General features: G+C 39.0%; 1 protein-coding gene and 1 pseudogene across 2 annotated transcripts; both read left to right on the top strand.

Annotated features, from left to right (window-relative positions):
• The first annotated feature begins 57,523 nt into the window (after window positions 1–57,523).
• On the top strand, window positions 57,524–58,503 carry LOC116418778 (annotated as a pseudogene).
• Window positions 58,504–66,510: 8,007 nt separating this feature from the next.
• Window positions 66,511–142,102, top strand: SNCAIP (synuclein alpha interacting protein). 2 transcript variants are annotated; one of them, XM_031935497.1, is made up of 13 exons: window positions 66,511–67,807; window positions 69,024–69,126; window positions 78,801–78,941; window positions 81,610–81,682; window positions 101,968–102,839; window positions 104,407–104,586; window positions 109,603–109,716; window positions 118,540–118,665; window positions 122,491–122,660; window positions 127,359–127,451; window positions 128,090–129,161; window positions 130,488–130,558; window positions 141,360–142,102. In XM_031935497.1, exons 2-13 carry the CDS (start codon window positions 69,070–69,072, stop codon window positions 141,442–141,444), a joined length of 3,054 nt encoding a protein of 1,017 aa, XP_031791357.1. In that variant the 5' UTR covers window positions 66,511–67,807; window positions 69,024–69,069; the 3' UTR covers window positions 141,445–142,102. The 2 variants fall into 2 exon arrangements, with proteins under 2 accessions (XP_031791357.1, XP_023053008.1); XM_023197240.1 differs by lacking the exons at window positions 66,511–67,807; window positions 78,801–78,941; window positions 101,968–102,839; window positions 130,488–130,558.
• The last annotated feature ends 2,077 nt before the right edge of the window (window positions 142,103–144,179 follow it).

The following is a 144,179-nucleotide window of genomic DNA, read 5'->3' as shown; positions in this document are numbered from 1 at the left end:
CAAATGCTCACCCCAGATGAACACTTGAAGATTCATTTCGGCCTAGCCATGGGGAAGCAAGAGGTAACAAGGCAGGAGGTGACAACTTAGGCATATTTCCATAGGGTATAGGTGCGTGAATAACAGTTGAACCCATGCTCGTGGTGGAGTTTTCTTGTGGAAAGTAAAGAAAAGAGGGTCTGGCACAATGCCTCATCCAGACTCCTTCATAAACGTTAATGGATGTTTTATTAGAAGGGAGAAGAATTCTAAACATGTTCTGTTCTGTCTTTCACCTAAAAGCTCATGCAAGGTGCTGTTTCGTCAGCCTCATTTTATGGCCAGACTGAAATTCAGGTGGTGCCCTTACCACCAAGTGCAGCTGTTAGGCCAGACAGAAACACCTGGCCTCTCCAACTTCACACAATTAGTCTGAACAGCATACACAGCTGCTCTTTATGGAATGATCTTGGATGGACCAGCTCAAACCAAAGAATCCGTTTTTATCATTTTTATTGCACAAGTCTAAAACCCCTGAAGATACTCAATAAATGTTAATTGAATGAGTGGATGTGCCATTATCTGGTGCAGTAATGTTTTTTAAAACAGTCTGGTCTGACTTTTCATTATTAAGTGTAGAGTTTGCTATAAAGTCCCAAAGTGCCTTTTGTAGACTTAAATGTTTTAAGGTACTCTTGTCACAGTAATGTAGGTTTTTAAAATCCACCACTCATAAAAATAAACTATTTTTTTCTTTATTGAAACACGGTTGTCTTTAATCCTTGTGTTTGTCAGGACACTTGGTTGCAAATCACAGAAACCCAGTTTATACTTACTTACTCAAGTAGGAAAGGGCATATACTGGCTATTATAAAGGAAAAGTTCAGAAAGGATCCAATTCTGATTTCCTCTTTTCTTCATGGTGGCAAAATTTTCATCTCTAGCTTTAGTCTTACTCCCTGAGAAAAAGAGAATTCAGGACTAACTTTAATTAGACCACTTTGATCACATGCATATGCTTGAACCAGACCCTATGGCTGGAGATTTGGACTATGCCACTTGACTTGGCTTTGATTATGAGACCAGTCCTGGGGGCTTTTGAAAAGGGAGAGTGGTATGTGTTAGGGCAGGTGGGAAGGAGTGTATGGGAGTGAAGGAGGTATATGGGAGACTAGTCAGCAGAACTCTTCTAAAGCATATAACCTGAGAGCAGGGAAGGGGTAGTTTTTAAAAGAAAATATTGAAAAGAAGAGACAGGAGATGATGTGCATGCAGAAACAGCACATATCTATTAAATACAATTACACTTGTTTTCCATGACAGGCATATCATCCTCTCACTACACCCCCAAGCCAGAGACCTGGGAATGATCTCGATCTGACCTTCTCCCTTTCTTCCTCCACCTAATCAGTCACCAAGACCTCCAGCTCCACTTGCTTTCATGTTTCACTCTTCCCAAGTCACCTCTACAGATGCTGCCTTCAGTCTCTCAGCTTTCAATCCATCCTCACCGCTGCCTGCTTGCTCTTTCTAAAGAATAGATAAAATTGAATTATATAACTCCCTGCTAAGAACCATTCCAAACCTTGTCACAGTCCTGGAGAAAAGTCCAAGCTCTTACCATGAATTCCAAAATTCTCTGCGAGGTGAGTCCTGCCTCCTACTGTGAGTGCAGGGGATGGGTAGGTGCTGGTTTGTTCAGCAATGCCTCCTTCTAGCTGCCCATATTATCCCCATGCTGGGCTGACATGTATAACTTCAAAGTCTTTACATGCTTCATTGCGTGTGCTTTTACATGTTGTCTCTGTGGAATATTGTGTCTTCTTTCTCAAACTATGAACTATTAAACATTTACTTATCCTTCCAAACTCATCTCAACTGTTGCTTTTTCAAGGAATCTCAGCTGAACATCCCCTCCCAGCCTCTCCCCACATCACACTTTATCCTGTGGTATGTATGACCTTGGATATACATGTCTGTCTCCGCCTGTAGATGAAATGTCTCAAGAGCTGGACTGACTTCCTTATCTTTGTGCATCCTGTGCTTGGTACAGTGCCTTGCCCACCATGTATCTCAATAATTTGTAAATAAATGAAAGAAAAATGTGCATTGAATCATTCATCTTTCATTTGTTCAGGTGATTTTCTTTAGGTATATTCTATTTGCTTTAACTTGATTTTCACATTTGCCTTTAGGATACTGGGACATGAAGACAGGTTTTCTTTGAAACTGCTGCTCAGACACTTTTTCAACAGCTTTCCCATTGGTTTATATACTTATTTATTACTTGGTCACTAATAACAACCTTGAGGAGGCTGGAAAATATCAGTGGCCCAGAGTAAATCTCTAGGCTAAAATCTACGGGTCAGAGACCAGATGAGGAATCATTTTCCCACTATCATCAGAGAGGATATTTAATAGTTAATATTTATGAGGCACTCTGTTTTGAGTACTTACGAGATGCCTTGCAATTACTTTCTTATTTAGTTCTCACAGCCATAGGAAGGAGATGTTACTGTTATCATCCTTTCTTTCTTTCTGTCTTTTTTTTTTTTTACAGATGAGGAAACAAAGATTTAGAAATTTGAAGCAGCTTGTCTGCCACTAAGCTCCTTCTTCCTGGTGACTGTCAAGCTGCCAGACCTCACCTGAGTTGTTGGGGAGTAGAATAAAGCTTTGGTTGGGCTCTTCCCATTCATTTGTTACGATTTTTGTTGTTGTTCTTCTAAGATGAAGTAACCATCATCTTGAGAATAAAACACAGCTGCCTTCTTTGGTCATCAATCATATATATATATATATATATATAACTATGGAAAAAGATGTGTTTAAAGAGATAAGGGCTCCAGTACTATTGTTGAAATTAAGATCAATTTCTGACTTACAAATTCCAATCATCTTCCGGTGATACTGCTGCTGCCAGAAAATAAAAGCATCTTATGGAAGTTATACTGATGCATATAAAATGCAGGCCTCTTGAGGAGGCACAGAAAAGCTTGGTTTTGAGAGTCATCCACAGAGCTATTCCATAGGTAAATAAAAGGAGCTAAACACTTTGGAAGCCACAGAAGCTCAATACTTCCTAAACTGTTTTCAGTCTGAGAGCCTTAAGAGCATCATATGAAAGCTATGGATTCTTTCCTTGGAGAGAAAGGATATGCATGCATACCTCACTTTGTATTTAATTTTAGGGATTTCAAGGATCTATTGAATCTCATCTGTGGATTTCCCGGCACTCCATGGACTCCAGGTGAAAGATTTAAGTTTTAAGATTTTTAAGATTTTTCCTTCTGCTAATGCAGAAGGAAGATATTAGTCATTGTTGAGTGTTTACTGTGTTTGACATGTAACCATTTATTCAGTGCTTACCAGATGCCAGCCCTTTTTGAAAGGTACATTATAGCTAAACCATGCATTATGAGTCCAGTTTTAAGCTATGGAGGAGAACGAGGTTCAGAGAGGGAACTTAGAGTCTCCCACCAGGCAAGTACTGAGAATAGAATTAAACAAAGAACCCAGGTTTGTATCACCACCACTTCCTGCTGCTTCCACACTCATTCATGCAACCGAGTGAAGCATAAGACCTGTGCCGATGAAATTTGGATCCTCTGTGGGTCCTGACTTCCCTCAGCCTTCAGCTTCTCTTGTTGAAAGTAAGTGAAGTGGCTGCTTCTGCCACAAGAGTTTCCTGGAATGTGTGCGGTGCAAAAGCAGTCGAGGGCTGGGAAGATCTCAGCTAACTCTCCTCCTTCACCTGTGACAACATTTCTACAGTAGGACAGATAACATCATTAGAGTGACAGCACTACTGGTTTGATCATCTTTAGGTAAGTTTCTACCTCTTACTCATTTCTGAGTACAGTTTGCACACTTGGAAACTTTAACTTAACAGATGCTCAACAGCAAAAATGACTGCAAATTCTCCATGTGACCCCCCTTCCACAGATATGTATTGAGGCCTGTATTCTGGGCTCTGTCCTCCAAGTTGTGGTCACAGTAGTAAGCAGACAGATGTGGATCCTGAGCTCATGGTATTTATAGCTAACTTATATCTAGCTAGGAAGGGGGCTAATAAATAATTTAAATAAAGTGTGGTAAGTTTTATGAAAAAGGAAGTATCAAGAATTTATTCTATTCAAGTTTCTTCATTCTTTTCAGCTTAAAAATTCTGGTCACAAAACATTGTATACTTCTCTAGCCCTTTCTTCCCCCAGGATGTTTAGAGCGCTTCAGGTTTCCAAAAACTTAGTTGACAGAGTCCGGGGGATACGCAGGCCAAGCAGTTAATCTCAGTCCCCCCTTTGCAGATGAGAAGGCAACAGTGACCAAATGACTTAACCACAGATGGGGTGAAGACAGGGGTAACTGGTTGGTCTGGTCCTCAGTAGAGCATTGCTCACTATAAACCACAAGCTGCTTCTAATTTATTTGAGATGTTATTATCATGGCCTTTATGTTCTGGTCTCTCTTACTGCAAATGAGTCCGGCAGGCAAGCACAACTCAGAAAGCAAATGTACCCTCTTTGTAGCCCCTAATGGGTCCTCCTGTTGTCTCTTTCTCATTCCGTGGGCACTTCCCCCTCTCACCCACTTGCCCTGAGGCCGCCTCCCCAGGTTTTCTCCCGAAGCATTTTATTGTGACTGCACCAACCTGCACTGGCAGATAGAAATGTAATAGGATTCATGAATGGGAGCCATGTAGGCAATTTCACATTTTCTAGCAAGCACGCTTAAAAAAGTAAAAGGGAACAGGTGACATCAATTTTAATAATATATCTTACCCAATATAGTCACAACGGTAGCATTTCCACATGTAATCCATATAAAAAAACATTAACCAAGAACCTTGCATTCTTTTTTTTCCCCATATTACATCTTTGAAATTTGCTATATGTTTTTTTACTTACCTCAATTCAGAGTAGCCACATTCCAATGTGGCCACAGGTGACTGGTGACCCCTGCAGTGGACTACAGGCTTGGACTTTGAGGAGACCCTGGGATGCCTAAGACAGACCTAGCAACCACCTCCTCAGCCTCCCTCAGCACTTAGCTTAGATATTTATTGCTGCTCCAATAGAAGGTTCACAAGCTTGTTTTCTCAAACCTGAGCTCTTGAGGGAAGGCAATTTGTCTTTGTCATCTTTCTATCGCTGGTGTAGAGTGCAGTGTTTAGAAGGCCCACCGTTGGCAGTGGGTACATAGTGAATCATTAATGAACAAAGGAGGGATAACTAACCCCAGGAGTTGAAGGGCTTGGTATATGGAGGCTCACCTGTCCAACCCCTGCTCCCTGGCTCTATTCCCTCATTGCAGGGGTTCCTGTTTCAGTCTCCCAGCTTTGTCCAGTGCTGCAGAACCACATTGGAGTCACATTGAATGGACAGGAGGCATCTCTAGTCACACATCTAGGCTTCTAACCTAGAATTGTATTGAGGCTGTATACACCTTGTTGAGTTTTTGTTTCACCTCTTTTAATATCAAATACTAGAAGAACTTATAAGCAGTCTAGTATGTGAAATCATAAGTCTTATTTAACAGCATGAAAAAAGAAAAAAAAAAACAGAACAGACCAAACACAAAAACAAAAACTTGTCCAGTGAACAAGCCTCCTATTGAGACTGCAAACAAGGCCAACTGACATATAGAACATTAAATATACAAGAGAAGAGTAGCCTGCATCAGGGAGCTGTTAGAGTCATCACGATGAACTTTCTGTTTCCAGTGGTTTTAGAGTCATCACTACTCCCTCTGAGAGAACTGGAGATTTATATCCTGAGTCAATTTGCCTTTGCACATACAGTATTTAAATTTTGCAAGTGCTTCTAACCAACTAATGTGCACGTTAGCTTATCTACTTTACCCCCAAAGATAAGTGTCACTTAGAATAATTCATATAACCCAATCTAAAAGATTGGTACTTCCATAAACCATATTAACCACATATTCAAATAGATTCAAAGTTCGAAAATGGAGGAAAATATGTTTGATCTGTTAAGTCATATAAACATTTTTAAAAGGGATTTTTATCTCAGAAAACAGCACGGTTACCTCAGGCCCACTTAAAGAGTACATTGGAATGGAAAGTTGAATAAGGTCTAACCTCAGTTTGACCATTGATTACCAGTTTCAACCTGGAGAGCTCATTGACCTGCTTTGAGTTTTTGTTTCTGAGTGTGTACAGGAAAAATAAATCCTGCTGTCACACACTATGTTTTAGGAGGATGAATGAAGTCTAGAGAATGTTTTAAACAATTCCTCAAAAAAGATATTTGGAACAGTTTGAGGGTGAGGTAGCTTGCCAATATTTCTGCAAAGTAAAATCTTAAAAATAATAGCATACATCCTATAGCAGATAACTAAACATTAGCCATGTTTAAGTAATTTGATGATCTTGTCTTTAGTAAGACAAGGACAGTTCAAGATAGAGTTTTGCATCTGTTGGCTACAGTTTGGGGAATGCTGCTTTCATTTGGGATTCTTAAAAAAGAATTCGTGCCTCTTCGCAACTAAAATATATTTCTTCAAAGATGATGGCTCTGGTGTTCTGTGTTGGTGTAATTGAAAACCTATAAAAAGGCTGAGAGCTACTTTTGAATTGGCTCAGTGAACTTGGACTGGATTTGTCGAAGTGGTGAAAGGTTTAAAAGAATTTTCATAAATGAGGTCTCCAAGCTGTGTTTTAACCATAGAATTCCAATGAACTCCAAGGCCTGTGAACTCGGGCAACAGCGCCTCAGAGAAGAGCAGTCATATCAAGATGAAAATAAGTGATTCATTTTCATTCCCCACGTTCTGCAGACGTAAGCACACTTAGCCACTGATAATCATAATTTAGCAGTACTGTTGTGCACTAAAAATACAATTTAAAAGTCTAATCTTTAATTAAGTTGAGTACTCACAGATTAACGTGGTTACAAATCTTGGGCACTGGATGTAGTACAGTGTTTACTCCTGTTGCTAGGAAATACAGCAGAGCTATTTGAAAGTTACAGATTGATTTGGTGAGAAGGATGTGAGCCTCTCCCAGTAACAGACTTGCTCATTGCTTCTCTCTTATGTAATGTATGTAAATGCATTTCATGCAGCGGAAGTCCTGTGCTTTCAAAGCTTTTGTTGGCAATGGAAGCACAGGTGTGTGCACCTAAGTCAACATTCAGAGGATATTTGAAAAAGTGATCTTACCTAGAACTCCTGGATAAAATAAGCATCACGAAGTGTGAGGATTTGAGTTTTACTAAAATGAAGTTTTCTATTTGTTAGAGTTACCAAGAAAATAGAGTGTTCTTTAAAATCTGATTGTCACGAGGCTAATTGATGGCTTTGCATTCCTGCCATTAGTGGGAAGCTGTCAAATTAGTATGGAAATTCGATCCAGGTTGATGGTTTTCCAAAATTATTAAAATGTGCATGTAGGAAACTAACTCTGCTTTACTTTTCTTTCTCCTCCCCCACCAACCCCCTCCCTGCTTTGTTTGGCAAACCTTGTTATGTGACACATCATACAATAGTTATTAAAAATGCAAAGATGATTCTTACACAGCATGAATACACAGCATGAAAGGGAGTAGCTACAAGCCAGTTCACTTGCCTTGTCCCTGAAAAAGATGAAAGATTGCTATGTGCTATTTCAGTCAGGACCAGGCGTGAAAGAGTGGCCTCCCCAAGCCCAAAAACAGGACTAAGAAAAAACCCACAGGGAAAAATTTCTATTTAATCTATTTGAGGCAGACCCTTGCACAAAGGGACTGGTATTTCAAAGCAGGGTCCTTCCTAAGAGATGGAAAAATAGCAGAATACATAATTGTCTCAAGGAACAAAATCAGGAGTAGGATGACATGTGCTTATTGTGAAATTATATCCTACATCCAAGCTTAGAACAACCTGGATAGAATTAGGGCAGGGTCCTGCTGGGGACTAGATTCACAACTCTACTCCAGCATGTATGCTCATGACCTCTCAGTAATTAACACACTTTTACTCGCCCTGTGGATGATTATCGACTCATTCCTGTAGAAAGCCAGTTGTTGATTTTGGTATGAATTATTTTCTCAATGTATATGAGTATTATCACAGTGTCTGGTATATACTGTATGATCAATATATGTCTGTGAAACAAATGAATCCTTCAACATGTCTAACAAGTAAATGTGTTCCTAATATAAGCTTTAAGGCTTATTCCATTGCAGCTAATAGAGGTTAGGGGCTTGTTTCACAGAAGATATCATGTTACCTGTTATTTACACTCAGAACATCCATCTGAGGCACAGTGCTGTCAAACAAGTAGGCAAAATGCCATGTGATGGAAGGTTTCACTGCTCAGCCACTAGTAGTAATAGCTGATGGAATTGTAAGATGTTTAAGACCTGCCTTTATAGAACATTTGATTCTAGAAGAGAATTTGGAGCTTTGACAATAATGAGATGGAAAAGTAAGATAAAACTGGCACATGGATTACAAGTTTCTTAAGGGTATTAATTCTAGTCATTCCCCCATCTCCCAAAACACCTGACACCATACAAATGACATGGGATCAAGGTGGTGGAAAGGAGGCAGAATAACATAATAACTGATAATGAGCATGGGCTTGAACCGCAGAGCAAGGCCTGGCTCAGCGGCTATGTGTGATTTGAAATAGCTTATAGAACCCCTCAGTATTTTGATATGATTTCTTCCTTTTTTTTATCAACAAATATCTATTGATTTTCTCATTTATTCAAGGCACGTTTGGGACACTTGGGATAAAATAAGAATAGTGGATATCAGATCCATTCTCCCTGTCTCCACCTGCTCTGTGTAATAAGATGGCTGGCCAGCCTTATGAAATCCAATCAGCAGGCTAACTTGTTCTCTGGCTTCCAGTTGGGTTTGGCCAATGGGATGGATCAGCAAACGATTAACAAACAGGTAGGGAGGGAGAGATTTGGGTATTTTATTCCCTGGGCTCCCACTTACCAGATCACCTCTCCCTACTATAAAGCACATGTGCTTGCAGGCAGCTGTCTTCCTACGGCTGTTCTCTGGGTCCTGGTAACTGTGCCCTCCCCAAGCAACTTCAAGCTGATAACTGCTCCCTTTTAGTCTTACTAGCTCAGGGTACTACGTCATTGCTTGTGGTTTCTCTAAACCTTGGCCACAGCTTTGCAAATGCCCTTTTTACTAAACAACTCTCAAATTGCATTTGAGTATGCCATCTATTTTCTTTGGGGAAGCTGACTGAAACAGGGATTACCAGTCTCAGAGGACACTGTAAGAATGCCATGATTTATCAGGAATTTAGTATAACTATTAGCTCTTATTATGCATTCAACAAAGGATTATTGTCATCATTAGCTTTTTTTTCACAAAGTATTGTTTGCAATATTTTTGCATTCTTTAATATTTTTAAGTGAGAAGGAATCTATTACCTTACAGATGTTAAATATGGGGGAAAATAAAACAGAGAGCAAGGGCTAAGGTCACACAGTGCTTCAGTGGCAGAACTAAAAAGTGAAGTGAGGGTTTCCTACCTTGTTTCTTTGCACAGCATACACAGTTACAACATGTCTGGAAGAGAAAGTTGCAACTTCAAAGTTAAGTAAATTAAAACATAACCTAATGGGGATAATTGGGTATGCTTAAACTAATAAACTCTATTTGTGACCACTAAATAATAATTGGGGTGAAATATTGATGACTCAGTGTCTTCAACTTAATTACTATAAGGGCTGGGGCTAAGCATTTTCACATTTACATCCTTCTGGTAGTTTTAAGACAGATGATCCTTAGGAATGAATTTCTTGTAGGCTCTTAAGAGTAGAACTGTTTATAAGCAACACTGAATAGGAGACCAGCATTCTAATGCTTGTGTAGTAGGTTTTTCTACTCATATACATTTGCCTGACTTCTGTCTTAGAGCTCTCATTCATAAGCCACATAAAGTAGGTCACTCTGTAATACTTAGAGTCATCTTATCTATAACTTATAGTATACTCATTAACCTGTTTTTCAAGAATGAAAACTAACAAATTCCCTAAAGAAGTAGTAGTCGTCTTGAAAAATAAAACATACTACTACAACTTCTTTCCATTTGATAATAAATTTGTCATAGTTATTGAAATTTCAAACCTCATGAGTGTATCTTTTACGGCCTTGGAAAAATTGTCCAAGTATTCTATTACGGAATAGAAAGAAAGGGAACTTCAGAAATGTCTCCTTATGTCTCTCTTTTTTTTTTTTTTTTTTTTAACAATTAAGTAGAGTCAAGGGAGGAATAGCAATTTGCAAGGTCTTTTGATGTCAGCCCAAATAAGGATTTATAGATTGTCCCTTCTGTGTAAGGAGCTGAGTAGACAAAAACAAATATCTTGTTGCCAGAAGAGCTCATGCTTCTAGAAGGAATTATTTTCATTTAAACATTTGGGTCTCTCAATTTTATAAACATCTTATTTAAGGCCAACTCCAGGTGGAAGTCCTGCCTTCTGTCTTTATAAAGAAAATGCTTTCATAGACTGGACACTTAACACATATAAATGTTCTCAACTATGTATATATGTATGTATGTATATATGTATGTATTGTCTTTGAATTATCCTTTCTGGAGGAGATACTACATCAAAGTACCATAATGACCTCCCAGTTGATCCAAGGGAAACCTCCTTTTGTTCATTCCAGACCTCTACTTCTGTTTAGATTTCATTTCTTTTTATTTTTTGCCTCAAGTGAAATAAAGTCCAATTTTTATTGAGAGGAACTAGTGTATTCATAGTCATTGCTATTCTAAATGATTTCACTGTTTTCACCACCATCAGTTGTGTTGACATGAGTACCAGTAATGTGGTAATAAAGTTCCTAATGGATCATACTGGAAATATCACATTATACCCAAGAACCTTCCTTGGCTGCTTGCCAAATAGAAGTAGGCATGAATTCTTTAGAGTAATTGATGATGTTTGCAGATGGAGGACACATTATTTCAGGCGGTCATTCTATAAATATGCTCTTGTACTGGTATGGTTTGGCTCTGTGTCTCCACCCATATCTCATCTTGAATTGTAATCCCTACATGTCAAGGGAGGGACCTGGTAGGAGGTGATTGGATCATAGGGGCAATATCCCCCATGTTCTCATAATAGTGAGGGAGTCCACACGAGATCTGGTGGTTTAAAAGTGGCAGTTGCCCCTGAGCTCTTTCTCTCTCCTGCCACCTTGTGAAGAAGGTACTTCTTCCCCTTTGCCTTCCACCGTGATTGTAAGTTTCCTGAGGCCTTCCCAGTCATGTGGAACTGTGAGTAAATTAAACCTCTTTCCTTTATAAAGTACCCAGTCTCAGGTAGTTCTTATAGCAGTGTGGAAATGGACTTATATAGGTACATTTCTTTGTGTGTATGCAGTCTTTTTCTTCTAGGAAATTTCTATCTGGTGGAGAAGAAACATTTGTATTCCATAGTAGAGGCATGTGCCAAGGGCTATTGTCAGAAGGAGAGCGGGAACTATGATCTCTATGTGGAACGGGGAGAAGATGGTTAGATTATCAAAGGCATCACAGGAAAACTGCCATTTGATTTAGAGTTAAAGGCCCAGTGGGTATTCACTAGGCAGAAAATTTAGGGGACAGTGTTGGGATTAGACAGAACTTGGGAAGCTAAATATAAGTATTTTGATGTGACTTCACAGTAAGATGTATGGTACAGAGTATCAGAAGATAATGTTAAAAGCATAGTTCGAGCCAAGTCTTAATCTGTTTCCCACTGCAGTAAGAGAAAGCTTATATATCTTTTTCAGTGAATGTGATTAATAGATAATCCTACATAGATTATGTCACCCATTCTCAAGGTTTATACTATCACCTGTGTTGGTGACTTCCAAATTTGTATTTCTAGTCCTGGGCTAGAGATCCTCTTTGTCTTCTGGCCATCAGCATTTGGATGTCTATCAGCTCTTGCAAAGTGTGCACCCCCAAAATAAATTCATTACCTTTCCTTCAAAATCTGTCCAAATTTCCTAGTTTGGTGAATGGCCCCAGCTTTCAAGAAATTATCCATAAATACTCCCTTCTTCTGAGCCCTCTCAATATTTTCCAGTATCTAAACACTCAACAATTCTTGGCTTACTTATTTGTTACCTTGTTCTAAATATTATTGTCTCCTTTCCATCCCCATCTCTAGTAGTATCTTTTTTTTGGATTGTCATTATTTTCTCTTTTAATTATTGCAGCAACCTCTTAACTGAATTCTACACCTTTCTGATCAGTTCTTGCACCATTAACACATTGATCTTTCTCAAATTGATCACATCAGTGATTTTGCTAGTAAATCCTCACTTGCTTTAGTATAAAATCCCAAAACACTTAGCATGACATTTAAGCCCTTGTGATTGAGCCTTGCCCATTTGTCCAGCTTCATGGGACCCATGGCCAGTCCTTTACCCTTTTTTAACCTTATTGAATAACTTGAAGATTCCTAAAATTTCCAAAGTTTGTTAGTCTTCTGGGTATTTTCCTGTTTCTGTTCCTGTTGCCATGCTTCTTACCCTGTCAATTCATTTCTCTTAACCTCTGCCGCTACTCAAGTTGGGGTAAAGTGTTTCTACAATTGTATGGTGATAAATTATTTACTCTTCTCTGTCTCGACTAGACTGCAGGCTCCTCAATGCCAGGCACCATGTTCCATTCATGTCTGCCACATTTTCTATGCTTAGCTTCATGTCTGGCACAGAACTATAGCAAAAATAATAGTGTTTACTAAGCACTTATTATACACCAGACAAGGTGCTAATTTATTTACAAGCATTATTTCCTTTAAAGGAGAAGAAATCAATATATGCTTTAGAAAGGTAATGTGGCAAAATTAAAAAAAAAAAGATTGGGTACAAGATTTATTACAGGGAGTTCAATCAGGATGATTTCAGGAAAACAAATGAGAATTTAAAAGAGGTTAATTATTCATAATACTCCCTTTCTTGAACCTCCCAGTATCTCCCAATATCAAAACACTCAACAAGTCCTGCCTTATTTAGTTGTTAAATTGTTCTCAACTTTATTGTCTCCTTTCTATCCCCATTTCCAGTAGGGTAGGGGAAATAGAAATCAAGAAAAGAAAATTTACTATAGTAATTTGTAAATGTGTTGAATGGATAGATAGATAAATGAAAAGACAGCCCAGCATATGTTTGTTAGAACTCACTGAGGCACTTACTTTAACTTACCAATCTGAATAACTTTTGTGCAAAAAGCTTATTAAGATTAGAGGAGCAGAAACAGCTTATGTGTCCAAAAGCAGATATAATGAGAGAGTAAAATAACATGACTTTTAAAAATAGATATTTAAAATTATAAAGGTACATACAAGTTATCAAGTTAGGTTCAAAAGCAGTTTTCAAGTAAATATGGAAATATGTATTTTAGAATTACTGTCATCAAAATGGAACTTCAGGTGGAGTCATCATAAGCTTAGGAGTTGTCAGTGGAGACTAATGGTTAAAAGTGTGGACCCTGGGATTAGAGCAGCTGATTTGAATTCTAGCTCTGTCATTTGCTAGCTGTAAGATGGGGGCAATTTGCTTAACCCCCAAAATGGAGGTGTGTTCTTTGTTTTAAGGATTAAATAAAAAAAAGAAAAGTGTGTGCCACTATAACAGTGTGGGATACAGCAAGCACTCGATGATGTATGGGCTTTCCTCCATGTGCAACTTCATTTCTTAGCAATAGTGAGAAAGTGAGCAATTATGGCATTTGTACCTCAACTTATATTTTCACCTGGCTTTCATGTCTTGTGCGTGTGTTATAACAGAAAATTTGCCTAGTTTTATATGAAAAACACAGTTTTGCATACTAAAATTTACTTAAAGGACCTTTGTGTTGTTAGGGTACAGTCTAAGTGCCTTTTGTTTTCCCATACAATTCATGAAAAAATTTACTGAGATGAACAAGTGTTAGTAGTAAGCCATCATTTAATTCAGCAGTCCCTAACCTTTTTGGCATGAGGGACTGGTCTCATGGAAGACAATTTTTCCATAGCTGGGGGAGGGGATAGTTTCAGGATGATTCAAGTGCGTTACATTTATTGTACACTTTATTTCTATTATTATTGCATTGTAATATATAATGAAATAATTGTACAACTCATCATAATGTGGAGTCAGTGGAAGCCCTGAGCTTGTTTTCTTGCAACTAAATGGTCTCATCAGTGGCGGTTGTAGGGGCATTGATGAGAGACAGTGACAGATCATCAGGCATTAGATTCTCGTATGGAACGCACAACCTAGATCCCTTGCGTGTGCAGTTCACAAAAGGGTTCACCCTCTTATGAGAATCTAATGCCACTGCTGATCTGATGGGAGGTGGTACTTGGGCAGTAATGCCAGCAGTAGGGAACAGGTGTAAACACAGAGGAAGCCTTGCTTGCTCACTGCTGCTCACCTTCTGCTGTGTGGTCTGGTTCCTAACAGAACTCAGACCAGTATCAGTCCATGGCACAGAGATTGGGGACCCCTGATTTAATGCACACAATTTATTAAAAATATGGTCCCTAGTTAATTCTTGTGTGATGTGAAATCTCAAGTTCATTGGTTTTTAAATGTTCCTTAAGCAATCCCTTTTACTATTCATTATTTTATTTAGTCAAACATCTTAACAGAAAGACTCCTTAAAAATACACTGTTTCCCAGAAGTTCAGAAGATATAGTCTCTACATATTTTCAAGGTACAAATATTGTGTCCTTATGGAGAATAACTTACAGATAAAAAATATATGTTCACTGATTTAATGACCATCCTAGTTTTTTCAGGCCACTATAACAAAATGTCATAATCTGGGTAGCTTATAAATAACAAAAAATTATTTCTCACAGTTGTTAGAGGCTGGGAAGTCCAAGATCAAGGCACCAGCAGATCTCATGTCAGGTGAGGGCCCACTTTCTGGTTCATAGCTGCTGCCTTCTTCTGTGTCCTCACATGGTAGAAGAGGCAAGTCAGACTCAACACATTTAATGTCGCCACTTAATCCAATATCATTCTCTGTAACTTCACTTTGCATTATTTTTTCATGATAGCACTTACCCTAATTTAACGTGTCATATTTATTTGTTTGCCTATTGTCTATCTCCCCCGCCAGAATATTAGACCATACATGCAAGACTTTCTTTTTGCTTAGTGATATATTCATCAAACCTAGCACAGTGCCTGGCCCATAGCAGAAATTCAGTAAGTATTTGTTGAATGAGTGAGTGTACAGATACAAGCCTGCACTTAGTAGACAATCCTAAATAGGGAGTGCTGCCACATGAGTGTGTTTTTGTAAACAGTGTTGGCTGATTAGAATGTGATACTTGTTGACTGAAAACACATAAAAAACTTGTAAGATGCAAAGATGCATCAAAAGAAAAATGCTAAATCATTCTCCAACTGTGGACAATGATTTAATATTTTGGTGTGTTTTCTTTCTTTATGTATTTGATATCATAATGATGTGTCATCCTGGATATATTATTTTGTATCTTACATTTTCCCACTTAACAGTCAACCATCAGTATCTTTTTATATTTTACAAAAATTTTTATAAAGACTTCTATTTACACATGGTGGAGTAAAGGTACATTTCTCCTCACCTCACTAAATAGAAATGAGGGGGAAAGAGAAGAAAATCCATCTGTAATGAAACAAGTCACTGGCAACAGCCCCAGAGCATATACTTTGAAGCATGCCTGCCAAATCTGTAATGTTTGGATACAGGTGAAGGAGGGCATAAGATTATACTTATTTTCGTGGACCTAGAGCAAAACATAATTTCCCTTGAATTAAGAGTACTGCCATAAAAGACATCTCCAGTGTTCCCTGAATTATATGACAAGATCTAGAGCTGTAGCTAAGCTGTGGGAGAAGTTGAGAGTGACTCTGCAAACATTCAAATATCACCACTGAAAGGCAGACAGTGGCACTGGAAGGAAAACCATTCTGATGCCATTTTAATTTCCCTTTCCCTAGCCTGCTGGCTGAGGGAGCTTGGTAAAAGTGAAGTGGGGAAAGGAAGGAGAGCAGGCAGTAATTGTGCTTAAGGGCTTTGCTGTGAGGCACATTAGAGCAAGAAATGGGAGAAGCAGGGGGCAGAAAAGAAAGGCTTTCTGAAAGAGCTGGCCAGGCTTTTAGGAAAATGATTACTTATTTCAGACTCTGAGAACACACTAAGACGCTAAATAGTATTTGGTGAACTGAAAGGGTAAATACTTTCTTCCAAAGCTATTTGGTTGAGAGACATGGCCACTATGGAGAAAATAACCCTTTAAAATTAAAAATAAGAATGAAATAGCTGAGCTTGTACAAACTGTGTGTAGTTTACAGAAAGAGGTTAGCACAAAGATAGAAGCCATAAATAAAAAATTAAGCAACATGGCACAAAAGAGCATGTGTTTCTGTAATTGTAAAATGAGCTTCCCAGCAAAAGGTGAAGCTGAGCTTTTCAAATTGCTGGAATGTCGCTCCTTATTTATGAGCAAAGATAAAACTCACTTTTAGATAAATGACTAAATTGAAATACTATAATGCATACCATTCAAGTGCTGTTATGGTTAAAAAATGTGACTATAAAAATGTCACATTATTACAGAACCTATTTGTTGGTTAGGTATTTTCCAAGTCCTATCTCCTCAGTTTATTGACTCCCGCTAGGTTTTACTACTGCCTGCCTTGCATAGCCAATGCACAGTAGCTATTGCAAAAGCAAGATCTAGTCCTTTGTACCTCACACAGCTCTGAAGAATCTCAGGGACTCTTTAAACCAGAGATGATATTGTTGCTAATGCCATTCGATGAAATAAGAATGAAGGCACTTTGTTGGCGGATACCGTATCTCCTTTACAGAAAAGCAGTGGTCTCTTTCAAAATCAAGTTCGCATCTAATTTGAAACTACATCTTATATTCTGATTGTTCTACTCCCTTGAGCACTTAAGCAATCATGGTATCTCTCTGCCAAATTAAGTCAAGACAGAGCTTATTATATGACCTATTAAAGAACCAGCACCAGGCTGCGTAACAGCAGTGGTCCTGAGCTGGGGATGGTTGTGTGCCTTAAAGATTACTAATTGCAATAGACTTCCCATGCTGGTAGATTACCTTTTACGTGTTAACATGGTAAGGCCACAGTGGGCTTAATTGTTTGCAAGTAGACGACAATAAAAAGCCAGAAACTGGGAAACGGAATGTATACTGTGGGAAAGATGGGGGAGATGGAGGCTACAAGAAAGAAGAGATCAGCATGGAAGACTGAGTTTTGTGAAGAAGAGAGAAGTGAATCAAAAGGATGAGTCAAACAACAACATGAGAGGATGATATGGCAGACTTCAGTTCTCCAAAGAGGTTATAAGAAGAGGAACTCAAAGAAATGAAAATGGAATGGCAAACTAATAAAAACTAGCACTTACAAAGCATATACCAGGTGCGGGCACTGTTCTAAATGCTTTATTTATGTTAATTAATGTAAACAATAACCCTGTGAGGTCAGAATGATTTCACAGAGTTTAACTTTTCATTATATGAAAAAATGAGCTGACAGTCCAGCTGACCTATGTTTAAGGTCAACTATTGACTAATTCATACTCAAGAGAGTTACAGCAGAGAGGTGATATGCCGTGCAGCTAGCACAGGTTCTTGTCAGTGGACGTCAGGTGGTAACATTGAGGGAGGGAAAACAGGGTGGATTAGAGAAAGCATTTTAACAGCAAAGCCTAGGCTGGGAACTGTGGATTTATATTAGGAGAAATTTTTTCTTTTTTTAAGACCATTCTGCAATTGAAAAATATCTTATTAGAAAATGTGCTAATTTTTTGCAATTTTGTGGTAGACCTAAATAGAATGTAAATATTTCATTGTCACCGTTATACATATAAATAAACCACTGACTTTGGATAAGTGTCCAGTAATTTGTGTATTATTCCTTCAATCTAGGCCTCTTGGGCAAAAGTTATATTGACCCTATAGGTGTGGATTTGATGACTACAGTCTTCAGGAGATGTTATTGCATTGCCAGAGATATTACTAAATCTGTAGATTTGGCTGGGAGATATTCTAAAATGCAGGTGACAAATCACCTTGACTTTCAATAACCAACACAGTTGAAAGGGTGGGAGGAAGGCTTACAGGCAACTTAAATACACATTTTTGAGGATTTTTTCCCTCTTTCCTTTTTCTTGATGACTAAAATATCATATAATCTTATTTTAAAGAAAAATAAAATCTAACATTTTGGCATTTATCTTTGGTAGAAATTGTTGCTAGGAGGAAAAACTGTTTTATAGAGAAGTTTGAGATGAACAATTGCCAAGGGCTCAAAAGACAGGCTTTTTACGTGTGTGATGTATCTAAGGGTTTGTCTTGACAGAGTCAAAGGAACAGTTCAATTCTGTAAACCACTTGATTCACAAATAAGTCAAAATAATCATTAGGCTAAATTAAACTGCTTTTGTTTTTTTTCTCAACTTTCTTCATCAAGAGTATATATTTGTAGTTGTAGAGCAAGCAGATATACCAGCTCTTATGAAAAGTAAAAGGTGTTCCAGTTGTGACGGGTAAAGGGAGTCTGACTGCCATAACTTTTAAAGCACACAAAGTTTGGCAGAGTGTTTCTCTGCACTTTAAATGTTGTACATCAGGTTCTCTAGGAAACAGAATCTGTGCAGGAAGTTTATTAGGGACAGCTGTTGGATTCAACATCTGTGGAAGGAACGGAAGGAGTCAGAGAGGGCAGAAGGAGAAGTTGGGCTCTGACACAGTCTCACTTAAAGCCCCAGCCAACCCATGGAAAGCTCTGAGGCGAGGAGGGCTCTTCGGCATTGTACTGAGTTGGAGCAAGGGCACCTGGCCTGCATAACTCCATGCCATCCAGTTGTTGAATGAATACAGGCTGCCCCAGGAAGGTGGTTTTTTCTAGCCCAGGGGAGCTATAGAAAGCTGAAAGCTGAGGGCTATCAGGCAACATCTTTCCCAGGACCTGGGCGAATATGTCCTTAAGTCCTGAAAAAGAATCTGGCAATTCATGACAATGCCCTTTCTAGTAGCTGACTGAAATATTTTGAAATTTTAAGACAGAAAAGGAAATAATCAAGAATAATATCTGCATTTTATTATTAAGACTTATATAGTGTTATCACAGAGGGAGGCCTTCTTCTACAGACAAAATAAGACCAAAATAAATTATTTAAATAAGCCTATTTTGCATAGAAGTAATATATTTAGCCAATACTGGTTATAGAGAGAGAGAGAGAGAGAGAGACAGTGTGTGTGTGTGTAATAGATACACAGAATGAGCCACTTTTATTTTTATGTACTGCATTAGTACCGTAAAATATTGCTGTCATTTAATGTTTGCAACTCTCTTGCATGGAAGGTACTATTGTCCAATTCTGCTGATAAATAGAATCAGAAGGGCTAGGGGACATGTCCAAGATCATACAGATAGTTACTGGTATAGTCATGACTCTAACCTACATCTGCCCGTATTAAAGTTCTTCTTGATCCTGTCCTTCACTGTTCTAGTCCTTGGACCATAGAGGTTTTCTATTTCAGTAGATAACTTTTTGTCCTCCCAGACCTCAGAAATTTTTCCTTTAAGCTAAGTGTTTATCTCCTTTGGCCCTTGTCACAGCCTTGGCTGGTAAAAAGGCAAAGTGTTTTCCTTTCATTGTTGTTGTTGCTGTTGTTTCTGAGACAGGGTCTTGCTCTGTCACCCAGACTGGAGTGCCATGGTGCAGTTATGGCTCTCTACAGCCTCAAACTTCTAGGCTCCAGTGATCCTTCCACCTCAGACTCCCAAGCAACTGGGACCCCAGGTGCATGCCACAACACCCAGCTGATTTTTTTGTATTTTTTGTAGAGACTGGGTTTCACCATGTTGCCCAGGCTGGTCTCGAACTCCTGGGCTCAAGCAGTCTGCCCATCTTAGCCTCCCAAAGTGCTGGGATTACAGGTGTGAGCCACTGCATTGGCCGAGGCAAGTATTTTTATCTGCACTTTAGCAGGAATGTAGTGCTGATGACAGTGGCCTAGCATCTTATGAAAACAGGACCATTCCAGGAAGGCTTCTGCCCTGTACTTCTGCCCCCATTTAGTAGATGAATTAACAGGTAAAAGAAATGATGCAAAACGTGGCAGGAGTCAGAGGTGAACTTGGGTCTACTGATTCCAAATCCCATGCTTAATTCCCCCTCCAATGGGATTAACACAGGAAAAGGGAAAATATGGATAATTGTAGGTATACTGCACATATATTGTGGGTGCAGAACAATATCAACCTTTCAATGATCCTACATAATAATCGTTTTATTTATGGTAAGGAGATTGTGGAACCAGTAGAAAGAAGTTATTTGAGTGGCCATTAGGAAAAATGTAAGCATATACACTTGTAAGAATGTGGCTTAAACAAATTTGAAATGATTTTAAACTTCCTTTAAATTAGAATAACTTCCTAAGGGCTTCTTGTTTAGAATGCCTGAATGATGTGTCTCTTTTACTGACAGAAATAGTTGCCTGATTCCCCACAGTTGAATCACATGACAAATGATGCAGCTCCGTTGCTCTGAGACAATGTCTTTCCTCTGTTTTTTTGAGTTTTGTTTGTTTGTTTGCTTTTGGGGTGGAGTCTCACCCTGTCGCCCAGGCTGGAGTGTGATGGCGGGATCTTGGCTCACTGCAACCTCTACCTCCTGGGTTCAAGTGATTTTCCTGCCTCAGCCTCCCAAGTAGCTGGGACTGCAGGCATGTGCCACCATGCCCTGCTAATTTTTGCATTTTCAGTAGAGATGGGGTTTCGCCATGTTGGCCAGGCTGGTCTCAAACTCCTCACCTCAGGTGATCCACCCGCCTCCACCTTCCAAAATGCTAAGATTACTACCGTGAGTCCCCACGCCCAGCCTCCTCTGGTTTATTTTAGACAGCACAACTGAAGTAGAAAAGGTTCTCTTGTTGCCTGGTTTATTATAATAGGGTACTGCTTGTGTCAGAAAATTCGAGAGGACTTTGAGATATTTGTCAGATATTTATATAATATTTCATCTTCCATAATATAAAAAGGAATAAGGAGAGTCATTGTAATATTTTGAGTCACCTACATTTTTTGATACATTGAAGTAAATGACAATCCCAATCTGAAGTATTTTAAGTCTTTTCTCAAGCAACTATTACTTTATTCATGTCTTTGGTTTCAGCTCAAATCTTAATTTAATGGAAGATTTCACCAACAGTTAAATAGAATGGATACCTCTGCATGATTAATGCAATGTCGCCTATATATTGTATGACTCTGAATTATAAATTATTTAGCATTTTAGTACTAGAAACAGATGATATGTTTGCCTTTTGAAATGCAGATAGAAGGATGTAGATATATGTAGATAAAGGATTTTTTTTTTTTTGAGACAGAGTGTGGCTCTGTCACCCAGGCTGGAGTGCAGTAGCGCACTCTCGGCTCACTGCAAGCTCCGCCTCCCGAGTTCATGTCATTCTCCTGCCTCAGCCTCCTGAGTAGCTGGGACTACAGGCACCCACCACCATGCCCAGCTAATTTTTTTGTATTATTATTATTATTATTATTTTAGTAGAGATGGGGTTTCACTATGTTAGCTAGGATGGTCTCGATCTCCTGACCTTGTGATCCGCCCACCTTGGCCTCCCAAAGTGCTGGGATTACAGGCGTGAGCCACCGTGCCCGGCCTGATACAGGATTTTAATACATCATGAACACTTACACATGCATGTGTGTTCATTAACAACCACAAGTCAGTCAGCTTAAAAATTCATGCTCACGACTTGTCGGTATTAATCTAAAGGTCCACAAATTGGATTATCACTGCTAGTGCTACAGTAAAAACCAACTAATAATTTATTACTTTTTTTTCCCTGGGTATTAAAATGGTCACAGAACTACAATTATATTTCGTATGCACACATATATAAAGTTATGCTGATATTGACAATTTATAAAGGTTGTGAATGAGATCCGAATTAAGGATGCCTTGAAGTTCTCTTTTATTGACTATATGAAATCAAAAATTAAATGTGATTACAGTATCTAGAGAATTCATATACAATATACAGTGATTATTAAACTTTCAAGTTTCAGTGTTTTGGGAGAAGTTTTGTGTCAGTCATGTCTGTTTGCCCAAATCTTTAAAAGAATGCTCGTTTCCTAAAATTCTTTGTTGTCTAAACATGAGAGTTCATAGCAAGAACTCTCATGTGCACCCCTGCTTCTATGCCAGGGATTCCAAAGTTATGTGTACGGGGGCAGGAAAGTCCTTGCATACCAGGAGGGGCACTTGAGTATTATACAGTGGGGAGTAGTGGGTATTGACAACTTGAATGGTGTAGGCCTGGAGAAAGTTGAGTTTGTGATCATTTGGGAATGTAATGCCAGTTTCTCCACAGCTTCTGACTTTCAAGATAAGATAAAAATATGGATGTTTTGGTGAAATTTTCTGATTTTTAGGACACTCACTGGACCAGATCAATCCCTTATGTGGGGTGCATGTAGCCTGTAGACCTCCAGTGTTCACATTCCCATCTAAGGCAAAGAGAGACCGAAGTCTTGGGTTGTCTTCCATTTTATACACATGGAATGCCAATCAATTTTGAGTAGGCAACTAATTATCTTAACAGAATCTTCAGAACAGAATCAAAACCAACTTTGGATACATTTCGGAATTCTCCTACAAGTGTCAAAAACTACAGTAACCCTCCAGTTTTTTAGTTTAAGCCATGTGTGTGTACCTTTTAGCCAAAGGGGCAGAGGCAGTTGGAATTCTATTTCATTTGGCATATTGTCTTTTATTATTGATTGGTCCAACATCGGACGCTACCTTTCCTCATTCCCATTTACCTATCTCAGTATGAGATTTCCTGTCTTGATTCAAACCTTTGTGGTCAGTTTTTATCTGATCATTTGTCTATCTGATATCCTTGATATGCTTTTATAACATTTTTAACAGAAAATGTAAGTGCTATTTATGGAATGCAAGCTGGTCAGCTATGAAGGGTCTCTTGTGATTTCTCAAGTTGTTTTGATGTTTGACTAATACTGGCTCCTAGAACAGAAGTCTGGGAAGTAACATGGAATGTTAAATGACTGAATACAAGTTTCCTTCCCTTCCAAGTCTGTCTTCAGGGGCATAGAGAAAAGATGAATGAGAATGGAAAATAGAGGAGTGTAACTGAGCAGGGGGTTAATTATATTAATTTCAGACTCAACTCATCTTGAAGACATTATAATCTATAAAAAATGGAATTTCAGCAAGAAGCCAAACTCCTATTACCTTTTCCTTTTTAAGAGCACAATATGTTATAGTAATCAGGCACTCATAAATTACCGTTACAAGCTGTTTAGAATAAGACACTATACAAAACGTACTTAGAATTGGAAACTGTAGGGAGATTTTTTTTTCCCCTGTTGCACCTGAGGTAGTTTTTCCATGTGTTGAGTTTCCTTTTCGTTGTTCATTGGAGAACATGGGAATTCTGCTGTGCTTCTTGTACATGTGATGGATGAGGAGGGTCAAGATGCAATTGAATTATTTTAAATACTGAGGAGCCAAATAAATGTAAATAGTACTGTGCAGTACTGTCCCCTCATTGTATGTGCAAACGCAGAGAGCCATCATGTTTTCTCCTTCATTTATGCTAAGTTGCCTGGTAAGAATTATTAAGTGGTAGATGGGAATGCGAATAAGTAGAAGAGAGTGAAAAAATAGTCCAATTTCTTCCAATGCAAACTTCTCTGTTCCTTCACCAGGAAAACTTCAGTTCCTGTTTCATCAACAATAGTAGGAATCTCTAAGTAAAAGACCATTGAGAAGTGTCAATACCTTGAAGCAAACGAATATTCTTCAAAATATTTACAGTAGCCCTGAAAATGACTTAGAGCATCGAAGTGGAGTAATCAACATTGACAATTGTGTGTACTATCCTATTTCTCATTGCTTTGTCCTATGTGCGTAAGTAATCATTTCAATGACTCCTTTTGTTAAAATATGTGAACATTTATATTCAATTATTCAAAAGCACATGATCCTATGTCAGTTCCTTGGAAATTTTAGAGTAAATTTTACTACTTCATCACCTGTATCTAGACAAATTTATTAGGCACTTGCTGATGGTGAGTAATACCTGTTTATTAAGCTGATTTTCCGGCTGCTTTCATGAGAGCTTTCATAAATTAGCGTTAGTACCTTAACATTTAAGCTTAAACAGGGGTTAGGCATTCATAAATTGAATCAAGTGATCATGGACTAAGAGGGAAGAAAAATGTTTTTTAATGCATTTCTGGCCCACCACCCCTCCCCTTCTTTTCAACCCCAAGAGCCTACTTTGCCGTAAGGAAGGACATATTTAAAGTTAGAATCTCTAGTGCCAGAAATTTCTACTTTATGTCTTGGCTAACCAGCGAGGATAATCAGCACCTTGTCTTTCTTAAAATTGACAGGACACATTTTTAAAGTGTTGAAAGAGAAGTATACAGAGCTTACAGGTTGAACAGTCTCAGTTCCCTGACTTCAGCAAAGATTTTGAAACTTAAGTTGTTTTCAGATGTCAGGGTAAAGCCCTGTGGTCAGTTAAATGAATCAGCTATTTTAGTCATCGGTATTTTCTAACAAATACATAAAAATCGGAAGTGCACCCTCTGAAATATAAAAATCAACATTATTCATGTCAGTATTCATTTTTTATAGTTTTGTGTTACATTCACCAAAGGGAGCAATATATTTCCCAGTTTGGTAAGCCTTTCATCTGTTTTAGCGTATTAAAAAGGCAAACCCACTTAAAGATTCAGGTTTAATCCTTTGAAAATTAACCCAATCCCAGGCGTTAGATGAACTTTGCCTAAATTCAGACAAGTGCAGAGAACCTCCAGTTTATTTTGCCCTTTTATTTGGAAAACAATATAATTTTCCATGCTGCCTTTCACTGGCCCCTTCAGTGCCTCCTCAAAAGAGCAGTAGAGCCTTCATCTCTTAGGGATCTGTAGGAAACGCCGTTGTTTTGGGCAGGCTCCAACCATGTAAAATCCATCCCCAGTACCTTGGAAATGTTAGATAGGAGGAGATTCTTGGGGTGTGGCGGGAGCAGCTAGTACTTAAAAAACGATACTCCATCCCGAATTTAGATGCTTCCAAAATCCTTTGTCTTACACAAATCCACTTCCTGATTATGTCATGGAATCTGAATAAAGTTAAAGGAATATAAAATAAAGGCAGTTTCTGCAACAAATTTATATAAAATATGCTTGCTTCCTTCAAGCCACATCCCTCTCTAAGAGGGTGGAACTAACACTTCTGTGAATGACGATGCATAAGAATGTTTTTGATTTTAGGCCCTCTCTAGGAGAGTGGAACTAACACTTCTGTGAATGATGACACACGAGAATGTTTTCGATTTTAGCTGTTTGCCCATCAGCTGCCCGTTCTCCCACTGATCAGACTATTGGTTGCTAGGCATCCACATTGTTACACCCAAAATTGCAATTTTGTGGTTTCTCCCTTCTTCCTCCTCTACTCTTCTCCTCGATGGCCTATCCACTGTTGTCACCCAACTACTTAGGTCAAAGCATAGAAACTGGAGGACTGAGCTGAGCAATTTGGGGAATGGAAGCGTGGAAGCAGAACTATGCTTATCCCATGGAGTCACTGCTCCCAGGGCACAGATTCTCAGGGAATGTCTACAGGAATTACCATTGCAGGCTTCCTGGGGCCTCCTGCAAGCAGAGATCTGGCATCTCTTCACCATGATTCAGATCACTGGATGTGGATTTGTAAACTAAAGAAAACACAGACCATTTCCATCCACATGCCACTTAATAGCTGTCAGCCATGGTTGAGTCCTATGATGAAGTGAGGGTGCCTTCAGACCTTGTCTCATTTAGCCCTCAAGGAAATTCTAGGGAACTTTTAATGACCATTATCCCCAATTTACAGATGAAGAAATAGGCTTATAGGGAGGGCAAGGAACTTGCCTGTAGTTATTCTTCAGGTAACTGCTGGAGAAAGGCCTGAGTCTGGCTCCAAAGCTCATGTCCTAAACACAGCGCTGTGTCTCCCCACCAGCTCTCTGCCTCACTCAGCAGTATGTATGATGCATTCCATAACCTTAACCTTAGCTTCCCTTTTTGTCACTCATTTTCAGGGTGACTGTGTGATAAGAAGGCATTGCTCTTTTTCCAGTGGCAGAATGTTTAGCATATGTTATTTTTATCTTATACATGGTTTGTAAAAGATGTCTGCCATTGATACATGAAATGCTATCTTCATATTTGCCTTACATAAGAAACAAAATAGAATGTCTTTTTCTTCCTTTCCTCTTAAATGTGTGATTACACTTGTTTTGGAAGAAGTGCCAGGGTAGATGGCACCTTAAAATAGTTTTGGCAAATATGTTCATGAGTTAAAATCATAGAAGTCCTCATACCAACCAGATTTTCCAATGGCACAGTACAAACTGAACATCTGAATGCTGAAACCTACTTTGGAATTTAGTTCTCAAACTAAATCAGCTACCTCTTTTCTGCTTACTTCTTAGTTATGGATAGCTAAATATTTGCTTGTGGAGCTGAACTGTTGCCCATTAAGTCGTTTTTCTCATGTTTCCCCCTCACTTCCCATCTTTCCTAATAGTCGTTACTGCCTGAAATCTTTTATTCAAATAGCAGCACATCATTTGGGTTGGATCTCATTTTGAAAAATTTAATAATTTTAACTGGAGATTGTTCAGTTATTTGAAACAACATCAGTATGCCTTTTACATGTAAGCAGTTTTTCTTAAAACTGAAATAATTAAATGTAATAATTATATCTTGCTTTCATGGATCACCAAGAATGTTTTGTAAATATATCATCAGTGCTATGCATAGATGCTCAAAGGATGATACTCTGTCATATATGTTTTCTCTGAGGGTTTTAGAAAAGCCGGTTATAAACCTCAATTGCTGTGGCAAGGTTTCTCAACCTCGGTCCTACTGACATTTTGGATCGGGTCATTTGTTGATCTCTGTGCACTGTAGAATACTTTTCAGTGTCTCTGGCTTCTACGCATTAGATGTGAGTAGCGACTTCTTACTCAGTTGTCATCGTCAAAAATGTCTCAGACAATGCCCAGTGTCTCTTACCGGCACAGTCACCTCTGGCTGAGAACCAGTTCTTGTCTTAACAAGATGAGAAACCAGTTAGACATCAAAACATTAGCTCTGTTGATGGTCAAGTTGAAGTGGAGAATGTGGCTGAGGTCTAAGGCCAAGTTGAATTTATTTTTTCTTTTTCTTTTTTTCAGATACTTCTGCCCAAGGGTACGATGCCTTCCATGTTTACTATATTCAAAAATATTACAACCCCGTGACTGTCTCCCTCACCCACTTTACTCAATTTGTCCTCCTATCCCCTATCTCTACCTGAAATTCATATTTAATTGTTTATTGTTCTCCTCCTCCACTAAAATGTAAGCTTCATGAGAGTAGGACATTTTTTTCTTTAGTGCTGTTACCCCAGAGCACAGATCAATGCCTGCCACATAATTTGAATCCATGAGTAATTGTTGACTAAAGGAGTCAATTATTTAGAGACACTTGCTGTAAAAAGATAGATTGAGGATATTAAAGATCACAAACATAGCTGAAAATAAATAGTTGAGATAATTTTTATTGAAGAAGGATGGCTTAAAGTATGATCATTCTACTTAATGGTTTTATAATTAATTAATCCATAATTGAGATTTAGGTTTTTCCCTCATTTTATATAATTAGTTTTGCTGGTCTATTTTTCATGTCAAGCAAACAATGCTTTCAGAGAGAGGGCTTTGAGCTACAAGGAAATGAGGAGAGAAAGCTCAGATGATGCGTGAAGTGGGAAAACAGTAAGAAATACTAACATTTCTTATACAGTCAGTCACTCAAAATACAGCAATAAGCAAGAGTCTGTTGTTCAGTAAGTTTCACTGGAAGGTACAGAGGGACAAGCACAATATTCCTTTGAATGCTGTTTTGCGTTTCAGAGCTAACAATGGAGAGTTTTGAATTTCAAGTAAGTAACAATTTATCCATTCAGGGTTTAAAATTTGTATTATATATTTTCAAATCTTTCTTGATTTATACTTATTTTTTTCAGCTCTCCAAATTTAACCAGTTACACATATTTAAGTACCATTATCCTCAATAATTTGAACTGAAGTAGTTGCCTTTAATAGGAGATATGCATTTCATCCTGAAAATAGAACACAAAATTCTTAGCTTAGCTGTAAGGTCCAGAAATATTTGGGCTAAAATGCTGTAAGCTGAGCGAATAGTAAAAGATACACATTCTACCAAATGTGTTCTGGTCTTGAAAAATTAAGGACATGTGTCCCAGCAAAGTAGAGAATGCAGCCTCTTCTGGATGTGTACTGCCCACCACTGAAATTTTGTATGACAAGAATCACATCCTGGCTATGGGCAGATGCCAGGATTCGCTAGTATTGTCAACAAAAGAGCTATGACGACTTATCTTTTAAAAAATGTTGTATCAAATTTTTTTTATTGGTTTATTGGAATGCCCTCATGTTTCTTAATTATAATGCCTACTTAGCTCTTTCAAAGAACCTATTTCTTAATTTTAAACATGGAGTCAAAATAGTAAGAATAATAGATTTGATTTTGTTTTTCCATTCCCCATACCTATTTCCTGGGGTATATGAAAAGTCGTAAAGAGCCTAGAGCAATCCTAGGGCTATGGATTGGGCACCTGTTTATTACAGATTAATTAAAGAAATGGAAGAACTAAAGTGAATATTCTATCCCAGTTCTTTGTTGGCTGTGGTTTGGAGAGGAGTTGCCTCCCCCAGTTTCACAGTGCATCAGTGATAGATCCCCTGGCTGAAACCCCAACTCCCATGATCTCTGTACAGCATTATTCCCATCCTCCATTTATGGTATAATATGGCCATATTTTATCCCTCCTGGACTCTAACATTGCTCAACACCTGGAGTCAGGGGATTTGTTGCTGTTGTTATTTTAGAGACAACACAGTCATGGTTCACTGCAACCTTTAACTCATAGGCTCAAGTGATCCTTCCCCCTTAGCCTCCCGAGTGCCTAGGACTACAGATGTGTGCCACCATGCCTGGCTTTTTTTTGTTTAAGAGATAGGGTCTCACTTTGTTGCGCAGGCTGGTCTTGAACACCTGGCTTCAAGCAACCCTCCTAACTTAAACTCCTAAAGTGTTGTGATTACAGTTGTGAGCCACCATGCCCAGCCGTCAGGGTTTTTTGGTATCGTTTTATAATGATGATGGGATGAGTGAAGGTGACAGGGAACAAAGAAAGAGGGAAAAGAGGAGAGGGCTGCCACTTATGGAAATTCTATCTGGTAGGAGAACATTTTGTTCAATTAATAGACATATTAACTTTCTAGTAAGTACAAAACATATAATAGGTGATATGGAGGAATACAAAGATAAATATGACCTGGCCCTGCATTCCAGGAAAGCATGCCCTCTAATGATTTTCTTACTTGAAAAGGTCCAGTGCAGCCAGGCCATAGCCACAGATCTTCCTGGAAGTGTTAGCAATTCAAATAAATTATGCTCAAGGAGACCCAAAAGATGGCTTACCCTACGTGGTTCAGCTAATAGCATTTTTATTATTCCTTAGAATTCCTTCTCTCAGGGACTTTTTTTGAAAAACTCAAAAATGTATTTCCTTTATCCTGTGATTTGCTCTATGTGGCTCTATATTTTCTAAGTACATTGACATCACTAAATGAGGTTAAAAGTAGGATTCCAATGTTAGCAGTCAGGGAGTAGAGCTTGTCTCAAATAGCTGATGCTTTTTGCAAAGTCCAAATAAAACTTCCTCTTTTCTCTTTATTTGAATAGAAGACAGTTTTACCAATAAATCCAGTTAGATCCTGTCTATTGCAAAGAATAGATTTGTAGACTAATAGAGTTTTAGAGCTGTAAAATTAGGGATAAGCTAGACAGCTAAATCAGTAGACACTTAGTATATATCTTCTTTCTAATCATTGAATAATAGGACTCTTGAATTCATTTCTAATGATTTATTGAAATTTGGGTAAATGAAAGTAGGGTTGAAATGATCTAGTTGCAAGTCTTTTGCCATTTCCAGTCCATAGTAGTATTAAGCCAAAAAGTCTGTTTTCAAACCCTTTGGTAGCCACATAAAAGTAATGATTTTGACTCTGAAGATATTTGAACTGTGAGGTTCTAAGAGAGACTAATTACATGGATACAATTATAGATATAATGAAAGCAATTGTCAATGGACTGTGTAGGGATTTTTCCAATCACATTAATTATATTACCAAATAATTAAAACATAGTTGAGGCAAGCTATCTAGGAGTGATTTCCAGATGTGAGTGAGCTAATTTTTATCATTAAAGATAACTCAATGTTTTAATGTAACTGGAACAAAAAACATATGCTTCAGTAGAACCTTCAAGAATCCAGTGTTATTTGCCTGACTTTATTTTACCCATAAATTGTTTGAAAGGATAGACTATGAATTCTTTATCATCTATAATATATTACAGCTTTCTGGAAGGTCTATGTGAGAAACACTTTTTAAAGCTTGCTAGGATAAAGTGACGGTCATAACATCTTTACCACAAGGAACATCTGTTTACCAGCTCTGCTTTTTTTGACCAGCTGTAGGAGTGCTTTAGGGAGTGATTTTTTTTTTTTTTTTTTTTTTTTTTTTTTTTTTTCCTTCTCTTGACAGGCTTCTGTGCTTGAGGCCAGAGTGCAAAGATAACAATAGTGTATGAGTGTTTATGTATGTGTGTTCATGTGGGCACATGTGTACAGCATGCTAAACTCATAAGTATAGTCATGTAACAATGGTTCTGTTTCTCTAGATGATTTGAAAGTCATTGGTACTTCCACCTGTGAGTAGATACCCTCAATTTGAAGAAAAAAAAATTTTTTTTGATCTTACTTTGTCTCCCTTCTAATTAAGTTTTCAATTTCTAGAAATTCTTTACATTTTTAACTAAAATAATGCATGTGGCATGACACCTTGGTATAATGGACACCTTATTCAGACAGTTCTGTTTGTATCTTATTTTTAGAAATTATAAAAAGAAGTATATTGTTTTTTCACCTAACATAGAACTGTGAAGTTCTGCAAAAGAAGGCAAAGTTGAATTTGGGAAACATTCATTCTGATTTTTCCTCTGATAACAATTTTCTTTTAAAAAAAATAAGCTAAAAGTGTTTCCCTTTTTATTTATCATTTTTTTCTTGGCCTTTGAATATCCAACATTACCAAACATGTTATGAGCAAGACAAGGTATAGTTTGTTGTTACTTCTTAAGTCAGTAATGGTTTTTCTTAAAAATGATATAAATAGGCCGGCGCGGTGGCTCAAGCCTGTAATCCCAGCACTTTGGGAGGCCAAGACGGGTGGATCACAAGGTCAGGAGATCGAGACCATCCTGGCTAACACGGTGAAACCCCGTCTCAACTAAAAAATACAAAAAATTAGCCAGGTGAGGTGGCGGGCACCTGTAGTCCCAGCTACTCAGGAGGCTGAGGCAGGAGAATGCGTAAACCTGGGAGGTGGAGCTTGCAGTGAGCTGAGATCGTACCACTGCACCCCAGCCTGGGCCACAGAGCAAGACTCCATCTCAAAAAATAAAAAATAAATAAAAAAAAGATATAAATATTGATAAATACTGAATATATTTCAGTTTTCCTCAAATTATTGGGATTCCCCCATCCATTATTACAGATTTCAAAGGACATATGCCTTTCATTCCAATTTTCGTAACAATTGGGATACAACTTGAAAATGTTCAATTCCCAAGTATTTTTTATATATTAGTTAAAGGAATGGGAAACCTAAAAATAAAGTTTATTGTTTCTTATTTATTAAGATATTTTAACTCATTAAATGAAAAAGACATATAAAATAGTTTTCCCTGTGTGGAATTATGGTGTAGGGAGTGATTTTTTGTTTTTATGGTGTAGGGAGTGAATTATGGTGTAGGGAGTGAATTTCTGTTGCTTATTACCTTCATGTTCTTGAATAGTGGGGTGGTAGCAGCTCCCTGCCCTCATCGTCTGAGTCCCCACAGATCAGTTACAATGGAGTTGTCAGAAGAGGAACATATTCACTGATGAAATGACTAGTTATAAAAGTAGTCTTCGAAAACCCTATCAAGTTAATGTTTCTGTTCATCAATTTGGGGCTGATTATAAGACGCTTATAACAATTTAATGCAACAGAAATGCTATGCTGAAAATATAGTGTACATGCCACCCATATAACAAAGGAAATTTATTATAAGAATTATTTAATACAAAGAAATTGATGTTGAAAAATTGCCTGATTCACATATAAACCCATTGACAAATGAGGAGCCAGCAGAGTTGGATCAATGAGCAATTGAAAATTAGAGAACAACAATGAATGAGGACATAAGATGTTTCACATAAGAACTATATCAGAATCAAAAGATGAGAAAATATCTGGAAAATTGATGACATTTTTTAGTATTTCTGCAATAACAGGTCTAGTTTAAGCTGCACTGTAGTATAGTTTTGTACAAAAAAAAACTTCCTGAAAAATCAACCCTTGATTTGGTCTTTATTCCAGTTCATAGCTTAAATTATAGTTTAAACTTTGTTCCTTGTGATATAATTTTTAATGAAAGTCATTTAAGATAATATTCCAATGGATCTTTGTCACTATTTCTATGAAAAAGTGGATTGACCCTTTTCTGTTACCAGTTATTCTCTGATAATGAAAGCCTCTGGAATAAAGCCACCACTCTGAATTTTCTATCACAATTAATTATGAATAGAATATGCCTCAGTTCATTCCTTTGTTTAAACCACAAATTATTTATTTGCCTCTTTTCAGAATATTTTTTGAGCACAATGATCCTCAACTCTGGTTACACATTAAAATTACCTGAGGAGTGTTTTTAAATACAGATGCCTAGTTCCCACCCCAGAAAAATTAAATCAAAATCCCAGGGCTGCAGAGAGGTGGGAGGTAGAACTTGATATGAACTATTGTTTAAAGCTTCCCAGGAGATTCTAACGACTACCACTGATAATGCCTCTAAAGGATATTAAAACTTCCAGCAAGCTTTCCAGCTAAAGAAATGAGTATAGATATGGTTTGCTTCCTACCCACACTGTTTTAATACACGGAAACTTTCAAAGATTTCCTTTATATAAATCAACTTTAAAAATGACAGAAAATTAGATCTTCATTAAGAAGAAAGAGAAAATTCTTAAGATAACTAATTTCTATACTCCACACTAGGTATTTCTTCCATTTGCTTTTTCTGCTATTTCCTGTCTTTGGAGTAATCATCATAGTGTTTGTGTTTGTGAGAGGTTGAGGGTCTGGCAGACAGAACCTCAGCACAGTCAAAACACCTCATGCTTTCTGATCCCTCTGCTGTTTCATTCCATTGTGCATCCTACTCTAGCCACACAAATATAGTCTTTATTTCCTATGCTGTGGTGCTTCATTGGGCCCTGATGGTTTTGATGGGGGTCTTCTCTGCTCGTGGCTGCCCTGCTCATCTCTATCACAGTCTCTCCTGGCAAGTCTGAAGACAACCTCTGGACTTCCACAGCCCTTTGCTCCCCCATCAGCTGAATGTCCTTTGTAAAGAGCAGATGTGTTATATTCTTCCCTATTATGATTTGTTCATGTTAGATAGACACTCAGCAAGTTCTTATGAAGTTAAGGAATAATAGAAAAGGACATAATGGTGGGAAGAATCTCACAGTTTCATTTAACTGTAATAAAAGTTTATGTAAATTTATTTCAAGGATTGCATTTTCTTGATCTTGTCCCATTTCTACGTTTGGAATATGTTAAGCATGATAATTGCTGAATTCAGGGGTCCGTCCCAGCTGAAAAGATTTGTAAGTACATAAATAAGTTGCTGATCTTTATGTTCAGAGGAAAGAAACATCAGAGGTGATTAAGTATTATCCAAATATAAGAAGATAATTTGTTCTTTCTTAATTCAGTTTCCCAGAATTTGATTCCAGTAATGGACTATTTTAGTATTAAGATGACATAATTTTTTAGTATTATTATTATTTTATTTCAGTATATAATAGTATATTTCAGTATATACTAAAAAGATATTGTGGTTCAGATTTGTGCATTCTTTTTGTACACAAAACCCTTACAAAGTGTTTACAAGAAGTAAGGTTTTTTTTTTTTTTTTTTTTTAAATCAATGTTGATTCCTGGGAAAGTCTTATAAATTGCTTTCCTGTTTTTTAGCTCAGACTCTGACTCACAACTCATTACTGACCAACCTTTCTTCCAAGTGTTTTGGTGCAACAATCATCTTACTTTTCTTTCTGGTGCTTATATGGTCACAACGCCTGGAGGTCACAGAACGTGTGTGGTAGGATCATGAGACAGGTCTTAAAACTGCCTGCAGGCTGCTTTGCAGCGAGCCTGACCAGAAACTGGGCTTCAGATGGGAAGATGGAATGAAAGAAAGGTACAGAGAGATCAGAGTGTTCATGATGAAGTGAGAATAGACAGGAGTGATACTACAAGATTTCTTTAGAAGGAGGCTTAGTGGAAGCCAGAACACCAAAGACCATATAAGAGCTAAGACATTCAGTGCATTCTTTCTGATAGTGTTGAGTGCTCTTGATTTTCCTTAATCCTAAAGATCATTGTTAGAAATATTAAATATGTATCTAGCACATCAATTGCTATTATCCAGATCTTATGTTACTCTGCTATGCCTCCAACATTTTTCTATTGATTCAGCATATTTAGTTTATGTTCTCTCAAATATAAAAGTGTTACCCCTTTTCATGCTTTATCTACCTTGTCTAAATTCTGCTTTGTGATATCTTCTCTTTTTATTTTACATCTTCTTTCCCTCATTAATAGATGTGCTTATTTGATTGCAGAAGAATATTTAAAATGTGAATTGGCCAGGTGCAGTTGCTCACATCTGTAATTCTAGCACTTTCAGATGCCAAGGCAGGCGGATCACTTGCGGTCAGGAGTTTGAGACCAGCCTGCCCAACATGGCGAAACACAATCTCTACTAAAAATACAAAAATTAGCCAGGCGTAGTGCCATGCGCCTGTAATCCCAGCTACTTGGGAGGCTGAGGCAATGGCATTGCTTGAACCCAGGAGGCAGAGGTTGCAGAGAGCCGAGATCACTATCATGCCATTGCACTCCAGTCTGGGCAACAGAGTAACAGAGTGAGACTCTGTATTTAAAAAAAAAAAAAAAAAAGGACTAATTAAAGACATGTTATTCTTTCTGTAGTGGTTGTGTACATAGCATAGTCCCTGAGCAGCTTTTTTGGCTTTGCATTTAATGTCATTAGGACCCAGACAAGCCTGAACAAAGGACAGTGGTCAGCAGCGTGCAATATCTTCTGTCTGTGTTTGGACCCAGCTGTAACTTGGATGTTTGTGCTGACCTCATCGGGGAAGACTGGCTGCTTAGCAAATTTGGCCAACTCTAACCCAAACCAAATGAGTTTGTATACAGTATTTCAGCTGTATGTCAGGAGACCAGATGATGACTTTGCTCAGAAGGAGGGGTTTGTCAGTGATAATGACCTCTTGTCTTCCAAAAAAGCAGGATGCTCTGATCTCACCCACTGATATCCTCTAGGAGGCGGGCCACATCTGGTTCCTCTAATTACTCGTTTAAAGCAACAAGGCTTATGAACGATCAGCAAAGAGCAATTTTCAAAATCTTGGATACACAGTGTTTGTTAATTATGTTATCACAAATGTATTAAATTGGTAAATCAAGTATTTTTAGTGAAAGTTACTTATCTTTTTGTTTCTGCTACCCTTATCAGATTTCACCCAAACTCTCACCGAAAAATGAGTTCTTGTGTTTTCAGTTCTACATTGTCATCAAAAAAGATGACACCACTGCTTGCATAAAAGTCTCAAAGGTCATTTGTTACAAAGTTTCCAGTGATTTTTAAAAGAATATATTTTTTATTAAGCCTTCTTTTCAGAAATGTCCATAGGTTTAACAGCTTCTTTTATACTATTGGAGTTTCTATTGGGCTCTCATTAATAGGGTTAAAATTCACTCCTTTGGCTAAGTTATCTTATCTGATTTACTGAGTTTTCTACTTCTTTTACTTAAGGACACATTGCAAATATGGGATTCCAGTAATGTTGATTTGCATTGTTCTGTTGTATCATAAATCTTTACTAGAAATCTTTTTTTTATGCTTTTATATAGAGATGGGAAAATAGTTCCCTACTACAAAAAGAGTTCTTGGAAGATTTTTGGTTGGTTATTTTGAAACTCTTTAAAATTTTAGATTTATCTTGCTTAGTATGAACCTTTTGAAAATAATCAGCCTTCTTAATCCTCTGTTACAAGCCAAGAAAAAGTCTCATCAGTTGCAGGCAAATGATACAATATCAGAAGACAACTTTGTGTTCCTTGTATTAGTCCTTTCATTCAACAAATACCTATTTTTTTTGTTATCTCCATGCAAATGAGTTACGGGCTACTTGAAATCATCTTGTTTTACAGGTAAATTTTTGGTTGTCCATAGTCAATATAACATTGCTCTAACAAAACAATTCATTTAAACCATGGATGGCCAGGTGGGATGGGTCACACCTGTGATCTCCGCAATTTGGGAAGCTGAGGCAGGAGGATTTGATGAGGACAGGAATTCCAGACCAGCCTAGGCAGCACAGTGAGACCTTCATCTCTACAAAAAACTTGAATAAAAAAGGGAGGAAGTGTGGACTCTTGTGAACTTTACCTAGAACAGTTCTGGAATCATCACCAGCTTTCAGTTATTCATTGCCAGTGGATACAGAATCCATCTACACATATATACAAAGATGACATTGCCTAGGCTCTACCTGCTTGTGGTTCTGTCTAGTACTTGACCAATTACATTGCCTTGGGTACTTTCAAAAGTACTTTTTCTTATTGGTTGAGTTAGTGCTTGGCATCAGCAGAATTTTAGAGCCAGAAGGAATTAACAATTACAACAGTGTGGATGAGTCTTCCAAATACTATGTTGAGCAAAAAAAGGAGGTGGGCAGCACAAGTGTACATACCATGTGATTCCATTTCTATAAAACTCACAAGGCAAACCAATCTATTGTGTTGGGTTGTAGCATAGTGATTACCTACGTTAGGTAGGAGGACAGTGACTGAAATGGGGTGGAAGGGAGATGGCTTTAAATTGTGAAAAATCCATTAAGTTATACAATTATGATTTATATATTTTTCAGAAAAGGCTTCATAATAAAGGTTATGACATAATTAGGCAAAAAAAAAAAAAAAAAAAAAAGGCAACTGCTGTAGTTAAAGCAGGTGATACGATTTGGCTGTGTCCCCACCCAAATCTCATCTTGAATTGGAGCTCCCACAGTTCTCATGTGTCATGGGGGGTACCCAGTGGGATGTAATTGAATCATGGGGGCAGGACTTTCTTGTGCTATTCTTATGATAGTGAATAAGTCTCACAAGATCTGATGGTTTTAAAAAGAGGACTTCCCCTGCACAAGCTCTCTCTCTGTGCTTCCCACCATCCATGTAAGACGTGACTTGCTCCTCCTTGCCTTCTGCCATGGTTGTGAGGCCTCCCTAGCCACGTGGAACTGTAAGTCCGTTAAACCTCTTTTTCTTCACAGTCTCAGGTATGTCTTTATTGGCAGCGTGAAAACGGACTGATACGGCAGGGATTGCAGAAAGGGCACAAGATGAGAATGGAGTAGGGGTGAGCCAGTATGAAAACCACAGGTTTAACCAAATCACCACGTTAGAGCTGAAGAAAGGAGAGCTCCTCCAGAGACTGTGAATTGCCCCAAATTATACAGCTACTTGTTGATAACATTTATTAACTTACTTAATACATATATACTGAGCATGTGCCATGTCTCAGACATGGATCAGATGCCAGAATATAGTTGGAAACCAGACTGACCCAGCCAGACTCTAACCTCACAGTTTAGAATTCAAGTCTTCCAGCTGACACATTTATGTGACCTGTCTGGACTCAGTAGACATTTGAGTTTACACTTCTTTGATTCACATTAATCTTCCTAGTTCAGAATACCAGATACTTCGTTTTGTTAAGGCACAGACTGGACTTGCCTTCCTACTTCCACTTGTTGCATGTTTCATTGTATTCAAGGAAAAATGTTTTGAGAATTGAGTGTAGGCTAATATTCTTTATGAGAGACTGGTTTTCCAGAGAGGCTGTGATGACAGCAGAGAGATTTCTTGTGAGTGCTCCTCTGGGCTTGCAGGCTAGAGTGCCCATCATTTCTGTGCCAGTAGACTCATTCACATCACTGGGCTCCCAGGCTTGTCATTTGATCAGGCTCTCATCTGCATGTCAATGAGGCTTAGAGCCCATGGAAAGAATTAACTGGCCTGGGATGTTTATGCAACTTTTCAGCAAAAGCAATTTAAAGGAAAGTTGCCCTGACTGAAATGATTGTCTTGGAGCAGATATATAGTGAAGTAATCATGTTAATATTATGTGACTCGGGTTACATGATATTTTCAGTGATCGGCCTAGTAGGAGTTTAAACATGAGAAAAAACACAAACTAATCAAAAGCAGTAAATGAAACATCCCTTTTAAAGCAGATCGACTAGACTTTTATTCATTTTTATACTTTTTATTCGGATTAAAGCATGGTACAAATTCAGATTTCCTTCAGAGTATATGAAATATATTTTGTATTGCATTTTAAAACCAACAATATTAATTTCCAGTTGTATTTCTTTTCCTTTAGGACTAATTAAAGAAAATATGTTTGTTTTTCTAGGCATCACTCCCAAATCTGCAAGTGCCAGGATATAAAGTCTGGTTTTATGTTCCAAAAGAATGTTTAGGTTTTGAGATCATATCATCTTTAGTAGAAAAAACTGTGTGTGAGAGGGTGCATATGTTCTTTGTTCAAGAGTTTAGCCTCATACTGTAAACATTTCTAGAGAGGTAAGCAAATTTCATGCAAAGACTTTCCTATTGCATGTCCACAGGTCATATAAACAAACACATAACAAATTCAACTTAAATATAAAACAATGTTTCAGAGGATATAAATTTAATAGTTAGGATCCCTTGAAATTTGCATATTCTCTTTTGTTTGTTTTAATATCCTTCATATAAGGATGACTTCCCCAAAATATCTAATGAGAGAGTGTTGTTTTCAAGTTCTTTCAAACTAAAATATAGTAATATATGATCATGATTTCCCTTCTCAGTTAAGTTGAAGCAACCGTATGCCAATAATGGTACATAGTGAACCCCCATCTTAGCAATTAGGTTATAAACTCGGGATATGAAGCAAAAATTGTGTCTAGTCAAAAGGACCTTAAAAACGTATAAAATTGCCCATAAAATCCACCTCCCCATAAACTCAACACTGCCAGTGTTTCTTCTCGTTGTCTTTGAACATCAGATGAGGTAAGGCCATATTGTAGGAAAAAGTATGTTTCTTTAAGACCAGAAAAGTACCTCACATGGTAAGATCCTGATACCCCGGAATCTCCCCTCGCATGTTCTTTGTCAGGCCTTAGACTCACAAAGGGGAATGGAGTAGAATTTCCCACACTATGCCAGTTGATTTCCTTTTTTCCCCCTTATCTCATTATAGTTGAATTTAAATTAAATGCATACATGCAGTGACAACACTGTGTCTGTGAAGCCCTGTTGGGCTTTTCTGCACGTAACACACCAACAGACATGTCAAGAAATATGTGGTCAACTCTGAGGTTAAACACTTCAAATCAACACTTACAATGAGGGAATTAGGTGGTCTATACCCCAGCTCTCCTATTAGATACCATTTGATTATGGTTCAGAATAACTTTTTCTGAAGGTATCATTTATGCATGTTTAAATATATGTAGATTATATTTAATAACTAACTGAGGTGAGGTTGACAATAATATAATATTGCAAGAGTTAGCCTTTTTTTTTTTTTTTTTTTTTTTTTTTTTTCTGTGTCTCACTCTCGCTAGAGTACAGTGGCATGAATGATCACAGCTCATTGCAGCCTCAACTTCCTGGGCTCAAGCAGTCCTCCCACCTCAGCCTCCCAAGTAGCTGGGACCACAGGTGCATGCCACCATACCTGGATAATTTTTGTAGCAACAAAGCCTCCCTACATTGCTCAGGTTGCTCTTGAACTCCCAGGCTCAAGCAGTCCTTCTGTCCTGGCCTACCAAAGTATTGGGATGTAGGCATGAGCCACCACACCTGGCCATTTAGCGTCCTTTTTAAAGGATCATTACTCAGTTTATATAAAGCTAATTTTTTTTTTATGAGACTGAACTAATTGGTCATATTTTACTTAAAATTTTATTTATATGCATTCACACATGTACACACATGTACCTCCATGCTTCCTAACATATTTATAAGAGCTTTCCTGGTTTGACTGCCTCTGGGAATTTGAGCACCTTCTTTCTCTTGGTTCCAGAGTCAGTCCCTCTCCAGTGTCTGCTGGCATTGTTGTTGTAATAAGCTCTACAACTAACCTTGGGCTTGTCCTCATTGCCTCCCTTTCCTTCCTCACATACACATATATGCTTACTACATGTCATCTGTCACCAAAGCCTATTGGCTACCCTCATCCTGAGTCTGCCCACTGATACTACTCTAAACAAGGCACTGAAGTACCAGGCCTGGACCGATGCACCACCCTCCTAACTGGCTGCTGTTTCCACTCTTCCAGTTTGATCTCCACCTAACTCCTGTCTGAACTTATTAAATTGAAGTTAGCTCAATACTCTTGTACTTGAAAACATCCACTGGCTTCTCTGTGCATCACAGTAAATTCCAAACTCCTTTCCATGGGCCATAAAGCCCTGCATATTTGTATCTCTGCCTGCCTCTCTGACTGCCTCCTGATACTCTCGTGGTCTCCTGTCTGCTGGCCTTCCTGCCATGTTTCTCTGCTAAGCTCACTCCTACCTTAATGCTTTTGCCTTTGCAGTGTCCTCTACCTGTCATCTTCTTCCCCCACATTTTTGCGTGACTTGATTTCTTTTGTCAATTGCACGTCTGCCCTAATGTTACCTCTTTATTTTTATTTGTTTATTTATTTTGAGATGGAGTCTTGCTCTGTTGCCCAGACTGGAGTGCAGTAGCACAATCTTGGCTTACTGCAACCTCCGCCTCCTGGGTTCAAGCGATTCTCCTGCCTCAGCCTCCCTAGTAGCTGGGACTACAGGTACACACCACCATGCCCAGCTAATTTTTGTATTTTTAGTAGAGACAGGGTTTCACCATGTTGGCCAGGATGGTCTTGATCTCTTGACTTTGTGATCCACCTGCCTCAGTCTCCCAAAGTGCTGGGATCACAGGCATGAATCACCACGCCTGGCCAATGTTACCTTTTTAAAAAGGCCTTTCCTGACCCACCGTATTTAGAAGGACCCAACCTTTTCCCATTCCTCCTGACAAGCCTTTTTTTTTTTTTTTCTTTGTTGTACCTATCTCGGCCTGAAAGGATTTTTTGTACTTACTTACTTGTTTATGGTCTGATTAATCCATTGGAACTGTGCTGTTCAGTAGGAAAGCCACTAGCCACATGTGACTAATTAAATTAAAATGATGAAATAAAGACTAAAATTCAGTTCCTTGATTGTACTAGTCAAATTTCAAATGCTCAATAGCCACACGTAGCTAGTTGCTACTACATTGGACAGCACAGATACAGAACATTTCCATAAGTCAGAAAGTTCTGCTGGACAATGCTGTATTAAAATATGAGTTCCCTGAGGGCAGACAGCCTGTTTGGCTCATTCACTGCTGAATGTCCAGAAGCTATGCCTGATCTGTGGTGCTCAGTAAATAAGAGTGGAATGAATGAATGAATGAATGAATGAATGAACAAGAGCCTTATATTTTTCAGGAAGAATTGCCCTCACCACTTTAATATTCATCTTTAAACCTTCCATACCCCTGAACAGACTTAATTTTCAGGATCAAAGAAATAGAAATTTGTTTCTTAATATGTAAGGGGAGACTTGGAATATTTAATCATTGTAATGGGATGCCTTCTAATGCCCTTGAATTTGCCATTGTTCAACTTGTGTCCTTAGAGCCTCAGTCTGGGGACTCCATCCTTCAAATAAAATTCTTATCTGACTTCCGGGAGAAAGGCACATTTTTCCCGGTCTCTTTTTAGCATGATAAGCCCTTTTCCTCCCTCTGCATCCACTGTGTATGCACAAGATTTTTGCTAACACTCACTAAAGCTTACAGTTACCAAAGTTAGAAATATGGCATGCTTGTGACTGTGGGTTGTTATTTGTGCTATTTTCCTGAATTTACCTTGTGAAAAACCACAGTTTTTAAAAGTGTCTTGACAGTGTCTGAACTTGCAGCACCCTATATCATACCGATTGGCGAGGTCTGCTGCTGTGTAAGTATTGTAGCTGAGTGTTGATTAAAAGCAGCACTTTCCCTCTCGCTTGCTTCAGAGCTAATACCCTTATAAATTGTTGCTATGAACTTTTGAACTCAGAGAAACTTCTGAATATATGTAATAAGAGGTAAAGTAATCCAGAGCTGAGAATTTGTGTCTTCCCTGAAACAAATCACATGGATTAAAAAATAAGTTTGATTCTTAGCTTTTTAATGGTTTCTTAAATCTAATGTTTTAAATTATAATCTGGAGCCTTTAAATGTACTTTAAGGTTTTCAAAGAACAATTCTTCATATACAATTGTCTAGATAAGAAATTTCATAAAGTAGATTTGAAAATCACCTTCAAATAAGAATGCTGTCAAAAATAATTTGTCATTTTTATTTTAAGACAGGTAAATCACTTAAGCCCAGAATAATATACTAAATCATGTTCTGAAGTGTAGATTCTAGAAATGTATTAGATTAAAACAATGAAAATAATGTCAAAGTATTTACATTTTTGAGTAAGTTTTATATCTAATGTCTTATTGTCCTAAGTAAAAACATATTTTTATTTATTTATTTATTTATTTAGAGACAGTCTTGCTCTGTCGCTCAGGCTGGAGTTCAGTGGTACGATCTCAGCTCACTGCAACCTCTGCCTCCTGGGTTCAAATGATTCTTGTGCCTCGGCCTCCTGAGTAGCTGGGACTATGGGCATGTGCCACCATGCCTGCCAAATTTTTTGTATTTTTAGTAGAGACAGTATTTCACCATGTTGCCCAGCCTGGTCTCTAACTCCTGAGCTCAGACAATCTGTCCACCTCGGCCTCCCAAAGTGCTAGGATTACAGGCATGAGCCACTGCTCCTGGCCACAACATAAGATTTTTAAGCTTGAATAAAGCAAATGTAATTTTCAGATTCACTATGCCTCACTCCAGAAAGCTTATGAATTAGTGAACAGTTTTATTTAATAAGACATTATGAGAGAAATATAATAGCTATTAGTGCAAAGTTGTATTAATTTTATTTTTATTGGAAAAGGTAAAACATCATATGTCTTCAAAAGCTAAATGATAGGCAGCCCATGAATCTAGGCTTAAAGATAAAGATCTTGTTCTCTAACATGTATTGCTGCCTTTAGCTTCTCCGGAGAGAATCTCATGCTGCAAGGATTCCTGTGTATGAAACATGCAATACCAGAGAACCTGCTTAAGAACCTCTTTATGCAGTCAGAGTTTATTATCAGCACTTGTGGTAGGGCTCTTTCATGCAGAAAAACCTTGTTCCAGGGAGCACCTGAAACCACTTTTCCAGCATTCTTTTTTGGATTTTGTTAACATTTTGATGTCAGAATTGCTTTTGGCTTGTTGTCTCTAAGTGGCCCTAAATGTTTCAAAACATGGCCAGCCTTTCTGCTCTAAAGATTATCCCACAACAAGCAAATATGTAAGAATGCTTGCAAGTGCTTCAGATGTCTATAGTGGCACCAACAGAACAGAATGCCTGATGTCATGTTGGAACTGGGGATCTTCTGTCTTCCTGACTGGCTCCTCAGCCTACCCCAGAAACTACATTTCAGTTTCTTTCTTGTGGATGCTGGTGATAAATAGAGTTGTATTAGTAACTGAACTGAAAACCACTGGTTCTGACCCTCCAACATCTAGCCCCACATAGCCTCATCAGCTTAAGATGGAATGATTTTAGGCTTAGAGTTCAAAGTGAATCATAATCTTTTCTTCACCAGTTTTTGTTCTTTAATTAATGAATGTTACTTAACCTATGTCTCCATTTTTCTGTCTCTAAAATGGGTGCAATTGTACCAACTTTGCAAAATTGTAAGGTTTGAATGTTAGGTATGTAAAAACCGCCTAGCACAGGGTAGTTGCTCAAAAAGTAGTACTGTCTCTTTAGCATCATGAAATTCAGTAGCTGGAACTCTACTTGTAGAAGAGGAGAACTTGGGGTTTTTTGGATTATATTCACTTAGCAACTAAATTTTATTTTGTAATTTCTCCATGAAATGTCTCTAAGTATACTCCACAAGAAAAAGTATAATTATATATACCAGTGGTCCTCATTATCTGAATAATCAGGAAATGGGGGTGAAAAACACACTAAAAAGTGAAGCCACAAAAAACTGGAACCATGTTTCATGGCAAATAGTGAAAAAAAACCCACCTAATTGAAATTTGTCTTGAAAAACTAAATAAATTATGAAAATAAGTCTATTAATACCTCTGTTCTATAAAATTTGTTAGTTTTTAAAAATGGATTGGCAATCAGTTCTTTCAGCAAAATTATACATTCGTATTACATTACATCATTTATTTTGTGTTTGAATTTACAGTATATAATCAAAGATAGTCATTTTTGAAAAAAAAAAAAAGTCTTTGGACTTTACCAACTTACCCAAAGACCTGTCTTTATCATTAGATAGTCAGATGATACTCTTAAGAAGTATCTGTCACAGCTCCATCTTTGTTGACATCTTTCTGAAGTTATTTACTGCTCCAAATTTTTATATATATATATATTTTTATTATTATACTTTAAGTTCTAGGGTACATGTGCATAACGTGCAGGTTTGTTACATATGTATATTTGTGCCATGTTGGTGTGCTGCACCCATCAACTCGTCAGCACCCATCAACTCGTCATTTACATCAGGTATAACTCCCAATGCAATCCCTCCCCCCTCCCCGCTCCCCATGATAGGCCCCGGTGTGTGATGTTCCCCTTCCCGAGTCCAAGTGATCTCATTGTTCAGTTCCAAATTTTCTAGTGGCCTGGTGTGTGTTTCACTTATTCAGCATCACCTTCTCTGACCTTGTGAATCCTGTATCTCTCACAAGCTTTGCAATTTCACTTCCAACCTACTTGCATTGTGTTTGTGTTGCATCAAAGGAAGATTTAAAACCTCCCACAACCAGCAAGGTTCCAAACATGTTGATTTAATGAATACAAAGAGATGATAATTGTAAGCAGGGATGTTTGAAGGAGTTGTTTTTAAAAAAAACAGCCAATTCATGAATATTTTCATGTCATGATGACTTTTATGTCCCTATGCAACCTTGAAACTGTGGAAGGCTGGAGAATCAGGCCTTGCTGTGTGGAGTTACTGTCATCCTCTGATGAAGAACTCCATCGATGCATTTAAGGTCGCACCCAGCGTGATCATTTCTAGTGTGTTTGCTCACGCCATCCCCCAGATTTTCCAGAACAGCCTTTCCATCCACATTTTTTGATCCTCTGCTTCCACATCATCAGTTCCTAATGACAAACTAGACATAGAAAAAAGAGGGAAAATCTTTCATACCATTTATCAGTACAATCAACTTTTAGCTATCTATAAAATTGGCCAGTAATGATTATGAAAGAATAATCCATTTTCTACTCCTAGGGGATGGATTCAGTTTGTGGACAAGAAAACAGAAAGAAATATGTGTGAGTGTTTTAAATTCCAGCTGTGGAATCCTAATTTCCTAATCATCACTGACTTGCCTGCGTCAAATAATTTTGCTTACCTAATTAACTGAAATAGTATAGTCCTTCTGTAATGAGAATAGTAATAAAAACAATAACAACTAACCCTCTATTGAGCACTTACTTTGTTCCAGTCACTATTCTAAGGATTTTGCCTGTATTATCTTATTTAACCTTCGCCATACCCTCAGATTAAAATGTGCCTATTTTATAGATAAGGACAGTGAGTCCTTAAATGCCTCTTAAATGCTATGAGCAATAGGTGATGGAGTAGAAATCTCATAAGACTGTGAGATGAATATGGATACTGTTGCCTATTAAGGTACAAAGAAATAGAAAGATTATCAGTATGGCTCACCATAGAGGGAACATTGGAGATTGAGGAATCCGAGTGTTTTCTGACCCCAGGAATGGAGCAAATTGAAAGAATAACAGTGGAGGACCACATTTTCCCTCTGTTAAACCAGAGCTATCTAGAGGAACTCTACACTATTGACTTGAAGAGAACTGTAGTGGATAAGAACAAGGAAAATTCAAGGCTTATCGGTAGAAATGGAATGTTTGAAGTCAGAGAACTCATAGGAATGCTAGTTACCAAATACAGAATCATATTAGCTGGAGGAGGAGGGAGCTGGAGAATGTCTATACTTCACTAGATAACAAGAGTGGAGTGAGCCAAGAACTCAGTTGGAGTTTGATGGAATGAAGCAGAGGGTTCAACTGAGGTTGAACTGAGCGTGAACTACATTCAGAGGCCTTGGCAGTGCCCTCTTTGATAAGATAATGATGACAAACATATGCAAATGAATTAAATAGTACAGCAACATGTGGTCCAGCTAGCCTCACCTTGGACTTTGAAAAGTTCCATAGGGGCTTAAGTCCCAGACAAACAATATAGCCAAGAGGGAAAGAATCTATGCTTAAAACGTTAGATTGAGTTTCCAGGTGTCATAGATTCTATTTTTTTTTTTTTCGAGACGGAGTTTTGCAGTTGGTGCCCAGGCTGGAGTACAATGGTGTAATCTCAACTCACTGCAACTTCTACCTCCCAGGATCAAGCGATTCTCCTGCCTCAGTCTCCCAAGAAGCTGAGATTACAGGCATGCGCCACCATGCCCAGCTAATTTTGTATTTTTGGTAGAGACGGGGTTTCTCCGTGTCGGTCAGGCTGGTCTCGAACTCCCAACCTCAGGTGATCCGCCTGTCTCGGCCTCCCAAAGTGCTGAGATTACAGGCATGAGCCACTGCACTGGGTCTTCTTCTATCTTTCTCACTGACTTGGTTGCATTCAGTGCCAGTAATTCCAGTGGTCACATATCCATGTTGCTTTCTTGCCTGTTCTACCAGTTGGCATTGCTCCCTGGAAGGGACTTGGTCTACGACTGGCAGAACTTCTTCTCCTAAGGCCTTGTGTAAGGTCACTGGGATCAACCATGGCCCTGATGGTTGATATTGGCACCCCTTGCCATACCTTATCTGGGAAAGTGAGGCCCAGGAGAAGGGAAAGTGGGTGTAGAATAGATGTAAACACAAGTGTTTACTTTGAGGATCCAACGTGATTTAAGAATTGAGGATAAAGTAGGAAAACTAAGTATCCATTTTCCACAGCACCTAGAACAGTATTAGACACTGGTAAGGAGTTAAAAAAAAAAAAAAAAACCTCTCTTGGTTGATTTAATAGTTTGAAAATGGGAAATTTCTTAAACACACTACATTTAATGCATCTGAAAAAATAAGCATTTATTGTTAACTATTTATTTATTTATTTTTAGAGACAGGGTCTTGCTTTGTCACCCAGGCCTGAGTGCAGTTGTCCTATCATAGCTCACTGCAGCCTCAAACTCCTGGGTTTATGCAATCCTCCTGCCTCAGCCTCTTAAGTAGCTGAGACTACAGGTGCCCTCCACCACACCAGACTAATTAAGAAAAAAAAAAATTTGTGTGTGAAGACGAGGTCTTCCTGTGTTTCCCAGACTGTCCATGAACTCCTGGCCTCAAGTGATCCTCACCTCAGCTTCCCAAAGTGCTGGGATTGTCAGAGGCGTTTGAACCAGAGTAACTCCATCTTGAATAGGGGCTGAGTAAAATGAGGCTGAGACCTGCTGGGCTGCATTCCCCAGAGGTTAAGGCATTCTTAGTCACAGGATGAGATAGGAGGTTGGCACAAAATACAAGTCATAAAGACCTTGATAATAAAACAGGTTGCCGTAAAGAAGCCAGCCAAGACCCACCAAAACCAAGATGGTGATGAGAGTAACCTCTAGTTGTCCTCACTGCTACCCTCCCACCAGCGCCCCTGACAGTTTAGTTTGAGACACCAAGGCAATGTCTGGAAGTTACCCTATATGGTCTGAAAAGGAGAGGCATGAATAATTCACCCTTTGTTTAGCATATAATCAAGAAATAACCATAAAAATGGGCAACCAGCAGCACTTAGGGCTGCGCTATCTGTGGAATAACCACTCTTTTTATTCCTTTACCTTCTTAATAAACTTGCTTTCACTTTACGGACTTGCCCTGAATTCTTTCTTTTGCAAGATGCAAGAACCCTCTCTTGGGGTCTAGATCAGGATTCCTTTCCTGTTAACAGGATTGTAGGTGTGAGCCACTGTGCCCAGCCAATTTTCAACATTTTATTGTTCAGATATTTGACATAGATGGAAGACTTTAACTGGATATTAGAAACTTATATCCAAGACATACGTGTTATTTGTACTACCACATCCTTTGCCTGCTTATAATGAAAATGAAACAGTCATTGTTTATGAATGTCATGCTAATGAAGTCATTTGCACTAAGTGCTTTGATACAAAGGTGCAGTCAACAGCCAATTTGAGGCCAAGTTGCTTTAATGTAAAAAAATTTTTTTCATTAATTTCATTTTCTTTATTACCTTTTTTTATATTTCAATAAATTTTAAAAGTGTGGTGGACAGAACAATGCAGGAGACCTGTCTTCTATCCACCTGTGCCATTAGAAAGCTGTGTGACCATAGGCAAGTCACTGGGCCCTTCTAGATCTCTTATTTCCTCCTTTGTAGACCTATACAATGGTGAGAGATAATCCTTAATTTTTTAAATATAGTGTTCAGTGCCTTTTCCTAGTGAAAGAAAACGTGAAAAGAGTAATTGTTAAAAAAAAAGACATATATAAAACATTTGGCTAAGACTAGAGTTTGAACATAAAATGAATCTCAAAAGAATCTGCCATCTGTATTGCTGGTCTCTCTTCCCCTTGGCTTCCTGCCTACTTTGTTGCCCCCATGCCCCAACCCCTATTTAATCTCATTTAGCTTATTTATTCATGCGAAATGTCTATCTCCTTTTTACTTTCCCCAATTCCCTGTCTGGACCCTTTGGAACCATGAACCTTATTAATTTTTTTAGAATTGTGACCAATTTTATGATATATCCCCAAAATGCCGTATGTCTTATGTTTATTTTTAAATAATTAGGCCATGATTTGTTTGGGAGTAAGACTTTTTCTATAGTACTGGTACAAAAAATGTGGGATACCTTCTATGTCTAAGCCAAACTTGGCTTCTGATAGAAAGATCCCTCTGGCCAGGCATGGTGACTCACACCTGTAATCCCTGCAATTTGGGAGGCTGAGGCAGGTGGATCATTTGAGGTTAGGAGTTTGAGACCAACCTGGCCAACATGGTGAAACCCTGTCTCTGCTAAAATTACAAAAATTAGCTGGATGTGGTGGCATGTGCCTGTAATCCCAGCTACTTGGGAGGCTGAGACAGGAGAATCACTTGAGCCTGTGAGGCAGAGGTTGCAGTGAGCCGAGATCGCACCACTGCATTCCAGTCTGGGTGGCAGAGTGAGACCCTGTCTCTATAAAAAAAGAAAAAGAAAGATCCCTCTTTGGTCACATGGTTTTATTCATTAATACTTTTCCATTCATTCAAAATATTCTTGAGTGTCTTCTTTATGCCGATCTCTGTGTTGAGCACTGTGGGTTATGGTGAACAAGCCAGAGGATCTCTTCGGGAGATGCAGACGCATGGATAGATAATAATAGGAAGTTATGGTAAGTATATGGAGTGTCATTTGCTGGGGAATTTTTCACAGAGGAAGAGGCAGGTAGAAACCTAGACTTGAAGTCAGGTGTAAACTCAAAAGCTCCCTTAGGAGTTACTTCCTAAGTAACCCCTAAACTGAGTTTTTGAAAAGTTTAAAGTTTAAACAAGTGAATTAGTCAGGGTCAAGTCAGCATAAACAGAAACCATTATAAATATTTTAAACAGAGGAAAATTATAGTAGAGAATTCGTTACTCCAGTGCTGAAAGAGCTGAGACACCAAACTAAGCAAGATAAGGCAATCTTGATACTAGCAAAAGCAGGGAAGCCACCAGCTCCCCTAGGACTGAAAGGACAAAGGGAAAAGGTCTATTACCACCCACAAGGTAGGGCCACTAGCAAAGCTGGAATGATGTTCAGCTGCTGAACAGTTATAGGAGCTGATGACACAGAAGACACTACCTGTGGCAGGGCAAGTATGTATGTGTATGTGAGAAAGAGAGACAGAGAAAGACTAAGTCTCTTCTCCAAGCCCTCCAGTCTTCTGATTGAATCTGCCATTGGCCAGATTTACCTGGAAACCAGTCAGTTGGCAAAGGAGCCTAGGAAATATCATTTCCTGAGAGAATATATCTGAGAGTAAATAGGCAAATGTTCACACCATTCATAGGCAAATGAAAAGCCAAAGGTTGGGTATTGGATGGCTCGGTGTGATCATGAGAGAAGGAGGATGTATACAGAGGTATCAGCATAAGCCAAAGCACCAGGACAAGAAACAGCATGAGATACGCACAGAATCTCAGTCTGTGTCATAAAGTTTCCAGTATGAGTCAGAGATTGATAGGAGCGGAACGTAGGCAGGCACCCAACATGAGAGGCTTCATGTGACTTAACGGAGTTGCTGGCCGTCTTCCCTGTAGGCAGTGGGAAAGTTCTGAAAGGTTTTCATCAGGGAAGTGGCAAGCCCATATTTGTATTTTAGGTCACTTTGACAGTTGTGTAGACTCCCAGAATGATTTTGAAGAAGCAAAAATATGATTTATTTGCCTTTGTCTTGTCCTTCTCAGATTCATTCAAGTAAGAAGCAATGAGAAGCAGCAGTAAGAAAATGGTAGGAAGGATGGAAAGCATAAAAATGATAGGAAGGATAGATGTACAGGTGAGGGAGAGGTAGGATCCAGGGATGGCACCCAAGTCTCTCACCTCAGCTGAGGATGGTGGTGTTGTCAAGTAAGGTTAAGTTCGAGTTGGGAGTCTAAGGGACATCAAGCAGAGTTATCCAGAAGCAGATGGGATCTGTACACATAGGTATTAGTAGGTGATTGAGAAGAGAAGTGGACCAAGACTTGACCATAGGGAGCAACAAATGTAAAGCCTTAAAAGAAAAAGAGAATATCAGGCAGGTCCAGGTGTGATTGGATTTAGTGGTAGAAGATGATCTTGTCCTAGATCATTTTCAGAGGAAAAAGTAGTAGAAACTAAACTGTGCTGGGTTAGGAAGTAAAAGGAAGACAAGAAAGTAGCAATGGTAAATGTAGATGTGTCTTTTGAAGTTTGGATAAGACGAGAGGAAAGACGGGATGAAATGCAAAGTTGGGATGGGTTTCATTTGCAGGGTTGATGAGACTTGAGGATGTATGTAGTCGGGTTCGAAAAACCAGAGGTGAGTTTCTTTAGAGGATAGAATAGAGATAGAGACTAAGGGGCTCAGGGCTGGAGTCAGGCCTGGAGACACTTGGGGGAATTTCCCACAACTGTTTGCCAAGGAACTGCACTTAGGCTGCAAAGACAGTGCATTTAGAATTCCAGTCTTGGCAAAGAAACCAGGTAGCACTTTCCTGTTTCAAGCAGAAAGCACCTGTATTTCTTACTGTGTGTGTGATTTCAGGAGATAAATAATAGCAAAAACTAGCAGTTGTATAGCACTCTGCATCCTTCGAACTGGGCTCAGAGTTTCATTTGAATCCCATGATTGTCTCATAGCTGTGTGTACAGAAACTATATATATATACACACACAAACACATACACATATACATACACACATAGGTCTATATATATTTTATTGTCTCTGAGAAACTCCTTATTAGAAACCTGACACACAGCAAACAGGATTTGCCAAACCTTTCATAATTCATACATGATTTAACCCAAGTCTTCTGACTTTGGAGTTGTAGGGTCATCTTTAGCAGACTTTGCCATTGCAATCAACAGACTTTGTCATTCTGATAGATTGGCCTGGAGAGTGGCAAGTATATAGGCACTGTCCCCTTCACTTTACTTCCTGATTCCCTAGGCCTTTCAGCCTCAGACAGTCCGGGGGCCCCTCCTTTGGATCCCCTAGTGTTACAGGTAGTAAGTGGTTTTGCTGAGCACCATAGAGTCAGTTTTCCTTGACGGCAGTTCCTCCCCTCCCAGCCTCCTATGTTGTGGCCCCAGGCTTCCCCGTATTCTGCCCACAAAACTTTCCTATCTGGGGCTCTTCCCTTCCACACACAAGAAAAGGTACCTCTGGAGCCCTCGTACTTGCAGAATTTTTCGTCACGGCCTGATTTGAAAATTCTGTCATCCTTCTCTGCTACCAGATTTCCAGTTTTTGAACCTAGTATATCCAGAAATCACACATTTCTCCCCATTTCTACTCAAGCCTATGCCACACAAACCTGGTGGGACTCCTGACTCTGTCATGTACCAGCTGGAGCTAACTGAGCAAGCAACTCAGCCTTAGTGAACCTAATGATACCTTGCAGTTATTATAAGGATTTCAGGAGATAACTTATATGAAGGATCAAGCTTAGTGCCAGACTTAATAAATCTTAGCTCCCTTCTCCCATCAGAGTGGCCTGGAGCTCTTATCCACATTTCCCAGCAGTTAGCACAGTAATATAATTAGCAACATTAGTATATCTAAAAGGCAATTACCATTTAATTGCTCTGGCCCCAGCCAGCCTGAAGTTTCTCTCCATTCACTTTTAATTTGGGGTTCGGAGTTTTTAGTCCTAGCCTGGCTGGTCACAAAATCACTGCCTTGGAGAGAATTGAAAATAGCTGTAGGCAGCCATTGATTACACAGTAAGAGATTTGGTAATTCCTTCCATTTTGTCCTATGTAACATATCAGTTTGCTCCTGGCCAGTGAACTAATCAGTTTCAAGCAGCATTTTTCTGAGAGTCAGTGAAGGATCATTTTTGGTCAGACCAGCTCTGATCTCAAGAAGGCAAGCACTCCTACAGATGCTCCACACTGATCTTCATTAAAATAAATTAGTGCCATTGTATGGATTCAGATTCAGAATCAAGTTTCAGCCATCCTTTCTTAGAAGACATTTATTTATATTACATACTCAATTTAAAGGAGCAAATGCCCTTCCCTCAGCCTGTGAAGTTTGTTTATCTTAGAGCTACTGTGAGAATATAATGCCCAAATGAAGGCAGTGTGTTTTATTTCTCCTCCTCTGACCCAATGTCGCATAAAGTAACAGCAGTCTCTAATCAAGAGGAACCCAATGTACTTTGAGATTTCCAATCAAAATCTTTAATACTTGAATGGCACATGTGCTTTTGAGGAAACCTAGATTGCCTTATGCCACACGGAAAGCATTTACATCTGAACCACTTTACATATGATTGCGAGCTAAAGCACATTCTAAATAACTTTTAGCAGTTTGAGATTTGGAAAACAGCCTGGCCCATATAAATTCTCCCTTAATTCTTTTTCTGTTAAATCTTATGCCAAAGTAAATGGAAGCTGTAGAGAACCTTTGAACTCAGTTTTCAAAGGGCCTCGGTGAAGTTGGATTGGCAGAGCCTATGTTAGGTTTTCAAAGGAAGATTTTTTTTTGTTCCCCCTTGAAGTGTCCACATCACAGTCACCTTCCTTGGCGAAGGATGCAATCTTGCTTCCTGGACCTTCTTGGCTCTGGACCATGTATGTGCCTCTGAGAAATGGGCTTTCTGCCGTAAGGAACTCCTCAGGGGGGCTCTTGAGGACCCTTGAGGTTGGCATCCAGGCTTCTTAGCTCCTTTGCTTCATGGTTCAGTCAGCTGCACTTTTCCTATTCTCTTTCCAAAAGAGTTATTGAATGCAAGAGCCCTGGGGTTCAATGCCACCTCTTCCTGACAGTTAGAGCAAGTGGGCTTCACTTTTCCAAGCTTCACTTTTCTTTTCTGTGAACTGGAGATTAAAAATAGAATGGTATATTTCAAAATAGCTAGAAGAGAAAAATTGTTATGTTCCCAACACTAAGAAAAATTACATGTTTGAGTTGATGGATATCCCAGTTACCCCAATCTGATCATTATACATTATACACAGGTATCGAAATATTACATGTTTCCAAAATATATACAACTCTTACATATCAACAAAAAAATCTGTATGCTCAAAAAATAATAGTATGGTGCACATGGATTCCACACTTCTCTGAACATTTTGCTCTTGTACTCATAGCCATGCAATTTATTACATTTGATTACTTATTTTATCCATATCAATTAATAATTATTAAAATATAAATATATTTTATGTTTCTTATACATGTATGTATGTAACATAATGTAACATATATGACATGTGTTATACTTTAGTGTGTTGTTACTGCCAAATCATATGCCTCTAGAAGGCTGGGACAATTGCACCCTGTGTACCATCCCTAGAAGCCAGGCCATGCTGAGCACACAACTGCTTCTTAATAAACAGCTAATTAAGTGCAGTCTTATGAAGGTACCTGTTTATCCTTCTGTTTCTTATCAACAGAAAGTCTTATTCATCAGTTAAGCAAATATTCACAAAAATTAACTTTGTTTCCCTCATATTTTAATGTGTGCTGTTTCTCTAGTCTAGATATAACCCTGAAGGAAAAAATGGCACATATTTTTTGTCTTTTTTATCCTAATGCAAAGGAACATACGACATGTTTGCTGATTGTTTGCACAGCTTCATATAAGCTGTTTTTGATTTTATAAAATATGTTTTTCTAATTGCTCCTCATATGTATGTAGAAAGTCAGTATTATTTGCTATAAATTGTTACTATTTGTGTAAATTTGAGAAATAGCATCACTTAGACAATTTCTCAATTTATCATGCCAAAATTGAATCTCAAACTCAAGTGGGCTGTATTCTGCCTGCTCTTTAGAGTTCTTCTTCACTACTCTTCAGAGTCACTTTAGGCTTGGGGCTGGGCCTGGTGACTCATGCCTATAATCCTTGTGCCGTGGGAGGCTGAGGCAGGAGGATCACTTGAGACCAGGAGTTTGAGACCAGCCCGGGCCACATAGTGAGACCCTGTCTCTACAAAAAAAAATAAAAATTGACTGAACGTGATGACATGCTCCTGTAGTCCCAGTGACTTGGGAGGCTGAAGTGGGAGGATCACTTGAGCCTAGGAGTTCAAGGTTGTAGTCAACTCTGATTAGATTTCTGTTATCCAACCTAGGTAACAGAGCAAGACCTTATCTCAAAAAAGAAAAAAAATTACTTCAGGTGGTCATCGTGCCTCTGCTTATCCACTGCCAGTATAGGGGCTAACTACTGCTGAAAGAGCCTTTTTCCATTTCAAGCAAGTCGTCTTGAGCTGGTGTACAGAATGCTTGAAGGTCTTCATGAGGTACAGAGGTCAAAACAGCCATCTTTATTACTGTCGTTGAAAGAGAAGAGAGAAGACAAATTGCCATTTAAAAACCTGTTTGACTTCTATATTATAAACTCAGAGAAACTCTTCTCAGTGTATTATATGTTGGATATACCAATTATAAATCATTAGAGGGAGACTGAGAGAAGTCAACAGGAATCTGCAATCTGACATGTGTGGAAAGGCAGTGACTGAGAACCGGTGGTTTGGGAATCAGTCCTACCTGGCTTTGATTCCTGTCATCATTGGTAGCTTTGAGCAATCTGCTTTACTCTCTGGTCTTCTATTTCTTCATCTGTGAAGTGAGAGTGATATTAAAGATTAAATCAGGTTGAAATTGTAAAGCAAAACACCAACACAGTGTCTGGCTCAAGTTGGGGTTAAATAAATAATAACCAGCATTATTATTGTATTATTTTATTATTAGAACCACAGGGGTTTCTATTTGACTGATAATGGATGCTTCTTAAAAAAAGTGTGTGAGGACTCTAAGTTGACTTAGTAGCAAATTAAAGGAAAGGGAGTTAATAGAAACTGTCAGCCCCCAGTCGCCACCTCCCCATAGTAGGGTTGTGCAGCCCAGCTTTCCCATCTGCTTACACAGCCATAAACCTCTTATCTAACATGCAGCACTAGGAGTTGTTCATACCTTTACTGAAAGGGCTGACCAATACCAAATACTGATCACATCTTATGTAAAGAAAACATCAGCTAATTTCTTATTCTAATCTGTATTTTTTTGGTCAGGCCAATGTTGTGTTTCTAAAACAGCTCTCCTCCAAAAAAGCTGTGATTTGCAGCATTTGCCAATTTCCATAGTGTAAATACTCCCAGCATGGCCAATTGTAAGCTCTTAACATAAAGTCACTGAACACAGAGTTTGGAAGAGATGTGCACAGCTGTTCAAGTTGTTGCCACTCCATTACACCACTGGGCCAGGCTAAAGCTTATGTTTTGATAGTATAGGACAGGATGATTGATGACAGCAAAACCTACAAGCAAATGCAGTCGAGGGAAAATAGTTTGTCCTAGAGTGGATCACTATACTATACTTGGATTCATCCAGAAAGTGAGTTCATGCCAGATTACTTGAGCAATGTGTTTCAAGGCCGTCTTTCTGTTCTAGTTCTGTTCTCTCCAGTCATACTTAGAAGAGAAATATTTCCCTAGCCTCTTGTGCTATAGGAAGGAAAATCTCCGTAATCACTTCTCAATTGTTTGAATGTTTCCTTAACCGATAGTTTAGATATTTGCTCCTGGACATAATCCCCATGTTTATAAAGATGTCTTCTTTTTCTCCCTCTTCTTTCCCTTCCCCCACTCCTTCCCTTCTTCCTTCCTTCTTTGTAACCACCCTTACTTCCTACAGCAGTATTTTCGACCATCTTCTGTATTTCTAACATCTCTACAAGATCATCAGAACAGGTAATAGTACCTCTGCTTTGCAAAATTGTAGAGAAACTAGAAAACTATTCTACTTGTATAAATCTCTATCATATTATTACTCTCATTTTTAATTTGTCATTTTGTTATTTTGAAATCTTCATTATTATTCAAACATCCCTTACTTTAACTTTCTTCCATGAGTGGAGTGGTGTACTTTCAACCTCTGGCTACTTTTCTTTTGTGTTACAAATTTAATTTTATTCTCTCCATCATGGTTTTTGAAAACTGTATTATACTGTATCTAGGAAATCGTATTACAGTACTGTAAATACATTTCTGAGAACTTTTAATTAAGTGATGATACCTAGCACTTTCTCATCATAGTCAAGTCCCTGGAGATGACAAAATAGAATCCTTTTGGGAAGCAGTTCTGTTTTCAGCATCTCATCACTGGAGCAAGCAGAATTCTGTTACAGACTTTGAACTGTTAGGGTGATATCAGTTGATGATTTTGTCAACATAGTGGATCTATTTAAAAATCCAGATTGTCTCACTAAGGACCTCTTAAAAGTTTTCCAAAAGCCTAGTGACAAACAGAAGAGAAAAAGACATTTGAGATAACAGTTCAGCATTTACCATGAAGTCCTCTGCAGACATGCTTGAGATCATCACTTGTACCATCCTAATCTTCGTGAGCATCACTGGAAACTCATGTTTGTTTTATTCTACAAGAAGATGTATCACTGGGCATTTACAGACATCCTTTCTTCTAATTTTCAATCTTATTTTTGTCCACCTTATTAAAAACTTGGTGGTGAATGTTATGAAAATTGTTTACTCTTCTGGTATCATGTTGGATTCAGCTGGCTGAAAAATTCTGTGCTTTACATCAGCCCTGACAACTTCACTGGCCATCTGGTTCATGTTACACTTTGCATTGCTTTACCCCTGGAAGCTTTACCAAATTGCCCACCCCTTGGGTGAGAATCCAAGCCTGGACCAACAGAAGCATTCCTTGAAGGTGGTGAAGGTGGTTTCTGTACTTTGGGTGGCTGATGTGGTGTATATATCTCAGTTTTAATTCATACTAGAAAACCAGAATTCTCGAATGCAGGAGATGATACAGATCCCTTGTCTACTAACAGGATGTACATGGATTGCCCAAGTTGTCTTTGGAAACAAGCAGGTAGAGTTTTTCTATGGGAAAATTTTTTTGGTTCTGATTGATATTCTTCCTTTAGTTATTTTAGTCTTTGTCTGTTTCTGGATGTCTTTCCTCTTTTCAGAGAGAAAGAAGATGACATATGGTGACATCTGGATTGGAGATGATGATTCAGAAACTGAATCCTTAGAGGGGCCAAGTTCAGTATTTTATTAATGTTGCTAATCACTCCACTTTGGATTTCTCACTTTATCTTAGTCTATTTCTTGAAAGACTTGGCAGCATGCAGCTTTATTCCAGCTGTTCTTACAGACCTCTCTTCAAGCTTCTCTGGTCTCAGTCCTTTCTTGCTTATGTTGGTTAATTACAAAATGAAGTTGGTGTCCTTCTGTGGTGCCAAAGAGGAAAAACCCACACCGCAGCCTACAAATGTTATTCTTTCTCCATATGCTTAATGGCAAAGAATTCAAGTTTAATCATTGGAAAACAGACCCTGTCACTGGAGAGTATAGTTTGAAGTTTTCATAGCGCTCATCAACAGTTTCTGAAAGGGCCTCTAGAAAACTGACTCCTCTTCGAAAATAGACTTCAGAGGAAACTGTGCAAGAAAATATATGAACATTAAGCTATTACATGTTAAAAAATAGTCATCACAACATTTGTTATTTAAGACAATACCAAGAGTTCTAGTGCAAAAATTATAAAGCAACTCAACAGTTTTCAGTCTGGAAATGAACTCAACATAAACAATATATTATTTACTCTGTACAAGATATTGTGTTTAAAAAACAACATATTGATGAAACTGAAGATAATACTTCCTAGATGAATTTTAAAGGTACACATAAATAATCTTACGTTGTTTTTGAAATACTTCCACACATATCAGAAGTGTGTTAGGTAGGTATGCAGTGTTCAGTTTTTGCACTTTTAGTAATAGTACCTCAGCTATCGTGGAAGCAGATTTTGTTAATCGTCTCTACCCTACATGTCTTTAGTAAAGTAGGGCTAAATGAAGCATTGGATTAAAGAATTAATACTTGCTAAGTTATACTCTATATATATATGTATAGATGTGCAAATGTTTGGTTATTCAGACATTTAACTCACTCTCCTTGCTTAATCATCTAAATATATATTAAACTATACTCTTTTCTTCAGAAAAAAAGGACATTTATTTTATAGGGAATTTCCTTTTGGTTATCAAATTGGTACATTTACAAATTGGAAGAACTTATAAAACCTTCATAATAATTTGATCTCTGGATTTGGAGCCAATAAAAATAAGCACATTGTAATTCTAATTACAAATATATGGCTGGGTTTTTCTTTTTCTCAATTAGCTGGATTAGCTCTTTGGACTGCTTCTGATACAGTGAGTAATTATGTTCAGTGTCTTCACATATATTTATGTAAGCATTGATTTTTAAGCAAATTCTTAGTAGATGTTTGCTTTTTATTTTTTTCATTTTTCTTCTGTGTTAATAGACCTGGGATTTATTATACTGTCGTTCTAGTGAATAGACGTCCCCAAATTGAGACCTCGGTTCTAAAAAGGCAGCATTGAAAATTATAAAACTGGACCTCATTAACAGAAGACACTAAGAACATCTTTGTAGCCATGAAGTGCTATAGAGAAAGGACATTTTAAAGTGGCCAAGACCCAAATTGTGTAAAGTTGTGTGTGCCAATGTCTGTCTCTTGTATAGCACAACAAATTGAAAAATAATAATAATAATAAAAAGACAGACCTAAGACCCTCTGAGATTGCTGGGTGGTCTTCATGGGAAATGCTTAATTGAGTCCACTGAGGCAGCTTAATCAAAAGGGCACTAGGCGTGAATCCTGTATAATGAAGTTAACATCTGGATAGACGTGGCATGTGGGGAAGAGGTCACTATCTTTAATTAGGTGCAGATGTAGCCAAAGCTGAGAATAGCCACTAGCTTAGGTAGTGGTTCTAAAATGTGATTCTGGGACCAGCAGAATCAGCATCACCTGGGAACTTCTTACAAATGCAAATTATTGGGCACCACATTGACCTACTGAATCAGAAAGTCTGAGATTTGGACCCAGCAGTCTGTTAATAAGCCATCTGAGTGACTCTCATGCACTCTAAAGTTTGGGAATAACTCATCTAGGATTGCTCCAAAGTTTAATCCTCATGAATAATCAGAATGAAGCCAAGATAACTGACTGAAGATGTAGTCTTCAATGATCCCATGCATGCTGCTGTTGTGTCTGCGTCTCTTTAAAAGGGCAATCAGGATTGTGATCTGTGTTCCATATATACTCAATAATAATTTTCAAGCACATCCACTGCAGAAATTAAGTAATCTTTGCAAAATCAAAAATAAAGCATAATCATTTCAGGTGTGCCAAAAATTTGGAACTTGGATTTGGATAGTTTCCTGTACATAACTGAGTAAGGGCTCCAGTTCCCAGATTATTCCATAGTTACCTTCCAGAAGCCAGTGCAAGACACAGTTGGTTGGCTTAAGCCCATGCTCAACTTCCCAGTGCTAGAAATGTTTTCTTTTTCTTTCCAGATATTTTCTTCTTGTTTGGAGCTCATTAGGTCATAGTTTTGTCCTTGTGGAGTTGATAAGTTTTCATTTACAACAAGGAACAAATCATATGTTCACTGAATGAACAATATTCCAGTTCTCTTTTAAAAATTAGTTGGATTTTAACTCTCTTGCTCCCTCTTTTCTCTCCCTTAACCTCCAATTTCACTCAAGTTCCTGGTGGGATTATGATGACATATGATAGGGCAATTCAACAGAGATGGTCATGGCAGCACTCTGAAGAGGTGTAAAATTGTTCAGGACTGTCCTGAGGTCCTGGTTTAGTTTCACGGGTGTTTGTCAATGCCATCTCAGACTACACAAAATCTTTTGAGCTAGGAGGCCACCTATTCTTCCTTCACAATGCAGGATTCTGATTCTTCTCTCAGAGGACTTCTATTTGAACAATTTCTTGCTGAGGTGGGTGTGATTTCACAAAGCAGCCCATTCCATTAAAGCCCGTTTGAGATACCATAATTACAAAGTATTTACTGAGACTGCTTTCTCTGATATTTCCTCCAAGATTTACCCTTGAAGTTAAATCCTCCTTTTACCTGTGGGATCTTTAGATTCTTAGAGAGGAAAGCTTTTTTCTCTTCACCAAGTTAGGTATTTCCTTAGCTGTATTGCATAAGACAGTTTCTCAACCACTGGTTCTCTTGGCTTCCTTACTCTGTCTTGGTATATGCCAGATAACCTGTGGCTTTTCAAAGAAGTGACATCCAGAACTGAATACAATATATTTTTTCTTTGTGTATGTATATGCATGTGTGTTTACATGTATTTTTTTCTATTATACATTGTTTTATCTTTTTCTTCACAGCTCCTGTGAGCATGGATTCTTTCCTTCTTCCAAAAAGAATTTTAAATGTTCAACTCATTTTAAAATCACACACACAAGAGAGGGGTGGGATGGAGACAGATAGACAGACAGGGAGAGAGAGAGGGAGAGGGAGAGACAGAGAGAGAGACCAGATTTAAACGTATGTAAAATATGTATATCTGCCCTAGGCTTAAAAACTAAGGTCTCTCCAAGCTCTCAAGTTCAGATATATGTTAGTTTGTTCTCAATATTTGGATTTCAGAAACCATAAAATGACCCCCAAATCACTTGCAAGAATTTTAATGTATAAATTAAAGGGCAAAACTACAAAAAGACCAATCCTTGTAGGGATTTTTCAGAGAAATCCTGATCTCTAGAATCAAGATTTCTAAAACAGTGCCTAAAACAGTGCCATCTTCCTTGCCTTTTTAATAAGACATTAAAAGGGATGCTTATAATCCAATTTTCTTTGAAGGTGAAGTTGAAGATTTAAACCAACTGGCTATGGAATATGTTGTCTTGTAGACTAGTTCATATGTTGTCTTGTAGAGATCTGTGGGTAAGGTGTATTAGAGACACAAAGTCTATACACGTTTTGTTAATGATGATGATGATGTCTACCATTTCTGTTTAATCTCTCCTGGAAAGAAGGGTAACTCATTTGGAGTTAGGTTCATGAACATCCAAGCAATACAATTCAGGGCTAAGAATGTCTGGAATTCTGACCTAGATGGTTCAAAGACATACCCATGATTCACAGCAGTCCAGGGCAAGTCAGAAGAGCACTAGACTGGTTAGCAGGAAATGATTTGTGTTAGCTGGCTTTGCCTCTACTTAGTAGTACATAACCTTAGACAGAATATTCCTGAGGTTTGCCATCTGTGAAATATAAAAGATATGATTGCAAATTACAAATTATGGTGCATACCTTCTGCCTCCATCACTGGTTGCAATAAATAAATTCAGCTAAAAAATGCTGAAGATGATTCTTAAAAATAAAATGTTTGACACAGAGATAAGTGTTACTTTACCATTGTTATTTTGGCAAGTTGAAGTAGGAGAGAAAAATACTAGACTTAAAATCAGAAGCCCTGGCTGTGTGAATTTGAGGCAATTACAGAACCTCTCTGAGCCTTGGTTTCCTTATTGCCACAAAAGAAATTAAGACTTTCGTCTCCCAGCATCTGTGTGAGACTAAGTAAGCAAGTGTATGTAATAGCACCCAGTCCTAAATCTTGATGCAGAGTTTTCTTCACAACTTTTTCTGTGGGTGTTTCCTTCAGGACAGCAAGGAAGAAATGTAGGCTCTCCTCTAGGAGCTGGAGCAGGCTCAGTATATTACATTGAAGTCCCTTGTTTGATATCAAATCTTCACTTGTATTTTTACAAACATGCCAGAAATTTGATATTCCAAGATGTGCTCTGTGTACACTCTGGCTTTGGAAATACTCCCCTGATAATCCCTATTTATCACCCTACCCTCACCCTCACCCTTCAAGACCCCTTTGTAGAAGCAAAAATATAGCAATCAATGCTAAATCAATGTTATGCATCTTTCTGGACATTCTGTTCCAGAATTCTCATTCCCAGGCCTGTTCCCATACTGAAAGCACAGACAACTGGAACACTTCCTCCTGCCCCCAACCACTCCCTCCCCATTCACACCTCCATTCTTCGGCTTTCAGTTTTGCCAGGCTGACTTTCCTTATCTCCAAAGTTTAGATTGGGTGCCTCAGCCTGCTGTGTATTTATTGGTCTTGGCCAGCACCACATGATATTGTAATAGCATGCCTTCTTGTTTGTCTCCCCTGGTACCATATACTCCATCCTGGTGTGGAGACTAGTGTAGGTCTTATCCACCACATACATCCAGAATATTCCATAAATGAAGAAGTGAATAAAGTTCACAGGGCTTGTGCTTTTTCTTTGTTCCTCATGTGTAATTCTTGGCTCTCCTTCAGTTGCCTCTTTCCAGTAGAAATTTCTTGCCTCTATCATTTTTCTGCTTCAAAATGAGGCATTTACTGACTGCCATGCTTCTGGCCACTGTTGAATCAAAGAATGAAAGAAACCAAATCCAACATTTGGAATAAGTTGCTTCCTTGCCAGCCAAGCTACTGAGCCAACTGGGGACAACATTTCTACCCAGACCTTCCAGTACTTATTTTGTGATAATTTTAAGATTTTATATTGAAGAAAGTAGCCCAATATTGATGTCTAGGCTTTCAAATTGAAAATTTTTCCCCATACAAATTTGGCAGGCATGCGTGTGTGTGTGTGTGTGTGTGTGTGTGTGTGTGTGTGTGTAGGGGTGCAGGGAGGGGCTGTGTTTTCCCAAGTGCTGGTATATTAAAGGGCAAAGAAATAAGTTGTAATGCAAATCCGTTGAAGTTACCTCATCACCAAATGTACTCTGCTCATTTATTTTGACAAGTCCAACTTACTTTTAATTACCAGGCCTCATAGTATACTGGTAAATGGAGCAATAGCGACTTTGGCAGAAAAGAAGAAATCTGTGTAACATGAGCCTTCAGAATGAGTCCAAGCTGACTCCTTGTAAAATGGAGCGAGGCAATACATGTTTTAAAAATTTTCAGTAGAGCAATTTATATGATATGTGACTGTAGTCACAAATCAATGAGCCTTTTATGAGCCAAGCACATCAGAATGCATACAATAAAATGAGTGTAGTTTCTCAAGGAAATTTTGTTGGCTACTATAAGCTTTTTCCAGTGATGCTGCCATTATGCAACAGGTTTTTGAAAGTCTTCATTTGGAATGATTTTCAAAGTCAATTTTCAAGTCACAACAAAAAATGTAAAAATATCACCTGAATATCATAATACTGGGGTGGCAAGGAGGCTATTTTTTAAATTACTTGTCTATGTTTTTATTATGCAATTTGGTTCTCAGTCATTTTGAGCTCTCTCCCAAAAGGAAATTTCCATGGAAGGTAGCAGTTGGGCCATCACTGAGGTCATCATGAGAAGGTGACATGGTGTTGATAGACCCATTAGGGGCATAAGCCCCTCGCACACACTTTAATAGGCACTGGAGAGACTTCTGTTCTTGGCAGTTTATCAAAACTCTGTGAGAGTAGGAAGAGTCCTACAAACATTGAGTACAGTTGATGCTGTTTGTTTTGTTCTTTGTCTCTGAAAGCCGAGCATCAGTTTGGAGTTTGAGTAAGGTTTGTCCCAGTGCCGTGGACACATCCAAAGAAGGGAGCCAAGCTATCATTAGCAGCTTCTGCACAGCATATAGTTCCCAGCAGCCCGGCCCTGTGTCCTCACATTCTAATCTGTTTCTTCTTTCCCTCTCTATGAATTTTCCCACCCAAATTGGGAGAGCTACACCACTGAAAAATGTTTCCTTTATCTTTCTCTACTCACCCTCCCTGGCATCTCACCTTTCCCCACTTCAAAAAAAAAAAAATATGTAAACACATAACACACCTGCCTAAATAAATAACAAATTAAAACTTGCCAATGCCAGTAAAAAGAAATGGGATGACTTCAATCAGTGAACAATACTCATGGTGGACAGATCTTGAAAGAGGTGTGCTGTGGGGAGAGGGGCTTACATGCAAAAGAAAGCCCTTGGGAGGCCTTAGAGAACCTGGGAGCAAGTGATTGTAGCTTGTAGGGTCAGGGCTGATGGCATGGGGGAGAAATTCAGATTCACAAATGACTAGGTCCTGAGATCCAAAAGGGGCCTAGGGCCAACTATGATGCATAGCAATAAATATCCTATGGTGTGATCTTGACTCACTGCAACCTCCGCCGCCCGGGTTCAAGTGATTCTCCTGCCTCAGCCTCCTGAGTATCTGGGACTACAGGCACCGGCCACCACGCCCGGCTAATGTTTTGCATTTTTAATAGAGACGGAGTTTCATCGTGTTAGCCAGGAGGGTCTCCTGACCTCGTGATCCGCCCACCTCGGCCTCCCAAAGTGCTGGGATTACAGGTGTGAGTCACCGCACCCAACCCTACATAAAGGATTTTAAGCTGACCTGCCCTTTCTGGAAAGCGTAAAAAATGTATTTTGCTTAGGTATAAACCCACTCTTGTTGGCCTCAAAGCTGCCGGTTTGGGCCAGACAGAGGAAGGCTTCAGGACTTTTTCTGGGTTTGCACTTGGCATGGCTCCCTCCCTTCCCCTGGAGTCACAGCAGTGAAGTGTCACCATGTAAATCCACACCAATCACAACAAAGCAAGAAGAACCCTTCCTTCCTCCAGTTGTAAAGTGAAGGAAACATAATCCCCACCTCGTAACATTTTATTATGTTTGCAAAGGTTTTCTTTTCCTGGTACTAAGAGATAAAATGGACATTCTGTGAAAGCACAAGTTGTGATGTGCCAATAGTTTATTTGTAGGAAATTTTATTTTGTTGCTGTTGTGGTATGAGAATTTAAAATGATCTTAGAATACAAATTAAGTCTTAGAATACAAATGAAGTAAACATTTTTGGCAGGAGACACCAATACAAAATTGGGGGTAATGGTTGTACTTATTGTTTAATACTGAATTCCTTTGAAGGGTCGAACATTCAAATGTCCCCAAGGCATGTTGGTGAGTAGAGCAGCCTCAGAGGGGCTCCCGGAAAATGGGGAGCACAGACCCCCTGGACAGGTAGGAGCAGCTGCGGCTCAGCTCCAGCCAGTTGTTGCCATGGGGACTGCAGACCCTTGTTGCCAGAGCTTCAGGTATTTAAAGCAAAGCCAGAATTCCAAAATTTTATGTGAAATCACCCAAGGTCTGCAAGTTGGCAACTGATTCATTTTTTTTTTTTTTTAACACTACTGGGGTCAAACAAATCACATCTGTGGGCCAGATTCAGCTCACAGGCATGCCCTCTGTAGCCGTGCTTTCTGTTAGAGCACGTTTGCCATGGATCTGAAAGAAGACTTATTGGTTTCCATAGTGGATTGGTGTGCAGAGTGGGAGGTGTCAGAAGAGCAGGATGAGAAAAGCAACCACAATTCACCTCAATGTCCTTATCATATTTGATCATTTGCAGCAACTACTCTAACCTGACCTTATTGCTTCCTATCTTGTCACTGATTACTTCTAAAAGAGTGCGTGAGAGTGCCAGAATCTTGGTGAAGGGCAGATGAGAGAAGAGGAGGCATCATATTGGCCACTGGGACAACTACAGACTCATTCTTACCTGTAAAGAAGCAGTTAATGTTGGGGAATGTAGTCAGGATTGGAAAACCACGGGGATTTCTGCACATTATAATTGAGAATGTAAATATTCTTAAAGTGGCACCCTGAAAGAGACAAGCATTGAAACCAGACAAAAGAAATTGGGTCATAAACAGAATAAGACATCTTAAAGGAGATAGCATGTGGAGGCCTGCTGGGAAGTAGAGGCAAACTCCAGATGCCTGGGAGTCTTAGTCTAAGGTGGGGTCATCCAACCCACAGAAATAAATATGGGCAGTGGCCCAAGGCTTCCTATAATGAGCTGCACCTGTTGTAAGTCTTGTGTTCTTGCTATAGAATCAGGAACCTCACTACCATCCTGCAAGCTTAAATAGAAAGATTCTTGCTGTGATGTCATGAGTTATTATCCGCTGGTTATATTCTATTGGAATGGCTGTACTCAACTGGATATTGCTGTCTGTACTGTTGGAGCACCTCAAACAGGGGTGCAACGGTTATTTGTTAATTTGGTTAATTAAGACATGTTCATCCACATTTTATAGTTTCATTTATTTAAAAATCCATTTGGTCCCCATCTCCGATACATGTTTCTCTGCTTTATCTCCCCATATTTCCATGTTCCTGCTGATGTTTGTACCATATCCTGACACCCAGCATCATCTTTGTGTTGTTCACCAAGGCCGTGGGAACAGTCTGTAAATCAATAGTTCATCGCTGAGTACAGATTTAGTGAAAAGAAATTGGATTGGATTTGGATCTAGTGAACGTGCTAGTATCCAAAGAGTCTGGATTGTATCAGAATCCATCACAGTAGAAGAGAATGTTGTTTTGAGTAATTTCCAAGCAGAGCTTGTATATTTTCCTCTGAAAATTTTTGTGAATTGAAGAAAAGTGACATTTTTATACCAAGCAATTTGTTTGATAACCTATTTTCAGATTTCTACAAATAATAAAATTTCTGATTTTAAATACTTTTTACAAATACAAGTTGGTTTTTTTTTTCATTGTAAGCCTTACTGTGATTTCAGAAGAATTTTTAACATTTGCTAAATGGGTAATCTCATTTAAACATAGAAGTAATATCCTAATCCCTTCTTGGATGGACTCTGTATCTATTGTAATTAAGACTGTAAAAATGGTATATACATATGGGAAAAAAAGGAGAAGAACAGGAAAATTAAATCAAATGATGGGTTTGAGGTAAGGGATGGCAAGTTTTTTTTCTGTTTATCATAATTATACCATTTGTAGAGCTTAAAAAAGAAAGAATGGCTCAACATGAGGGAAAAAATGCCTTCAGAACAAATTTCCTTTTAAAAAGTAGGTCTTTTAAAACACTTTCAATCTTATATCAGGAAGCCCATTTTTTTCAGTCTAGATGTATTTTCACTTTCCAGTAATGCAGTCCTTACTGTTCAGCAAGGTACACCTTGATTAGAGAATCAAAGAGGGTAAAATGAATTATTTCAGATACTCAAATCTGGGTACGTAAGATAATTTTTACAATAAGAAAGACAAGTTGCAGGAAGCAGAAGCTCATTTTGCTATCTGAGAGTTGGCGCTGCAGAAGATAACTGCACACCAAGGCGCCGTCAGGAGATCTGTATTTCTGCTCTTGACATCTGTAGGTGCCGCTGCCACCGCTGATGGGAATGATGATAAGTGATGGGAAAATGAAGTGGGAGGTGATATATCTTACTGTGACAGATTTAAAGGATTGCCCGAGGCAGCCCTGAGGCAAGAGCTGACTGAAGACATTCTGGGGCCTGTATCAGGTCACTCTGGCACAGTCAGGCAAAGCTGTTTGAAGCAGAGGGCAGTGCGATAACTCTGGGACTTAAATCTGCACTTAGATCCTCTTGCTTTCTTCCTTTTTGAAGGGTGAACTGGAGGTTGTGCTGCAAATTCTAAAATATCCATTACTCTTGGTTAGTGGTATCTGTCTTGTGTTGTTCCTGTGGAGATCCAGTATTCATTGCTCCATGTACAATACCCAAGGATATGCCCACAGGAAACATTTGAAAATGGCTTTCCTAAGATTTCTAGGCTGGCTCCCCATTTCCCAAAGCCCCGCCTTTTTCCCTGACTGTGGTAAGAGTTGGTGTGAATTCTAATATTGATGCTAGGGGGAGATTCTGACCCAAGTTACTGCTCTGGCAAAGACAAACAGGCACATATCAAATAAAGCAAAGGACTTTGGGTACCCACTGGGGAGCCACACTGGAGACCATGGAGATGCTGTGTTTGCTGCTTCTGGAAAGCCAGGCTGTGGACAGTTGAAGGGAGGAAATGTGCTCCAAGGCAACACTAGCACCCAATAACCCTTCTCATCTTATTTGTTTAAATATAGACATTATTTTTGGTTGTAAAACAGCTAAATTTTTTTGCCTTTGTTTTCTGCTTCTGTCTCATTCAGGAATTTATAAGTATTTGACCATACTCAAAATGTGCAAGGAAGAATAATGGAAGCCCCTGAATACCTTGATTTGGATGAAATTGACTTTAGTGATGACATATCTGTAAGTATTACTGTATGCAAGAAATGCTTTCAAGATAATCTGCCTTCAACTTCATAGCCTACTTTCTCCATTATAGTCTATATGTCCTCAACTTTTCTGACTACATTTAGAAATTCACAATAGAAATCCTGTGGGACAGACTCAGTGTGGTTTTGGGGGATCTCTTAGACAAAGAAGTGAATCTTACCTAAGTGTGTGTTTTGGAAGATGAGTCATTTAACTTCACTGAGCCTTTCATTCCTAATGTCTTCCAATGTTGTCAAAACTATTGATTGAACATACTTATCAAATGTAGCCACTTTCATAGAGTTAATTCCAAATTCTCTTATGTAGCTGGCTATTCCACAGCCAGCATTTTCTAGAGTTCACAGGGACACTGACTAAAGAATAGCCAAGTTGGAATTTATTAATTGATGAACAATAAAAGGAATCTTTCCAATCACTGTAGATATCAAAGCACAGATTGTAAGCTTGTTGGGAATATTAAGGAAAATTCTTGTAACGATAAGAACTGGACTAGCTGACCTTCGAGGTCCTGCTTAATCCTGTAATCCTGATTATGTGGACCACATAATCAATTCTGCTGCACTAGCAAACATGTTGGCCTGGAGTGCCCCAGCAAAACTGGCTAACTCTCAGAGTACGTGATGAGAAGGTTGCTGTTTCTGAGCTAGCCATATACCTTTACTTTCTAGGACCCTCAAGTTCACAACTTATAACCTTATCTTCCATGGATCTCTCAGGGCCTGGAGATTTGGGTCACCACTCAAAGTCTCTACTTTAAAATTGCCTCAAAATGATGAACTTAGTTTATCATGCCTCTGGCAGTGATTTATTCATCTATTTTACACCTTGCCTTGAAGTAAAATGTGAATACTGTACACAAGAATTGGATTACTGGGATGAGTTTGATAAATCACCTGTTTTATACAACCTTGGGTGAGTCTTTTTTGTGTGTGTACCAAAGAAATGTGAATTCAACTTTTGCCTATTTCAGCTTCCAGACAATTTTTATTAGTCCTCATTAAAACCAATGTGAAGTGAGCTTCTTCCTTCCCATGATATATTTTTGTCTATCTGTCTGTCTGCCTGTCTCTCTCTCTCTCTCTCTCTCTCTGTCTCTCTCTCTCTCTCTTCTCTCTCTCTCTCTTTCTCTCTCTAGGTCACTATGCTTGACTTGGAAGTATTCAAAGTAAGGTTCTTTTATGATCACTCCCCTCACAGTATTTTGAGCATTGTGGGAAAAAGCAAGGAATGTGAATGATAGCACGGGTGTATGTAGATAGGATGGAAGGTGTTATAGAAAGGGAAATTGTGTTATGATTGGGAGTTAGGTGGTAGGTCTCTGAGCTTTGATAATGTTGTGTTTTAAAAGCAAAGACTTTAAAAGCAGCCAGCCTGGGCTCCTACCTTGTTCTGACCTTTACTGGCTGAATAGCACATTAACTTCACCTTTCTGAGATACACTTAAGGTTGTTTTGACAATTGAGTAAAATAATAATATATGTGAAACACTTAGCTTGGCACACAGTAAGTTGCTCTTAAAAATGGTAGCTTTTGTTATTATTTCACTGAATAATACAATAATATTTATATGACCAATGGTGAAGAAAGAACTCAAGGGAAAACACTAGGCATAAAGTCAAGATTTTTTTTAGTACAACAGAGCAGTTGTATTTACAGAAGAATCATCTGGCAGCAGCCCATAATTTTGATGAATTGGGAATCTCCACTTGAAAGATAATAAAATACATTAAGCAATAACTAAAACCGTTTAGCAAACTAGGCTACAGGATTATGCAATAGTTGAGTGTCTATAACTTGACCACTCTAAAACATAAACAAAGATATCCATCTGTAATTGTGTAACTGCATCTAAAATTTCCCTCTTAAACATGTTTCTATTGTTTGGTTCTTTAGCCTGCATTTAAACTTATATCAGAGTTTGAAATTGCATAGATTTGAAATTCTATGAAATTCCATAGTAATTGATGAAATAATAATAATGGCTAACATTTATTGAACATTTACCATGGGACAGGCATTATCTTGGTTAATCCTCACAGCAATCTTCTAAAGTTATTGTTATTATTTTCATTTTACAGATGAAGAAACTGCAGCATAAAGATTTTATATAATTTGTCCAGGCTCACTCAGCTGGTTAGGTGTATTGTCTCCAAACTATTTACTTTTAGCCACAACACTTTACTGCTTCTCCAGGATGAATATAGTTTATTGCAGTGGTTCACATCAGGGGAAATTTTACCTGCCCCACCCCTACCCTAGAAACATTTAATAATATCAGGAAACATATTTTGTTGTCATACTGGGGAGATGCTACTAGCATCTAGTGGGTAGAGACCAGAGAGTCTTCTAAACATCCTGCAATGCACAGCACAATCCCCTACAACAAGAATTGTCTAGCCCAAAATGTCAGTAGTACTGAGAATAAGAAATCCTAGTCTATTTAAATCCACTTGAAACTGAAGAAGCTCTACTTTGGCAAACTCTACAATATAGATTATTTTATCATAATTTAGTGTGATCCAGACTTCATACCCTAACGAAGCCAGAATCATATTGTTCTAACTTAATGATTACATGGAAAAAGAACTGGAGACAACCTCTTAAATACTGAAATGATTGTTCTCAGGCGGTTTAGGTAAACCGGGAGCAATGAATGTCACAGCTTCTTTAAGGGCTCAATGGAGATTATTCAAATGCTAAGATTGAAAAAAAATGAAGATGTGTTCAACATGCTAATTCACTGGCATAAAAAGAAATGTAGTTTCCCATGAACATGCTTTTTTTTTTTTTTTAATTCCGTAAACCTCCATCTCTGACAGCCCCTATGCCTCTTTCCTGGTTAAGTGGCAGGAAGGGGAGGAAACTGCAAATTACATCTGAAAAAGATGTTTATGGAAAAGATGCCCTAGTTTCAAACTCTTCTCCTTACTCTCCAGCTATAGCCCTATTACATAGTCTAGGCTTTGTATTCCATGGTTTTTCCCTCTGATCATGAGCCTGGTTCTTGTTTTAATTAAAACACAAGCTGTATATTGGTAGAAAAAACAACTAGAACTTTTTTTGCCTTTACTTAATGAGAGAAAACACAGCAGTTAATTTATTTTGAAGTTTCCCAGACTAGAAAATAACACACATCCTTTGCAAAACACAAAGTTTCAACTATACATTCTTGTAATCCTGCCATCTAAAAGGGCAGAACGTTCTGCAATAGCTGCAGGTCTGCAAGGGAGAGATGACGACACATAAGCACAAAAGTTTAAAGCCGGGTTTTTCTGTCACTGTGAATGGGTTCGCAGATTGCTCTCTCTCCCTATGGAAGCCAGAGCCCTATATCTTAAAAACAAAAAACCCTCTGGAATTCTTTGGAGCTATGGTGTATTTATTTTATTAAGAGAGGCCAGTGTGCTGCTCTTAAAAATAGTTTCACACACAGGACTAAATAAAGCAGAGACTGAACTCTGGATCTCCTGAGGAGCTCGCTCACAATCACCATCCACTAATGTTGGCTGTACCGCACGCTGAGATAAACTCTTTAACTAGATTATCTTGTTTAAGCCTCATACATCAGCTTTGCAAGGCAAACTCTGTTTTTGGCATATGAGAAAACTGAGGCTTAGAGAGCTTGTCTGACATTTGCAAGGTTACAGGGCCAGGACCTAAATGCAGAACTATTTGGCCACCTTACTCCTCCCCATCTATGCAACTTAGCTGAGTAGTAGTTTCTCTAGACCAGTGACCTCACCCATCACTATCCCTGATTGGCACTTTAGTGATTATGAATTATTTTTTTGGAAGTAAAGGGATTGATAATTATAAATAAGTAAAATGAAACCAGTTAATGAGAACTTAAGCAAATCTTTTAATTTTACTGTACCTCAACATTCCCACCTGTTAAATGGTAATACCTCAACCTATCACCCTGGATTTATACACATACACTCACACATGCACATAGCTACATATATACATGTAAGTATTTACACATACAGACATATACGCACACATACAAATAGAAGTAAGAGAAATATTCTGTTGCCTTTCTGTATAAGTCTGACTGCAACCTTGATGAAAGTTGACTTTTTTGGCAATTGCATAAACTATTTTTGTACAGATCAAATGAGATCAAGATAATAAATATCCTTCCACTTTTCAATCCTCTTTGGTCAAAGCCTTTGAACCTAGAGTAATGGCACAAAATTATGTGGGTTCATTTTCCTAAGGTGCTTGAACCCCTGTCTGATAGAAAAATTAATTCTTATGGTAAAATAATCTCACTTTCAATGAGTTCTCATATTTTTCTATCACACAGACTGTGCAGCATTTTTACTAAAAACGCCTGCCCCCTTCTGTTTTGTGTGCATCACCTTTTACTCCATTCAATCCCCCTGATGCTTCCCGAGATTTTGTTACATTTTGAGAAAGACTCATTTCAAGTAGACTCAGGCAATGAGCTGGCATGGGCAAAGAATACAGCTTAGGTGTGAAAAAGAGTATGAAGGTATTCAAGGTACAAAGAACCTGGCTTCCCCTTCTCTCCAGCAAGGAATCTACTGAGTAAGATGGACCTTATTGTTCTCTCTTCTGTACCTTCTAGAAGGTGACCAACACTTTCATGTGGCCTCTGAGTGGCTCAATCCCTTCTTCACTGCCTCTGTCTGTAAGCCCTGCCCTTCGTAGCAGTCGCCCTGTTCTTATCTATATGGAAACTTTGTTTAGTGTTTTTCAGTGTGATCTCTTTCTAGCAACTGTCCAGAATACCTCAGCTTTATGCAGTGTTTTTTGTAATATCCTGCATTCAAGGCTAAATTGCCTCTCATTCTTCCCTTCTCCAGCTCAGCATCATCAGAAACCTCACACCTTGTTCTAACATCATATGCCATATATGTTATCTTGTTTTTCTTAACACCTGCCAGGAAATGAATTAGGAATCATCTAATCCAGAAAAGATGAGTTATATTTTGATATTCTATTGTTAATGTTAGACACCAGGACTAGAATCTAGGTTCCCAAATGCCAAATCTTGGACTGGACACCTCTGCCAGAGAAGGGAGAGAATAACTCTACAAATAGAGAGATTTCTAAGAAGAATGAGCAACCAGTGGATTTTTAAAAATTTTACTCTGCAGATAGTTCTGGAATTTCTTATCTTACCTGATAGTCAATAGAAATTATTAGATTGACTATGCAGATTATTGACAAAAACTGTTCATCTTTTCATCACAATTAGCTTTTATGCCAATCTAGCCAGCAAGCATTTACTAAACATTAACAGAGTACCAGGCTTGGTTCTAAGCTTGGGGTGAATGACACAGACTTGCTATGCTCTCAATGTGTGTATAGTATGCTGTATTAATTACTAAGCACATTATGAAATGTCAGGTTAACTTCATGGTAGGTCACATTTGATTATAATGCTAAGCTCCATTCTTGGCAATAAGTCCTTATATTTTGACAATGATTGATTATTGGCTCACAATTAAAAATAGACTATCATTGAAGTTGAACAAGGTTTATGACTGGCCATCTGCCCTGCTACAACATACCTTTCTCTTGTAATTCTTTTGTCATTTGTAATTTTTGCTTCTATAATTATGATTACTTTGGCATCATTTCAAAATGCTGGTTTTGGTACTTTTAAATATAAATAATAATATGATGCTAACATTTATTGAACACTTAACTGAGTATCAGACACTCTTCCCAGGTTTTATATTACTAGTTCGTAATCTTCCCGGATACATCCTAATGAAGATACAGTCAGAACCTTGTTTTTACCAATGAAGAGACTGATATACAAGGGTTAACTAAGATTAATTAGCTAGAAAATGGTGAAGTCAGGATATAATGCAGTAGTCTGACTCTAGAATCCATGTTTGTAACCACTGCATTGAAAATTACATCTGCTGGGCCCAATGGTCACGTCTGGTTTTCCCAGTTCAGGTAGGTCTCTTCTCCATCCATGTCCACTTCTTATTATACAATAGAAGGAGGTCATTCAATACTGTGATCTCACCACATTTACCAAGTGGATCTTCATCTCTTGCCTGACTACACATTATATTAATTAAATTAATATTGCAATAGAGTAGTTCCTGATGTACTCTTAAAATGATCAAAAGAGCTACTGAGTTTTCTCAAATACCAACCACAAACAATGTCTTAGCATAAAAGAATTAAAAAAAAAAAAACCTCTTGGAAGGAAGATACGATAAAAATGAGGTAGCAGAGCAAAATTCAAATTTATTTGAAAATAGGATTAGTTATAATAATTTTCGTTAATGGATCCCAAATGGTGGGAAGAAATATATTCAAAGCAGAGTGGAATAGAGGTATGAAAGTGTGGATCACCAGTATCTGTACTATGTAGAGGTGGTGGTTGAAAGTGGGGGTATACTTAAGGTCATCTGTGAAAACATGGAATGTGGAAAGAGAAGAATATTCCAAAAATTGAACTGTGCAGAAGTATATCCCATGTGGTGGGGTCTGGAGAAAGAGGTTTCTACAAAAGAAACTGGAAAGAAGTTTTCAAAGTTAAAGAAATAAAACTAAGGGAACTAAAAAGGCAAGGGGGGTGGAATTTAAGGAATTTTAAACAATAGTTGATAGTGGCAAATAGGTCATTATAAAGATGAGAGTTGAAAACTGCCCTCTGGATTTTCCAGTTAAGACCCCCTTGGTGTCCCTAATCAGCACAGTGTCTATTGGGTGGTGGGCAGAATCCTATCATGAGGGCTGGAGGAGTAAATGCAGAGATGTAAAATTAGAAACACAGAGACAATTATTTCAAAAGAGATGACTGATGAATGCAGGAGCAGGAAGGCCCATGCTCAGTCAAGGAGGCAGTGTCTAGAGGTGGTAGTGGTGCTTGCTTGTCTTTATAAGACCAGAGGAGAAAGCCAATGCTGAGAGTGGGCTGAGGAGAAGGAGAGAGGAAGGAATGGTGGCAGGCAAGAGTCCTGAGGAGATGGGAAAAGAGCCCCAGCCAAGGGTTAGCAGTGGAGGAGCAGACCATTAGTGCCACGTCCCAAGAGAAGGGGCAGTGGAACACAGTTTATAATGGAGGGCATGAAGTCTTCCTGAACTGGAAGAGCAGGCCTTTGGAGGGGAAGCCACATTTGTAGAAAAATATTATGTTCTGAAAATCTCATTTCAAGTAGATGTCTCTGCCGTCACTCCCAGCTTTGCTTGGACACATTATTGCCATTGTTTTTATTGTGTGCCTGTTAAGATACCTGCCTGACTTTTGGAAAACTGTGCGAGAAATATGAATTTCACCATGGTTGTTTGGATGGCTGGCTTAATTGTTTCTTTTGGAAACTTCTATGGGGCCTTAGTAGTTTAAGAGTCTCTAGCTTGCAAAGGTGCTTGGGATGTTAGTTCTTTCATTTTCTGTGGCTCATTACCATTTGAGTAATGTCTGCTCATTCGCTCAGTTGGCTCCGGTTTTCAGGAATAAGGGCCAAAGCTTTTCAGCCCTGAACAATATCTAGGGTGGTCAGAGATCCCCATAGCCCAATGTAGAAATCACGCACTGTCGTTATGAATCTCATGCATGTTCCAACTGTTTTGCATGGCATGGTGACAAAACTGACTGGCGTAGGCTGGGATATATAGGATGATCTTGCACCATATCAACTCTGTGAAGTTTTTGAAGCTGACTTTTCAGTGTCATCCCTGGGCCACAGACTCTCTTCAGTGAGGGAAGAACAAAGAGAAGCCAAATAATATACTGAGATAGGCTGAGCTATATTTCCTTTCCTTTCTATTCCCAGCTCAACCCCTCTCTTCCCGCCTCGTTAGTTCTTATATCTTCATCTACTGAACTTAAAGTCATGGCAGAAATGAAGATGAGGAGGGACGCTCTGGGGGCACACATAGAAAACAGGATAAAGAGCAGAGACAGACATTTACTAGAGCTTTACAGTTTGCAAAATGACTGCATCTACATTATCTCGTATAATTATCTGTGTTTTACACATAAGGAAACTGAGCCCCAGAGATATTAAATGAATTATTTGTCCAGAACCACAGCGTTAATAAGTGTCAGAACCAGGACTTCAATCCAGATCTTATGGCTCCAAATCCATTGTCCTTTATACAAAAGGTTAAGCCATCAGTCATTACTCATGCTATTAATATATTAAGAATTTTTTTAATATAAAACGATTTATTGCTAGACTTGTAATTATGGGTTTTTCTAAGATTAGTGTTATGTAAATATTAACGACTGACATTATTATTATTACTGCCACCAAAATTATGGACTGAGCTGTATCCCTGCCTCATTAGTCCTCATATCTAGAGGAATTAATTTTATTTGGTTTAATAAGTGCCTAGTATCTTGGGTAAATAAAATATTGTGCACACCTTCAGGAAGCAGAGAAAGCAGTTAGGTAAACATACAGATGAACCATCCTGTGATGAGTTCTGTAATGGACATATGCCTAACATCAGGAAATAATACAGGACAATGGTTCTCAAATTTCATCCTGTGTTAGAATCACCCATATGGCTTGTGAAAAAACGGATTGCTGGGCCCCACCCTCAGAGTTCCTGATTCAGTAGGTCTGGGGTGGAGCCCAAGAATGTGAATTTCTAACAAATCCTAGGTTGTGTTGATACCACTGGTCCAGAGACCACACTTTGAAAGCTGGCATTACTTCCTTGTGGGGCAGACTCAGAAAAGATTTTGTAGAAGTGATATTCAGGCAAAGCTTGAAGAATTAAAAGGGGTTTGCCTAGTGAAATGGGCAGAAGGGCATTTCAGGTAGATGGAATAGCATATGTAAAGGTATAGATAGGCAAAACAATGGGTAGGGCAACCCCCAAGAATTTGTTATTGCCGCATTCAGAAGAGAAGTAGACAATGCAAAATGAGGCTGAGCTCATGGAAGGCTTCATGTGCCATGCTAAGGCTTATGGTCTTTGTTCTATAGACTGTGGAGCCTTAGTCAAATTTTCATTTCAGAAAGCTAATTAATTATAGTGTTAGTATAAAGGCCTGGAGGAAGGTCCCACTTACTACCTAAATGTGAAAGAACTCCTTTGAATGTCTATAATATTATGCCCAGGGATTAGTCAATATGTACACATCTTGGTATTTAAGTTAAACAGTTAATCAGTCCCTGTGTGCCATGCACATATACAAGTCAACAATATCATTCTTTCACTCAAGTGCTTATGGAAGCCAACACCTTCAGATAAGAAACACCACAGCACATGACAAGGCAGAAACTTACCAAGGGGAGAAAAGAGAAAAGTCAGTAAGGGCTAAAGCAATCAGCTAGGGCTTCATGGAGAAGCAGGACACAACTGTCCTTGCCTTGTGGAATGGTGGCATTTGCATGGCTAGAGGAGGGCATTGCAGAAATGGGGGACCCCCGAGTAAAGGAACAGAAGACAAACAAAACTTTGGAAGCACAGGGACTTTGAAGAAGCTGAGGCAGCTGGTCAACCTTTGTCAGAGCTCTTCTTGGGACATGGTAGAGAAGTGGAAAAGAAGTATGGGAAACAAATTTAGATCAAAAAGTCTATTTTCACTGGGAGTAACCTCTGGAAGACTTTTAGAAAAGGAATAAATTATAGAGATAGAAAATGTAATGCTTCTTCATTAACTGCAAGCCCCCTCTTCACTCTTCTTACCCAAGGACAATAGGAGTCAAGGGAACAGGCTACAAAAGCTTGGATTGGAGGACACAGACAGGGAAGATGCATTGGGCTTTGGTTCCCATAGGGCCAAACTGACAGTAGTTGCTGCCCTGGGAGCTTGCCATTGTCCTGAGAATGAGGTATGTTGGCGAACTGACAGTTACTTATAAAAGGCCATCTGTCCTGTGAACTGGGATGAAGGCCTGGGAAACCTTCCATTTCAGCTCCCAGATGGTAGCACAATGCATACTTGCAAGGGAGCCTTCTTGGATCATTCGCTCATTCCCAAATTTGCAAATATGAAAACATTTTTGGATGTTGGTTTTGTGAGTTATGTGTTTCCTGTGCATTTCTTCACATCACAGCTTAACAATCTTCATAGCACTCCCTTAAGCCTTTTCTTCCATCCAAGGAGCAGTGTTTATACTTACTGAAACAGATCCACAAATTGATTTTGTCTTGAGTCTTTATAAAAAATAATGGACTCATTCACAATGTAGATTGGAGTCATTGCTGAATTTGACGTTCATATACCCTTAAAATTTTCCAAAACTTTAATTTTCTGGATAAACTGTCATCTTTTTTAGATTACTGTACTTTTTATTTCTATTTCCAGGAGTAGCAAATGATATTTTCTTCACAGTTATTTTTACCAGAGAATGAAAATGTATGACTTCGCCAAAGTGACTTCCTATGTGACTCTGGGTGGAGGCAAAGTGCCACAAGTGATTTAGGTTGAGGCAGTGGCAGTGGCTCACCTAGGCTAGTGTCCACCTGTGACTCAGTCCCCACACCAGCCAGGTGCTGCTCAAATTTAAACCTCATCAAATTAAAACTTACTGCACACTATGGGCCTTTGAGGGCAAACAGGAAAAGTTGAAGCTACAGCAAATATATCAGAGATTCTGATATGTCTGACTTTGGGGTGGGAGATGGCAGTTAGGAAGCATGTGCCTCAAAATACAGATAACAGCTCACCCATTTTAATCAGCTATATATCATTAAGCCCAGTGAACAAATCTTATTGAATGTTTCATTAACTATATTTAAACACAATTCATCTTTAATTTCCTCTTCCTAAACTCTTGCCTTGGATGAAAAGAAAAAAAAAAAGAGTGAGACTTTGCCAAAGGGTGTTTCATGGGACCAAAACAAAAGGCAATCAAAACAAAAGGCCCAATTTTAATTGAATTATAGACTGTGTAATTATCTAACCTGTACCAGCTGGTCTCAAGAAGCTACCAGATTCCTTAGAGAGTTTGTACTTGGTCAGAAACATAAGGTACCTTATTAGTACCAAGAAAAATGCCTTGTGTACCTGTGTTACCCCAGACGCCCAGAGAACATAATGTGAAAGAAAAAACTACTTACAGATTAATTTTGGGTTTATGAGACAGTCATCCCTCCCTCTGAGCATGTGGGTGGGTTTGCTTAAGGCACCTGTAGTCTCAGAGGCATGGCCAATATAAACAGGATGTTATTGCATCAGACAGGTAAGGGTAATTTCTCTAATTAGTCATTTGAGATTTCACTTTTCACTTGGAAATACTGGAAATTTAATTTGTTTGTGACGTGCAGTTGGCAAACTGACAATATCTACAATGGTCCCATCCTATGTCTTGCTGTCCTGGTATCCTGGGGAAAGCATAAGGAAGTCTCAATGCAGACGCTTTGCTTTATCTATCGACGTCAAGCTAACTAAAGTACCTTCTTATTGATAAATGTGTCCTAATTACACATTCCTCACTTGTAATGCTATAGTAATCCTAATGAGCTTCCTGTGATCATTTTTCTTTTAGATTAAATGCTTTTTCTCAATCCCGCCAAATTTTGCAATGGTGAAGTAATTTATGATACAAGCTTATTTACGTTAAAGAACATTGTCCTTAGAGGTAAAAAGCAAAATAATTTTAGGGAGCTGCATTTTATGAATTAAAGTATGAATGTGATTAAAGATAGTCCCTGACTGGGCCTTTGATTAAAGGACAATTTCATTTTATTTATTTTGTTTTAAAACACCCTCATCTAAAGAAAGACTGATTGGCATCACATGTCGTCCCCATAAATCATAGCTATTGATTTTACATTTGTTTCAGCTCTTCCAGCTGTATGCCCCCTTGTGTCATAATTCACCCTGAAAACCAGCCTCCTAGTGGGTGCTGAAACAGCCTGGAGGGTGGTTTCTTTCCACTCAAACTAATCTATATGTGAAAGAGATGAGCTTTCAAACACAGAACCACACCCCTCTTGCTTTTTATGATATTACCCTGGTATTTCCCATGAAGATAATGGATGCTACACAGTAAAATCTGTGGCAAGTGGCAACATTAGGAACTTTTGCATGGTCCAGTCAGCATTGGCACAGACATGTCTCCTGACTGCCCCGGATGCTGCAGGAAGCCTGGTGTTACCGTACTTGACCTTTCATACACAAGTTTACCCTTAGGATTCAGAATGCAATTATTAAGGCCATCTTGAAACTCGCAGGTTCAGACAGTTCTTCCATCTTCCACAAGTAGCAGAAGTGATAAGAGGGAGAGAGTGTCTGCTGGCTGCACCCCACCTTTTTTGTTAAAGAAGGGGTGCCCAGCCCCCTTTTTAAACTGCATGTGGTTAGATGCTTGCAGGTAGATCTTAGGATGCTGCCAGATCACCACGCAGCTCATTTAGGGTAAAATTAGATAAATTTTCTGAATATACATGTTGTGCCCAAGTATCACTTACTGGGTTTTGTTTTTCTGGCCAATCTGAGTGAATGCTCGCATTTTAAATTATTTTATGCCCTCTCTTCTCTGGCGTCCCGTTCAGTATTCAGTCACATCACTCAAGACGATCCCAGAACTGTGCCGAAGATGTGATACGCAAAACGAAGACAGATCAGGTAGGTGTTGCTCCTCCCCTCTTCTCCTTATCCTGACTCAGTATTAATGGCTCCTGAAAAGCTGTTTTCCTCACACTGGTCCCCCCTGCTTTCTGTTTTCTTTTTACGGCTTCTCCACTCACACCACCCTCCACCTCATGCCCTGCCTTCAACAAACAGATGTTAGGCCATCTGAAAGAGGATAGCAGGACAGGGAGGCCCTAATGAGGACTCAGCTGTATATAGAGATAAATAAATATAGGAGATCATCTCAGCATCTCCAAACCACAATATATGCAGCAATTTACCGAAAACCCAAGAAACCGTTGGTGACAATACATAATGATGCAGGCGCCAATGAAAAAATGTTGGATGCATTTACTACCCATATGGCAAGGACCAGCTTGGGGGATGGTGCTTTGCCAAAGTCAGAAACCCTATCAGAGATGTGACATTATAGAATCTGCAATAAGGCATACTGTAACAGTTAAGATTAAAGCAAAGGCTTTGGAGTTTAATAGTGTAAACTAAACAGAGAATTATGGTATATAGATGAAAACCAGCTGGTCGACCTTTTCTCTTTACACCCCCAACCCCCAAGATTAAAAAAGTACATTCAAGAGTTGATTTCCCTCTGTAAATCAAATTAAGCTTCTCTTCTTTTCCTTCTATGATGGGCAAAAATGAAGATAAAAAAGGATGTTGATAGGAGTGATACCATAGTATTAAACTATGAAATGATGTTTATTATTTTTCCAAGTAGTTACTCTGTGGCATCACCATTAACCTTCCCAAAGCTGGACCTCCTCTGATAGTCACTAGAATCCTGAGAACCAGATAATCCTCAAATTCTGTGTTTAAAAATAAATAGATGTGCCTTACCTATACAGCTACTAGAATTCTAGGCCTTTCTGATGGAAAGGATTTTTACAAAGCTAATTTACTTTTCTGCTGGACTGTTTGTTTTCCTTTGACATTTTGCTTAGGAGAGACGGGAAGAGTAATTAGTCTTTCTAGGTTTGTTTATCTCAGTGTTTTTGTGTGTGTGTGAGTGACAGTAATGCTTCAATGTTTGGGTCAGAAACATCACAGAAGATAGTTTTCAGTTCAAATAGAAGCTTTTACTTACCTTCACTTATTTTTTATTTCCAAAACATTCAAGTTTGTATAGGATTTAATAGACACTCTTGGCTATAAGTCTTATAAGAATGTGTCTTCTTAAAAGGCAGTGCCCGGCCGGGCGCGGTGGCTCAAGCCTGTAATCCCAGCACTTTGGGAGGCCGAGACGGGCGGATCACGAGGTCAGGAGATCGAGACCATCCTGGCTAACACGGTGAAACCCCGTCTCTACTAAAAACTACAAAAAACTAGCTGGGCGAGGTGGTGGCGCCTGTAGTCCCAGCTACCCGGGAGGCTGAGGCAGGAGAATGGCATGAACCCAGGAGGCGGAGCTTGCAGTGAGCTGAGATCCAGCCACAGCACTCCAGCCTGGGCGACAGAGTGAGACTCCGTCTCAAAAAAAAAAAAAGAAAAAAAGAAAAAAAAAAGGGCAGTGCCCGTTTCAGACTTGAACCAATGACTGTGATCAATGACACAGGTAGCCGACTGCAGTGGGGAGGCTGCCAAGCTCAGAGTCACCAGGCCTAAGTTTGAATTAGAGTTCTGGCACTTCTCAACCAAATGACCTTGAATCTGTGACTAGTTATCTACAAAATAGAGAAGAAACCTGTACTAATGTTGCCTGGCTGTCCTTAGGATCAAAATTAGGCGATGTAACAAATGGGTACTTTGCAGATACAAGATTTTCTTTTTCCTTTAATTGGATGTAGGGAATAAGAGAGAAGAAATAATAGCAAATACTTTATTAGTGATTAACGTGCTGGGTAGCGTTGTAAGCGCTCTACTTACGTTAATCCCATTCATCCTAAAATAGTTGTGAGCTAAGTACTATTAGGATGTTTATATTATAGATGGGCAAAATGAGGAACAGAGATGAGAAGTTAAATATCTTACCCAGAGTCACACAGCAATTAAGTTACACAGCTGAGATTCAAACCCCGGGAAGTCTACTTCCAAATTCTGTTATCTTATCCCTTGCATATACTCTCCTTCCAAATAGTTTGACTTGGTGGCAATAATTTACTTTTAAGATATTATCCTTTTAAATCTTTACGAGTCAATATTTTCCCTGATTAGTGTAAATTATTTTTTCTCTGTTAAATGGTGACTCTTACCAAGTTAAGTGAGTAAACAGAAACTTTTAGCAACTGTTTTTCCCAGGGCTGGTTCATTCCATTCTCTCCAGGTCTTACAATTTCTAGTCGTATCTACAATAAATGATGGTAGACTTTTCTTAGGTAGTTGAGGAGGAGGCCAGTTTCAAACTTAAAAGCTTTTGAACTTTACCCAGAGCAAAGGCACAGTGCTCAAGGTAATCAGCAATAATTAGACCTGATAGGAAATGGATTGTGAGCAAAATACTCAGGCCTCTTAATGGAATTGCATGTACATTTCCAATTTGATGGACCATTTGGAGGCTGCGAAACTGCATTCTGATAGATCGAGAGTGATCCTAGAAAAAGGAACCCATGGAAAAATGTGTCTGCCCACAGCATCACTGTAGAATTATTCATGGGCCCGTCTGAAAGAAATTTCAATATGGTGAAGTTTTTGGAGCTGGTTTCCTAAAGAATTGAGACATTCTCAATCAGTTCCGCAGCCTTCCAGATGTAGAAATAACCCTTCTCACCCTGTCTTTCTTGTATTAGCCACATAGAAGGAATTTGCTCCAAGAAAGTTAGCAAATTTCTATCTTTTCAAACGGACACAGCAGAATGCCCTTTGGTTTCTGAGAAAAGTCCGTATCTTCTTTGGGATGGGGCACTCGGCACTCTCAGGGGAATCTTCCTCAACCGTCTGTCACTTACAGCATACCTGATATGGTTTGGGTCTGTGTTCCCATCCAGACTTCATGTTGAATGGTAAATCCTAATGTTGGAGGTGGGGCTCGGTGGGAGGTGACTGGATCTCGAGGGTGGATTTCTCACGAATGGTTTAGCACCATCTCCTTGGTACTATCCTTGTGATAGTGAGTGAGTTCTCATGAGATCTGGTTGTTTAAAAGTGTGTAGAACCTCTCCCACTCTGTCTCTTGCTCCTGCCTCTGCCATGTGAGATGCCTCATTCCCCCTTCTGCCATAATTGGAAGCTTCCTGAGGCCGTTGCAGAAGCAGAAGCCACTGTGCTTCCTGTGCAGCCTGCAGAATCATGAGCCAATTAAACCTCCTTTCTTTATAAACTACCCAATTTCGGGTATTTCTTTATAGCAGTGCAAGAATGGAGTAATACGATACCCCCACGAAACAAAGACATTTCTCTTTACCTTTCTAGAATAGTTACATGCTTGCTATTTTGCATAGGTTGTCAAATTTTAACATCTATCCTTGTACGTATTATGTCTCTGACCAGATGTTCTCATTTGCTCTCTTACTTATTTATTCAGCAAATATGTGTTGAGTGTCCTCTGGCCCCGGTATTGAGGACATGGTAAAGAACAAGACAGACAAGGCCTCTGTGCTCAAGAAGCTTACATTCTACTGGGAGTGACAGCCAAAAGGCAAGCAAACAGATAAACAAGGTCACCACAGATAGTGAAAAGAGGCAACATGAGGGACTGTGGTAGTTTTTAGAAGCTGGGGAGGGAAGGAGGTCTTAGGGCATCAAGGAATGTTAGAAAGCCCCAGCCATGAGAAAACTAGCAAAGAGTGTTGATGGCAGAGGAACTAGTAATTGCAAAGTGCATAAGCCAGAAATGAGCTTAGCAAGTATGAGGAAGAAGAAACCATGTTGCTGCAGCATGGTGATCAAAATGAGGAGCAGTAGGAGATGAAGGCAGAGAGATAATCAGGGTCAGACTCCTTGGGGAGTTCAGATTTTATGCTTAGTGCGGTGAAGAGCAATGCCAGCAGGATTCCAATTTTTCTAAAATCTTATGACCTGGAAAGAAGCCTCAGCATGTAGAATCATAACTCCCCCTAAGAGAAGGGACTTTCAAAATCAGCTCGTCTGTGAGAAAGAGCAAGTGAGCAAGTACAAATAATAAACAAATGGGCAAAATGCTGACAACTGATGAATGTGGATAAAAGGTCTACAGCTATTTTTTGTACTGTTTTCGTTTTTGCGACTATTGTGTACGTTTATTTACAAGTGAAAAATGTAAGAGTTATACACAAATAAAAAGTTTTCTAAAAGGCAAAAAATAGATAGTCCAAAGCCAATCAGATCTTTGAAGGTAATCCTCCTTATCCCAACCATAGGGTCCTCTAGCCTGTACTTCGTCAATTTAGCAACAAGGAGTGCACAATCTCACGAGGCAGCCCATCCATAGAGGTTCATGCTTTTACTGGCCAAAGTCAGTGTCCCTTGAATTTCCACTCATTGATCCTGGTTCTTCCTTTGGAACCACAGAAAAGGACAGTCCCTCCTGGACAAGAGTGTCACTAGGTGTGTGGAGACAGCAGCCACTCTTGGGCCTGTCTTCTCCAGGTGAACATTTCCTTCCGCAGTTCTGAGTGTGTGCTGCTCATTCTTTTCATTCTCTGGGGATACAGTGCAGTTATCCTCTTAAAGTGGAGCTCCCAGAACCAAACCAGAGGTTCCTCCACATGTGGTCTGCTCGGAAACCTGTCAGCCCCACAGAACACTCCCTAGGTTTCCCACATACCTTTTCTGTTTTCCCAAGTAGGGCTGTCCATTCTGCCTGCTTCCTGAGTGTCCTCAGAGAAGCTGGAGTGTAAAATGAGCCCTGTTTGTGGCCTTTGGAAGCACCTCTGTGAGACACGCAGCCTGGGGCTCACCTTGCTTCATCCCTGCGGCCCTAGTGGTGGGCTCCAAGAATGAAAATGGCAATGTTGTCAGAGGCCTGGAAGTCATGTCCTCGCACCTTCCACTGGCCACCAACACCCACAAATCCACCTTAGGAATGCCCTTTCTTTAGCTAGAAGCTTTGATTCCTATTGAAGTCTATGTTTTCCCCTAACAGGAATAATATTTTAAACTATTCTCTATCAGTTACTCTGCACTAGGACTATTTCAAATTTTTGTGAGAAAAGTGGTTTAGAAAGAAAGGAAGTGCAAGGGAATTGGAGATGCCACAAGGTGGGAAGGAAGCAAAAAACTAGGAGTGGGAAGCCTGAGAATGAACTGCCTGTGCATGGAGATACACAGGTGTTATTGAGGTTTCTGAGTTGTTTCATAAGCCAGCAGTGTACCAGGCATTGTGCCAGGCCTCTGTAAGCAGCATATTTATCCTCAGAATAATTATCAGAGGGAGAAGCATTACTGTGCCTATTTTATTGATGAGGAAACTGAGGCTTGTGAGGGTAAATAATGTGCACAAAGTTCTAGAGCTAGTAAGTGGGTGTGAAACTTGCTCTACAGTCTCCATACCCCCTGTGGGTAAGCTGACTCAATTGAGGAGTAATTTATTCCAGAGAACCATGTGTAGCAACTAGTTTGGGGCAAGGATTAGCAGCAAAGGAAATTATGTGTAAAAAAAATAAAAAAAGCGTTGCACCTAAAAAAGGAAGTTATTCGTGAAACTTTTGCATGCATTCTCTGCTTAACATCTGCTACTCAGGTGGGAAAAGAGGCACAAGGCAGTGAATGTTAATTCTTCTCTATGGTTTTCTCCAAATGAGGACAAAAAATACATTATGGTGACATATGTTGTTCAAATCAAAACATATTCAGTTTCATTGATTTAGAGTTTTTAAAAATTAATTGGACATTCGAATACACATTTGTTTCAATTCATAGTGCTTTAAATGTGATTCTTTCAAAATCTGTATCTGCTAAACTCATTGTATAATTTTCTTATGAAAGAAGGCAGATAAATATTAATGCTGCTTCACATCTGAAAACTTAAATGTGCTGAGGTTAGAAAATTCAGTTATATAACAGTAATAAATGACCCTGTAATGTGTCTGAATGGATTCTGAAAAAATGTTATACCTAAATAATATAAAGTGTTACTTGTATGACAATGAGTAAAGGAAATAGTACTTTTTAAACTTGGTGTCTGGCATTAAAGTCATGTAGGTTATACATTTAAAAGCATTGCATTTGCTATATTTTTGCACCCTGTGTATGCAAATTTTGTGACAAACCCTAAACCTATAAAGATAAAATATGTGATGTTTTAAGATTAAAGGGATTTAAGCCAGCACCTAAAATAATAAGTTGACATGAAATTTGTCCTGTAGATGCTGTTATGACATAGTTGGTGATGCTAAATATATAAACCTCCTGTTTTCAATATTTATTAAGGTTTAATGCTAAAAGCTTGAAAGTGAAGGCTGGTTTGGCAGTTTCAATTGAAAAGCTTGCTGATTAATCCATTTCAAAGGATGTAATGTAAACTGGACTCCAAAGAGCGGGGAAACACATTTTCTAATATCTCAGTCAAGAAAATGAACACTTCATCCTGATGCAGCAAGGAACCTAACATTGATAACAAAGAATTGTTTCTTTAACTAGAGTAAAAATTTACAAATGATAAGACATCTAGATGAGATTTTTTATCAAGTAAAACAATTACTTTTATTGTTTAACAAAACATAATTATAAAAATGATATAATCCATTATTTGTAAAGAACTTAACTTTTCCACCAAAACAAAATTACTGCACTTCTTTCAAGTATTTTTCCCCCAGAGGCATATTTGTACATATCGTTGTCATCACAATATGAGAACAATTTTTGTACTTTTTCTGTTGCTCCAGAATGTGCATAGGCCATCATTTTGAATGGACCACAGAACTTACCCATGAAAGATGAGCTGCCCCTTCTGTGGAAAGGGAGAGATCATCTCTACCTTTAACCCCTTTAACGTATTAACACTTCATTTATGTTTCTGAGAGGAAGGACATAGGTCAATGTTCATAAAGATGGGGGCAGGGGGTGAGAGAAAAGTTAAAATAAAATTCTGGTGGTATTGAAAATAATAAAAGGGGCTGGGTATGGTGGCTCATACCTGTAATCCCAGCACTTTGGGAGACCGAGGCAGGCAGATCATTTGAGGTCAGGAGTTCAAGACCAGCCTGGCCAACATGGTAAAACCCTGTCTCCACTAAAAATACAAAAATTAGCTGGGTGGTAGTGGCACACCCCCGTAATCCCAGGTACCTCAGAGGCTGAGGCAGGAAAATCGCTTGAGCCTGGGAGGTGGAGGTTGCGGTGAGCCAAGGTTGTGCCACTGTGCTGCAGCCTGGGTGACAGCAAGACTCTGTCTCAAAAAACAAAAACAGGAAAAAAAAAAAAAAAGAAAGAAAATGATAAAAAGGGCTGAAGGTAGTAGAGCTTAAACACATCGCATCTTTGCCCCTTTTTCTCTTGACTGATACATTTCTTTTCTTTGCTTAACCATAAATGTTAGGTGGCACAACAAACTGATTCTCTACGAGTTTCACAGCAGTGGAATTAAGGAAGTTAGGAATAAGACAGTATTTGAAGGAAAGAAAGCTTAAGGGTAGAAACTCACAGTCTTCTCTCCTGTGTTTTGGTTTATTTTTACTGGACTCTAAGAAACATATCTTCCACTCCCCAAACTGGTAAGTAAAGAAACTGCCTGTTGGTAGAAATGAGTTAAAGGAAATCTGCAGTAAGAAAGGATGAAAAATGGGAAGTCTAGAGAGAGGCATCCTTTAGGCAGTGAGGAAAAGAACTGAAGCATAGGGACAAGGAAAAATGTATACGCAGCCAAGTGCCTTTGACTTTGTCTGGCTTTGCAGTGACTTCCTTCTCACAAGTCCCCATCGTGTCACAGGAATAGCAGTTTCCCCATCCCATCTTCCCATACTTTTTAAAGGCAAAAGTATGAGTGTGTGTTGAGAGACATTTCTAGTTTGGTAGCTCTGTCATAGCATCTCTGACAGCACCCCAGTTCTTCCTGAAAGCATAGCCTTTGCTTTTGTCTCGCAATATTAAATGGGCTCTATCTTCCCATTTCAGATCACCCCTTTTTATCCACTTGCCTCCTTTGCTCTGACTCTTCCCTCAAAAAAAAAAAAAAGTCATAAAGTAAACTCAAGTAATAGAAACAAAATCCTAGAATCTCATAGTTGAAGGGTCCTCTTGCATAAGTCCTGATGCTTCTGTGGCATTTGCTTGTTCAAATGGCCCTTGCATCTCACTGTATGATCCAGGACCCACCCCAGCACCATTAGCGGCAGCATCACCCAGGAGGTTGTGAGAAATGCAGGCTCTCAGACTTGCCCCAGATTCCTGCATCTGAATTTGCATTTTAACAAGCTCAATCCCCAGGGTATTCATTTATGTACATTCAAGTTTGAGAAGCACTGACCTGGGTCACCTAGATACCAGTCCATTGTTTTTAGTGAGGCACAGTGATCCTTTCAAAAATGCAAGTCTTATCATGCCACTCCCTGCTCAAAACCAGGCAATGGTTTCCCAGGATGGTTCTCAAGATATGCAGTGGGAAACTCTCTCATGTGGCCTTCAAGGCCCAGAGTGATCTTCTGTTGGACCAGCAGGCTTCCTTGCATGTCTCCTGCCTGCCAGTCACATCAAGGAGCCTCCTTCACTTCTTCAAATGAGCAGTGTTCCTTCACATGGGATGTTATTCCTTTTCTTCCTCCACCTCCAAGGTCACCTTCTTAGGGCCCCTTTACTTGACTTTCTGGACCAGCACTGTCCAATAGAAATATAATGTGATGGACATAGAGTGTGGAATAATAGACATTGGAAATTCAGAAGGGTGAGAGAGGGGTGCAGGGTGAGAAATTACTTAATAGGTGCAATGTTCGTTATTCGAGTGATGGTTACACTCAAAGCCCAAACTTCACCACTGTGCAATAGATCCACATAACAAAACTGTACTTGTACCCCTTAAATGTATACAAATAAAAAGCCTGAGGAAACAACAACAAAGAAATGTAATGTGAGCCACATGCCACATATGTAACTTAAAATTTTTCTAATAGCTACATTAAAAAGTATAAGCAGATAGGTCGATTTTATAATATACTTTATTTAATCCAACAAGTGAAAACTATTATCATTTTGACAAGTGCCACTAGTCATATTTTAAGTGTTTGATAACCACAGGTTTCTAGTGGCTCCTAAACTGTACATCCCACCAACTCCTATTATTTCCTAGCTCCCTATACTTTTCCTACTCTATACATATCTGTATACTAATGTGATGTTGGTTTAATATCAGCACACTAAAAACTCATTCGGGTGATTTTGTTCATGATGGTGTCTCCAGTGCCTGAGTGCTGCTGCTGACCATATACCTGAGGTATAGGATGGACAGAGGAATGTGTGAAGACGTGAAAGGAATCCTCTGGGTTTGTATCATGGTTGAAGTATGAGACAGCTGATATTTTGCTTCTCTTTGTTTGGTTTGACACCCTGATTCTTCAGTTATCTCCTCTTTCATCTGCACTATTAATCTCTTTGTCTCCATGAGGCCATTATCCTCCTCATACAAACATTCTCTACCTTCCATCTTAAAAAACAAACAAACCACCTCTAGAAGCTCCCATCCTATTTGCTCCTCCTTGCCAACCCTCCATTTATAGCCAACCTGCTTTAAAAAGTCATGGGGAACTCCCTCCCCTGTCCCCAACTTTCTATTTACTTTAAACATCCCTAGTATGATTTCCATCTCTCTAGGGAAGGTGATGGCTTCCATGCTGTCAAATGCACTGACACTTTGCTATTCTCATCTTTCTTGACCTGTCAGCATTAGCTGAGACAATTGGCCCCTCCTTTCTGGAAACAGTCTCCTCTCTTGGCTTTGTGAGACCACCTCTCTCCTCATTTTTCTCCTAACACTCTAACACCCTCTTAGTCTTCCTTTGCAACTCCTCCTCCCTCTAAATTTGACCTTTCAATAGTCAAGTGGGACTAAATATTTAATAGGACCCTCCCTCTGCTCTCTCAGCCTCTCAGTTGGTCTCTCATGCATGCTTACAGCTTCGAATACCATCTACATGCTGCTGGGAATCCTCTCCACACTCCAGCCTCCTATTTAATGGCCCACTCAGTGTCTACATTAGAAGTCTCATGGAATTCTAAAGAGAAATTTTTGAATTCCCCTGCCTGAAGTGTTGCTCCTCAGACTCCCTCCTCAGTGAACTGCACTCTGCTGACTGAAACATCTCATCAGGTGCTGAAGCCAGATTTTCTTGCTTTCCCTGATGTCCCGTATCAATTCATCACCAGGTCTTGAGTCTCTGCGCTCAAAGTATATCCCCATGCTGTAAACTAAATGTTTGTGTCCCTCCAGAATTTGCATGTTGAAACCTAACTCTCAAGATGATGGTACTTGGAGGTGGGATCTTTGCAGAAGTGATTAGTCAAGAGGATGGAGCCCTCATAAATGGAATTAGTGTCTTACCAAAGCAGCTACTGAGAGCTCCCTCTCCCCGTTCTGGACTCTGAAGACACCCACTTCTCTGTAAAACCCCTCAGAAATACCCATTTCAGTTAAAATAATAAACAAACTCTTTGTTGTGGCCAATAAAACCCCCAAATGGGGGTTATCAGGGGTCCCTGATAACCTCCCCCAGCTTCAACTTTGCTTCCTTTGACTCTGACCCACTCTGATCTAGCAAAAACAGCTACAGAACCTGCCAGATTCTCTCTGCTTTAGACACTTGCCGATGTGCTTCCTTCTACCTACTCAGATCTTCGTAAAATTATCTTTTATATTATCTCCCAGTTTCTCACATAATTGGCTTCTTCTCATCCTCCAGGTCTTAGCTTAAATGTCACCTCCTTGTTGAGGTTCTCATCTGTTTTCTATTCCAGTCCCCTCCTTATTTCTTCAAAGCAGTTTGCATTTAGTAATTTTTTTTATTTATCTGTGTACTTGCATCATTGTCTGAGCAGGATTATGTCTATTTCATTCACCCCTGCACCCCTAGAGACATGTGCACAGAAGACATTCAATATATATTTGTTGGATGAATGAACCGTATAAGAGTACTATAGCATTCTGCCAATTACGAGTTGCTTTAGCACTCTGACTATGCTCTGTATTCCTGCTTTTCTTGCTTACTAAATTAAAAAAAAAGAAAAGAAAAGAAAAAAAGATCACCACCCTTAGCCAGTTGAAGGAATTAGCAGCTGTAAGAACAGATTCTCAGTGATAAAATGACTCTAAATTTAGGCTAATGCTGCTAAAAATAAAGAGGAAGGAAACCCTTCCACTCAACTGTTTTCAAGAAAGGTTGGGGGATTTTTTTGTTTTTTTGTAGACAGGGTCTCACTCTTTGACCCCAGCTGAAGTGAATTGGTACAATCATAGCCCACCACCAGCCTCCAACTCCTGGACTCGAGCAGTCCTCCTGCCTCAGCTTCCCTTGTAGATGAAACTACAGGAGCAAGCCACCATGCCTGGCTAATTTTTTAATTCTTTATAGAAATGAGGATCTCACTGCTACTCAGGCTGGTCTCCAATTTCTGGCTTTAGGCAGTCTTTCTACCTCAACCTCCCAAAGTACTGAAATTACAGGTCTGAGCCAGTGCGCCCAGCCAAGAAAAGTCATTAAAAATTATTTTTCCTATTTTTTGTTTTTTGTTTGTTTGTTTGTTTTTTGAGACAGAGTCTTGCTCTGTTGCCCAGGCTGGAGTGGAGTACAGTGGCACAATCTCGGCTCACTGAAACCTCCATCTCCCAAGTTCAAGCGATTCTCCTGCCTCAGCCTCCTGAGTAGCTGGGATTATAGGCATGCACCACCATATCTGGCTAATTTTTATATTTTTAATAGAAACGGGATTTCACCATTTGGCCAGGCTGATCGTGAACTCCTGACCTCAAGTGATCTGCCCACCTTAGCCTCCCAAAGTGCTAGGATTACCGGCATGAGCCACCTTGCCAGGCCATAAATTATTTTTCTAACTTTGCTCCCACACAGAAGGTTCCTAGTAAATGGTTACCAAAATTTAGACAGACAACACAGTGTTGGATTTAGGTTAGAGTGAATCTGAAATGAGTATGACTACTGATTTCTGGGATTCCATTGCATATATGTGACCCAAATAGAGAAAAATGTGAATTGTATCTTTAGGGAATAATTTAATTTCAATAAGGCAGTCCTCCAGTGTTACGGAAAGAGAGTTAGAGTCAGAGAACCTTGGTCCTAGTTGAGAAGTCAGCATGCTATGTCATTTTCCACATTACACTTAAAATTCTCTGAGTTCTCATTTATTTCCAAGTAAGAATACATAAGAACTGTCTATCCATCCTCCAGAGTTGTGGGAATCTAATGAAATCATACACTTGCCTTATACTCAGAAGCATAAAAAGGCTTACATGAATGTATCGGCAATTTTAAAGTATTAAGTGGAGGGCATTTTAGGAAAATTCCAAATGAGAAATATTGCTTTGTGGAATTCTTAAAATATATTTAAATCTTTTTTTCACTCTTGTTAGTAATATTTGTGAAGTGTATGGTGACCTGCACCTGAAGATGGAGGTGCAGCAGCTCTGCCATTCATTAATGCCGGCGAGCCACTGTCCATTCTTCCTCCCACTTTGTTTGCCACTGTACCTGCCTGTTCTCTCTCCAGTCTTGTAGCTGAGGGTTCAGGCCATGGTAGGAGCTTGCAGGGGCAGACCCACAGACCTGCCAAGAGCAACAGTAGGCTGCAGGCCAGCACTGGATCTTCCATTTCTCCTCCCCTTAAAGTGTGTCCTTCTTAAAATAAGACTAGTTTTCACAGACTCACCACTTTGTTTCTTGTGGAAAATAGAATGCATTTAACTTTTAGCAAAAATAAAACAAGAAGGGAACACTTTTATACCCTAAAGACACACCCCATTTTCTTTGTCGTCTTGGTGTCTAAAGCTAATTTTCTAATGTGGACACATAGTCCATATTTAGAAGTAAAATCAGCAGACATTTTGGGAGTTGTCAACTGAAAATGGAGAGAAGAGGGTAGAAATTTTTCAACCTGTGCTGTCAGCCTCCTATTCTCTCCTACCAAGGAGCAGTAACTCAGAGTCCTTTGTCCTTGACGGTAGATCAACCCTGTAAAACATCGCCACCTTCAGTTAAAATGTGTGTGTGCTGCACGGCCAGAAGCCACACTGAGCCTGCTCACAGCTCTGCCCTGTTCCAGAGCATCTCCAATGGTGAGCCTTTCACTGTCCCTTGACATGTATCTCTCCCTACATTTCCTCAAGAGAGAGAGGGAAAGAAGGAAAGGAAACCTGGTAAACGGGCCTGGAATGAACACAAAACTTAATCCACTCACGAGGTTTTGCTAGTGTCAAAGTGAAGGTCAGCATACTTTATAGATGGCACAATAATGCAAAGACCATGTAACTTTCTTCACCCCACCAATTGCTGTTCTATGGAAACTGTACTTTCGAAGCCCAAAGGTTTAAAGTTGTCAAAATATTGAGTTTGATTTCGTGATGGAATCTCTTTGGTGAAGTATCTTTTCTATCCAGGGTAGTAGGGCTTGAGTATTTCAATGAGTTGTCACAAAACAAAAGAATGGGTGAAAATAGGGTGCAAAATTATGTGAGCTGGAAATAATAAAACATGAATCAGACACATTCAACGACAGCTGCTTGATATCAGTAGCCACTTAAAGACAGAAAGTTTAGAACCCAAATCAGTGACGCTTTCCCCACAGTGTTTTAATGCCCTAATGCGTATAGATCGTTGGCTGGCATTTCTATAATCAACAAGCCTTCTGTCCTCCTTTCTCAGCCTCACATTACCCTTACTAGAGGGTCTGTAGCATGAATGAAAAGGATGAGCAAGCAGCCCGAAGGGAATATCCCAGAAACACTCATTCCTCACACACCCTTTTGCTCTTCCCAACACAGCGCCCCATCACAGTTCTCCAAATCCAGACTTGACTCAGCCTTAACTTTGATCAGGTTAAGAGATCAGGTCTGATCTCTCAGGGCAACACAGAAGAGCACCCAGCAAGTCGTCCTCACTCAGACACTGTGCCTTCTTCCTCCTGTCAGAACATGGGATAAGCCACCTGTCATCACTTCTTACAGAACCTGAGGTGTCTGCAGTAAGTGGGTGCAGTACAGACTTCAGCTTACATTGGGCTAAACAACCTCCTGACTCTAGCATTAATACTCCCAATCGTTCATAATGCCCCTCCTTTTGCTGTGAAAATGGAAGGAAATGGAATGTTGAAGAACTTCAAAAGTATGTTCTGGAAGGCGCCTAGGTTTCCAGTAGCTATGGATGTGAGGTATATTGTTGTGTATACTTGAAGGCAATTATAGCTAAATCTGACCACTTTGTTCCTCATGGAAAATAAAATCCATTTAACTTTTAATGAAAAAGAGTAGGGGAACACTACTTTGTCCTGAATCATACCCCTTTTCTTTCTCTTCTTGTGTCTCAAGCTAAATTTCTAATATGGACACGTAGCTTTCTATTTAGAAGTAAAATAAATAGGCATTTTGGGAGCCAGCATTGACGTTTGGTCTTGAAAATTGAATCCACTGTTGCAACAGCAAACTGTCCATTATCTTCCTAAGAAAATACTAATTTATCAGTCTTAGGAGCCAAACAGTTGCTCTGTGTCAGCAATCAGCATAGCCTCATAATTATAAATTTGTGAGGATCTGGTGAAAGACATAGATCCAGAGAAATTATAGTGTTTCATAGTGAGTCATTCAGAATAAAGAGCTCTATTATTTGTAGACATTCCATACAGTCATAGAAATTTAGAGGTGGATCAGGTTTTAGCAATCTTATAGTCTAACCCCATCATTTTACAGATGAGGAAACTGAGGAATGTTTTGTAGGAAATAGATGCAAGTGGTTTAATATGCAGCACATCTTGTCTAAACATTTTCAAGAGCTTACTAACACTGTCTTTGAAATATTTGGCACAATTGGTGTGCCCAAAATGTGGCAAGGTGACTTCATTGTGTCAGAACTCATTTATTTACTATACTTTTCATCTTTGGTTTTGGCAGCTTCTTTCTCTCCCTCCTCCTTCTTTCCTTCCCTCCTTTCTTCCTTCGGTTCTTCCTTTCTCCCTTCCCCCTTCCTCCTTCCCTGGCCATCTCCCCTTTTATTCATTCATCCATTCATTGAAAGCTTAAGTCATTGGTCCCCAGTATCTTCAAGGCACCCTACTAGACAAAGGGCTGGTTATAAACACAAGTTGGTTCTCAGGCTATCTTTGCCCTTGAGGGGTTCTCAGGAGGGAAGATTAAACAGGTGTATGAGTGAATAGTTGTAACAGAATTTCCAAAACCCCCAACCCTAGGTATGTGCAGATATTATCAGGGCACGGGGAATCGAGGAGCAATTATTCCCTAGGAGAGCCACAGGAACTGCACGAAGGAAATAACCCCTGAGTGGAATCTTGTGAGATGAGCCTCAGTCTCAGGCAGAGAAGACAGCCAAGAGCATTATAGGAAAGTAAGAATAAGCTTAAACGCAGGGAGAGTATGGTATATCCAGAAAGGATGAATTTAGCAGTGGAGCTGCAAGGAAAAATTAGTGATTTGGGAATCATGAGTGCTGAGATGATAAGGTAAATTAGAAAACGAATACAAGAGTTGCTACATACCATGCTAAAGAATTTAGCTATTATCCTGGAAGCCAAGGTTTCACAAACCTAGTAATTTAAGTATCATTTCCACAACATGCCTTATATCCCAAGTCTACCTCTGTTATTTTTGCTTTACCTGTATTGCATCTGTACTATGTTTATTTAATATATTTTTCTAAAACACCTGACTTTCAGACATACTTGTTTTTAAAAGAAACTTCATGTCACTATGGTTGTAAATAGAAAGCCATGGTCACTTGCAATAAATTCAAGGTCATCATTAAAATGAATGTGATAAATTGAACATGAAACATTCCTTTAATTATTTGCTTATGAACATCTCTGAGCCTGAAGCCTGCGGTCTCATTTTTCAAATAGGGAATTGTAAGTTTTGGAAAGGAGTTAAATTCGTTCTAGCCCCACAATGAGTCTCCTTAAATTAATTAATAAGAAGAAAGAGAATTTGGAAGGCCAATAGCATTCTCACTCTGTAAATCAGGGGTATTACCATAGTTCCTGTGCGCCTCTTAGGTATCGCAGGGATATGCACCCACATTTGGGGAAATATTGTTTAGTGCAGGGCTACCTGAAATATTTGAGTGGATTTTGGGTGACAAAGTCAGACTTACTGAAGAAGGATCACTCAGGACTGAAAAAAGAGAACAGGGGAAGCCAGGAAAAACTTACAGAGACTGTGGGAGAGGATCCCAGTGTGGTCCAGTCGGTTTAGTGATGATGAAGAAGAGGGCCCAGATTTCAGAGGGATTGAGGATAAGGACACAGCAGGACTTGGTGCCTGAGTGACGAAGGGCAGGGGTCAAGGAAAGAGAAGAGTCAAGGATGCCTTGGAGATAGAGTGCTTGGAAGACTGCATAAGTGTTCTTGTCATCATGTAGGCCACGATCACAAGGAATATGTTTTGGGAAGGGGAGTAGCATCTGGATGTATTGGGGGAAAAGGGGAAAGGGAGGGAGTGGGAAAGGGTGGAGAGAGATGAGGCACTTGGATCAGAACAGGCCACCTATCAGGAATCCTTGCACATTCTAAGACTGCATTACATGTTTGTTCAATCAATAGATGGGTGTGGACAGTCAGCAGGCAAATACTTTGCTAAAGCTCAGTGGTATTCCAAGTGTCAGCTAGATCTGAAGAGATAATTGTGGCCTATACATCAGCAGCAAATACATGTCTGTTTACTTACTGACCATTTTAGAAAATCTGTGGTGTAATCAGATAGACAGGTTTAAGGCTTATTAGGCATGTTTACTTCTGTAAGATGTTAAAATTGAGCCCATTCAACCAAAAAGTCGTTATGAGTCTACTTATGTAAAGCAATTTTCGGGTTCTTTAAGGGATAGAGAGATAAATTAGACACAGACTCTGCTGTCATGGAGCTTGTACAAATCTAAAATGGATAAAATTTGGGGAGATTTAAATTTTGCTAACATGTAAAGAATTTATTCATAATTTCCAAAAAGCAAAATTAGCCTCAAAATTGTTCTAATAACAAAATAAGTCTAAACCTTGTTTCCATGTATGATAAGAAATTTATTATTGCATTGCAATGAAATAAAAGTATGAGTGAAATTTTTGATAAATTTAAATAATTGCAAGTGAAAATCTTACTAGTCATTAATAGCCCCTCTTCTGTGTTGTTCTTAAAGTACATGATTACACAGCTTAGCAGCGATAAAGGAATTGAATTTTGTCTTTTGTATATAGCACAAAGTTGCCCTTCTTTCCATCCAGGTATATGATATAGCAATAAATTGGACCCTTTTAATGAAACCTGTGAAATAATCCATTTTTCATTACTGGGATGTCTTTTCTTGGCAATCAAAACATAGACTAGAAAACACAGATCTCACTCACAGCCTCAGAAAGAGTCATAGGTTTGAAGAAGGAGAGGGACAACAAACCAAAATGTTGGCACTCCTTCTTCAGTTTCTAGATCCTTCTGTGAAAAGATATGTTTTCGTAAGACCCAGACAGAATTCATTTCCATAGAGCATTTTTAATGGCTCCTGTCAGAACAAAACAGCTGGGAAACATATGGTATCCATTTCCCTGTATCACTTGGAAAAAATTTCACATGTAAATAAAGCCAACATAAAAGAGTAGCCCTTTGAACCTATGACCTTATATAACACATAAATATATTGGTACAATGCACTCGTTGTATTGACCTACTAAGTTATGTGGCTTTAAAATTTTTTATTACATTCTGAGATGCACATTTTCTAGAGGTTCTAAAGAAATCAAGGTAATTGGCAAAATATTACCAAATATACTCAATAATAAGAGTGTATCTCAGAAATGTCTATGAGTGTATATATACATTTTTTCCCATTTTACTTAAAGCCTTGCAGAAAGTTGATGAATAAAATTAAAGGCATATTTGCATCTTATAAACTCTATGTCCACTATCTCTGCTGTTTTAATTAAGTAAGTAACCATGTGTTCTTGAAGAGAGAAAGGCTTGGCAGAAATTTCTGGCAGACATTAATTTTTCATGGCTTTATATTTTTAGAGAGAAAAGGTCACATAAAAGATAGAAAACTTTCAAATTTATAAGAGACCAACTGGAATTAGTCTTTGCCTTTGCATATTTACATTTCATAAATAACTTTAGCAAATTGAGCTCTTACTGGTGATTATCACTCCACTGAGTTTATTAACAGGATTTTGTCCCCTGTGAAATTAAACTGTAAATCCCTCAGAAGGATGCACTTTGTACATTTTAGAAGATTTAATGTGTTGTGCAAAGTGAGATTCAAATTCACATACTAGCATTTGTTAATTGTCTGATCTATGCCAAGCACTGTGTACAACTAAGAACTAGAGCCAACAAAAGGGAAAAAAAGCAGCAGCCTAAGACCATCTAGATACCTTCCTTCCCTTCTGGAACATTCTCTTCTACATTACTTTTTGGAGAGAATCCAGCCCTCCTTCCACAACTCATAGTATTCTCTTCTTAGATTCTAAAAAGTCAGAGCCAGAAAGGTCTGAGAAGTGGACTGGACAGTGCAGACCCTTGGAAACCTCATGCAAAATTGTGGTCAGTTTCAGGGAAAGAACTCACAGATAGTTATATAGCATTCAGGTTCAGAGCACTCACTCTCATCCCCTTAGCTTGATTCAAGAACTTCTCTGAATCCTTTTAGAACATATCCCAGCAGGAAGAAGAATGACCAGTAGCTTAAATTTAGGGAACTTTAATAATGTATGTTCCACTTTCACCCTAAGAGTCAGTCATAGCCAAGGGCTATTGCAGAAGTTACAGATGTGAATATACACCCATCTCATGTTCTTTTTTCCTTTGGTTGTTCCCAGTAGCAAAGAACACACACATTCACATGCTTCTCACTTGTTGTTTCAGAAGAGAAGAGGTAAATGGAAGGTCCCTAGCTGTAGAGCATGCCCCCTGAAATCTCATCCTTTGATGGGGGATGATAGGAACTACGTGGCAGGGAACTAGGAACCCATAAATCAGTGACCTGCAAGTTTCCAAGGGTACTGGGTCATCTTTTATCTAGCAGGGCAGTGGCACGGGAGGAAGCAGTATAATCATGGCTGAGGAGACTGTTGTTGCTCCATCTGTTTGCCCCAACAGAAGGCACCAGGCAGCCTCTCATAACTCGGAGAGATGGTTCTTATCTTTCACCTCCAGGTGTGTCTGGCTGTTTCACTTTCTACTCTATCACAACCAGACACTTACTCAAATGCAAACCAACACACAATCTTTATCCAAACTTTGTACAGAAATTAGAAAAAATAACCAGTCTGCCTAACCCATCTTCTTTTCAGAACTTTCTTATCCTGTTTGTTTCCAGCCCTCTCAACAATGGAGGGCAGTATTGAATCTTAAAGAACATGTTCTGTAGTGAAGTGTTAGTGCATTCCGTCACTGTGTCATATGTCACAAAGCACCATGAAATGCTGCAGCATGATAGTTGACCAGGTACTTTGACCAAGGTGGGGTTAACTCAACTATGTCTTGTCTCCCACAGTCCTTTCAGCTCCTGAGCACTGCATTCCTTCCTATTCTTTCCCTAATCCACTTAATGGCACACCTACGAAGTCACTCAGCAGATCATAGTTTGCATTTGCTCAATATTAAATAATATACCACTTCTTACATGGGACTTCTTATGCATTAGGGGTGTATGTGGACATGCACACTAATGTGTGTGTGTGTGTGCATACAGCATACATCCCTTTTCTCCCTAAATTAGTTTGGAAGTTTGTTTTTGTTTTGTTTTGAGATGCAGTCTCACTCTGTTGCCCAGGCTGGAGTGCAGTGGCACGATCTAGACTCACTGCAAGCTCTGTAGTTTGGAAGTTTATTTAACACTGAAGATCTTATTCTCTAATCTTGTTTTTCAGAGTGGTGACAAATATATAAATGTTGCCAGGGAGGTAGATCTATCCAGGGAATAAACCTAAATACCTATCTGGGGTTGGTTCCTTAGCTGTTTACCATTACCATTATTATTATTTTAATTAATTTTGAGTCAGTATGTTCTAACTTCCTTTGATTATTCATTGTTTTCCAATGGTAAGTATGATTTTTTTTTTTGTTCTATCGATATGCACTCTCTGTAAGTCATCCTCATGCACAGAGCCTTAATTTGGACATAACGTGAATGAACCACGTCTACCTGCATAGCCAAGATGTGTTCAGCATTCCAAATTAATAGCTTCCTATTTTAATTTTTTAAAAACAGTTTCTAGCTCTAGCTGGAATTGTGGCATCTCAACTCTTATTACAAACACGCAAAAGCCCACAGGAATCGCTGATGTGTACAGTAAGTTCCGCCCAGTGAAACGGGTTTCGCCACTGAAACATCAGCCAGAGACTCTGGAGAACAATGAAAGTGATGACCAAAAGAACCAGAAAGTGGTTGAGTACCAGAAAGGGGGTGAGTCTGACCTGGGCCCCCAGCCTGAGGAGCTCAGCCCTGGAGATGGAGTGGGTGGCCCACCAGGTAAGAGCTCTGAGCCCAGCACATCGCTGGGCGAACTGGAGCACTACGACCTCGACATGGATGAGATTCTGGATGTGCCTTATATTAAATCCAGTCAGCAGCTTGCCTCTTTTACCAAGGTGACTTCAGAAAAAAGAATTTTGGGCTTATGCACAACCATCAATGGCCTTTCTGGCAAAGCCTGCTCTACAGGAAGTTCTGAGAGCTCATCATCCAATATGGCACCATTTTGTGTTCTTTCTCCTGTGAAAAGCCCTCACTTGAGAAAAGCATCAGCTGTCATCCGCGACCAGCACAAGCTGGCCACTGAAGAAACCGAGATCTCACCTCCTCTGGTTAAATGTGGCTCTGCATATGAGCCTGAAAACCAGAGTAAAGACTTCCTAAACAAGACATTTAGTGATCCTCATGGTCGAAAAGTTGAGAAGACAACACCAGACTGCCAGCTCAGGGCCTTCCACCTGCAATCCTCAGCAGCAGAATCCAAACCAGAAGAGCAGGTCAGTGGCCTGAACTGGACCAGCTCCCAAGGCCCAGAAGAAAGGAGTGAGTATCTGAAAAAAGTAAAAAGCATCTTGAACATTGTTAAAGAAGGACAGATCTCTCTCCTGGTAAGTATAATCTAGTTCGGTATACATGTCGATAGACTGGAGATTCCTTTTTTATCAGCTGCATTCGTTAGTAACAGAACGATGCTGCATTTGTTTTGGTTCTTACTTAATCTTTACTTGTGGCTTTAGTTGGGAGATGTGACCTTTTGAGTTTTAAAATAAGAAGTTATGAGGTTAATATAGGGAAAACAAATGGCTCGAGAGTGAGTGTTATTTCATTTTAACTTTGCATGAATTCAACTGAAAAGAAGACTCAATCTCAAACAAAGAGAGCCCGGCACTTTCTTTAACTTGAATCTTAATGTCTTTCTTTTTGCTTTTCAAACGGTTCCCAATGCTCTCATGCAGTTATTTGTGGGGATGTCAATTCTTGGCTGATGGTGGACCTGCCGGATATGTAAACAGAGGGTCTTCTGTTTTGTCCTGATCATTATTCAGAAGAGTTGGACAAGGTTGTTTGAAAAGCATTTGTAGATAGAAGCTTACCCAAGAGCTTCATTGCCCTCTGACCCAGGTGGAGTTTTTACTTACTTCCAGCTCTGCATGTCTAGGGAGCATGAAGCTTTTCCAAAGACTCTAGAAACAGAGTAACATGATGTAAGAAAAGTCTGTTCTGTTTAGGCTCAGAGAGAGCTAAACTTAAATAGCACTCCATCTGCCTACATTGTTCTTTTCTGGCTTCCAGACTTGGATCAAACAGTAGCAAGCGTGGGCTCATACTATGATGCTAATTAAAGTCTCATTCAGGAAAATCATCACATCTTGGCAATGTGATTCTACTTACTGTAAAGCCATGCATACTTAAGTACAATATACTTGCTCTATTATCATAAATACTATTGTGATAGGGTGATATAATTGAATAATTTTATGAAATAAAGTAGTAGTAGTATTTTCTCCTGAAAATGTCTTTTCCATTTTCCTGGCTCTTCCCGCTAATTCTCTTTGGTTCATTCCTTTCTTTTGTCCTTCTCATGTTTTCATGTTTCCCAAATGCTAACAACACCTCTCAGTTCACCCAAAAATCTCTATCAACTAGTTCATAGTCAAGGGACAAAACTTCACTAGAGATGAGAAAACCAAAGCCATGTAGCCTCCAGATACCAGCAGTCATCAGGTAGTTTGCCAAAGCCAGTTCTCTACAATCCAAGGCAAAATAAGCAGGTAGAAACAAATAGCTCATTCATTCAACAAACCTAAAACAGGAAATAAAACCCAGCCCCAACCCTCAAGGACTTCACAGTCAAGTAGGGGAGACAGACAAGGAACCTGACAATTATTGTAAATGTCATTATAGTTGTTTAGAAAGCCAACTTGAAGCCTCCACACCTCATTGGCCCTAGCCCTGTTGCCATGTCTCGTATGAAGATCTGTCTCTTGAGAACTCATGTTCTAAAGCATATTGTAACAAAGAATAATAGCAAGATACTCTGATTTATTAGATCCCCAAGGCTGCCACCAGAACTTCTATAAGCTCATTTCTTCTTTCTAGTGCCCAGAGAAAAACGCCCACAGGGTCTTGCTCTGATTTATTGACTTGGGTTTTCTAATCTTACTCTTTATACAGCCACACCTAGCTGCAGACAATCTAGACAAAATTCACGATGAAAATGGAAACAATCTATTACATATTGCGGCATCACAGGGACATGCAGAGTGTCTACAGCACCTCACTTCTTTGATGGGAGAAGACTGCCTCAATGAACGCAACACTGAGAAGTTGACTCCAGCAGGCCTGGCCATTAAGGTGACTGGTTGGGGGCTGGAACCTCCACAGCTAGAAATCAGATTTCTATTTTTTTTAAGATTCCTTGTGAGCTAAAGTGTTGGATGGCAGAGAAGAGAGTGATTTGTCAAGCAAAGAGCAAATGAATATACTGCATTTAAGAGAGTAATCATTTCAGTCACTGCTTTGAGATTTTGAGACTAAATTCCCAGTTTTGTCAATCTGCTACTAAAGAGAAAGGAAAATGATATGTTGTGGTTCTAAGAACTTTTATTATTCATAGGGATTGCAATTTAGCTTTTTAACCACACCTGGACCTACCAGAGACACTCATTTCTTCTTAATATGAGAATAATGAGCAAGACAAATGTGAGGAAGGTGTATTTTTAAGGATGCTAGCACTCGGGAGTATTTCAGATCACAAAGTGGGCTCTTAACGGATCACATCTGAAGTTTAAGTGTCTTCAGTATCAAGAATTTTTTAGAGTATCAGTGCCGAGTTTGAGTTTAGCTCTTGCAGAGCACAGTGTGCTGTCAAAAACTACACAAATTAATGTTGACTGGGATAGAGTTAAAACCTAGAAACTGTGAGACAAGAAAACATGGACTTTTATAGCACTGCAGCAAGTGCCTCTGCAAAATATAGTACATCACTAGAAGATTAGCTATTCAACTAAAATTACCTAAAAGATCTTTGGCAAATAAATTTAGAATCCAATCATATTTATTAAAAAGCCAGAAGTGACATTCAGGGAAATATAGTACATCTTGTACTTTTGCATATGTATTTTGTTTTACATAATAGTTGTGTCTTCTAAAAGCTGAATAATCACAATTTTTATAAATGAAGTTATATTGAAATTGATGAGGGGAATTTGTTAGAGAAACCTACATGTCACTAAAGAACATTACATTTAAAAAAAAAAAAACAACTGCAATTCTACCTGAATATATGTTTTATGCAAACCTGATTTTTCTGTATTTTTAATTTGATGATTCAGCAAACTTTTATACATTAAAAAATAATTTCCATTTGATTTAATTTTGCTCAGTTAAGCAAAGTAATTAATAAGGTATACTTCAAATCTAGTATAGAAAATAATTTTTAAACAAAATAAATCTATGACCCTTGTGGGTATCATTTTCCTTTGGTTGTAAATGATAAGATGTCGAATTAAGAACTAAACTGCAGGCAGCTATCATTAAGAACGACAGAACTAAACTACAGGCAGCTATCGTGAAGACAGGTAAGTTAAATGTAAAGTCAAGATTTAATATAGTTGAGCTTGACAAAGTGTACCAAGTTTACCAGGTACTGTGTTTGGTGGCTAGCAATACAAATTTGTGTAAGTCGTGGTCCCTACTTTTAAGGCGCTAATAGCTAGTGGAGAAGACCGCTAAGTTATCAGTAACACAAGTACAGGATGGCAAATTTGGGACATAGTCCTGTGACAGAGTCCTGTAGACATCAGTGAGTATGTGTCAGTGATGAATAAAATATTCTTGCAGTGCCAATGAGTGTTAAGATTTGCTTTCCTGTTTTAGTGTTTATAAAATACAGTTCTCATTAGTCTTCCTAATGGTAGATTATTTATATAGGTAGATGACAAGAATTTTTTTAAATTTATATGCCCTAGGGCTTGTTTTGATAGATTAAAAATCTCTGAGTAGAAGGTACATAAGAAAGTTAGTGGTCATTACGCCAGTCTTCAGCATAAACACCTTCTATGATATCCATATTAAGTGTTAATTCATTCTTATATTCCTACTGTCAACGTAAGATCGCCATCATACAATCAGTGTGCAAACTTAAAGAGCAGTTTTGTTTTTCCTTTTAATGAAAAAGATTTCAAACCCATAAGACTCAAAAACTTTTACAAGTTTGAGATCTCAGGCTTTTCATACTTTACTTCCAGTCAATGATTTGAATGTTCTATTCCTTTATTCTAGAATTTACAAAAGCAGTAAATACAAATATTTTATAACAATTGCTTCCCTCTTTAGAAATCTGTCCTGACACATATTTTGTCTCAGTCCATTCAGTGTATTTTGATGAACATTGATGACATTGAGAGAATCCTAAAGAGTCATCATTTTGTTTTAGGACCTTGTTTTGAACACCAGTAACCAACTAGTGGTGTTTCACCTCATTAAGCACGGTTTTGAGGGCTCCATTTGTACCAACAAAGTTGGTACAAATAACAGAAGCTGCTAAGATAATATGACTTGGCTGACAGGAAGCAGAGTCAGGGATAAGGTATCAAATAGAAAGATTACCTGAGAACAGGGGCTTTGAAGTCATATCAGGGCTTAAAGAACATCTCCCTCACTATTAAACTCCTGGAATGGAACATAATAAATTCTGCCAGTTACATGCGGAATTCATTGACTACTTCTGGGATACCCAAAAGTAGATACTGTGGGAGTTCAGGGTATTATTGAGTTTTCTTTAGAAATGATTAAGTAAAGTAATTGGAAATAAATATTTCTAAAAGGTGAGAGCAGTCTGTTTTCTAAAACAGGACAGAAGAAGAAATTATTTTAAGACTTAAACAGTCTGGGAATGAAATAATCTCAGTTCCCTTTTCACTTCTCATTCAGTCCTTTTGATTAAGCCAAAAAGCCAAGTGTCCATCTGGGAGTAACATGACTTCAAACACATAACCTTACTGATACCCATACTGATCAGTATGGTTGCTATTCCTTTCTTCATTTAGAGGAATGAAGCACATTGTATTGGTGTGTTAGTAGTTTTTTGTTTTTAATCCTGGTAGGAAACATTTGGCATGCTTCAACTGTGAAATTTAAGGAAAGTGTGTAATTAATGGATTATATATAAAAGGATGGTTGAGGGTAAGGGAGTTCGTAAAGGAAAGTGCAGTACCATGGGGTCTTTATTTAGCAACCAGGACACGGTTACCTCCCCAAAACTGGGAAAGGGAAAGAGGGCTGAGTACAAAGGACTAGCTTACTTTTGAGCTTTTTAAAGGACTCAGTTGGCCAACGGCAACCCCACAGAGAAGGCCTCAGATGCACTCTCCTGATCTGCCACTGCTCTCCATCAGCCAGATCCAGCCAGAGGGTCAGGGAGCCAACTCATACAGACCAATCTTCCAGGGCAAATACCTCAAGAGAATAGAATCTGCATGTGAATAGTTGGGAGTTCTATTATCCAAATGGAATAAAATGAAGAATGAGCAGATTACCTCATTGTCCTCCTTTTAGAATAGATTTTTACCCTTGAACAGTTAAATGATAGAATTCTAAAATAAAGAGAAAGTAATCCTATTCTACTAATTTAAATGTTACCCTTCGTGAAGCCTCCCCTGGCTCCCTGCCAACCATACCTCTTTTCTCCTGGGCTAAAATCCCACAAGCTGCGAACTAGGAAGGCAGTTGAATGTTTCATTTGTCTGACAGAGTTATTGTGAGATCTAAGAGAGCATTCTAATAGAAGGTAACAAGTATTTTCTGCTTAGTAAGTTTACATGCTTTATCTCATTCTATCTTCATGGTAACTCTATGAGGTAGTTACTATTATTCCTGGTATTTCACTGTTTCACAGTTAAGAAAATTGAGTATCAGAGAGGTAAAGTAATTTGTCCATGGTCTTGTAACTAAGTGGCAGATTAAGATTTAAATCCATATCACAATCTGGGTTTTAATCACTAGGAGATATATATCTGGGTTTATATATCATACTGCTCTATAAGTGGTAGGGAATTTTCTACAGATATGTATGGACTATATTGTAGCTCTTTACATGACTTGATTGCTTTTTGAGAGAGGTTTAAGTTTCTCAAAATTATGAGAAATTTTTAAAAAATTGTGAGGGTAAAAAATCCTCATAAACGACTATAAGAAAATCCTACTCTTTTTTTCTGCCTACTTTTACTTGACCCTAAAGGTCAAGAGGGTTGATTTCCTTAAAAATGTAAAAGTTGAGGATATTTTACTTTCTGTATCCATAGTTATATTATTTGTATATAATAAAAGATAATTTCCCTTTTTAAAATTGTTTAGTATTTTACTAATTAAGATATTTACCACATCCCTTAATGAAATTTTTAATTTCAAATATGAGTTTACTGATTTTTCATTAACAAATATGATTATTTGGGGATTGGAAAACAGTTGTGCATCTTATGAAGCTTAATCGAAGAATACTGATTAACTGACCATACCATGTGTTGGTTTAGTTTTGAAACAACTAGAATGCTCATATGTTGCTGGTGGTGATGTCAAGTGGGCAATCACTTTAGAAACTAGTTTGATGGCTTTTTAGTAAGTCAAATATACAGCTACCATACAACTCAGAAATTCCATTATTTACCCAGGAGAAATAAGAGCATGTATTCACAAAAAAATATTCATAGCAACTTTATTAATAATATCCCGTAAGTCAAAACAATCCACATGTCTATCAATAAGTTATTGGATAAATAAATTGTGGTATAATTCTACAATGAAATGCTTCTCAGCAAGAGAAAAGGAATAAATTACTGATACAAGCAGTAGCTTGAATGAGTCCCAAAGGCCTGCTATGTAAAAGAAGCCAGACACAAGAGTACATACACTAATCTATTGTGACAGAAATCTTATCAGTGGTTGTCTGGGACGAAGGTGAGGAGGGTGAGAACCAAAGAGTACTAGAACACTTCTAGGGGTAATGGAAATGTTCTTTGTCTTGATTGAAGTTGTAGTTACAAGAGTATACATATTTGTCAAAATACATCAAACTGTATACTTTAAAAGATTATATTTTATAGTATACAAATATACCTTACTAAAGTGGATTTAAAATAACTGATTACAATTATGAAAATGAACTTAAATAAAAATTCTGCAATTGATTTCGAGCCAAATCCACAGATCAGGAATATAATAAGTGATATCTTTATATCATAAATAAATTAAGCCAGATATAAATGCTAAAATTTATATGATTTCTTTCCTTGGTAAAATTACCATCTTCAATGTGTTTTTCAAACCTGAATTACCTTGAATTTCCATCTCTCTTTCTTTTTTAAAACCTAGAATGGTCAATTGGAGTGCGTACGCTGGATGGTGAGTGAAACAGAAGCCATCGCAGAACTGAGTTGTTCTAAGGATTTTCCAAGCCTTATTCATTACGCAGGTTGCTATGGCCAGGTATGAAGGAGTTTTTTTAAATATCTTCCCTTTGTGTACCATATAATCTGCCTACTTTTTTATTATTAGTCCATCAAAATCCAAACATAAGAAATCATAGAAAATGTATCCAAAGGTATATAACCAATGATATTTGTTGCTGTTTTCTTTTTAATGAAAAAATAGTTTACAACAGCCTAAATAAATATTCCATGACAGATGGTGGATAATGAAGCTGCAGCCATTGATGACATTTTATGGGAAAATGTTCATTATATAGTACTAAACAAATAGGTATGATACAAAACTGGTCCTATAATTTAGCACCAACTTTAAATTTTGGAGATAAAGAGAAATAGAAAATAATACTAAAAAGAAATATATCACAACATGTTTATAGTAGTTATCACTCAGAGGAGAAGTACAAGTGGCTTCGATTTTCTATTTTTTTAAATTTTTCAGTATTTTCCAAATTTTTTACAATAAACACATTTAACATTTATCAAAAGGAACAATGATACATTTCTTGAACCCAAAGTTTAAAGGAAAATCTTTATAAGATATTAATCAAGGCAGTCTCACTCAACGATGAATAAGCACACTAACTAGATGGCTCTCCGTTGCCATCAATTTTCGCATTAGGAAATCCCAACATTAATTCGTGTACACAGATCACAATCCAGTGTTTGCAGTTAAAAAGAAAAATTACTACCTCCCTTTGGAGAATGTGACTGTGAATTATCTTTTTTAAAAATTGGAAGCACAAAATACCAATCTCAGTCTTAAAAATAATAGTACTGTGTTAAATAGATTTAATTGTATTTGTGGCAAAGAAAATTGCTTCTCATGCATTTAACTGTATTCCCTTTGGCTTCATAAACTTTCCCAGTAGAAGTAAACTGCGGCATTGTCAACAAGAGATTATGCTTTCTCAAGTATGGCAATCTCAAGTTCAAAAAGTAGACAACACTATTACCACAGTCTTTCTTTAGCAGGAGTCATGCTTAGGGATAGTTTATTTTGTGCCGTGGTAACTTCTACTAATGTGTGTGTGTGTGTGTGTGTGTAATATATATTACATAAAAACATGTTTTTATATGCTATATATACATTTGTAAAATGTTTCCTATGTGCGCCAGGCACCATGCCATTGGATTTTGTGTACCTTATCTGATTTATTCCTCAAAACAACCCTGTGAGAACTTGTTGTGTTTATCCCCATTCCACAGATGAGGAGTCTGAAGAAAGAGAGTTACATGACTTGCACATGGTCTAATGGATAGTAAGAGCAAAGACTAGATTTCAACTCAGGTTCTCTCACTTCAGGGCCAGATCCTGTTTTGTCCCCATTTGTATAGAAAATGTATGCAAATTGTTTGTAGAGGCACTGATACAGCTGAAGAAGACTTTTTTTGCAGTTTCATCTAACAATACATTATAATATTTGGAGTACTTCACACTACTCACTGAAGAAATTTGCAACTGTACCAAATTTATGAAATGGAGAAAGGAGCAGGCCCAACATTAAAATTTGTAAAAGTCACTGTCTTTGAAATATTATACTTTGTGTTCTTTATGCATTGTACTTCCTAGTTCCCATCCACAGTGTCCTGAAAACAATGATTAGTGGTTATTAAGGCATGATGTAAGTATGCCATTTTTTGCTTATGCAGACGCTCCCCAACTTAAAATCGTTCAACTTACGATTTTTCGACTTTACAGTGGTGTGAAAGAGATGTACAGTCAGTAGAAACCATACGTCAGGTTTGAATTTTGATCATTTCCCAGGCTAGTGATATACAGTACGATACTCTTGTGATGCTAGGCCATGGCAGCCGCAGCTCCCAACAGCCACATGATCACAAGGGTAAACAACCAATACCCTACAGTGTATTAAATGCATTTTCTACTTAACAATATTTTCAACTTAGGATGGGTTTATCGGGTATCGGGTCATAACCCCATTGTAAGTCAAAGAACATCTATACTGGCAAAGAAGAGAATAGGATTTTCAAATGATCAGAAGAATTGGATCAATACTCATCTTCCTAATCATTTTGAGTCTAAAACAGAGTGTTATTTAATTGTGTGAATAGTTATTTCATGTCCCTGATTTCATTTGCTTACATTAAAACCTAAAAAGGAATTTTAAGTATCAGTGGAAAGGCTGCCTGCACTTTTGGTAGAGCTTGCCAAAGAAAAGGAGGAAAGAATTACATGGCCGTTCTGAGACTCTAAGTAAATAATTGGGCATTCGGCATTCTTTGTCTTGGGAAATGTTGATTACATATGCCAGTTTCTTTATTCAGCTCTCACAGCAGGTTTCTCATAATTTTAAAGCTATTGGGACTGAACAAAATAAAGTGCCCTTTTTCTGGGACTGGTTGGGTCACAGTGTGACTGAGTTGGTGGGACTAGAGGAAAATATGGAAATTGGTGACCCGTTTGAAGAGCTGTGTCAAACGTTTGCTTCACTCTAGTATCAATACTCAGGTTGTTATTTCAAGATGATATGCATTTTTATGACCTAAGATACAGCTCTGAGGGGGGCAGTCCAGCAGTGCCCTTAGGAGATCATTCTTACCCAGCTGAAAAATGTAGAAGCCCATTAGAACTGCAAATGCTGTCCAGCCATCCTACATCCGCCACAGCCACTTATGTAACAGATAACCTGTGGAGATGCTGAACTTGGAACCATTACAAGCCTAATATTTTCACAAGGAAGACTGTTATTGAACAGTTTTCTAATGGATTCAGCACATGCAAGTTTTTCTACATCCAGCAGGCATTTGAGTGTGTCCCGGCTTTGTTTCTTCAGTAAATGCCCCTGGAAAGGATAGCACAGAGGAAAATTCCTCTCTTGGTTTATTTTAGTTGCTCTCTGCCCTTCATATAGATTCCTAAAGAATGGGCTCCACGTGACTCCCAATTTGTGTCCTTTTTCTTGTAAAAATTACCTTTAAAGACTCTAGTACCGCAGGGTAGCCAACAGTTTTTAGTGGTCTCCTGGAGTGATAGATCCCTGGGTGATAGGAATTGATTTTCTTCACCTTGACACATGAAGTCTCAGAGGGTGCAATTATTTCATTGCCTGATTGTACCTAGCAGAACTAGCCACAGGGAATGTGAAGGTGGAAGCCTCAGGGACACCCGAGAAACAAGCAGGGAGTGTCCTCAGATAGGCCTGCTTTGCTGGCCCTTGAGGAAGATGTTGCTGGCAAAACAATTGAGATGGAATTATCTCAATTCAAAGCTACTGCCTGTGTAACTTGGACTGTTTTATTCAAACGTGAAGGTTCAGGTTTTCTCTTCCAGGCTCTTCCAGCACAGCTTCCTGCCCTCCACTGCTTGGGAGCCTCTGCCTACTCTGCGTTGGTCATTAGTCCGGTGGACTCTATGTTACTTTCAACATCAAACCTGTGATTCCTTTTGTTTCTGAATCATTCATGTGACTTTTAGTCAGGAGATTCTTCCACAAAAACAATCTGCATCATGGCATTGAACATTTACTAAGAGCACCTTTGCCTCCACTGTATTTATTATTCTGTACTTTAAATGTTTGCCCTAATACAGATTTTTTTTTTAAGGGCACTTTTTGAAAAAAGAAAAGGCTCAGCAGTTCTTGCAAATGGTCATGAGCAGTGGTAGATGTGCTGGTGATGGGGGTGTTCCCACAGGCTATGTTATTGTTGTCTTTCCACAATTTACTTTAAAAAGGAAAAATATTCCCCTGCCTTTATTGTTTTACTGTCATAGGGAAGTCGACAGTACTGAAAATGCTGCGATTGCAGATGAAAGCAAAATAGAAAAGTCTTTGATTAGCACACACGCATCTGCTCTCCAAGTTCTGATCTTGACAAAGCATAACTGACAAGGAGCCCCACAAACCCACAGACTGACGGGCAGTTAACTCTGATTTCTTTGACTCAAGGGGCACAAAGGGAGCATGTCCTTTACAGAGTCAGGGGTCATAAGGGAATGCGCAACTGTGGATATCCATACTCAAAAGACAGAAAACAGTGTCATGAAGAACATTGGTTCACATGGCAAACTCTCCATTGTCATCGTAACCTTACCACTTACTAGTTCAATGGGTTAGATATTTTAGTTCTTTCTTTTGTTTGTTTTTTTTTTTTTTAAGAGAGAAAATAAAAGAATAGGTCTCCCTGGACCTCAGCTTCTTCATCTGTAAAGTGGAAATAATAGAACCTTCCTCACAGTGTTAATCTGAGGACTAAGTGAGAAAAGCCACATTGCCCAATCCATACTAGGCACTAGATGAATGTTGGCTGTTATGACTATTGAATCTCCTCCAACATACTGTTTTTATCCCTATCAGTATTATTCAGTTTACTTATTTTACCATTAGTAATGTATAGGAGAAACTTGCAAAGGAAGGCCATAACTTATTTAATCAATTCTTAGATGCACTTTATTTCACATTTACCATCTTTTGATTCTACATATATGTTACAATACATGATATTATAAAATTATTTCTGACCTTTATTTTTTACATTTTTACATCTCAAAAACTGGAATAAATCTTGTAATTGATGGCATATTAGATTTGATAATCTATGATCACAAAGCTAACTCCTTTAAAACATGGATTGCCACACACTGTAGAGATTTTATTGATACCAGCAATAAACCTGTGACATACTTCTCAAGTACATTTTTTATTAGAATTTGTCCAGCAAATCTCATAAATCACATGAGATAATTGCCTCTTTAAACAACTTGCATTGCCCTTAGGAACACATAAAATACAACATTACAACAGGTTAGCAAAACAGCAGAAAATCCCCAGACGAGGAAACTGCTGAGGAAAACTACATGAGAGGAGTTTTCAGTCAGTAGATGAAGGTTGAATGGATAGATGGATATGTGGGTAGACAATGAAATATAAGTTGGAGAGGCATTCTGGGAAACAAATGATACAGAAATCTTCATCCATGCGACTTCATTAGATATTCTCTGAAAGCAATACTTATGGGAAAATGGAGGTCTGAAGTTACATCCATCCTTTAACATCTCCTGCGTGTACATACACAGAGAGAACACACACTGAAGGGCTAAGAGGGGAGGGGGACACCATTACAAATGTATCTAATACACATTCACATTAACAAGCACCCTCTTAGCTGGAGAAAATAGCCATATTTGTTTTGCCCTTCTTAGGAGGTATTTTCAGATAGCCACTTTGAATTGTAGAACTGTGCATCTCCACGGGCATGGTCCCCAGAATCAGGGCAGGATTTGTCTGTGAGCAGATATTAAATATGCTTTTACCAAAACCAGAGACTCTAGCCATCTCCCTGTTCCCCTCAAAAACCCTAAATGTTTGTTGCTAGAAGACAAGGTATATAGTCAAGCCATCATTTGGGGGAGTACTTCTCTGCATCGTATAATGGAAGATTTTGGTTTCCATATCATATCTCAGTGGACGGCCCAATTGCACTTCTTATTTTAAATTCTTATGCTTATTCTTAAATTGTCCAACATAAAACCCAAGACTGGATTGGAAGTGCTAGGCAAAACCTGTCTTGTTCTGAACAATCAAATAATGGTTCTTTCTTTATGTAAGTCTTGCATGTTGAATTGGTTACAATCTTTCATTGTAAGGAAGAAGAGTTATCCATGCCTTCATAAGAAGGGAAGTCAGGCTATTGTAGCAATATAAGTTGAACCTGACTTGGAGACCCCTCAGGGGCCAAGGTAACTTTTGGCTCACACAGATCATGTATGTCTTATTCTCCCAGCTTATCAAGTCCCTGAAAAGTCCAAGGTCTGAAACTCTCCCCCAGATTTCCACAATGGGAACATTCCCACTCTTATGAAGTGCAGTATTCCATTGCCTATAACCCCACTACTAAAACTAAAGCACTGTGGTTTTAATAAAGGGCATGTTTTGTGCATGTGGAATAGATATACCCACCATAACATTGCGGCCTGAAAATATGGAATTACATCTAACAAGAAGATACATGTAAAACCCTTCTCAATATCTTGAACTCCTCTGAGCTTTACTTGCTGAAGAAAGAAGTCTCTAGAATATCAAGGAATATAGCAGGTCCTTAAATTAACCTGATTTCTTTAAACATCATCTTCTTATAATGTTGATGAGAAGAAAAAAACAGTTCCCAGCCAGGGCCACTGTCTCTGTGAAGTTTGTTCATTCTACACATCTCTGCGTGGGTTTTCTCCTGGTACTCCAGTTTCTCCTCACGTCCCAAAGATGTGCACGTTAGGTGAATTGGTGTGTCTCAGTTGTCCTAGCGTGAGTGAATGTGTGTGGGTGTGAGTGCACCCTGTGTTAGGATGGTGTCCTGTCCAGGAATAGTTCCCGCCTTGTGTTCTGAACTGCCAGGATGGACTTCAGCCACCCAAACCATGAACTGGAATGATCAGATAAATAATTATCTTACTTGTTTGTATTAGTCTTTCTTAAATGTATGTATAGCTCATATTTATCTCAGTGTTTCACTTTAGAAGTTTTTGGTCTTTATTTAGAAGTTTGGTGCTGTTTTTGCGACCAGAAATATGTCATAGTAACTAAAATGGTAAAATTAGTTTCATTATACTTCATTTTGCTTAAAGTCACAATTTCCAAGAACTTGTCTATGCCATCACATGAGGACTTGCTCTGTATCATTGTCCTCTCCCTCAGTTTTCTGGCTTATAAAAGAAGGCTTTTTGAATTGGATGATTCTTTAAAATCTCTCCCCTCCACATTTTTAGGAGTCCGTGATTTAATATCATGAAGCAAACCAAATCACAAGTTTGAGAATGACCCATTGAAGAGAATTTGTTCTGCCCATGGTGGGGCCATCTTTTTCACTGATAGAGGTACCTTAGCCTGTCCTCTTGCAGGCTCCATGTCTAGGCCATTAACCTCAACCAGTTGGTTATGTATTTTATCCTGAGATACTTCCATTCATCCAGATTTTTAAGGAGTTAAGATCGTATGATATAATCATCTATGTCCAATTAAAAGTAATCCAGGGCCTGGCGCGGTGGCTCACGCCTACAGTCCCAGCACTTTGGGAGGCCGAGGCAGGCGGATCACGAGGTCAGGAGATCGAGACCACAGTGAAACCCCGTCTCTACTAAAAATACAGAAAATTAGCCAGGAGCGGTGGCGGGCGCCTGTAGTTCCAGCTACTCTGGAGGCTGAGGCAGGAGAATGGCGAGAACCCGGGAGGTGGAGCTTGCAGTGAGCCGAGATCACGCCACTGCACTCTAGCCTGGGCTACAGAGCAAGACTTCATCTCAAAAAAAAAAAAAAAGTAATCCTGTATTTTTCCCCTACCTAATTAGAAAAAACCAAGGAACTGCTTTTACCTTATGCAAATGAAACATCACCTGCCCTGGTCCAAACCTTAGCTCCAATTTTCTCTAGGTTTGCCTTTGAAGAAGAGGGCTAAGCATAGCAGCATATTCTTATCCAACATCTAACTCGCGGCCAGAGCTCTAGGCTCTGCTTCTATCTCATTCTCTAGGGACCCTTGAGGGTTTCAGTTCCCACAAGGTCTGTCTGCATTTGCAGTTAACACTCACCCTGCTTTCTGGGATGCCTTCTTAGAAGGTTGTAGGCACAGATTACATTGTTCTCATCATGCTCTTTCGTGGTCTTATTCCCCAGTGCTCATTTAGAAAAAGTGTGGTGCAAATGTTCAGTCTGTCCCTGATGTCGAGATACCTTCATAAACAGCGCCCTGTTCCCCCACATAAGGGGTGAAACATTAAAGGAGTTGGCTGTTTTTATCCCAACATTCCTTTAGCAGATTAGTTGGCATGTTCAGAAGATGAAGGCAAATTTAATCCAGAAAAGTATAAAAGTTCATGACCAGTCCGAGCAAATAACTGGAAAAAAAAATCCTTTAAAAGGCTAAGAAGAAAGAAATTCAAGGTTATTTCAAACACATGATCATCTTTTTAAATGTCAGATTCCACCCACTAAACTTCATGCTGTTGTTTTTACCACTCTCATATTTTTTTAACTTTATATTTAATTCTTCTATTTTAAAACAGTGAAATCCCATCCCCCTGCTTTCTCCAAAGGCCAAGCATAACATGAAAATACCACAAAACGCTCAGTGGGTAAAATGCAAACAGATTATGACAACACATACTGTGATTGCTCTATGTCTTTGCTTTTGAAAGGTTTGTGTTCCAAGTTTTTGGTTCTCTTCCTTTAACATGAGAAAAGAGAAATCTTTACCTTAAGACACCACCAACACTTGGTCAGAAAATCAAGAGGGTCCTGGTTTTATTTCAATGAATTTATTTTACACTTGGCAACTTAAGGTATTACCTGTTTTTTATAAGCCCATTGATTGCAAGAGGTATGGATTACAAAGGCGTGGTTGAAGAATTATAAACCTAAAAGTAAAAGCTAGTTCTCAGTAGTTCAAGGTTTTATGGTAACATCTTAAAGCCTACAGGCAGTATAACACAGCAGCAAGAACATTGCCTTGGGAGCCCTGGAATCAAAAGACATAGATTCTAGTTCCAACTTTGGATCTGTCTAGTTGTGTGCCTTGGACGAGGCACTCAATCTTACTGCAAACCTATTTTCCCATCTATAGAATAGATAAGTAAAATAAGAGCACTCCCAAGGGAACTTTCTGCTCTTAAAATTCTCTATGTCATCCTCTTTAATTCATTTCAGTCAGAGATTCAAGGATTTTCAATTTACATCTGAATGAGAATTTTCTCTTGCTACGGTAAACTTGGTTTTACCCAAGCTTCACAAATTAGAGTATTGTTTTCCTCTGTCTTTTTATCTGACTTCTCTGCAAGATATTACATGAATTCCAACTGTCTTTGTGTTTATAGGAAAAGATTCTTCTATGGCTTCTTCAGTTTATGCAAGAACAGGGCATCTCGTTGGATGAAGTAGACCAGGATGGCAACAGCGCTGTTCACGTAGCCTCACAGCATGGCTACCTTGGATGCATACAGGTACACAGGCCCTGCTATTTTGCAAAGAGAATTGAGTGTATCAAATATTAAAAAAACATTAAAATTCTGTTCACTAGGAGAATGTCTGAATTAATTCACCTTTTGTATGGTTGTAGACAATAGGGAATTATTGCTCTATTTGTATTTCGAGAAGTCCACACAAATGTAGGCATAAATATCCCTAAGAGTTTCTCTTTCAGTGTTCCAGAGTGTTGAAAATGACTTTTCCTGCTCCCTTTTCACTGCTCTAAAACCCCAGTGCTGAGGACAATAGACACTAAATTTCCCTGTGTTCTCAAAGCACCAGAGAAACCATTACCAGGCAGACATCTCTGTCTCTTACATTGCAGGCTGCTCTTCCACTCACTAGTAAATTTCACCCTTCCAGGTATTTGAAGAATAAGATGGATTTTTCAGGAATGGATTAGAATTCTTTGTGGTAGGGGGTTGTAGGCTAGAGAGACAATGCTGTGGTTCCCCCTTTCTCTGTAGTAGGACTGAGCTTCTCAAATGCATTCAAAAAGTCCAGAATTGGTGGGAGTGGATTCAGATATTGATCCTCTCAGCCCTTGGGCAGGCCACCCAGGGCATTGATTGCCCAACCACTGCACCCAACAGCATCAAGTAGCCTTATCTTTTTACCCTAACTTGCCTTCTAAATATTGTCATGTTCATTGTGTACAATGATGTCAAAAAGTTGGGGAGCTGAGCCACAGGAGAGGGGAAGAAGTCTCGTCCCCCTGCCCCGAGTCACATGAAGGGTACTCCAAGAAAGCTCCCTAGAGAGTGTGGGGTTCCTATGGGAAGAAGAGATGGCATCTCATCCCTCAGCTGAATGCAGAGCTGCATGAAGCTGGGCCAAACCTGGAGCTGCTGTCCAAGTAGTGCATGGCAGGAAAGCCCACCAGGGGTCTGTCTCCAGGAGTCTGGAGTATATGTGAACATAAGACCCAATAGATCTTTCCACCTAGAAAATGTTGAACGCCTTCAGTGACAGAGCAAAAAGAGGGGATAGCTGAAGAAGGAGTAGCAGGTGGAAGAGGCATGACAATGTGAGGAACGGAAAGGCTTTGAATTGGAAACAGAGTCAAAGTTTAGACTTGGTCTAGAATATTATTTACAGACATAAATCATTATTACCAGAATCAGATCAATTATACCATTATTATCATTGAAAGTGACCCAAAATATGTGAATTTATTCCCATATCTATATGATATATAGGATAGGGAAATTGACAACATATAGTTGAAGGTCATGATTAGAGACAAGACTTTTACCTCATCAAGTTCATACCGTTCAAAATATGTTGTGTGTATATAACATTGAATGCATTTTCTACCTTTAAGAAAGCAGCACTCTTTTTTTTTTTTTTTTTTTTTTTTGGCTTACACGTGTGTTATTTTCCTATGTTGCAAACTCAGTGTGATGTTATGCAACAGGTACTTACTGAGGCCCTCCTGGGTGCAAGATAGATGGTATCCAAAACAGAAAACTGAGAGGTGAGAACCAGTTGCTCAGGAAGGTAGAGGAGACTTGGGAAATGACAGGAGAATATATGGGGAAATTATAAATATAAAAAGCAAGAGATTTATGAAAACAAAAGGCAGAGATAATAGCAGAAATCTCTCTAGAGTGCCTACTCACATGGAACTGCTGTTTGGAGAACTAACTTGATAGGAAATAGTCCAGATAGCTGGAAGTTTTTCTATTATTGTTGGCAAAGCATGCATCTTCTAATTTAAGGCATCAAGTTTTAAAAAGAGTGATATGAAATTGGAGAGTATAGGAGAGAAATTTAAATTCTTACCAGGTTCTGCAGAAATATTAAAGGAGTAACATTTTTTGTAAAGGAAATATGATTGAATAACCATTGAAAAATATGCTTTTCTATTTAACAAAACACTCTAATATTTAATAGTCTTGAAACAAACTTTTAATCAGCTAAGAAATGACTAAAGCCAAGGAAAGCCAGCTGAATATCACTATGTGAGATTTCACTTATTTTTCTTTTTAATATGTGAAGAGAAACAGTCTTTCCTTTTAGAGCATTCATCACTCCACTTACCCACAAATGATAGTTTTGACACTGGATATCATGGAAGTGGAAACTTGGATAATCTTGGAAGGGGGTCTGTCCGCTCGGTGTGAAATTTAAAGAAAAAAATGATAAGAGACTGAGAGTGAGCAAGGGACTCTGTGAGGTGAGGGAGGGGACTGAGTAAGGAAAACAATGGAAAGAAAACTGCAGAGGTCAGGGTCAAAGGGGAGTAATAACACTGTGTGTTTATATTGCATCTCTTCAAGAGCTCTGAGGGCTCAATACTGACATGGTCTTTGTGACACTCCTGTGAGGCAGGTGGCAATGGCTTTGTGGTGAGTTGACCTTTCATGGTGAGTGATCATAAACCAAAAGGAAAACAAAGCTCCTTAATGACCTCTCAGTCTAAGTAGTCTAAAAGTTTAAATACTACAACTATTGCTTAGGGGAACATACTGTCTACTGCCCAAATTAACCCAGGTTTGCAATCTCATCATAATATTGTCAAAGAATCTATCGGATTGTAGTGGTTGATTAATATTGATGTAATAGCTTTTTATGAAATCTAATAATATCACAGTATGGACACAAAACAGTTTGGATGTGGTTTTTTTATTTTTTGAATTATTAATTTCAACCATGCTCCATCAAATTTCTGTCTCACCACAACTAATGGTACCTTGGCCAGATTCCATAACTTTGTCCTTTCTTATGACTATTAAAATTTACTCCAAGCCACTTTAAAATCTCAGTCTTACTTCTGATTCAAAGCATTCTCCTTCCCACCCAGATTAGACTCAAGATTCAAGGGACTTAGAATGGGAGTGAGATATGCCTTTTTACACACCACTTTAGCTCCTATCCCCCTCTCTCTTCTGGGCTGTAGTGTCAAGGACAAGGAGGAGATATGAAGAGAAAAAGTCCAATGTCTATTTGCTTAACTGGGAAAGGCATGCAACCTCCCTGAAAGTTGTCCCTGCTTCTTTGGCTGGCTGTGGTCACTGATGCCCTCTGTGGCAACCTTCAGATGCTGACTCTCCAGTGAGTGCGACGGGTGGGGTCTTCAGAGGGCCCTCTGGAGCCTTCCCCTCCTTCCCCATACAGTTCTCTCCACCTCTGGGGTACCCTATTGCCAAACGTCGCCAGAGAACCCTCTCCTCATTAACAGGGTGATAAGAAGCTCACACAAAGCTTTCTTCTACGAAGCCTGCTCAATCCACAGACATGCCCTCACCATGGCGCATCATGGGAGGGTGGGGGTTGCTTCACAGCCTCCCCACTCTCAGCCACGTCATTTCTCTCCAGTTCTTTTTGTTCCTGATCAGATGGGCTCAGCAACAAGTAAACAGGTGTTATTCCAAAACCAATTACCAGAGACCAAATCCAATTACTAGAGCCCAAGCAAATAAGAACAGGTAAGATTCCAGTCTTCCCCTCTTCCAGGCATCTCTGACTTGATGAGTGATTCTCTTGGAGCCCAACCATGGCAAGAGACAGAACTCCCCACCACAAAGACTGCGCTGCATGTCTCATAAAGGAGAGCACACTATGGACAGCCTCGTCCTCTCCTTCCCAGCCCTCTCCTTATCTAGGCTGCAGGTGGGCATTGGTAGTGGTAGAACCAGCTCTGCTACGTCATCATAGACTCTGGAGGGAAGTGTGTGATATCGACTACTGGAAGGCCGCTAGAGGCTTTCTTCATACTATTCAACATTCTGTTACAGTCATTAAAAAATAGTGTGTACGAGATGCCCTGATATACATGTCTCTTCATTTTCTGACAGACTTTGGTTGAATATGGAGCAAATGTCACCATGCAGAACCACGCGGGGGAAAAGCCTTCCCAGAGCGCCGAGCGGCAGGGGCACACCCTGTGCTCCAGGTACCTGGTGGTGGTGGAGACCTGCATGTCGCTGGCCTCTCAGGTGGTGAAGTTAACCAAGCAGCTAAAGGAGTAAGTGGCCTGTTGGTTCCATGAGAACCAAGTCTGACTCATTATTGTTGTACTTAGGCTTCAGCCCAGTGCTGTGGTGAGCACTCTTCTTCCCAGTTGTACAGGGAATTCCTGCATTCTCCTCTTCTGTTCTTCTTCCATCCGAAGTCCTTACAGCCAGACTTCATGCTGAAGATGCCATCTCTGCAGAGGCAAAATGATGTCTAAACAGTAAAATGTACAGCAAGTTCCCAAAACAGGGGATTTAAGCCAGTGGGCAAGGAGAGAGAGCCTCTCTCCATGTTCACACCTCAGGGCCAGATTACAGAGCACCGGAAGTACTCACAGGCATCATCTCCAAACTTTCGTCCTTAATATTTGAGGAAATCATAAAGAACATGAGAGAGAGGAAAAGGCTAGAGATGGACCAGTTTCCCAGTTTTCTCAAAAAGGAAAAGGTGTGGGGGAAATTACAGATAAATAACTTGGTGACTATCACCAGCAAATTTCCTATAAAAATTAATCAGATGATCCATGAATCCTCAGAATAAAAAATAGTGCTCAGTCAGCAGTAAGTTCCTTAAAACACTCCATGACTAACTACAGTCAGTTCTTTCCTTGATAAGATTATTAAACTGGTACCAGGGCATGTCTGGATATCAGGGGAGTATTTCTGGGAGATTGTCATAATATGCTTAGAGAAAGAGGTCCCAGATGAAAGGTCATCAGGTAGGTCTCCAGCAAGTTGAAGGACTAAGAAGTTAGCACCTGCCTGAGGGGAACCAAGGTCAGCCCTTGAAAAGCTCACCCGTTAAATATAGTTGCCAAATTGGGGAGGGTTTCCTGAAAATCAGTTAGTATTCAAAGTAATGTTGACAGATTAGGAGGGTAAATCTTAAAAATTAAATTTTAGAGGGAAAATAGTCTTATCTTTAAGTTTTATACACACATACACACATACACACACACATTTTTTTTTTTTTTTTCTGAATACAATTCATTTGAGAAAAGCCTTGGTTGGGTGAAAGACCTCGATTAACTATGATCCATGCAGCAATATGACAAGGCCTTAGACCCTCTGCCTCTTCTCTAAGCTTGGGGAAATCTCCCTTCTCTCTCTTCTTCCACTCTTCTGCTTTCGAGCTACAAGTCTCTGTGCCTCTCTACCCCTCCCCCTGTCAATACTAGAATAATTTCTTTAATGAGTTTATTACTTCTAGAAAAAATAAAATAAAATTTGAAACTTGAAAAAATGGGGTTACTGCCAAGCATCCTTTGCCTAGTTACACAAAACTTCCCCAGGTTAGGTGAGCTAGGTAAACTTCAAGGTCTCAAAGTAATCACAGGGAAAATGCACACAAATGAATAACTCAGTAAGCTGTCTTCCCACAGTGAACACACTGTGCAAATGCCTTTATGAACATGTATAGATATTTCAAAAAACAAGTTCCTAGAAAAGGAATTGCTAGAGCAAAAGGCTTACATATTTAAAATGTGGATAGATGTTAACTAATCTTTCCAAAAATGCTATACTAATGTCCACTCCCTCTAGTAATGTATGGACATATCCATAAAGAGGAACTTCAAAATGATCCAATGGAATGTTTTTTCTAAAGGTTCATACTCAGAGAAGGGATCACAAAACATTCTCCTTCTTCTTCATAGCATGGAATCTACAAAACTTTAATGAGCTACAATCACTGTTCTACTGGTGAACCACTCAAAGTCAAAGTCTTGGCTGCTTTCTCAGTTGGTGATCCTGGGATAAAGTACACATATGTACTAGTAGACTGTAGTCCTTCAGTTGTCTCCAGAGCAGAATGCTGTGGACAGCTATAGTTGGGCCAATGACAAGATGAACTAAGAGAGGCTATATTGTATACCCTAGTCTTTTACCTACTATATATCTCAGTGAAGCTGGCAAAACTAGAAATGAATGGTACAGCCACAGTACACTGTGTGCTTTAGGCTCCCAGACACCAATAACATAGACAAGGACAGGAGAGAGGATGGAAAACACTAGTCTTCCCAGTCCAAAATTCTGGGAGAAGATAGTCTTGAGTGCCTTTTCCAACCTTCAGCAACTCCTCAGAGTTAATAAACGTAGTTAATATTTAGCAATGGCAACCTTCAGCTCTACTGAAGGGCTAATCAACAAGTCTAGGTATTATGGGTGTCCCCCTCAAAAAAGTATGTTAGAATGTGACCTTATTTGGAGACAGCACCTTTACAGAAGTTACCAAGTTACAGTGAGTTCATTAGGATGAGTCCTACTCTGACTAGAGTCTTAATAGGAGAACATTTAGACACAGATATGCACACGGGGAGAATACCCGTAAACATGAAGGCAGGGATCAGGATGGTGCATCTGCAAGCCAAGGAATGCCAAAGACTGCCAGCAAACCATCAGAAGCCAGGAGAGAAGCAAGGAACAGCTTCTCCTCACAGCCTTCAGAGGGAGCCAGCCTGGCTGGCACCATGATCTCAGACTTCCAGCCTCCAGAGCTGTGCGATAATAAACTTCTGTTGTCTAAGCCACCCAGTTTGTGGTACTTCCTTATAGCAGCCCTATCAAACGAATACAGTGGCCATATGCCCATATATGTTCTTTTTTACAATTAGAGCTGATGAGTTCCTCCTGAGAGCTTTTATAGAATCCAGAGAGAGTAGTCTTCCTTCTCCATTCATACCTGGGATTCAAGTTGTCAGTCAACCCAGTTACCCCAAAATATTTTTCTTGACTGTGTCGTAATTCACTTTAAGACACATAATAAACCCTTTAAAAGCAAACTCTAATCTTTCTTCATCTGTTTTATCCCCTCAATAAATATTTTTCTTAAAAACATGTGACATGCAATACCAGCTAGCAAAATGGGAAAAGTAGAATGTTTTTATGTATTTTTAGTTTTTATTTTGTTCATTAGACCAGAATCAGCAAATTATAGACTGTGGACCAAATCCAGCCCATCAGCTGTTTTCATAAATAAAATGTTATTGGAACACAGCCACTCACATTCATTTGTCTATCATGTAGGACTGATTTCATGCTGCAAAGGCAGAGCTGAGAAGTTGTGGTACAATTGTATCACAACTGTGTTTAGCTCACAGCCTAAAATATTTACTGTTTGGCCCTTTAAGAAAAAGTTTGCTTGCTGGTTCCCACATTCGGCAATTACATGTCAGTAGGTGAGTCTGGAAGAATGAATCAGATAAAATGAGTTCACAGACTTCTCTGGTCTTAGTGATGAAATATTTGGACTAAAACTGACAGCTTCTGAGAAGAACAAAGAAAGTGCTTGGAGCTTATATAAGGGTATTAGCAGAATCCCATCTCACAGAATTAGATTTAGGCAGCTAATGGTTGCTGAGTATACACAGTGACACTCAACAAAGAGAACATTGGGCTTCCTCCACCCAATATCTAAAGTACAGCAGTCATTTTAAGAACATTGATAATATATTTATTTAATATATTTATGTATTTAATTATTTTAAATATTTTAAATCAAATATTAAAATATTAATAATAATTAAATATTTAATATTTTAAATATTTAATTCTTTTTCCGTTGCTCTGTAACAAATTACCACAAGATTAGTGGCTTAAAACAGCATAAAATTTATCTTACAGGAATGTGGGTCAAGTCAAACTAGGCGGGACACATCTGTAGTCCCCGCTACTTGGGAAGCTGAAGTGGGAGGATCATTTGAGCCAGGGGTTCAAGTCCAGCCTGAGCAGCATAGCAAGACCCTATCTCTGAAATATTTTTAATTAAGAAAATCTTTCATTAAAACAATTTAGGAAAAGTAAATATAACATTTTAAAGTGTATCCTTCCATATTTTTCTATATTTTATATATATATATAATATGCACATGTAGGAAATGGAGAGTTCGTTTTCTTAAAAATGAGGTTATAGATGCTCCTAAATTTACCATGGGTTTACATCCCAATAAACACATCACAAATTGAAAATATCACAAGGTTAAAATGCATTTAATACACCTAAGCTGTAGAACATCATAGCCTAGCCTAGCCTACCTTAAGTGTGCTCAGACCACTTACGTTGGCCTACAGTTGAGCAAAATCATCTAACACAAATCGTACTTTATGATAAAGTGTTGAATATCCCATGTAATGTATTGACTGCTGCACTGAAAGTGAGAAAGAATGGCTGTATGGATGGTCGAAGTACAGTTTCTACTGAATCCATATCACTTTCTCATCATTGTAAATTTGAAAAATCACAAGTTAAAGTATAGTAAGTCAGAGATTATATACTGCAAATAGTATTTTGTAATTTTCTTTTTTATTTAATGAAAGTAAAGTATACTTCATATATACATATTTATATATAACTATGCTTTATATCTACATTATATAGACATAATTAGGAAAACCTTTTCTATGTCCATAGATACTCAAACATATTATCATTTTAATAGCTGTCATTGTAGAAACAATTATAATTTGTTAACTCAGACTTACTGATAAGCATTTAGGTTACTTACAGTTTTTCATTAATATTGACAATAAATATCTTTTTGGGGTACTTTTGATTATTTCCTTAGGAAAATTTCTGAACTGAAGATTATGTACATTTTAAGGCTTTTGTATTTATTGCAACTTATTGGAAATTATTATGAAAAAAATTATCCTCCCTAATTTATAGCAGCAGCCAGTATCAGAGACCTCATGTGTTTTGGTTGTTTTCCCAGACAAACAGTAGAACGTGTCACGCTGCAGAACCAACTCCAACAATTTCTAGAAGCCCAGAAATCAGAGGGCAAGTCACTCCCTTCTTCACCCAGGTAATACCAGCACATTGTTGTTTAGCATTCTTAAGTATCCTAAATTGTTAAGCCTTCTTCTGAACTTCCGTTGATATATTTTAAGAGGATGACAACAGGAAACATTTTCTTCTTATAAAGGGGAATAAAAATGAGAAATCACGGTGAAAAAGGCACTGGACCTAGAGTCTGAAGACCTACTCTATTCTCTGATTCTGCTCTTTTTCATTTCACGACTGTAAACAAGTCACTTACTCTTTTGTGAGAATTGAATCTTTTAATTCTTCATCTGTGAAGTGGAAATAGGAGAGAGATATAGATGTAGATATAGATATAGATATAGATATAGATATAGATATAGTTTCATAAGTTTGTTGAAAATGGAATTAACTGAGAACGTTTATGCAAAATTGATACATGAACAGTAAAACAGACAAATTTAGTAGTCATGGTAGTTATAGCCAAAGGCATAAGGCACCTTATAGCTGATACTATGGAGTATTTGCACATTGTTTTGAAGAGACATTAAGTACTTATTTGTATTCTGTTCTTATTTACTTGTACATTATTAGTGGCAGTAAAGGGCATGTAGTGACTTGTGGCTGAATCATTTCAACCCAGTAGGAAATCATCTCATATGTCCTTCATCTTCTCTTTAGTTCACCATCCTCACCTGCCTCCAGAAAGTCCCATTGGAAATCCCCAGATGCAGATGATGATTCTGTAGCCAAAAGCAAGCCAGGAGTCCAAGAGGGGATTCAGGTTCTTGGAAGCCTGTCAGCCTCCAGCCGGGCTAGACCCAAAGCAAAAGACGAAGATTCTGATAAAATCCTACGCCAGTTATTGGGAAAGGAAATCTCAGAAAATGTCTGCACCCAGGAAAAACTGTCCTTGGAATTCCAGGATGGTCAGGCTTCTTCTAGAAATTCTAAAAAGATCCCACTGGAGAAGAGGGAACTGAAGTTAGCCAGGCTGAGACAGCTGATGCAGAGGTCACTGAGTGAGTCTGACACAGACTCCAACAACTCTGAGGATCCCAAGAATACCCCAGTGAGGAAGGCTGACCGACCAAGGCCACAGCCCATTGTAGAAAGCGTAGAGAGTATGGACAGCGCAGAAAGCCTGCACCTGATGATCAAGAAACACACCTTGGCATCAGGGGGACGCAGGTTTCCTTTCAGCATCAAGACCTCCAAATCCCTGGATGGCCATAGCCCATCGCCCACCTCAGAGAGCAGTGAACCAGACTTAGAATCCCAGTATCCAGGCTCAGGGAGTACTCCTCCAAACCAGCCCTCTGGTGACCCTCCACAGCCCAACCCTGACAGCACTGCTGCCCAGAAAGTTGCCACAAGTCCCAAGAGTGCCCTCAAGTCTCCATCTTCCAAGCGCAGGACGTCTCAGAACTTAAAACTGAGAGTTACCTTTGAGGAGCCTGTGGTGCAGATGGAGCAGCCTAGCCTTGAACTGAATGGAGAAAAAGACAAAGATAAGGGCAGGACTCTCCAGCGGACCTCCACGAGTAACGAATCAGGGGATCAACTGAAAAGGCCTTTTGGAGCCTTTCGATCTATTATGGAGACACTAAGTGGCAACCAAAACAATAATAATAACTACCAGGCAGCCAACCAGCTGAAAACCTCTACATTGCCCTTGACCTCACTTGGGAGAAAGACAACAGATGCCAAGGGAAACCCTGCCAGCTCCACTAACAAAGGAAAGAATAAGGCAGTAAGTGCTATTTGGAGACTATTCTTTTTTTCTTCCTTCAAGTGGATTATGTTGTTCCTAATACTACAGATTGTGGGCCCATGCTACCTTGAGGGAATCCCCAGAGAAAAAAATCCAAAGGGATGCATGGAAAGCCAAATTCATGTGTCTAATGAGACATGTCATGTTACATGCATACTCCTTGCTCTTCTTTTGGAAAATATTCTAAGAGAGAAATGTTAAAAAAGAAATCATAAGAGATTATATTCTGGTCGCTAAATTTCCCTAAATGGCATAATCTTTAGGTGTTAGGGATCATCCTAGACTTGGAGGCATTTCTGCAAGATGAAACCACCAGTCAGTGCAAGTTTAGTCCTGCATTGGCACTGATTCTGTCCCAAAGAAGAGTTTGTTCTCTTCATGTGATGGGATAGTTTATTCTCAGGCTCAATTAAAAAGTACATAAATAGATGCTCTATTTCTAAAGACTTAACTGTTCAACTTTGGGATGACCTTTGAAATGAATACACCACAGGGACCTCCACATAGGTATTTTACAACACAGACTCCTAAGTGTTGATTGGAGCCTATAGGAGCCTGAAGTGCTTGCCAGTCCACAGGAGATGGCAGAGTATGCCATGAACTACATTTTATAATTGCCTTCATTGGAAACCCATGCACTATAATCTGTGATTTATATCCAGTGGATAAGAGACATGAACATCTTTTTAGGCAATGTTTCCTGCAAGCTTTGCACTTGCCATGCCGTTAAAAAATGGTATAGCAGCCAAAATGCAAAATTCTCTGTGGAATGGAATGACCTAGATCATTCTCCACGTGATCCAAATAAACCACCCAGTGGAGCTGCAGAATCTTTGTGATTTATCATTAGCTATAAACGTTAGAATCCCATTACGATGAGGTTTAAGAACTGTCCATATTCTTTTTGCAGTACCCAAATCAAGTTTTAGTGAGTATTTCTCTAATTAATTGAACACCAAATTTTAAATTATAAATCAATTTCCTCTGTAAATTGTCCTTGTTATAGAAGACTACATCATGTATTTGTTTCAGCTAGAAAAGGCATACTTGTGCCCAAAACACCAGACCTTTTGGGTCAAATGTGTCAAAACTTAAGTCACTCAAATAAAACTTTACCAGGTAACTTACTGGGTTCTGCTACTCGGTAGTAAAAGAAGAATCATCTCAGTTGCCTATGCTCCTTAAAGTGCATACTAAGTCACTGTCCTCTAATCTGTCTTCCTGCATGCTTCATGTTTACTGGGGCTTGTGCATGTGCTGAGCTTGTTGCATGTTTTCAGATGATTTTTAATTGCACCTCTCTAGGAAATGTACAGCAGCTGCGTCAATCTTTCCTCTAACACCCTGATTGAAGAGCATCTGCGTAACTACGCACGGTACGTGGTGCTAGGACATGTGTTGTGTGGCCTTGACGTGCTTTGCTTTGAATTGCATGAGCTTTTAAATCATGGACTTGGAGCACCTTTCATCAGAGGATAACACCAAGGAAGAAGAAAACTACAACTATTCCCCCAAGTAGAAGCAGGCACTGATGTAATGGTAACTAGGTCTTAGGTCGCTAGTCCCCCTTGGAGGGCTTTATTCCAGTGTCAGCCAGAAGAATCTTCTCAGTTCACAAACTTTTGCTGTATTTCCTAGTTGACTTTGGCTTTCAATCTTTGTTTTAATGGAGTCAAGTATTAAGAAAGTATTGAAATTAAATTTCCTGTCATGGTGGAGTGAGTCAGCCTCCAATCAGAATCGGAACTTTGAAACAGAGCTTGAATTTTATTCCAGTGCTGATTATAAACCAAAAGCTCCTTTCATCACCATTTTGCTGATCTTAGGAGAAGCAAGGCCTTGTCATTCTGAAATTTCTCTACATTAGCATTATGAACACGATTTCAGTCTATAAGCCAGGTTTATGAGTGCCCACTAATAAACACAAGGGCCTTTCTCAAATAAGACATTTACAATTCAAAATTGCATGGACTACATAACACAGAAAGGAGAGAATTGAGTCCCCAGTGGCTGGGCCACCTCCTTGGGCAAAGTCCTCCTGCAGCATAGCTGTCATCTCCCTGTGGGATGAAACCAGTATGCCTTAATTGGTTTATTTCAGAAGAGTTACATCCGTACACCCATTTTAAAAGACTATCACTTTTTATTTTGAGACAGAGTCTCGCTCTGTCACCCAGGCTGGAGTGCGGTGGCGCTATCTTCGCCCACTGCAACCTCCGCCTCCCGGGTTCACGCCATTCTCCTGCCTCAGCCTCCCGAGTAGCTGGGATCACAGGCCTGTGCCACCACATCTGGCTAATTTTTGTAATTTTAGCAGAATGGTTTTTGCCATGTTGCTCAGGCTGGTCTCAAACTCCTGACCTCAAATGATCCACCAGCCTCAGCCTTCCAAAGTGCTGGGATTACAGGTATGAGCCACCACACCCAGTCATAAAAGGCTATCACTTTTAAAATATTTAAACAAATTGAAAAATTATGGTATGCCATTCAGCACTCTTCCAAAATCCTCCAAAGCATGTATGTGGGTAAGTGGATGGGTGGGTGTTGTTGTGTGTGTATTTGTGTGCTGTGGGTATGAATTTTAGTTGAGAATACTAAGTTGTAAGAAAGTCACTCTGCTTTTTTCTTCCTCTAAATCAAATTTAATCTGCTCTACATCTTTATTCAGGCTAGAGGGAAATTAAATATCAGCCATTTTAGGGGATGCCCCTAGGGAGCTCATTAATTCAGTATGTTAAAGGAAGAACCTTGGAGCTTCAATATTTACTGGTCACCAGTGGTCTGCTTGGGTCAGGCTCACATGTTGCCAGAGTCCAGGTGTCTGAACTGCTTCCAGCCTCACTGAGGCAGGGAATCTTGGCCAGTGCTGAGAGCCCAATACCTGGGGTGGGAAAGGAATAGAAAAAAAAAAAAAATACTCATTTCCCTCCTAGACCTTAGTATTAGCCCACTTCTATTTCATTTCTCCTAACCTGGGTTCCTCACCCCTATGCCCTTCTCTGTCCCCATCTTGGGAAGAATGTGTTTTCTGGTGCCTGGAAAATTCTGCTTTTGTCCTTAAACAGAAGTTACCAGCAACCCCCTGAGGCAAGAAAGCACAAAGAGTTGGCAAACTCCTTGGGAAGGGGAAGAATACCTCTTATTTCTTCCAGGCTCCCACAGCCACAGGGAGCAAGACAATTAGTATCACAGTAGATTCTCCTGCCAGAAACATTTCATTCTGTCTTTTTACAAGCAACAGAACAAAGCTGAGACATCTGCTATAATAGGATTACAAAAGTCAGAGCACAAAATGAGGTTATGGGGCTACTCAGTTATCTGACGCTAGGTTAACACTTTCCCTTTCCAAGCTTAGGGAAAAGTCCTTCTAAAGGCTCAGTTTAGAACCTATTAGATTCATTGGCTTTACTTATTCACAGAATTTAATTTCAACAATAAATACTTAGAAACCCCAAAATAAAAATATTCAATGTATTTAAATAAGCATCTTGACCCCTTCCCCTCATTACCCTGTAAATTAACCTATACTTTATCATGGTTGTCATTTGCCATGTGTTTCCATAGAAAGTGGAAACCTTGGCTGGGCGTGGTAGCGTGTTGAGTGCCTGTAATCCCAGCACTTTGGGAGGCCGAGGTGGGTGGATCACGAGGTCAGGAGATCGAGACCATCCTGGCTAACAAGGTGAAACCCCGTCTTTACTAAAAATACAAAAAGTAGCCAGTCATGGTGGCGGGCACCTGTAGTCCCAGCTACTCGGGAAGCTGAGGCAGGAGAATGACGTGAACCTGGGAGGCGGAGCTTGCAGTGAGCAGAGATCCGGCCACTGCACTCCAGCCTGGGCGACAGAGCAAGACACCGTCTCAAAAAAAAAAAAAAAAAAGTGGAAACCTTAGTTCTTTCATGCTAGAAAGGAGATGTTTCACTCACTCATAATCACACACAGACAGAGAGAACTAGGCCGGTTCACTCCTGAGATAAAGCAAAAATGGATCTCTCTGGCTGAAATAAAGATTCCTCTGATAAATTAAGACTGGAGTGGGAATGTGGGCCTGAAAAATACCTAGGCTTGCCTAATTTTGTCTATGGGACCCTACTGCAAGAAGGAAAGGAACTAAAGTGTTCGTGTCTCCGCAATGACTCCATATCTTGGCCCTAAAATTTGCTTGACCACCAAATGGTTCCTCTCAGGTAGCAGGAATGCCCAGGGTGATACGACTTTGGAAACCAGTGGCAGTCACTGGGTTGGAGTTGGGGCCAAATGTCATTGCCTCTACATAGCCCTATCAGCATATCCTGGGGAAAAGAGTGAGGCGATGGATCCCGGTTCCAGGAATACATTGGAATTCCATTTTAGTTAAAAGAAATTGTTATTTTTTTCTGATAATGGAAAAACAGGGACTATAAATATAGCATTTTAAAGAATGTCTGCTCTGTGAGGACTCTTTTTGCTATTTATTTTTCTAAATTGGTCACAGCCTGATAGCAAAGAATCTAAATTTCTTTTCAATGCCCTTTAAAATTAGATTCAACTCTATTCCTTTGAGCAGCTTTCCCAGTGTGATTCAACTGCAGAGGATAACTTGGTTTATAACAAGCAGATTTATCTTTACTTTATCTTACAAAGGACAAGTTGTTTTTAAGTTATTACAACTCCAAGGAAATGTTTGCAATTACTTGTCTTAAAATGCCAGTGGAACATTCATTTTCCAGAGTTTAAGTCGATCTGAGATCTTTAGGGCACTAAGTGAGCATTGATTCCAGTTACTGATAGGCAAAGGGCATAACCCCTGGCCACCACCAGTAACACCCACTTTGACCACAGTGGCACAGTTGCCTGAGGGGTTAACATCAGGAAACCCCTGATCCTAGCACCAGCGTTAGCATAGACTCCTTAAAAATCATAAAGCAATAAACACCATTAGTGTGGGTTTTACTGACAAGGTATTAGCCACACTGGGAATTTTATATTGGGAGCCAAGAGCTGGTATCAAATATTTTGCATAGATCTTAAGGTTGTTCAGCAGCCACTTCAAAGAGACTGGTCTGTTTCGCCAGCAGTGAGATGACATCTGCTATGGTAATAGTCATCTGCTGTGCCCATTGGGATAACATTCTCCCACCCCTAACACACACAAACACACATTTCTGTCCTTAGTGCCAGGACATCATACTAAACAGAAAAAGGGACAAAGATGTGGAAGACATTGGGAAGTAAAGGTGAGGCCCTGGCTGAAACCTGCTCCCAACCAGAGCATATCCTTAGCCCCACTAAAAAGCATTTCCAGAATCATGATGGGAAAATGCAGCCAGTGCAAAAAGACCCTGGTGCTGCTGAACAAATGGGTCCTTGCCATCATTCCTCTATATATTATCAAATAACCATATTTTAATCTTGTTTTCATTTTTTGACCTTAAAATGTTAACATGATTTTTAACTCATATGCTTGATTCTTGAAAGGATAATGATAAACCTACTCAATCATGTAGGTGTGTTACCACAATATCTAATATATATTGAGTGCATCCTTTCAGAGACAGACAAATCTTACCAATGCAACAGTTCAGAAAAGTTTGTTAAAGTGCTGTTAATGAAAAAGTATTTAGTAAAGTAGTTGGTGCTTAACACTATAGACATTTGAGTTTTTGCTCAGAAACTGTAGTTTCATGGATTTTTTGGTTTTGGCTTTGTTTTGTGTTGTTTGTGAGACAGGGTTTTACTCTGTCACCCAGGCTGGAGTGCAGTGGTGTGATCTTGGCTCACTGCAACCTCTGCCACCCAGGCTCAAGCGATTTTCCTGCCTCAGCTTCCCAAGTAGCTAGGATTACAGACGTATGCCACTACCACCCAGCTACTTTTTGTATTTTTAGTAGAGACAGGGTTTCACCCTGTTGGCCAGGCTGGTCTTGAACTTCTGGTCTCAGATGATCCACCTGCCTCAGCCTCCCAAGGTGTTGGGATTACAGGCATGAGCCACCACACCCAGCCTGTAGTTTCAAGTTCTAAGCCCTGAATGGAAGTATAGTTTTCTGTTTGCCTTTCTAACCTACTAGCACCAGGCTCCATGCCCAGTTAGCAAAAGTTGAAAGACAACAACCAGGTACCTAAAGTTGGGTGATTGCCTCTGCTCCAGAAACCCCTAGAGCAGCACTGACCCTCCCAGCTCCCATGCATCCCCAGGTACTCTGTGCTCTCCCGCAATGTACCCCCAGGTGCTCCGTGCTTCCTCCCCACCAATGCTTCCCCAAGTGTTCTGTCTCTGTCCCCATACCCAACCTTGCCAACCCTTTCTCTGTCTCTCACTCTCTCTCTCTTTCCTGCCTCCTCATGCTTCCTTAGGTGTTCTGTGTTCTGTGTCCTGCCCACACCCACCTCAGCCTCGCCTATAGTTTCAAAGTATTTTCAGAATGAAAACCCTCATTATACACTATGACTTGGAGAAGAAGAGGCTCTAAACTTGACCTATTTCATCACATGAATTAAGTGACGGTTCCTTCTTTCAAATGTGCCAGGGTTTTGGGTTTCCATTGGCCATTGCACAGTAGAATTTCAGGAAATTGTTGCCAATAAGGCAGAGTCTTGTGTCTAAAGAAAAAATGTCAATGTTATGAGAAGCCAGAATGATCATATCTTCCCAGTGTCTAAGCACAATTTAGCAAAGTCTTTATAGAGGCTGGCAGAGTTCCCAAGATGGATGCACAAATGGGGTGTCTTTTCATAAGCTCCTTACACTGGGAAAAGGAGAAAGCAGATTGCACCACAAGAAGACAGTGAAACAGTTTAGTTAGTGTCAAAGTATGATAAGTTGAGACATAAAAAAGGCAGGGAAGACCCTCGTACTCTCTTAAATCACTGCCTCAGGGAGGCAAGAAATGAATGTGTGGAACTTGTGAACACCCATGAACCAACAGGAGGAAGATAACAGGAAGAGAACTGCCTTGGATACCAAAATCTTCCCACCACACCACTTGCTTTCAACAAGCCACTCCTGATTTAAGGATAGTCAGAAAACCTAAGGACAGCTCACTTCTCCACCCCCACCCTCCTTTCCTTATTCCCCAAAGATCCGGTTTTGAATTGTGTGACCTCAAAGCAGATACATGTTCTATTAATGTCATAGTTGCACCACATGTCTGCCGCCACTAGGGGCATCTTTGTGCATTAAAAGAACAGAGCCTGTCTATATCTCTTAAGGCTGGAGTTTCAAAGAAGCAATAGGTTGGTTGAGTTTAAAAACACCAAATAGAGACTTTACACAGCCACTTTCCAGTGACTTCACCAAGTATCCCTCCCCCAGCCAGTCACTGGTGCTCTTCGTTGCTACGCTGAGGACAGCGTGGATGGACAATCTTCCTAATGCCATATCCCTGGATGGCCAGGCCACTCTTTGCAACGATTTTCAGCTGTAAGTCACACATTTTGCTCTGCCAGGATGAGGCATGATTCCTTCACTCAGGGAGATCCTAATCAAGAGAGAATTAAAATAGGATTCAAGTAAAACATGGCAAACTCTGAAAGGCCTAAGATCTTCATGAAAATAGTGACCCCCAATAGCACCTTTGCACTCCACATGTACTCCCAGTGTCTTGCTTGGTGCCTGGTGCATGATAGAGACTTCATAGATATTTAGAGAGAGGCGGAGCTAGAGAGAGGAAAAGAGGAAAAAGAAAGAAAAATATAAATAAAAAAAGGACTGAGCCTGTCTTCCCACAGCGGGGGAAAATGGTGTGTTCTTTATCAATATTGGCCTTCTGGTCACAAGTCCACCTACCCACAGTGAGTTTCCATTTGGGCACTTCAAATACAGGTTTTCATACTTTGAACCAGAATCCCATTTCTTAGTAGATGAGACTTATAGATGTGCTCTCAGTCAAAACTCTGAGGGAGATCACAGAAAATAGCAAGGTTTCCCTGCTTTGGTTATCAGCGGAAATGTCGTGCCTGCCGTGGACCATTCTACATGGATGCTGTAAGTTGCTGTCTGGTCACCATGAACTGGGGAAATATGCAATCCATGCCTAGATGAGTCAGCAAGTTAGAACACTTGAAAAACTGTTATTTAAATTTAAGCTTTTTTTCTTTCCAATTTTGGTCACTCAGAATGTGATTTCATATCCAAAAATGAAATAGAGGAGCGCAAATTATCTGAATAATTCATGCCAGAATTACCCAAACACTTTTGTTCTTTGAATACTGCTAGTTTCGGACTAGGTAATTGAAGGGTTCAGGGAGGATTGAATTATCCTGGTATTTTTCAGATAAATGCCTCAAGTTAATATTTTATTTGGTATAGACTTAGCTCTAATCATACGGGGTTTTGTCCTGCAGAAAGAGTGCTCATTTTAGTGTTTTTGACCACAGCACCTCTTATATTAAAGCAGAAATGCCCATCAAAGTCTAAACTATATTATCCTTAGTCTATGACCGAAACCTTCTTTTAAATTTTTTATTTTAAATTTATTGTTAAAGTGATATAGATACTTATAAGAGTAGTATTAGCATTATAATAAAGACTGGATGTGCCCTGTGCCAAACCCACCCCCTTCCCTAGCCTCACTCTTTTGAATCGACCACTCGCTTTTCCTTCAGGTGTTTTCTCTAGTATTCTCTATTTGGAAGTAACAAGCTCATACATATTTTCAGTTTCAAATAGTATCCCTGTTATCTATTGGCATTCTACTATAGAAAATCAAAATGATAGCACTTATAAACACTTATAAAGCGTGTACAGTATCCCAGAGAATATTTCAGGTGCTTTACACATATTTACTATTTTAATCTTCTCGATGACACTATGTGACAGATACTTTTTTTTTTTTAAGAAACAGGGTCTTGCTCAGTCTGCAGTACAGTGCTGCAGTACAGTGGTGTGATCTTGGCTCACAGCATCCTCTAACTTCTGGGCTCAAGAGATCCTCCCACTTGAGCCTCCTGAGCAGCTAGAACTACAAGCATGTGCCACCCCACCCAGCCAAGGAGATACTATTATTATACTAATTTTGCATATTGGAAACTGAGACATAGAATGATTACATATCTTGCCCAAGGTTACATAGTAATGATGGCAATAGATTGTGGAGCCAGGATTTGAACTCAGTCAGTCTGGCTCCTAAATCCGTGTTTTTAACAATGAACCAAATGTGTCTAGCTCCATTTTAGCATCCAATAATCCAACACTGCACCTGCTCTCTCTTTCTCTGTCTCTCTCTTTGCCTGTCTTTTCTCTCTGTCACACACACAACTACATACATGGACACATTCCTACTTCCTCTTCCTCCCACCCCCGTGAATATCGTTGTATCATTCTAAAGAGCTAAATCAGTATTCAGTGTTAATTATCATTATGGTTATTTAAATATTAATCACAAGGATTCATTGTGTTGTCCTGTGTTATATTTTCTTTCTCATACAATTTTATGTTTCCCATGGAAATAATTTTTGTTTCTTAATTTACAATGCGTTTCTAAACACTCTGCTGAAAACCAAAGCATCTTTTAGCACCCTCAGACAGTTCAGGTGTTTGTCAGTTTCTCTCTGTTCATGGAGATCCCCTCCTCCTGCCCCCATCTTCACTGCTGCCTCCTGGCACTGCCACACAGCTGGCATCCCGGAGTCTGTCATGCACATCATCCTGGGAATTCCTTTTGCTTCTGTCCTGTTTAGACTCTGTTTCCTGAACCTGTCTTTTCTTTTTTGTTGATTCTCATGCTTCAGTCGTATATCTTCCCACCCAAGGAAGGTAAATAGGTGCTAAGTTTTTTGAGACCTTGACAGTCTGAAAATACCTTCAATTTACCGGATTGAGTGTTTGACTCAGTATAGGATTCTAGGTGGGAAATTATTTTCTTTCAGAATCTTGAACACATCATTTCATTTTCTTTTGCTTCTAATGTGTCTGTTGAGAAGCCCCATTCTTCTCTGCTGATGGCTTGGAAGATTTTATGATTTCTTCTTTATCTCCAAAATTTTGATTTTTTGATGCTTTGCCATGATGTGGGTCTGTTTTCATTCCTGGACTGTGGGCACTCAGCAAGCTTTTTCAATCTCAGTACTTCAATTCTGGGAAATGTTTTGTACAATTTCTCTGAAAATTTTCTCTTCTCCAATTTCTCTGTTCCCTCTTTTGAAAAATCATCTTATTCTAACGTTAGACATACTGGACTGATCCTCAGATTTTCTAATGATTCTTCTCTATTTATCCATACTTTGACTTTTTTTAGTTTGAATCTTTAATATATTTACTGAATTTTGCCTTTCATTTTTGCTATTGAATTTTTTATTTCTGCTATAATAATATTAATTTCCAATATCACTTTACTGGTTTTCTCTTTTTTCCTTCCTTATAGCTTTTTTCTTTTTTTTTCCTTTTATTTTCTTTTTGAGACAGAGTCTTGCTCTGTCACCCAGGCTGGAGTGCAGTGGTGTGGTCTTGGCTCACTGCAACCTCTGCCTCCTGGGTTCAAGTGATTCTCATGCCTCAGCCTCCATAACTGGGACTACAGCCACCACACCTGGCTAATTTGTGTATTTTTGGTAGAGACGGAGTGTCACCATGTTGGCCAAGCTGATCTCAAACTACTGACCTCAACTGTTCCACCTGCCTTGGCCACCCAAAGTGTTGGGATTACAGGTGTGAGCCACCACACCTGGCTTTTGTAGAGTTTTATGAGCAAATCTTATTTAAATGTTTGCAGTCAAATACAAATGGATATCTTTATCTTCCTTTTTACAATAAAGGCATCATACTCTACACACAGTTTTGTTTCTTGCTTTTTTTCACCTTACATGTTGGAGGACTTTATGTGTTAGTGTATAGAGAGCTTCTTCATTCTTTAACATAGTTGCTGTCATCTTCAGAAGTACACGGTGCTTCTAATTCCTGCATCTGGCAGCAGTGCAGATCAGTTAGTTGGATTCCCTGACTGTAAGCTTGGGTTTTTGCTTTTTTTGCTCTGCTAAACCAATTCTAAATCTTCATCCACCTTTCTGTTTCTGAAATACTATTGACATTTTGTCTGTTGTATCCTCTCCTCCCATTTCCCTTATTCATCTAAGTTTGTGCCTTTTTAATTTCTTTTATTTCAGTGTTATTTTGCAGGATATGGAGGACAAATGTGTATATTCAATCCATCATGTTTAACTGGAATCTCTATCACATCTTTTAGCCAATTAGATTTTTCTTTCACCTTCTTCCCTTTCCCTTTCTTGCCCATGGACAGCTCTCTAAAGTTCTAGTTAGAGGAAAAATAAAAATGAGAATTATAACTTTCAGATGATGATGATGATCAACTACATTCCAGCACACTGAAAACAGGCTTCATGGTCTTTGTGAGTAAGCACAATTTTGAGACTCTGGAGCCACGCCTGGGGTTCTCCTGCATCCAAATGTGGTCTCATAATAGCTAGTATCATCACCAGAAAGTGTTCTTGTCTGATGTAGCAACAAGAAGTAATTTAGTAATATGTGGCCTTTTCCACCCTCAGAAGATAGCTCCTCTCTGAAGATTTTACACCCAGAATGGGACTAACACCTCATGAAAATGATTGCACCTACCTAGGGGAAAATTTATTTGAAAAGTAAAGCTGTTCCGTGGCTCGAGTTTGTACTCTTTTTCCACAGACTTACTAGGTATCCAGTATTGAGGGAAAAGGAGCATATTGTTCTTTACTTTTTCTTTTTTCCATGGATTTATCTACTTATGATCTTTCAACATGCTATGACTCAGTAATAACACCCCAAAGAAAAAGCATTCTTCTTTAAACTTTTAAGGCTCAAGCTTATTGGAGAATAAAAGTGTCACCAGTGAATCTATCTAAAGAAAATAAAAATATTTTCTTTATACACAACCAACAGTACTATACTTCCTATCTTGTTTAGCTCTGATAAAATTCCCTTGACTGTAAAATGCCTGTATTTCTATCAGTATGGTTGAGAAATTATTTCCATAGCTGAGTTAAAAAGTGTTTAGTAAGTGTGTGTTATTACATGACTATTGCTTTCATTGTTTAAAGAGTGGTTTATATGTAAAGAGAATAATTTGCGTATTGGAATGAAGTGTTCTTCAGTGTGGTTTGTATGAGGATAATTTCCATTTTTTGGTGAGCTGTTTAGTGGTGGTGTCTTGTAACTTGACCATAGTTTTATCTAATTTTGGCCTGTGGTTTCTCTTCTGCTTAGGCATAATGACATCAATAGAAAAATGAAGAAATCCTACAGCATAAAGCACATTGCTGAGCCAGAGTCAAAAGAACTCTTCCTGTAAATCACTTTTTAAATTTTCTCTCACTGATGCCCTTTGGACACTATTGAAAATTTCTGGACTATCCTCTACGGAAAGAGAACCATGAAAACAATGCCTCACCAGCAGAAGAACAGAATATCAGGATGCCTTAAATTTCTAGTAGTAGACTGTAAAAGATTCATTTTGGGGTGATATCTGTATATATAACTTGTGTTTTTTTTAAAAAAAAAAAAAAAGATGCTGTTTAAAAGCTTGATTGGGAAAATGTACGTTTTTTAAGAGTAGATTGATTCACCCTACCCACAGGACGTTGACCAAACCACTGATGTCATTTTATATTTCATCAATTGCATGAGTATTTGCTAATGTTGATTGAACCTCCCTTTCCCCATAATGTGGGCAGATTTGGCTCAGCTCCTTCATGAGATCAGGTCGGTGATATTGTTTTATGTCAAGAGTGTTCTTTCCGTCATTTCTACTTTTGTATAAAGGAAATAAAACAATGTTAACAGCCACCTGTAAGCTTGGGGCACCTACTTTCTAACAAATCTGTGATGTTCTGATTTCTAAGGGGCTTTGCAAGTATTTTGATTGCTGGTATTTGATTTCAGGAACAAACTGCTCAGTTTAGCAGTTTTCCCATAGGAGTCAAATAAAACATTCTATATTTCATTAAGTACTAAAAGGTCAGACAGGTATATAAAGTAAGTCAGTTCCTTCTGCCTTCTCAAATCTCAGTGTTGACATGGGAAAATATTAAGGAGAACTAAGGATTTAGCCCCTTCTTGGGTCACTTTTTTCTGCCTCTGACACATTATGAGACCTGTCTAATCCCTTTAGGAGACAGTGTGGAGCCCAAGTTCATAACAGCCCCATTGTTGATGCAGCTCTCTCCCACCATGTAAGCGGTAAGTTCCAGAAGGCTTCCTCCTATCATGTAAAAATATATTTCTGTTGAAACTTCAAGAGTTTTATTTTCAAAGTATTGGCATGGCCTATAAGAGGCCTGTCAAATTTTAGTTTAAAAGTAGAATGTATTCTTACCAGTAGGAGGGAACACTGTATGCTATTATAGTTACTAGCAATGTCACCGCAGCCAAATCAGTCAAATGTGAACCATTCCTGTATCCTGGTGCAGAGAGCAGATAAACTCACTGAATTAAGAGATAATCTTGCATATGTAGGTCATCTGACAAACTTGGGCAATTAGGTAGAAAAGGAGCTAATAATATCTGAGTGCCTTTTATGTACCAGACAGTATTATGTGGTGATATTACTACTTTCATTTTATAGGTTAGAAAACAAAAGTTTGAAATGTCTTAAGACCTGGTTCCCAGGTAACAGGTAACACTAGTAGTAAATCGCATAACTAGGCTTTGGTACATATTTGCCTATTATCCCCACTACACTAATGATCCTACACTGTGCTGTCTCCCTAGTGCACTAACTGCTGGACTCGCACACAGGAAGCATGAGTTCTGGTGTCAGCTCTTCTTCTAACAGCTCTTTGATCTCAGACAAGGGACATTGCCCTGCCCAAGAAATCTGGAAAGGGCAAGACGGGCCTACATGCACATCGAGGAGAAGTTTCCTTTCAAACTTACAGAGCAACACGTCTATGAATTTCATTCCATGTGCTGTGTCCTTGTCTGGGTCCTGTGAGTTGCTACTGTTAGAGCCTGGTGCTATGTGTGAACCTTCATTTATCACATGGTCTTTTCCTCAAACGGGATGCCCTCACTCTGATTTATGCCCCTTGGCCTTATCCACCCACTTTGATTTTTTCCTCATATTTCACTACTTTGTCCTATTGCTTGAGATTCTAATAGAGAATTTATGGCAAGCACATGTGAAATGTAGACTCCTGTGTTTTCTTTCTGCTTAGTGCAGAAGAGGTGATGGTGAGGTCACACAGCCAACTTTGGGATTTGGCCAAAATGAAGCCTCAAAGGAAGAGGACCCGGTAAGTGCTCTCTGTCTCCCAGACGTTCCAGTTTTGTTCTTAAACTGTGTTTTTAAATGTGAAATATGAAGGGGGCTAGGCAGAGATTTCATAAGCCACAAAGAGTTCCTGATTAAACATAGCAAAGAAAATTTCAAGAGTTTGAAAGAAAGAGATGTTACTTTGACTTAGAAAACACTGGCAATTCACTTGTTCAGTGACACTAGCATTTTAGCTTCTGCAGTCTGAGTACAGAAGAGTAAAGAATATATAAGGTAAAATAGGGAAGTTGAGCAGATCCAGATCAGCCCAAGAAATCTGGGCTGATAATGCTTTCTGTTTAATGATGTTGCTAGGATACTAAAAATAATGGCCCTTAAATTATACAAGTAACTATCTTTACTAAGTTCCTTATGAAATTGATACATTATGGTTGCTTGAAATTAGTACAAATGATGTTTTCCTTACCACAAACTTAGTTTTGTCCACCATTTTTTAAATGAAAACACAGAAAACTCATTTATTTTTTTCTAGAAATTGAGACGCATTAACATGTTAAAGAAAGCAAGAGTGTGTTTCCTTTTAGTGAGCAGAGCTTTGAGGCCCCTGTCCCAACTGCCGCCCATGGGCTAGTAAAATGAGTAAAGCTCTATCTGCATGCCTAATTACATGCAGCAGAGTAGGAAACTCAGCTCCATTGTAAAAAACAATCACATCTGTCAGTATCTTTTAAAGACTGGCTTCTTTTATGTCACTAAAGGGATTTATAGTGCCAAAGTTCAACACAGCAAATTAGGAATGTTTCTTAGAAAAG

This window comes from Piliocolobus tephrosceles, chromosome 4 (assembly GCF_002776525.5).
Source record: "Piliocolobus tephrosceles isolate RC106 chromosome 4, ASM277652v3, whole genome shotgun sequence".
Taxonomy (NCBI): domain Eukaryota; kingdom Metazoa; phylum Chordata; class Mammalia; order Primates; family Cercopithecidae; genus Piliocolobus; species Piliocolobus tephrosceles.
This window is presented reverse-complemented; position numbering and strand designations above follow the sequence as displayed.

Coding starts and splice junctions, on each gene's coding strand:
- SNCAIP (XM_031935497.1), top strand. CDS start 69,070: ATGGAAGCCCCTGAATACCTTGATTTGGATGAAATTGACTTTAGTGAT. Junction 127,452..128,089: donor TCACTCCCTTCTTCACCCAG/GTAATACCAGCA, acceptor TCTTCTCTTTAG/TTCACCATCCTCACCTGCCT. Junction 130,559..141,359: donor CATCTGCGTAACTACGCACG/GTACGTGGTGCT, acceptor TCTTCTGCTTAG/GCATAATGACATCAATAGAA.